The sequence below is a fragment of the Pan troglodytes genome, chromosome 16 (assembly GCF_028858775.2).
Source record: "Pan troglodytes isolate AG18354 chromosome 16, NHGRI_mPanTro3-v2.0_pri, whole genome shotgun sequence".
NCBI lineage: Eukaryota > Metazoa > Chordata > Mammalia > Primates > Hominidae > Pan > Pan troglodytes.
In genome coordinates, this window is record NC_072414.2 from 88,679,074 (window position 1) to 88,823,252 (window position 144,179).

Consider the following 144,179-nt stretch of genomic DNA (forward strand, 5'->3'; position numbering starts at 1 on the left):
GCAGGGTATGTTCTCTAACAAGACGGAGGATTGTGGCAATGATGAACAGTTGGCACCAATATTATTGTTTTTCTTGTTTCCTACTTATTTGACTTCATTATCCCTTGACTAGCTGCCTTGATTCTTTTATTTACTTATTGGTTCAATATATTCTGAAGAAGGACAGGCAAATAAAGGAACCCCAAGAAGAGAGGAAACCAGGATTTATGTTAATTGTTAGCCACCAGTACAGCTGCACTGGTGGTTATAATTTTGTATTATATTTTGTTTATTGGTACAATATACCTACTCACTGAGCCCCATGAATGATTTCTGTTGCCCCTACCACCCTGGTAACTCCAAGACCACCGGTGCTCCCCATGATCTAAAACCAAGGGACACATGCCTGATAGAGCAGGGCCCTCTAAGATACTTCCCCAAAGCTATGGCCAGCATCTCATATGCCTGCTATAGCTTTTGCTGTAGCTCTCATTCTCCTTCCTTCCAATCCCTACCCATCCATTCAGTCCTGATTATCTGTTCTCTTCTGGTGGTTGGAAACAAGCTGGGTGAGAGAGAGAGGAAGAAGTCCACGTGGTATTTTCAACAACCAGGACCAACATGTTATATTGTCATAAGAACAATGGGCTGTAAAGTGCCAATGCCTGATTACAGGCTCCTGATGCATTCTTTTTAATGTGTGCAAGTGTCTATTTCCCTGCCTCCCTAGAAACAGTGACTATTACGGACCTTTAATATTTTTGGGCCATCTGGTGGACAAAAAGAAACGGGAGCTCACAGTTTCAAGTTGCATTTCCTGATTATTAATGAGATTAAGCATTTAAAAATACATATGTACAAGTTACTTATTTTCTAGATATTTTCTGTTAATATCCTGTGGTAATTTTTCTATGGAGTTGTCTGAAAGGGTTTATTAAAGCAAGAGAAGATAATAGGACAGTAAGTTAAAAGTATGGAGGAAGTGGTCTTTGCAAAACACTGTAGAAAGAGAGGTGGGAAACTGAAGGAAAGCTGTGCTAGGAAACTTATGTAATTCCGAAAAAAAATTTCTTTTTGTTGAAGAATCAAGAGAGGAGGTGCCTGTAGGTGGAATGCAAGCATTTTTCCTAGGAATAAAAAAAATGATGTCATATGACTACACCTATTTGAAAGGTTGCTAGGAAGTGTGAGTGTTGGGTCAGTGTATGATACGTGGAGAAGCAGAATGGGGACCTCCAGAAAAATGAGTTTTCTAGCATTGGAGATTGGCTACATTTTGATCACGAGGAACATGTAAGAGGAGAAATATACTCACAGGTGCTGTAGGTGCTGTACCACGTTGAGATTCATGTGTTTCAAGGTCCTCCACAGGTAAGGCAGTTGAAAATATGGATCTGAGATTGGGAGAGAGGTTGAGATAGAAAGAATAGACAGTCAGGGGAAGCATCAGGTTAGAGACACTAGAGTGTGGCCAAGGGTGACAACACAGGCTAGAAGAAAGGTTGTGGGTCAAGGACATAATGTCAGGAAAGTTTTGGAAGTTCTTTTATACCATTTAAGTTGCTTGAATTAAATTCTTGAAATTTGATACCAGATTTGAAACTGCATGGCTACATTTTTCAGCACTGTATTACTTCATACAGCTTATTAATTCACAAATAATAGACTCCAGGCACTTTTGCGCTGAGGATAAAACTTTCAGAGCTTATAAAGCAGCTCTTAGATCAATAGAAGACTCCACTCTCTAGAACTATTTTTTTTCTCTCTCACTCTCTAGCTCTTCCCTGGTAACTATTCTGATTATGCATTTAAATGAAAAAGAAGGTAAAAAAGAATTCCCTGATACATTTAGCTGCCTTGAGGGATAGGAATATGCAGCAGGAAGTGTGATATGTAAAGTCTCTGTTCCTGTGTGGCCGCACGTGTGAAGGTATATGCAGCTGCCCTCTGCGGAGCCTTTGTACTGGGCTTCAAAGTCATGATGCTGGAGCTCAAAGGCCTGTGGGAGTGGTGGCATCTTCCTCCTTTTGACTGAAACTCAAGTGTGAAAGTGCTTTGATAGTTGAGTTGGTGTTTAAAAATGTTGGTTCTGGTAATGCACTCTTCTGAATGGATTTTCCATTTTATAGTCTCATATTCAGAATATAACTGGAAAACACTGTTTACATGAATATTAACATGGAGAATTTGCTTTTGCTGAATCCTGAAGGCTGCTGAGGAAATGCTGAAATTGTCCACTAGGACTAGGCTGTGATAATATAAACAGCTAACAGGTATCGAGCACCTGCTTTTGTACTAAGCGCTTTCTATGAATTACCTCCTGCAACCCACAAAGGCATCCGATGTAGCAGATACTCTTTTTATACCTATTGAATGCACAAGAACATTGATGCTTGGATAAATTAGGAGTTACCCTGTGTTTGCTAGCCACAGTAGTAGACAGCAGTCCACTGTGATTTGATAAGTAAGTGTAGATAAGAAGCAAAGACATGGCCGGGCCCGGTGGCTCACGCCTGTAATCCCAGCACTTTGGGAGGCTGAGGTGGGCAGATCACCTGAGGTTGGGAGTTCGAGACCAGCCTGACCAATATGGAGAAACCCTGTCTCTACTAGAAATACAAAATTACCCAGGCGTGGTGGCGGGTGCCTATAATCCCAGCTACTCGGGAGGCTGAGGCAGAAGAATCACTTGAACCCAGGAGGTGGAGGTTGTGGTGAGCCGAGATCATGCCATTGCACTCTAGCCTGGGCAACAACAGCGAGACTCCATCTCAAAAAAAAAAAAAAAAAAGCAAAGCAAAGACATAAAACTTCCAAAAATAATAACAAAACAGAAGCGAAATGTCACAGGCAGGATGGGTAAATGGTAACTTGATACAGACCCTGAAACCCATGAACTGGGTAGCAATGTCTGAGTTGCATTACTGTATTGAATATGGGCCATGGTTGCTTTTGCTTTTCTGTAAGAAGGCATTAAAAAGAAGATTGGTTGAGCGTTGGAAGTGGAAAAAAAGTCATTGTAAATTTAGAAAAAAAATTACATAATTTCCAACAATTCTCCACTTTTGTTACACAGCTCCAGTGGGAGTAAGTAATAATGATTTAAAACCAACATAGTTCTGTGTATACAACACAATTCAAAAACTGTTGCATAAAGCTTGTGAAACTTCCTTGGAAAATCTACAGTAATTATATTTTACAGAGTATTTGTAAACTCTGGTAATTACCTAAACAAAGACAAGCAAAAGACACATGAGCTATATTATGATAGAAAAGCAGGTGTGCCATTGAAATAAGGAAACTATTTGGAAAGTGTCTTAACATCCTTAGACAAATTCTCTATGCAGAGACTCTGCCTCTACTTGGGGCAATATTTTGGCTCTAGTGTTTTTGTACAATTTTGCTAAACAAATTGAATTGCTAGAATGGATTTACAATTTTTGTTTCCCCTGGGGTGAGCTGGAAAGGATTAGGGTCTAGAGTGGAAGGAGGCACATAAAAATAAAGAAAACAGAAAAAAAAAAAAAAAGACTTCTTTTTTTTTTTCTCTTCCACGTTTGACTCAAAAAAGACTGAATCATGGAACAGCCATGAAAAACTGGCTGGATTTCATCTATATATTCTGATAATTTGTGCCTATATTTTGGGTTGATGCAAAGTCCACAAAATGCAGGGACCTAGGTTTCACTGGGGTCCTAACATTTCTGGTTCATCCTTTCAGCCATCATTTATTAAGACCTTATCACATGCCAATCCTGTGCAAAGTACTAGAGTTTGAATGACAGTAAGGAGGGAAGTACAAGGAGACAGATGTGAATAAATAAAGTGGAACCGTAAAGAAAGGAGTCATTCATTCTACCTGGGGATAGGGCGGCATGTCGGTGTTCATGAAGGCAGGCTTTTTGTTTTGTTTTGTTGTTGTTGTTTGTTTGTTTTAACAGGTCCACATTTCTCAGGATCATGCAGATTTCCAGAAACTACTTTATGGCCTTTTTCTAAAATACTCAGAATAAAATTATTTTTTATTTGCATTCCCTGTAAGCTTCCTGGTTTTTCTTCAGAGTTTTCCGGCTACAGATTTCAAGGGCTGGCGAATAAGTGTTCAAACCATGTTTAAAAATTCCCTTAAGTCTTTTTTTCCTTTCTGCCTGAAGTTTCACTTATTTATTTATTATTTATTTATCTTTAACTTAATTCCCTACTTTGCTCCGTTTTTTCTGTTTTCTATAAAGTCCTTTTTCTGTTTCAGGATCCCGCTTAGGATACAATTTACCCATCCTCTTTCCTTAGACTTCTCCTGGCTGTGACAGTTTCTCAGACTTTATTTATTTTCTTGTAAACTGACAATCTAAAATGAGGGTGCACAGACCAATGGAGTGAGTTAGTGAAAGCTGATTGAGGCCAATGTCTTTGTGCTTGCATTCTTCTCCCTGGGGCTTAGTATTCTTACACAAGTCATAAAGCCAACATTTGCTACTTAGGATTTCTATTCTACTATCTCAGATAGCTCTTTCCTATTCTTGCGAAAGACACTGTGATGGAGACCTCACAGGAACGTGTGGGGAGGAGGTTCAATTCAGAAATTGTCAACAGACAGGTATATTCATTGATCTTCCACTATTCAGAAAACACGTACTTATGGGCAAAACCACACGTTGAGCACTGGAGTCACACCAGTGACCAAAACAGACTTGTTTTTGTCTCATAAATAAATATGTTTTTATTATTTCTTTGTTGGTTTGGATTTGCTTGAGGTAAATGCAATTTCCCCATCCCTTTCACAACACTTGTAATGCTTTCTAAGATGTTATAGTCCATTCTTTAGATCACAGCAATAAAACATACACTCTCAACAGCTTGCTGATACCTAGGCCCCATTAAAGAAGCTTCTACAAGTTCTATTATCCACTATGACTTGACTAGAAGCTTGCTGCAAAAAGTTTTGGGCAGAGCAAAAATAGAAGAAAAATCAAAAGGAAAAAAACGAAAAGTCGGTCTCATGACCTCTTGGTCAAATTTGGAGTTGAAGTGTTCAGGTGTTTGGACTTTCCTACCTGGAGGCAGGTGGGTGCATTGTGCCATCAGCACTCTTGCTCTTCCTGGTTTTATTAGTTCAATGACCTACAAGATAAAGCAACAACGGAAAAAAAAATGGATCCAACTTCTCAAATTCCACTTCTAAAACTCTCTTGCTATGACCTCAGGCAAGTTATTTTTGGACTTAACATTCTTCATTTGCAAATAAATTTAAAAAAAACTGATTTGGTGACAAAACTTTTGGAGTCACAGGTGTCTTTAGGACTCTTGTGGAAGGTATGGACCCATACCGCCTAGGAAAATGAACAAGAATCACACACACACACACACATACACACACACATAACTTTGCACACAATTGCAAATAATTCATGGAGTTTCTAAAGCTATTCATAGGCCACCTGGTTAGAGGGTCTTTAAAGTTTAGCACTGCCTGGGATATTCGCCATTTTTGCATTTAAAATTATTTTTATGTTTTTTTTTCTCTGGATCTGAAATTGGGTCTCAAATGGTGAAAATCTGATTCTCTTGGTGATAGTAAAAATGATTTAGTGTAACTAGAAATACTTTCTAACAGAGGAATGTATCTCTACAATGTTTTGATCAATGATAAAAATCACTGATGTAAATTTTATAGTCTTTTTAAAAGACAGCATTGGAGTGAAAGATATTGGACTGAACATGTACATACATTTGTATTAACAAGTCATGTTACCATACAGTCCACAAAAAGAACAACTGCATTAAGGATTTAAAGAGTAATACAACGATGTGTGCTTGGGATGGAGAAGGAATGGGTGTTTCCCAGAAGAAGAAGGAAAAAGCTTGAACAAGGCCAATGCCATGTATTGGATGATATGAAAACAGAATTTTCAAAAGTGTGTTCAATGAAATATTAGACCCTAGAGACAGTGAGGGAAAGAAGGTTTCATGGTGAAATAATTTGAGAAGTATTGCAAATACGTACTGGTAGAACACATTTCAGATTAGCACACTAAGGACTCTGAGAAGTTGTATAAGAGAGGAAAAACTATTAATTCTGTTTAACTTCCATTTGCCAAATTTATTTGACAATGGGATAAATTTGTATCCACTGTATCAGCTATTAAAGCTAGTCTTGCTGAACATGCTTTTCAGAAACACACATTATGAGATGTCCTGGGGAATAAAAAAAGTTAAGAATTAATTTCTAACAAAAGAAATGATGAATTGAGAGAGCATCTGCCTGGGAAACAGGTTGAACAAATGTATATGGTATGTGTGAGAAACTGGGCAACCCTTCCCAGCTAGAGTAGAGGTAACTGAAGGTAAGATGAAGTAATACAAAGTTACATTCTACAAGAGGTATAAACAAAAAGCAGACTAGCACTTAGATGTAGGGCATGTTGCTGACAAAATCACAAAGTAGTTCTGAAATGGTGTTTTCCCTGCTGATGACCTTGGAATGTGAAGAGATTTCTCGATCTTTTTTTTTTTTTTTTTTTTTTTTGAGACGGACTCTCGTTCTGTCACCCAGGCTAGAGGTGCAGTGGCGCAATCTCCACTCACTGCAAGCTCTGCCTCCCGGGTTCACACCATTCTCCTGCCTCAGCCTCCCGAGTAGCTGGGACTACAGGTGCCCACCACCACGCCCGGCTAATTTTTTTGTATTTTTAGTAGAGACGGGGTTTCACTGTGTTAGCCAGGATGGTCTCGATCTCCTGAACTCGTGATCTGCCCACCTCAGCCTACCAAAGTGCTGGGATTACAGGCGTGAGCCACTGCACCCGGCCGAGATTTCTCAGTCTTTTAAGAACTTCATGTGGCTGAAAAGATCAAGAAGAGACATAAAGTCCTACTCACTCTGAACCAGCAGCACTGGGGAAACTGATTAAGAAATTCTAGTGTATCGATAGTGGAGATCCGGATCCATTAGTTTGGTAGAGACTGAAAACAGCACTACTTTTAGAACTTGACCTGGAGCTCCATGTCCCAGTGGGAGGACACTGGGATTCCTGATGTTGGGTGTTCTATTCACTCAAAGCATCAAGAGACTTGAGCTGCCCAAGTAGGGGAGTCTGTTGATGACTTTCAGCTCTGTATTCCTGCAGACAATTAGGAAGAGGCTGCCAAACGGATATTAATAGCTTGATATAATCATAGTAATATCGATAGTGTTATGAACAGGGGACAGAGAAATTCTAGGCAGAAAAGGGTGGGTCCCTGGTGAAGCCTCATCCTCAAGCTGAAAAGCCTGAGACTGTGGCCCAAAGTGACAACGTATATCCCTTTTTTTCCACTTGAATGTTGCCTTTTCCTAAACCACCCATGGTCTGCCCTGCTCCCCCATCCTGTGCTTATACAGACCCCAGACTCAACTGGTAGAGGGGAGAAGCTGCTGGATGTTGGCGGCTGTGGTTGGACATCAGAGAGAAGTGGCTTGACATAAGAGGGATAGCTTGATGGCCTAGCTTCGGAGAGGAATCTGGCCAGAGACAGCTGGACTTAAGGGGAAGATGACCTTCCCATCCCATCCCCTTTTCAGCTCCCCTTCCTGCTGAGAGCCATTTTGGTAGGCAATAAATCCCCTGCATTTACCATCCTTCAATTCGTTCATGCAACCTCATTTTTCCTGGATGCCAGACAAGAGCTTGGGAGCCATGAGTGTGGATGCAAAAGGCCCTTTGTCCTCACTGGCAGGAGGCAACCGTCTTACGTGAAAAGGCAGAGGGCCCACTGAGCTGTTAACACTTAAGCAGTCCACAGACAGCAGAGCTAAAAGCACTGTAACACTCACTCTGGGGCTTCAGGGTTTGCAGGCACCCCACTAGATGCTGCCACAGGGCCTGCATGGAGTTTGCTTCTGCCAGCACCCAAAAGCACTCGCCCTGGCTCCTGCACCTGCTCACCTGCACGCTCCCTCTGCTAGGGGTGGAGCACAGCGGGTCTGAGTGAGTGGAGTTCACTCCTGCCAGCGCCAAAGCCGCTGGCTTGTTCCAGCACTCATGCACTCCTTTTCCCGCTTCATTCACTTGCATACTCCCTCCCACGAGGAGTTGAGAACTGCAGGCACCCCTGTTGTGAGTCCTGTGAAGGGGTCAAGGAAATATCCGGCTTCAATAGGTGATACTTATTGAGCTCTTAGTCTGTGTGAGGTATTGTTCTACATGTAGATTATTTCGTATTATCTTTATTATTTTTGTAGGGCAGGTTCAATTGTCTACATTTCACAGAGCCCCACAGAAATACTTGCCCAAGACCATATAACATGTTTGTGAGAGAGCCACGATTTGAACCAGGTCTTCTGGTTCTGGCTTTGGGGTAAATTAGGGAGTTCTGAGGAGTGTGATTGTGATTTTTAACTCAGTCACTTTGTAGATCGTTCAATACAGTGGGGTGCCACTTGAACCTTGGTATAGCTTTCACTTTATCTCCATGAGTAAGAGCTGATGCTAGCTCAATTCAAGCATGAGACCAACTCATGCTTGAAAAAAAATGGTCACAGGGATGAATGGGGCTGGAAACATACTGATCCCAGAGATTTTGCATAGTATATAGAGAATCACTAAATCAGTGAAGCAATAAATGGAAGGAAATATCTTGGTAATAGATTGAGAACCTTTAGAAAATTGATGCCTTAAGTATTTCAAAGAAAATAACAAAGGTCCCTTCTCTACTTGTGAAAGAAACATTAAAGTCAGGTTTGTGACAGTTTCAACTATGAGGTTGTGGAGGGGGTGGAGGTTGGGATAAATAAGACCCTCACAGTCTCAAAGAGATTGGACCCAAGGAGTGGGTAGAAGCTAACAGAATTTTCAATGACCCATCTCAGGTGATGAAGATTGGAATTGGTGTGAAAGGGCCAGGCTGTACAACAGTAGGAGAAGTGAACTGCAGGGTGTGTTTGATAATTTAGATAAAACACACAATTCATCCAACAAGTTAGGGATGGTGTATGGGATGAAGGGATGCTGTGTTGAAACCTTGATTTGGGTTTCCTACAAGGGCACAGATGAAAATGTTTACCCCACAACCCTAAGGGCATCATCTATAATCTGCCCACTGTATAAGGTGAGCCTAGTACTGACATGGTCATAACACCATTCTGGAATGGAATGGGACCAATGAAAGATGAGTCACTTCCTTCCTCCTCTCTTGGTTTTCATCTGGCCATGAAAAGGACTGAATAACAGGCATCAAGTAATTTCCAGAATTCTGTAGTAGGTCAAATTATTTTAATAGCCTGCTTTAGGGGAGATCCAGTTTTTAACCGCTCACTATACTTTAGCATTATTGATTACATTAGTGTTGGAAATTCAGTCTCAATAGCACGGCATTTGATGAAATAATATTTTACAAGTGTCCTTACTGGAAATCAGAATGCTGAAAAAAAAAAGAGCCTATATCTCACAGAACTCTAGTATTAATTATATTTTGGGAAAAAAGTATATATTCAGAAAAGAAATCATCAGAAAATTATAAAATTCCCATCTTGATTGACAAAAGTTTTATGTAGTATACACTTTATCTGAGAAGCTCTTGCTTAGAGCAAAACTGGAACTCTTTGAGAAGCATTTAAAAGACAACTCGATTTGAGTCCCCTTCTGTCTCTTTTCCCAGATTGATACATGTGGCCTCCTACATTTAAAATGAAAAGTCCTCAGACAATCCTAATCACATTGTCAGTCAGATAGTCATCTCCTGAAAGGGGCTCCTTCACCTTTAAGGATGCATGTACAATAGTGATATGTAAGCAGCTCAAAGACTCAATACCCCTTTTTTCTGCAAAGCAAGGCTGGGTTAGGAAAAAATCAATATGTTGGAAGTAAAGGTCAGACGAGGAAAAGTGACATGAAACAGAACTAAGGGAACAATATCCTTCATGAAGACTGTTTGAAGTTTCCTTTACCCTTGTGCTAGCTTCAGTGCAAATATATTTTATCCTAGAATAGAAGGCTGTATTCTTGAGGAAAAGTCATATTTTAAATATTTATCTATTCGGCAGCGTCCTTATTGTATATTATCCTTGTCCTATTGACTAATACTCAAAAAGAATAGCACAGAGTTTAAAGTGCACATTGCATGTGAATTGGAATTGCCAGATTTTTTTTTCTTATAAGCAATGGGATTCGAACACACATATGCATTTGGCTACTTTTTTGAACAGTTCTCAATTTACTTTTTCAAGTGGGCCAGATGTACTACTATAGCCCTTAAAAGGGTCAGGACCGTCTCCTTATTTCCCCACTCTCTATACTTATTGCTTGGGTATAGCTTTAAAGTAGCCCATGAACCCTTTTCACTCTTGCAACACATTTACCCACAATTAACAATCAAGCTGTCTTCCCTGCATTCAGGACTCCATTCTCCCGGGCCTCATTTTCCCTGCCTCTCTCTTGATCTACCATTGTGCAGAGAGCTGTTTGTGCCATCTCAATCTGCCCCCCTCACCAGCCGCACAAGGATTGGGGGGGAAGAAAGCGCCCGGCATTCAGATGCTGAATAGCAAATTGCTCTTGAGTGTCCTTGCTTCCCCCAGCTCTCCCCCTTCCTCGGGAAGGACAAGGGGGGAGCTGAAAGCAACCATACATTTTGTTCAGTGCTCTTGAAAACAAGCGTTTCACACCTGAAGCCTTTCACAGCAGCCTAGAAGCACCCCTTCAAACCACTTAATTGCCAATTGCTTCACAGCTCCTTGTAAAAGTCCATTATGTCAGCCAGCTCCATGGCGGAGACAAAGTATGCGAAATGAAAGAGTCCTCCTTATTCCAGGGCCAATGCCGCATTAAATATCCCCAGATCACTGGTTTTCTTGTTAACAGGCCGTGATTGGCTCCCGTTGGAGGTATGCACGGAAACCTTCTAGTATTATTTGAAAATGAAAATGCAATTTTCCTTGTGTTCTTTGTCAAAATAAGATACAAATAAAAAGATATCAGAGATATCCAAGAAAGTGATCTTCACACACTGGTTTGCTGTGCTAGGACTTGGGGTGGGGGAGGGGGTGAGTCACAACCTACAATAGTGCACCTATCAAAATGGAGTCGCCTTCTGCTTTTCTCATTAGGTTGAAAAAATTAAAGTGTGTGCAAATTCTCAAAGTTAAGAGGCTCTATCCTTGAAGTCCAAAGAAACTCACAATAAGATATTCCACAAGGAAAGAATGCTGGCCCTGAACACAATGAAACTGCATGTTTATTCACTAGAGAATTGTTTCAAAGTTGCAGCTGTGGAAATTGATTTTAAAATGACTTGGCTTATTTGGAAGCCTGCCCCCGCCCTCTCCCCCCATTCTTTACTACAATTAACAACAACACAATCAATTTGATGAAGAACCACACCTGGCGGGGTAGCTGAGTATTAAATGAAATATTCTTAGAGAATATGTGTCTTGTAAGCAAGGCTGCTTCTTAACTACTAGGGAAACGGGGCTGGCCAGGTGAGGGAGACATATTAATAAAATATGATCTGGTCAAGGGTCATCAAGTCCAATGGTACACAAGTGGGGTTGATCTGTCAGGATATATTAGTTCAAGGTAGTTCTTATTAATAAACATCCTGGGTTACCGGACTTCCATTTTTGTTCTCCCAGCACTTTGAAAGCCATGGGCCTGATACAGGAGGAGTCTGAATAATCTGCGTCCATTTTCATGCGCGTCTGTGTGAAGAGACCACCAAACAGGCTTTGTGTGAGCAACATGGCTGTTTATTTCACCTGGGTGCAGGCGGGCTGAGTCCGAAAAGAGTCAGGGAAGGGAGATAAGGGTGGGGCCGTTTGATAGGATTTGGGTAGGTAAAGGAAAATGACAGTCAAAGGGGGTTTGTTCTCTGGTGGGTAGGAGTGGGGGTCGCAAGGTGCTCAGTGGGCAGGAGTAGGGGTCGCAAGGTGCTCAGTGGGGGTGCTTTTTGAGCCAGGATGAGGCAGGAAAAGGACTTTCACAAGGTAATGTCATCAGTTAAGGCAAGGACCAGCCATTTACACTTCTTTTGGGGTGGAATGTCATCAGTTAAGGTGGGGCAGGGCATATTCACTTCTTTTGTGATTCTTTAGTTACTTCAGGCCATCTGGGCGTATACGTGCAGGTAACAGGGGATGTGATGGCTTGGCTTGGGCTCAGAGGCCTGACATTCCTGCCTTCTTAATAAGAAAAATAAAACAAAATAGTGTTGAAGTGTTGGGGCGGCGAAAATTTTTGTGGGGTGGTATGGAGAGAGAATGGACGATGTTTCTCAGGGCTGCTTCAAGCGGGATTAGGGGCGGCGTGGGAACCTAGAGTGGGAGAGATTAAGCTGAAGGGAGGTCTTGTGGTAAGGGGTGATATTGTGGGGTTGTTAGAAGAAACATTTGTCGTATAGAATGATTGGTGATGGCCTGGATACGGTTTTGCATGAACTGAAAAACTAAATGGAATAAGAAGGAGAAAAACCGGTATAAAAGGTCTAAGAATTGGGAGGACCTAGGACATCTGATTAGAGAGTGCCTAAGGAGATTCAGCATAGTCCTGCCAGCAAAGATTATTTATTTACTTCAAGAGTTAAGAGTGGCGGTTTGGGGATAGCACGAGGAGATATCAGCTGTGATGGCTTGGAGAAACAGTGTAAACTGGCAGTGTAAACAAGAGCAGGGCATGTATGAGTAGTTGAGAACGGAGAAGAGGAGTATGACTAGACAGAAGATAGTAGGAATGACAAGTATTTTTTGGGGCACAGTCTAAGTTGGTCTGGTGTCTGGAATGAGACTGGGGCCTAATAAAAAGGAGCGTCTATACAGGAGCTTAAATGGGCTGTACTTTGTAGCATTCCGAGGACAGGCCTGAAAGCTTGGTGAGGTGTGTTTTTAAAAGACCTTTAGTCCATTCTACTTTTCTTGAAGACGGAGGACCGTAAGGGATATAAAGGTTTCACTGAATACTAAGAGCCTGAAAAACTGCTTGGCTGATTTGACTAATAAAGGCTCATCTGTTATCAGACTGTATTGAGGTGGGAAGGCTAAACTGAGGAATTATGTCTGACAGAACAGAAGAAATGACTGCGGTGGCCTTCTCAGACCCTGTAGGAAAGGCCTCTACCTATCCAGTGAAAGCATCTACCTAGACTAAGAGGTATTTTAGTTATCTGACTCAGGGCATGTTGAGTAAAGCTAATTTGCCAGTCCTGGGTGGGGCAAATCCTGGAGCTTGATGTCTAGGGAAGGGAGGGGGCCTGAATAATCCCTGAGGAGTAGTAGAATAGCAGATGGAACACTGAGAATTTATTTCCTTGAGGATAGATTTCCACGATGGAAAGGAAATGAGAGGTTCTGAGAGGCGGGCTAGTGGCTTGTACTATAGCATAGCCTGCCTTTGCTGGTATGTGGCGATTAGGCCTGGTGGAACTGCCATCAATAAATCAAGTGTGATCAGGGTGAGGAACAGGAAAGAAGGAAATATGGGGAAATGGGGTGAATATCAGGTGGATCAGAGAGATACAGTCATGGGGGTCAGGTGTGGTATCAGGAATAATGTGGGAGGCCGGATTGAAGTCTGGGCCAGGAACAATGGTAATTGTGGGAGACTCAACAAAGAGTGAGTACAGCTGAAGGAGCCGGGGAGCAGAAAGTATATGCGTTAGGTATGAGGAAGAAAATAGATTTTGGAAGTTATGAGAACTGTAGAGAGTGAGTTGAGCACAGTTTGTGATTTTGAGGGCCTCTAAAAGTATTAAATCAGCGGCAGCTGCTGCATGCAGACATGAGGGCTAGGCTAAAACAGTAAGGTCAAGTTGTTTGGACAGAAAGGCTACAGGGTGTGGTCCTGGCTCTTGTGTAAGAATTCTGAACGCGCTAACCATGCCTAGGAAGGAAAGGAGTTGTTGTTTTGTAGAAAATGCTTGGGTTTGAGAGATCAGTCGGACACGATTGGCAGGGAGAGCACATGTGTTTTTATGAGAATTATGCCAAGATAGGTAACAGTTGAGGAAGAAATTTGGGCTTGATTGAAGTAATGGGGGCTGTCTGTGAAGCTTTGCGGCAGTACAGCCTAGGTAATTTGCTGAACTTGATGGGTGTCAGGGTCAGTCCAAGTGAAAGCGAAGAGAGGCTGGGATTAAGGGTGCAAAGGAATAGTAAAGAAAGCATGTTTGAGATCTAGAACAGAATAATCGGTTGTAGAGGCAGGTATCGAGGATAGGAGAGTATATGGGTTTGGCACCACACGGTGGATAGGCAAAACAATTTGGTTGATAAGGCGCAGATCCTGAACTAACTTGTAAGGCTTGTCTGGTTTTAGGACAGGTAAAATGGGGGAATTGTAAGGAGAGTTTATAGGCTTTAAAAGGCCATGCTGTAGCAGGTGAGTTATCAGGCTTTAATCTTTTTAAAGTGTGCTGCGGGATGGGATATTGGCGTTGAGCGGGGTAAGGGTGCTTAGGTTTTAATGAGATGATAAGGGGTGCATGATTGGTCGCCAAGGAGGGAGTAGAGGTATCTTATACTTGTGGGTTAAGGTCGGGGGATACAAGAGGAGGACGCAAAGAGGCTTTGGATTGGGAAGAAGGACGGCAATGAGATATAGCCGTAGCCCAGGAATAGTCAGGGAAGCAGATAATTTAGTTAAAGTGTCTCGGCCTAATAAGGGAACTGGGCAGGTGGGGATAACTAAAAAGGAGTGCTTAAAAGAGTATTGTCTAAGTTGGGACCAGAGTTGGGGAGTTTTAAGAGGTTTAGAAGCCTGGCCGTCAATACCCACAACAGTTATGGAGGCAAGGGAAACAGGCCCTTGAAAAGAAGGTAATGTGGAGTGAGTAGCCTCCGTATTGATTAAGAAGGGGACGGGCTTACCTTCCACTGTGAGAGTTACCCGAAGCTTGCTGTCCGTGATGGTCTAGGGGGCTTCCGAGGCGATCGGGCAGTGTCAGTCTTCAGCCGGTAAGCCAAGAAGGAGTCAGTCAGAGAGCCTTAGGCCAGAGTTCCAGGAGCTCTGGGAGTGGCTGCCAGGTGAGTTGAACAGTCCGATTTTCAGTGGGGTCCCACACAGATGGGAACGCGGCTTAGGAGGAATCCCGGGCTGCGGGCGTTCCTTGGCCCAGTGGCCAGATTTCCGGCATGTGTAGCAAGTTCCTTGGGGAGGAACTTGCTGGCTGCTGGAGGAACGCCTGGCTGCTACAGTTCAGGCGTTGGGAAGTTTTTGTGTGCTGGAGATGTGGCTGGGGTTTGTCTCACAGTGGAGGCAAGGAATTGCAACTTTTTTCTGTTATTGCACACCTTGAAGGTGAGGTTAATTAAGTCCTGTTGTGGGGTTTGAGGGCCAGATTCCAGTTTTTGGAGTTTTAATGTCGGGAGCAGATTGGGTAATAAAATGTATATTGAGAATAAGATGGCCTTTTGACCTTTTAGGGGCTAGGGCTGTAAAGTGTCTCAGGGTTGCTGCCAAACGAGCCATGAACTGGGCTGGATTTTTATATTTGATGAAAAAGAGCCTAAACGCTATCTGATTTGGGATAAAGAAAAAGGAGCATTAACCTTGACTATGCCTTTAGCTCCAGCCACCTTTTTAAGAATAAATTGCTGGGCAGGTGGGGGAGGGCTAGTCACGGAATGAAACTGTAAGCCGGAGCAGGTGTGAGGAGGGGAGGCAATAAAAAGATTATAGGGTGGAGGAGCGGAGGCTGAGGAAGAATTGGGACCTAGCTAGGCCTGTCGAGGAGGGGAGAGGTCAGATGCGTCTGTAGAAAAGGAAGATTAGAAAGACTCAGCGACGCTTGGGGTTGGTACTGAGGGGACAGGCGGGAGGGAAAGAAGGAAGATTTGGGACGAGTTGCACTGGGCACAGAGACTAGGAAGGGACCGATGTGTAAAAGAATGCCTGGACGTCAGGCACCTCAGACAATTTGCCCATTTTACGACAAGAATTATTTAGATCTTGTAGGATGGAAAAATTGAAAGTGCCGTTTTCTGGCTATTTGGAACTACTGTTGAGTTTGTATTGGGGTGAAGCGGCATTGCAGAAGAAAATAAGGCGCTTAGATTTTAGGTCAGGTGAGAATTGAAGAGGTTTTAAGTTCTTAAGAATACAGGCTAAGGGAGAAGAAAGAGGAATGGAAGGTGGAACTTGCCCATAGTGAAGGAGGCAAGCCCAGAGAAAAGAGTAGAGACACGGAGAAGGGGTGGGGGTTTCTTCCCCTCCAGAAAAGCAGAGAAAGGGTTGGGACAAGGAAATAAGGGATTGGGGCACAGAGATAAGAGGTCAGGGTGTGGAAATAAGGGATTGGGGTGCAGAGATAAGAGGTTGGGGTGCGGAAATAAGTGATTGGGGCACAGAGATAAGAGGTTGGGGTGCAGAAATAAGTGATTGGGGTGCAGAGATAAGAGGTTGGGGTGCGGAAATAAGCGATTGGGGGTTCTTGCCCCCTAGGAAAGCGGGACTTGCCGCTAAGGGTGAAGGAGAAGGGGTTCAGGGGTACTTGCCCCTGCCCCAGGAAAGTGGGACTTGCCGCTAAGGGTGAAGGGGAAGGGGTTGAGGGGTACTTGCCCCTGCCCCAGGAAAGCGGGACTTGCCGCTAAGGGTGAAAGACCAAGGCAGGCATTCCTGCGTGGTCTGACACCCTTGAAACGTGAGTGTATCATCAGAGAGGCATCCCTGCAATGATTAAACACCAAGGGAAGGCTGCCTTCCCAGTCTGTGACCGGCGCCGGAGTTTTGGGTTCACGGATAAAACATGTCTCTTTTGTCTCTACCAGAAAATGAAAGGAATTGAAATTAAGAGAAGGGAGAGATTGAAGAGTGGAAAGGAGAAAGTGGTTGAGGGACAGTGAGAGAGGTTGGAGAAGAGAGTAAGAAGAGGCCGCTTACCTGATTTAAAATTGGTGAGATGTTCCTTGGGCTGGTGGGTCTGAGGACCTGAGGTCGTAGGTGGATCTTTCTCACAGAGCAAAGAACAGGAGTACAGGGGCTTGATCTCCCAAGGGAGGTCCCCCGATCCGAGTCACGGCACCAAATTTCATGTGCGTCCATGTGAAGAGACCACCAAACAGGCTTTGTGTGAGCAACATGGCTGTTTATTTCACCTGGGTGCAGGCGGGCTGAGTCCGAAAAGAGAGTCAGCAAAGGGAGATAAGGGTGGGGCCGTTTTATAGGATTTGGGTAGGTAAAGGAAAATTACAGTCAAAGGGGGTTTGTTCTCTGGCGGGTAGGAGTGGGGGTCGCAAGGTGCTCAGTGGGGGTGCTTTTTGAGCCAGGATGAGCCAGGAAAAGGACTTTCACAAGGTAATGTCATCAGTTAAGGCAAGGACCGGCCATTTACAGTTCTTTTGGGGTGGAATGTCATCAGTTAAGGTGGGGCAGGGCATATTCACTTCTTTTGTGATTCTTTAGTTACTTCAGGCCATCTGGGCGCATACGTGCAGGTCACAGGGGATGCGATGGCTTGGCTTGGGCTCAGAGGCCTGACATCCATAGCTTCCAGTTTTCAGGTTCACCTGTGTTTCTCTGCTTTGAAAGTATTGCCATTTTCTCTGGTACTTTTGAACTGAGGCCACTTGTAGAATTCAGTGTTTTCCTTCCTGTAAATAGCACATTGGCATAAGAGAGGAGGAAGAGGAAATGTATCTTTATTCTAATGAAATGGGTAAAAGCTGGCTTTTACTTTTAGCCAAAACACTCAACTGTGGCCACGTGAGGATTGCCTTCCTCATCTGTGTAAACGTCCTGTGCTACTGAGTGAACCAGCCCTGGACATCATGATGATTTTTCTTTATTGGTCCCTACCTCTTTGTGGGGATCACCCTGCGATACCTGCCGGCTGCTGTTTTGTCAGACCATTTGGGACAAACTTTGCCTTCGTGGACTTCTGGGGCTAAGTCACCAGGCTTTCTATCCTGCCTGTCATGATAAGCCTTTAATTATGCCAGTCCTGCCCTGCAGTGTATAGTAACTGTGGCATTGTTATGTAGCTTTGATTTGTTTACAAAATGCTGTTTGATGTTTTAAAGTGTACTCCCCACTTCCTTTGAGAGTGATTGTCTTATCACACCCCCATAAGTGAGCACTTGGAATGAATTCCCCTTCCCCTTGGGAATGTCACCTTATCAGACACTCCCATGTGTGAGCTACTGACCTCAACTAGTGGATTTCAAAATACATACATATTTAAGAGTTTGACAGGCCCTTTGAGAGATCAGTTCATGGCAGGGCTACTACACTCTGTGGGCCAGTCACTTCTCAGAACACCAGAACTCAGGCTGTGGCAGACCTAGGGGCCCTGAAGCCTCGCCTACCACCACCGGCACTGATCTCTGGCATGAAGACTTTAGGGGTCCTAGCTGTGGTGGTCAAGCCAGCTTCTCCTGAGAACCACTCCTGTAAAGGTACACCTCAATCTTTAATTAGAATTCACTTTCCACAGAGGCCTGTGGCCTTCCTAATTGAGCAACTAGACCTTAATAATTTTGGAACTCCCTCACTATGTCGTTGGTGTTCCTCATTTACTGAGTGTATTCCTTGTAGGATTTCTTCGTGTTATTCTCCTTCTCATTAAGCACTGTGAACCTAAAAGAAAAATCCCTTTGTTTGGCAATAAGCTGCATGATTTATGAAGTTTTCATCATCTCTTTATTTCCACCGTATGCAACAAGCAAGCTTCAGGCTTGCAGTGATTCAGAACCTAGAGCAGTGAAAGATGCATTGTGATATGGGGGATGCATTCTTGTGAGCTTGTCCGTCTCCAGAAATCTTTAAACAGTGAGGCCATCTCAGCGCTTCTCTACCTCATATTCCAAGAAAGGTCCCTCCACTATTATATTTTACCGAGGGTCAATATGAGATCTATTCTCCAGTAAGCATTTGACCTATGAGAGGTCAGAATGATTTTTCACCTAAGCTGTTTCTTTGCTTCTCTTTCTCTCTTCCCCTTGGCTTCTTCATGTTTGCTTGCTTGGGTCCCTTCTTTTTTCTTTCTCTCATTGATCGTGCTGCTCTGCAGTAAAGTCTCAGATGGAGTATTCTGTTAGCCATTCAGCAGGTCAACGTATGTTGTAGGATGTATGATGCATTTTTCATTAGACCTCGTGAAAATTTAAATGCCAATATGATTTTTTTTGTTCACTGAAGTAGTGAATGAGAGGAAAGAAACATACTGCTCATTTTCCCTCCTCACCAAAAGCCCATGAAGTAGGAGAGTGTGGATAATGAATACTGGAATAGAAAGCTAGTAGATGCAGTTTTGTCGAAAGTTCCATCTTAGCAGAGAACATTTCAGGAGAGTCCCTATCTATACAGCAAAGGTCAGCAAACTATGCCTAGCAGATTAAATTTTCCTGCCTTCTACCTGTTTTTGTAAATAAAATGCTGTAGGAATGCAGCCAGACCTGTAAGTTTATGCATTGTCTATGACTGCATTCACCGAAAACTGAGTAGTTGCAACAGAGACCACATGGCCTGAAACTTCTAAAATATGCACTATCTGGCTTTTTAACAGAAAATTTTTGCCAACCCTTAGAATGTAGAAAAAGAACGATTGAAGCCTCCTACAATACTTTTTTTTTGCATTGGAGTAAATGAAATATTTGGAAACGACTAAATTAGATATACTCTTGTTGGGAGTCTGGTCTTTACGTGCGTGGAGTAAAACACCAAGATAAACCATATAAGTGTATGTATGTATGTTTAATTTTATTTAAGGACCATTTGCATGATCCATATTTCTTGGTAAATTGTGATCCTGAAACACAAGAACACCATACTATCTGTAACCTGACTGTGATCACGTCTGTCAAACACTTGCCACTCATGTATTTGTCAAATAGACATCCTTTGAATGAGTGTTCTCTGTGAAGAAAATCATTTAATAAACCTCCAGTTCTTTAGGTCCAGCTCATTGGAAATGGAGATCACGAAGCAGCGTGATATGTACTTGGTAGTATTTTCAATGTGGACCCATTAAATCCCTCTACTTCTGGACACTGAACAGGGATTTTAATTTCTTAGTGAACAACTGCCTGCTTTTCAATGTGTTTGTTCCATCTTTTTGTCTTCTGTTTATTTTACTAACTCCAACTTTCTGGCATTTTTAAAAAGAAGTTAACAATTTTTCTTAATAGTTTTTGTATAATTGCTTTAGCAACCAAAGCACCTTTCATTATTTTAGAAACAATCCATTTCCCATGATAAAGCTCTGCTTCCTCTTAGTCAACATATTCAATATAGCAGCTGCTTTCCCTGCTATCCCCTGGCACAGGTGTGCCAACCTTCTTTGCCACTTACCTGGCAACATTTGTTGACACAAATAGTGGCAGATTTAACCAAAGTCTTGCCAATACTTCCCTGGTGCCAGATTTGTAATCATGCATTATTTGGGGGGGCTACTCCAACTGTTTCCAAAGGGAGAGAATAAAGGAGTTTTCTTTCTTTCTGAAAAAACAACTCTCCATTGGCAGAAAGAAGATGGCTGAGTGAACTCCCACTTGCTGAATGGCATCCACACCTCTGGGAAATTTTAAACCAAGGAAGCTTAAATCGGCCAAAATTCTTTGAACCTATGTCTGCAGTCCAAGAACATTTACTTAAACATGTCTAGATTACAACATGCTTTCACACAATATAGGGTTTGATGGATACATGGAATTTTAGTTAATGGAAAGAAGTGGTCCTAATATTTTTGAGTGTTCATTTTGAGCCCACTCTCCATATGTGTCATCTTATTTAATACTCATCCATATGTGTTATTTATTTACTGCTCATGATTGCCCTGGTAGGAAACCACCCTATAGGGAGTTTACAGATGAGGAAACTGAGGCATACAGAGGCCAATCATGTTTATAGAGGTAGAAGGAGGCTGACTCTCCTCATTAGGATTCCCAAGAAATTGCGAGTGGGAGTAAACTGGGTGCAAGTGTGCAACTCCAACAAGCTTCTATCTCCACATAAGCAACATTATAGATGAGATACTCTCTCCCAAAGAAATTGCAAGTGTTAGCAACCTGGGTGCAAGTGTACAGCAAAATTCTCTGGTTTGCTCATTTGGTGATATGTAGACTTACATATCACCATGTAAGCCCAGACTTACATATCACCATGTAAGTCTACATATCACCAGATGAGCAAACCAGAGTGTGAAGCCTAGGAATGATTTCAGGACCATCCTTCCCACTTTTGTTGACATTCAGAGAGATCTTTGACCACATGGTTAAGCCTTCATCTCACATCTCTCTCTCCTACTCCATCTCATTGTCCATACCTTAAATTGAATCTCATCAACCTCATCCCTGGATCACTGACTGCCATCACCTTCTATGGGCCTCCTTGCTTCAGCCTGGGCATCTGGAAATTCATTGCCTGCATTGGAATAGGAATGATGTGTCTAAAGATATTCTGATTATATTCTATCCTGTTGAAAGTTATTTGATGGCTCCCATTGACCAAGCTCTTCTTAACCCAACATACAAGGTCCTTTACAATCTGGATCCACTTCCCTGGGCTAGCTGTTTTCTTGTCTGTCTCCTGTGCTAGACAGCAAGACAGCAAAGGCTGCAGCCAGGCATCCTCAGCACCTGGACTGGTGCCTGACACCTAGATGATGCCCAATAAATAGTTGCTGAATACATAAGTATGTTCTTAGTCAAAAGATTCTATCAAAATTGATTACAACTTCATATTTAAGGTTTATAATGCAAAATAAACTTTGAGCTAATTTTGGTGTTAGAATCCAAATGGAATATTTTTAGAGCCTATTATTTTCCAAAATTGTTTGCAAGTTAGCAATTAAGCTACTAATACAAATATTCATATCATTGCTCATACTCCACTGAGCTGCTCTTCTCAAACACTAAGGGAAAGTTAATTTCAAGGCACGTGGCTGATATTGAAGTGAATAAATTATATCTTTTTTATTATCTAAATAAAAGCCAATGGGTTTTTTGTTTGTTTTTGTTTGTTGTTGTTGTTTGCCGAAAGAGTTACACATTATCCCTGCTTTGCACAAACAAAGTTAAGGTTGTTTATTCAGAGGCAAGATTTGGCAGTGAGGGGAGAAAATGGCTTTGGCTAACTCAGTTTAACTGACTTAAACTTGAGCACTGGCAGCTCCCACCCCTATAGAAAAACTCCCAAAGCTGTTCTTAACTGGCCCCACAAATCTAGTAGGAAAAAGATTTGCTGATGAAAAACATCTGCCTTAGGATATAGTGAAGATTCCATAGAAAGTTACCCTTTCCACGCTTTATGAATTTTCCACCCTTTCCACCTTATATGAATTTTCTCTGCTAATCTTTATCTGGGGGAACACCCTTGAAATCCTCCCTCCCAGTTTCATCATCAGCTTTTTACATACCTTCTCTTCTTGGCAGAAGCAAATACATTGTCTTGTTGGAAAGAACAGAAAAGCTATTGAAGACCATTCATTTAACCCCCACGCTGTCATTGCCCTATGACCTGAAAAGCTGAGTCACTTTAGAAGCAAATATAGAAAATGCCATAAAAAAGGATCTATACTCATTGTAAGACTACAGAAACACATGCCAAGGTTTATTTGAATAAATATAGAGGTAGCATGTTTGATAATTTTGAATTTTTTGATTCATATAGAAGAGAGATGTTTGAATGAGTCAAACTCAGTTCCCATATTCTTCCAGCCATATAACCAGTCTAACAGAAGACCACACCTATTGACATGAAAGATCAATAAAGTTACCAAAATAAACCCACCCAATGCCAGAAAGAAAGAAATACAGACAAATATAGATAGGGAGATAGATTATTTGAATATCAGATTAAAATTTAGAATCCACAATTTCTAAGATGGAGAATTTAGGTTTCACAAGAAATTAAGACTGAAAAAGTATTAATGAAGAAAGATGAATTATGCAGTTAAGGTGGCCCATGCTATGTACACCTATTGAAGAAGCCTCATGTTCTTACTACATCTTGCAAAAACGAGCGCTTCACTCTGGTGATCATATTCTACACCCCCGCTCCCTTGGTAGGGAAGAAATCTAATTTGACTGTGTGCTTAGGCATGTGGTGTTTATGGGAAAAGTTGTGTGTGTGGGTGTGCACTTAACTACTCAGGAGGGATCTGCAGTATGATTGAAATTTCAGAAGGCTTTCCTACTTCTGAATTCCAAGAAACCAAAACAGTCAACTGGATGAATCTACTTACAAGCCCAGAAAAGCAATGAGGCATTTTCATATCACAAAAGTAGGGTAAATTTTCCATTGTTGCCATGAATTATTTAAGAGATGCTTGCCATACCCTGAGAAGATGATCTAGTTCCTCTCCTAATTAGGCAGTTGCCCTTTAAAGGGAAAAAAAATGAAGCAAATTTGATTAGAAATAAATGAAAACCAATCAATAAGTTTTCAGTCTGACAACTTGCCCGCTCTCCCTGCCTTCAAAGTCAGGGATAGTGAGATAGTATCTAAGTTATCCTGTACAGGTATTGTACTGCACCTAATAAACACCATGAAAGCTGAATTTTCTTTTTATTTATTTTTTATTATACTTATGTTTTAGGGTACATGTGCACAACGTGCAGGTTTGTTACATATGTATACATGTACCATGTTGGTGGGCTGCACCCATTAACTCGTCATTTAACATTAAGTATATCTCCTAATGCTATCCCTTCCCTCTCCCCCGACCCCACAACAGGCCCCAGTGTGTGATGTTCCCCTTCCCACCTATGAGTGAGAACATGCGGTGTTTGGTTTTTTGTCCTTGCAATAGTTTGCTGAGAATGATGGTTTCCAGCTTCATCCATGTTCCTACAAAAGACATGATCTCATCATCTTTTATGGCTGCATCGTATTCTATGGTCATTCCTTCTGAAACTATTCCAATCAATAGAAAAAGAGGGAATCCTTGCTAACTCATTTTATGAGGCCAGCATCATGCTGATACCAAAGCCTGGCAGAGACACAACAAAAAAAGAGAATTTTAGACCAATATCCCTGATGAACATCGATGCAAAAATCCTCAATAAACTACTGGCAAACCGAATCCAGCAGCACATCAAAAAGCTTATCCACTATGATCAAGTGGGCTTCATCCCTGGGATGCAAGGCTGGTTCAACATACACAAATCAATAAATGTAATCCAGCATATAAACAGAACCAAAACCACATGATTATCTCAATAGATGCAGAAAAGGCCTTTGACAAAATTCAACAACCCTTCATGCTAAAAACTCTCAATAAATTAGGTATTGATGGGACGTATCTCAAAATAATAAGAGCTATCTGTGACAAACCCACAGCCAATATCACACTGAATGGGAAAGTTGAATTTTCTAACGCAATCTCAATTATCTACATATATAATATGTATAAAAATACAAATTTTCATAACCATTTTTTAATCATTTACTATTTACAAAGTCCTGGTTTCTGTTGAATTTTAGAAATGTAAGATTTCTATTTGCTAGTGAGTTGTAGTCCAAAATAATTGCAGAGACAAATCCTTTGAAGTTCAGTTCTATAATAATCTTTGGCCTCATCGTTGTCCTGTTGCACTGAGATGGAATTGACAGGACAAAAGGAAGAAGGAAGAAAGACTGTAGCCCTGTGCAGTTATGGCTTCAATTCCTCGTTTCGCTAGTTGGCATGGTGAGTGAGAATTTCTTCCACGCCTTGCTATCCCTGGGGTGGAATATAGGCATGCAAAAGCTGGGATACCATTGATGAGAGCTGTTTCATAAGTTTGGCACCCACTAGCACCTTTTTCCCAGTCCAGGGACTTGGATAATTATCTTGGTTCATGGTGGGTGGTATCTCACTAACACATTGTTCTCTTGAGAGTACCATTGTTTCAGGTTTTGCAGCTAATGGTCTGGAATTTTTGGACTAATTGATTTAAATTTGTAATAGCTTCTTTGTTTTGTGTAGAAATGATTGGTCTTAGCACTGTAGGGCTATTGTAGCCTTGCAACTTTACATGTTTAGAATAATTGGATTAGATTTGTAATATTCTTTTATTTTATGTGGAAACCATTGTTCTGACCACTGAAGGATCGTTGTAGCATTGCAGCCTCTTTCATGGAAACCAAACTCTTTGCTTTGCAGAGCTTCCCAAAAGTTAGTAAGCTTCACGAAGACAGGAAGCAAGTCTGTTTCCTAGCTTTGCTTCATCCTCTGAGGTCTAGCCAGTATTTTCCATACGATTCCATGAGAGTTTGTTGAACTGAATCCTATATATATGTCCTTGAGTCTGATGCATAAACATGGGTAACTGTTTGCAATCATGGAAAAAAAGTAGAAATGAGAGTCTGCCAATCATTTCTGTAGCTCTGTCTTTGCTGCTTATTAGGGATGTGATCTTCAACAAATCACTGAAGCCATCTAAGTTTCACCTTTTGCACTTGTACAATGGGAGTAGTAGAAGATATTGATCTTAACAAGTTATAACAATCAAGGGTGAAAATATGTATGAGAAAGTGTGTACTTTATAAACATCCTGCACTACAGAAATCTGAAGTATAATTCTTATTAAATCTCACTTTGCTACCTGATTTTCTGATTAGTAACACTGTGGGGGTCTGAGTTTCTGAGTCAGCAGCTCCCCTGACACTCATGCTGCATTAGGACTCATTTTTCTCACCTGTGTTTGACCTCCTTATCTCTAGGTTTCTAACGTAAAGACATGGTTTCTTGATTTGTATAAATGAAAGATCATGAATTTTACATTGGATTATATATTTAAATGTTATTAAAGATTTCTTATACTAAAAGCATAATAATTAGATGCATAGAAAGTAAACAAAGAGACTGAACATATAACTTAAATTCTAGGTGTTTTTGTTCTATTCCAGCGACTGCCCTAATTTCTGTACTCATTGTGCACAGATTATTACCTAAGGGCCTAAAATTTGATAGGATCCGAATAATATGTGATTAGAGGGATATTGTAGCACTATGGCAGTGGGGATCAACTTGCCTAAAATGTTTCAGAGGGAGATAGTCTATATAATTGTTTCTATGTCAAGATGGGAAAAACCTACCAATGCTTCCTCACCCACATCAAGTGACCCTTTCTCCGATGGTCACTTAATCCTCTCTCCAATAAGACATTGAAGTGACCACTCCCCATTTGTATTCACAGCTTTATGTCCCACAGAAATTTCGCTCATACCTTATTTAATGATTCACTGCACCGCTTGGTTTCTGCGCCTACTTCCCTTTCTCTAACTCACCCTCTAGAACAAGATTGTGTCACATGGTGATGCTCAACAAGGTGCAATGGTTAAATGAAGGAAGAAAACAAGAGGACTTTGGCATAAGATGCACAACAAAGAAGAAATATATATGCTGGGCTTGCTGAAGAAGCTGTAAAAGCGAAAACAGAGCCCCAAAGGCAAGTTCGGAAGATGCTATAGAACAAGCTGTATATTGTGTGACCTCACGGCAGCTTGATTGAGGGCTTGTGGTGGTAGGCAGATAAAAATGGCTAAGATGGCCAAGTCAATACCAAGGTGGCTTCTGTAGGCACCTGGAAATTTTGAAAGGAGAAAGTTGGTAGGACAAGATGATTTATACTATTTAATGTATGTTCTTATCCTAGGTGATGACAACAGGTGCAAGTGTGACATGGAGCAACATGAATTCAACCAGGGCAACAGAGGTGGCTTTGGAAATTGTTTGGCATTACAAAAAGCAGTAGGGCTGTGAAATGAGACAGATCTTGTTTGAGTCCTGATCCACTGTAGCTGTGTGGCTTAGGACAAGGTACTTAAACCTCTTCAGTCTTATTTTTCTTATTTTAAAATTTGGTTGACAATATTGGTAACTACTGCAGAGTGTTGTGAACTTTAAGCAAAACAAGAAGTTTAAAGCATTTAGTAGCAATACCTGGTCGTAGTAGAGACTTACACATTAAAAAATGATTAATTTTTGTGCACCTGAAACATAGAAAACTCAGTAAGAACAGGAATGAAGTAGTTATACCTTGAGCAGTTGGGTGCTTGCGTGGGAAACCGCAACCATAAAAAGTTGCCTGCTTTTGGCCGGGCGCGGTGGCTCACGCCTGTAATCCCAGCACTTTGGGAGGCAGAGGCGGGCGGATCACGAGGTCAGGAGATCGAGACCATCTTGGCTAACACGGTGAAACCCCGTCTCTACTAAAAATACAAAAAATTAGCTGGGCGACGTGGCGGGCGTCTGTAGTCCCAGCTCCTCGGGAGGCTGAGGCAGGAGAATGGCGTGAACCCGGGAGGTGGAGCTTGCAGTGAGCCGAGATCGCGCCACCGCAGTCCGGTCTGGGCGAAACAGCGAGACTCCGTCGCAAAAAAAAAAAAAAAAAAAAAAAAGTTGCCTGCTTTTCTTTCTCTTTTTGTTCAAAACATTTATTGAATATTGCAAGGCATTGGACAAGTTTGTGTGCGATATACAAGTATGTGTTTAAGACAACATCCATGTGTTTTGGAGTCTTGTAATTGAGTAAGGAGGAGAAAATTTGTATATAAAACAATGAAATTTTAAAAAAATCATATAGTAAACTGCGAAATAGAAAGAAGGAACTGGTGTGGGAGATCAGAGAGCTGGATGTAAGTCCTGGGCTCTTGTTGGTTCTGTGGCCTTGGATTGGTCTTATATACTTTCTAACCTTTGGTTTCCTCATCTGGAAAGTGAACATTGGTTTCCAAGATCTCAAGTTTTCTACTGGGCCTGAAGATTCTAAGTCCAGTAGCATTATTACTGCCATTCAGACTGATGCCATTCAGTCAGACTGCCATTCAGACTGAGTCATCAGGGACTCAAGAAATGATTTATGGAGAGGAAGTACATTCAGGCCTGTTCTTGAGATTTCTCTAGGCAGAGAAGGGAGAGTGGTTTTAGAGGATATCAGAGCAAAAGCCCAGAAATAGAAAACGACAGAATGTATTTGTAGTTATCCATACAACTCACATCAGAAGATGGATGTAGTCAAGTGAAACTGTTTTAAATTGAACCACATTTTATTGAAAATCTCTCCTGTAACAAGCACTAGCCTGGGACTTCTCCTTATATTACCTAACTTAATCCACCACCAATATGGTGTGATAGGCATCAATACCCCTTTTTTGGAGATGAGGCAGGGATCTACATGCCACTGACCACCGAACCTCACAGATAATCCCAAAGGGCGAAATAAATTCTCTCGAGCAAACAACACACCTGGGTCCACATCTGGCCCATAGACCACCAGTTGTCAATGTTTGGTATGTGGAAACTAAAGTTCAGAGAGACTAGATGACTTAAATGGTACAGAGTGTTCGTATAATAAATTATGTTGAAATTTAAGTTTCCTGAATCCATGTCTGGTGCCTCTTCCACTACATGATCTTCTTATTAGAAAAACTGGAAGAGAAATCTGGGGAGATAGGTAGGCTCAGATCGTGAACAGCCTTGAAAATCAGCCCGAGATTTGGATTGTATTCAGTGACCAACCACAGGCTTTGAGTAGGATTTTGCTAGAATCAAAGTGGTTCCATGGGGTAGTTAATACAAAGATGAAAGAATATGGTTAAAAGGGTAAATTTAAGAATGGGATTCTAAGGATAGAAGTGGCAGAGTAGATTCAGAATGAGACGAAAAAGATGAAATGTGAAAAAGGACATGACTGGATATTGATAAAACCAAGGAGGGGAATTAATCAAATGAGAAGTTCCAGGCCTAGTTAGCTCTTTCTTAGGCCACCCTCCCTGTTTTATGTGAAGAAACTGACATGTACAGAGAATAGTTGAAACCATGTGAGTGATTCAAGGAAAAACATTAAAATCCTCTGATGAAATCCTTTGTTTATGAGCACAATTTACCAGAACACGAACTGCCTTTGGGGCTTTCCTTTGCTTGTCTCCATAACTAGAGTCCCACTGCTGATTCAGAAACATATCTGCCATTAAGATGGGGTAGGGTTCTAAGTTTTTACCAAGAAAATTAACCAACCCAATTGTGGTGAAAATTTTGGTTTGATAAGTGAGCATAACTTTATGTGAAGGACTTAGCTAGGTTAGGTGGAAGGATAAACTCTGTGTGTGTGTGTGTGTGTGTGTGTGTGTGTGTATTTCATCAGTTTTTCTGTTTTAATGGTCTCTTTTTTGCCATTGTTTATCTGCCAATACCCTGATTATGCAGTTGCCCTTTATAACCAAAAATGGATACTTTTTTTTCTTCCTGCGGTAGAACTTCAACAAATGCTGCTTTGAATCTGAAACTGGCAGAACTGATAGAAAGACAAGTACCAAATGCTCAAGTATATCTGACATGATGCATTTGAAGCATTTTGTATCTTAGTAATGAAAGAAAAAATTGTAAACTTGAGTAAATTATATTTAATTACAAAAAGTCTATAGAATATAGAGGTAAATTGAGAGTATAAAGTAGCCAACTGTTTCTGTTGACTTTAAATAGTGTCAATTCAAACACTATGTCGGGCAAATGTTGAAAAAACTGAAATGATCAGTGTAGATTTTAGTTCAATTTGAAAAATATTTATTTAACTGCCAATCTTATTAAAAGAAGAAACCTTTTTAAGTATATTGGAAATAAGTTGACTGCTCTCTTACCTAAAGGGATCTTAATTATAAATGACTCATACATAAAAAAATTAAAATGTAGCAAAGCAATACTGAAGGTAATATAATATAAATATTATATAAAATTCAAATATATCTAGTATATTGCATTCTTCAAAAATAATCTGGGCTGGAATTACTTTTTATGTGGCACAGACCTCTCCTGTTCCCGGCAATTCCAGAAAGTTCAGAAGTCACGTGGGAAAATATTGTAACATGGGAAATTATACTTAATATTAAATATGCAATGAATCAACATACAATGGTTTGTCTAAATGTTGACAGAAATCATGTGAACCATATTTTTTATTATGTAGCTACCCTAAGATGGAAAATTGTTTGGTGTTCGTTTCCAAAAGGAATCCTTCGTCAGAATGTTTGTGGGCTTTATTTTTTTTTTCTTCTCTCTCTTTCTCTTTCTCTTTTAAGGTAATATACTTTGCTCTCTGTGAAGCCCTTTCACTTGAAGAAATAGTGATCTAAGATAATGTCCTGCCATCCAGAAGAATTGTGGGCACGGGAGAGATTGAAATTGGTGTGTAATGTTATTGCTTCCTTCATTTCATAACTGTAAAGCAATGTGCTAATCAAAGAGCCAGTCTGTGTGCACATGCGAGCTCTCTGTCTGGGAGGCAGACCTGATGCAGACCAGAACCCCTGCTTTCCAGGTGGGCTATAGTCTATGAGGCTCCTTCTGTGTTCTGTATTTTGACTTGCTTAGACTTTCAGATAAAACTTAAAGTTACAGCAATATCTTTTTTTTTTTTGCCAGAGTTAAGTCAGATAAACTTGAATATTCAAGTTAATGTTTATTTACTGACTTACTTCAATATAGAATATTTCTTTTTTTCTTTAAAAAGAGTGCTAAGAATATTTCCGAGCTTTGCAGGATGCATCTCATTTGGGTCTCTTTTTTCTTACAGGGGCAAAGTAAATATACAAAATGAACCCCACACCATTTATATCAGAGTAAGAAACACAAACTTTAGATGTGATTTTAATATGATGCATGTGGGGAAAGGATTCCGCAGCAACTACTTAGTACCATCTTTCATTTATTTTTTTGCCTAGAATCCTGGACAGGGTGGGTCATTTTCTTCACGCATTGCTCCTGTTCACATTTTTTTTCTTTCTTTAAAATTGCGGAGGCTTGGCTGTTGCTATTTGGTGTTGCTTGACCCTTCTGGTCTCGCAATGACTCCCGGGGGTGAAGGAGAGCTTCCTAAAGTTCTGAAGGAGAAAATTTAATCAGCAAAGTAATCATTTCTGCTGTGATGGAAAAAAGGAGGCTGGTATGAATGACAAAACAGCTGTGGACCACCAAAAAAGTCAACTGGAATTGGAAGGAGGGAGACCTAAAAAAATAATTGCTTCGAAGGCATAGCATTAAAGGGAAAATGAATCAGAAAAGAGATCTGAAGTGCTAGAATGCACTGCTTAATAACTTTAAATAGTCCATTGAGTCTTCCGGAATTTTTTTTGTTCTTCTTCAAGAATAATCTGCTTACATCGTTAAGACCTCAGCTAAGCTCAGTAACACAAATTACCAGATGTTGTATCCCCTAGTTTTTCCATCAAAAGACCAACCACCAAGCTTGTTGAAAGAGAAAGGTCATTGTCCCTCCCTGGCTATAAAACTATTTTTGCAACTCCTAACAAATGAAATGAGAATACCTTTCAGCTGTAGAAGGAACCTATCTCCCGCTCCTTCGAAGTCCCCCTGTTTGGCTTTGTTATTTTCTAATAATGCACTCATGTGTAAGCTAATAACGTGAACAGAGGGAAAATGAAGAGACTTAAAAAAAAAAAAAAGGAAAAAAGCAGAATGAATTAGGGCAATTGAGGTCGCTCTGTTTCATTTTTGCTGGAAGGATTTGAGCCCTAGTTTTTACCTTATCGCTTATTACACAATTTACGATAAAATGAGATGTGATTCCATTCTTATTGTTGTGCTATAGTCTATTGAACATGCATATATAGAATTCATTTCAGATTTAAACACTATCTTAATTATAAACTGAATAAAATGGACAACCTATCGGGTTTTCTAAATTGCATTCTAACAAATAGTTTCATTTTTTATCACATTTCTACCGTTGACATATTGGGTATAATAATGTTCAGGGAATATTCCCTTTTAATGCAGTGTCTTAATTGTGCCAAAGTATTTCCCAAGTGACAACTAATAGTTTATTTCTGACTTACAAGTTTGAGAACTTTAACCGTATGTCATGCCTTGCAATATTTTTCATGATGATCTGCTTAAATAACACTATCACGAATTTTTTTTGTTTTAAAATCACCTACAAATGATATACATTTTGCATATTGAAAAGACATCATAAGTATATTATATGTAACTTTCTATTTTCTTTAATAAATAATGTGATTGCTTGTATTTAGGATTCATTTACAGACACTTTTCCAACAAAAGACTTACGTACATTAAGTTGAAAATATTGAAAGAAATATTTCAATTGTGATTAAAAATGAAATACCCAGTTAATGGAATATAGAGTGCAATTTTTAAAGAAAAACATATGTGCCAGAACCTAAAAAGTTAAGTCTTATTTTTATATTTACTCACTACAAACTGTGAACGTTGCTTTAAATGAAAAATACGTACCTGATTAAACATATAGTTTTAAAGTAGTCCTAAATATAGTGTATTTAAAGTAATCCTTCAAAGTAATTCTGAGTTAATAGCATGGGTCCTAATCCTCAGAATGTAATGCTATGTATTCTTTAAAAACACTGATTTATATTCATATGATATTTTAAAATGAAAAGAATAATCATGCTGACGAAAATCTGACATTGGAAACTGAAGACAACATATAATTTGGTAATTAAAGGTAAATTTTTCATATGTGCAGCATTTGTTGAAGAATTTCTAACTTAAAAATCACTTAAATTTAATTTTACATGTCACATACATAACTATTTCACTGACACAGGGGAAAGAATTTAATTAGCACTTTAATGTTAATTGTTTATTAATGTGTTAAGCTTATCAAACTGCCTCATTTAACTTAATAGATATTGCTATACTTTCGTATATTATTCTAATAAAGTATACAATTTGGATTTTTTTCCCTTCTTTTTCAAGTTCCCATGCAACACCTACACGTAAACCTGGCCAACTGGTGTGTTAGAACAGAGCGGGGTGTTTCCTGAAGTTTGAACCTAAACTATTAAATAAAACAGTTATCCTGCAAGACCCAAGAGCTATTACTGCCTACTAATGTCGTCTTGCAGATACTTTTTTTGAACAGTACACAAGAAAGTTGATTCATTTCTCTCTCTCTTTGACTATAAGTAGGGGGTTGTCCAACACACACACACACACACACACAATTTTTAGTCATTTTTTTCAATTTAAATGATTTGCTATCACAGTTACTCCATCTTTTATCTCTAAAATAGTTTCAACCCTGTTAATGTGTGCATGTACTTTTTTCTTATCAGCCTCTCAGCAGCATTTGTGATTCATAGCAGCCATCAAAGTGATAATAAACTCATTCACAATACTAACAAACACGGGGCTCCCAGTTATTTACGAGGCAAATTCACTGCAAGGCTGGGCTGTGGAACAGGGGAGAATCAAGATGGTGTTGATTGATAAATTGACAGGTTAATTTACAAGTGGATAATAGGAGTTAGACCCAGAGGGAAAGAAGGAAGGTCTGAATTCTAGCTTGGTTGCACTGCCATCTGTCTTATGCCCAGAAAGCTGCAGGACTGCTGGCTGGCAGGATCAAATACATACACATTCTTCATAACTTAAAGACAAAGACCTCCATTTACTGCTTTTTGATGGGTTTGTTGCCTTGGTTCTTCACACAATTGACCCTCAATATGTCACAAACAGTGCCACGTCTCAGTGTTTTTTATAAGTGCCACTTAGAACATGACTTAGAATAAGTTATTCTGTCAGTTTCACAAAAACAATGAACAAAATTGTTTTCAAGACTATATTTCACAAATATTAATTGTCATTGGATTGTTGAAGAGTGAATGCATTCTTTCAGATTTCCAAAGCCTCTGAGATGTCCTTGTTCTAGGATGTACATCGCCCCCCACCACCCCCACAAAAAACACACATATACCTTTTCTTTTTCATCCTTGGTATTTAGATGCTATTGGTCCAGCTATTTACAAGATAGGGTAAAGCAAATTGTATGAATCTCATGTTAAACATTTGCATCACTGTTTTTCCTAGAGTTTTATTGTTGTAAATTTGAACATATTTCATAATTTTAAAAAATAAGTTTACAAAGTTCTTTTCAAAATGGAGTACTAGTGCATTTGTTTATGTTTCATTTCCAGTGAAATATTTTATTGTACAGGCCAGCCATTTTTATTTTAGTTTTGTAGGAACAGGCCATTAAAAATCTTTTAGGTCTTGTGTAACAGGGACATATTATCATAAGTTCTCAGGAAATTGCCTCGATTGGGCTAGTGCCACTGTGAGTTAGATGGCAAATTTGCAACTACTGTCACTTTGGGAGAAAACCTAGTCTTTGGTCTTTTAAAATTGGTTGGTTAGCAGCAGTGGCTGTGCTGGGGGCCTCCAAAATTGCCGGGCTGTGGTTCTTACTTGCCAGCACTTATAATTCTGAAAGTCGCCGGTCTCAACCCAAACCTTTTCTCCCCATATCGCTACATTGTAGGCGAACACCCTTCTCAGATTCCAAATCCATTTAATGCTTAGCTCATGTTAAAACTTGGTAGGTTTGAACAAATACTGAGGAGTTCAACACATTTTCAAAGGAAATTGAAAAAGGCACAAAAGAGCATGTCTGCTCAGCTTCTGCAATTCATTACGAAATGCCAACACTAATATTATTTTTAAACAGATTGCTCCTATTAATCAAGGTATTAAAATAAACTATTAAAATTATGCCTCTAGTTGAGTAACATGAGAAAGCCCATGGAAAATATCTGGTCAAGAATGAATGTCAGAAAAATAAAAACAAATAACTTTGCATGCATGGAATTTTATGGTGTCACAAGGTTAAAAATGTCCCCTTAAAGGGTAAATATCCTTTGAAAAGAAAATGCATTTATGTGTGAATGGGAGGTTGAATGGCCTTTACTGCTTTGTTTAAACATAGACAATCATCTTTGTAATTTTTTTTGGCAAGTTGTATATTTTTCAAAAGAGACTCATAAAAGATCGCATGTTTAAGATTGCTAATTTTTCTTGATGTGGTGACTTTTTTATTAAAAGGGAGTCTTTTCTTCAGTAAAGTGTTTAAGTAGTTTTTAAATTTCACAATCTACAGATTGAAAACCTAAATTCTTCCCTCAGACTGTGAAGCAAGGCATTTTCTTTCTGAGGACTACTTAAACTTTGCATTATATATTTTCTATTTAAAGTCTCAGTGAGAACAAGTGTTATGCAAAATAGGAAAATAATTGATAAGACAGCTTATAGAAATGTATGCTTTTATACATATTTATATAGGGAATGTAATAGAAGAAAAATATGCTCAAAATTTAGTTTAATACTTATCTCCTGTCTCTAAATTCCAATTGTAAAACTGTTAGATTCATAGAGGCATAATTTCTAATATATTATACTTTTTAACTTAAAATATGTTAACTTCCTAGAGATTTGTTTTTAGTGAATAATTCTCAAACCTCATGACTCCACTAAGATGTAGCAGAACTCGTTTTCATCAGAAGCATGTTGACATGGAAGAGAATAAAGGCCCAATGTAAGAATGGGCAGTCACTGATCATTTTATTTGTTTAAAATTGTGAATTATTTTTAGTAAGTGGACTTCTCTCCTGTGCACAATTAAGAAGAGGCTTTCTGTCTTTTTTTCTCCTCAGGTACTAAAATAAATTCTGAAGCCAAGATAACAACAACAACAACAAAGATATCAGATCTAATATCCCACCCAATTTCTGAGTTAAGCCAGTGACAGGTATATTTTGAAGCAAGACTATTTAGACACATTGATTTTTGTTGTCACTTTCTTCTTATTTCATATGTCACATCAAGGCTTGGAAATCAGATGAATGTAAGAAGGGTCCGCTGATCACTGTTCCTCAGGAGGAATTTTCAAAGTCAGCTAGCTGTGCTTGATGAAAGTGGTCCTGCATAGAGCTCCACTCTGCCTGCAGGGAAGTTTAGGCAAACTACACTTTACCACTTCACTCCTATTACTAGGATTCTTGGTTGTCAAGGAGGCATCTATTTAACTGAAGTCTGGTAAATCTCAAAAGTAAAGTATTAGGGAGGAAAAAAAGCTTAAATCATCTTTTTTCCTCTTACTTCAAAGTCCTTTTAAATGAACATGCAACTCCAATTCTGGTAAACAAATTTTATGAAGTAAGTCGTGCAGGTAATGCGTTCTTCAATTGTATGCTTCCAGGATAACATGTTGACATCCAATCTTTGTGTTTTGAAGAGTTTGTAATAATAAATAGAAATCAATGCTGGAGAGTGAAGGGTGCATCAATTATATTTCTTTTATCTCAAAGATTCTTTCCATGTTGTATCTATCCTTCCTCGTGAAATTTTTTTCACATTGTAAAGTGTACTGTAGCTTAATTGGCAACATAGATGCTGAGTGCTGATCAAGTCTAAATTATATTTGACAGAAATGAAACTGGCTTTATTTTATGTGAAATATAAAATATTATCATGGTCCTTGAGTTTGAAAAGGGAGATTGTGCGTGTGTGTGTGTATGTGTATCATATTTAAAAGGCAATTTCTGAATAGGTATAAATTTTAAAAAAATAAGTTAGGAAAAATACTGAATAGCTTTTTAGTCCTGAAAAATAAGCAAACAAGATAGTTGAAAAATATTAAGTGCAGTTCGAATTTAAGCTTTGCATAATATATCGTCTATTTAAGAGCTTAGTGACAAAAACTTACGTAAAATAGAAAAATAATTGATAGCCAGTTTTGAGAAATGTATGCTTTTATATCACATTTATATAGGGAGTCTAATAGAAGAAAAATGTGTTCAAAATTCAGTCTAATATTAGTCTCCTATCTCTAAATTCCAGTTGTAAAACTATTGGAGTTACCGGGGCATAATTTAAGTAAGTGATAAAATGTTTCAAACTAATATTATTTAGAAAAAATGTGGCTTATTTCTACCACTTAAAAAAGGGGAAGTCTAAAACGGACTGATAAAGTCTCAAGAGGATGCGGTTTGGGCACTTTGAGGGAGGCACCCTGCTTAGTTCTGAAGCCGACTGGGACTCAGGGCTCCTGGACAGACCCTACAGTTTTAATGGTCATAGTCTCAAGTCTAAAACATTGCAGGGACATTTGGGCAGGAGAGAAGGATCATGGATGCCATTCTAGTGTAACAGAGGGATTTCCTTTTCAGAGCACTTACAGTGCCTTCCCCACCTGTGGTTGAGCTAGATTTCCTTTAGGAAATTTTATTTGAGCCCACAGGGAGAGAGCACTTGCTAAGTTGTAATTTCCTCTGATTTGAGATACAGCATCTGCAGGCCTCCTGTGTAGGATCACTCAGTAAAAAAACAAAAAACCAAACCAACACCCCCCACCCCACCAGGGTATATCTTTTAAACTTGGCTGAATACCCAGTCATTTGTAACTCAAATTTTCCCTTAACAATGTACTTTCTTTAAAAATACATTCAAGTAATTGTGTGGACATTCTTGGACAGTGGTGTATCAGACTGTGTTAACTGCTTATTCACATGATATTTTTAGCCTAAATGAAAGTTTATCTTAGGCACGTTATTTGAACAATTGAATTAAGTTAATTAAAAGAGTAGAATGTTAATATATTAACATAAATGAGCATTTATGAAAAACTGGGATTGCGATAGTTTACTGAGAATGATGTTTTCCAATTTCATCCATGTCCCTACAAAGGACATGAACTCATCATTTTTTATGTCTGCATAGTATTCCATGGTGTATATGTGCCACAATTTCTTAATCCAGTCTATCATTGTTGGACATTTGGGTTGGTTCCAAGTCTTTGCTATTGTGAATAATGCCGCAATAAACATATGTGTGCATGTGTCTTTATAGCAGCATGATTTATAGTCCTTTGGGTATATACCCAGTAATGGGATGGCTGGGTCAAATGGTATTTCCAGTTCTAGATCCCTGAGGAATCGCCACACTGACTTCCACAATGGTTGAACTAGTTTACAGTCCCACCAACAGTGTAAAAGTGTTCCTATTTCTCCACATCCTCTCCAGCACCTGTTGTTTCCTGACTTTTTAATGATTGCCATTCTAACTGGTGTGAGATGGTATCTCACTGTGGTTTTGATTTGCATTTCTCTGATGGCCAGTGATGATGAGCATTTTGTCATGTGTTTTTTGGCTACATAAATGTCTTCTTTTGAGAAGTGTCTGTTCATGTCCTTCGCCCACTTTTTGATGGGGTTGTTTGTTTTTTTCTTGTAAATTTGTTTGAGTTCATTGTAGATTCTGGATATTAGCCCTTTGTCAGATGAGTAGGTTGCAAAAATTTTCTCCCATTTTATAGGTCGCCTGTTCACTCTGATGGTAGTTCCTTTTGCTGTGCAGAAGCTCTTTAGTTTAATTAGATCCCATTTGTCAATTTTGGCTTTTGTTGCCATTGCTTTTGGTGTTTTAGACATGAAGTCCTTGCCCATGCCTATGTCCTGAATGGTAATGCCTAGGTTTTCTTCTAGGGTTTTTATGGTTTTAGGTCTAACGTTTAAGTCTTTAATCCATCTTGAATTGATTTTTGTATAAGGTGTAAGGAAGGGATCCAGTTTCAGCTTTCTACATATGGCTAGCCAGTTTTCCCAGCACCATTTATTAAATAGGGAATCCTTTAAAACCAAACACCGCATATTCTCACTCATAGGTGGGAATTGAACAATGAGATCACATGGACACAGGAAGGGGAATATCACACTCTGGGGACTGTTGTGGGGTGGGGGAGGGAGGAGGGATAGCATTGGGAGATATACCTAATGCTAGATGACGAGTTAGTGGGTGCAGTGCACCAGCATGGCACATGTATACATATGTAACTTACCTGCACAATGTGCACATGTACCCTAAAACTTAAAGTATAATTTTAAAAAAAAAGATGGAAAAAAAAAAAAAAAGAAAAACTGGGATTGAAGTCAAAACGCTAAATCAGAGAACAGATTATAAAAGAAGTTATAAAGAATATTCTGGAGGAGAAAACTGTATAATTTCTAAAGTTCTCAACCTGTGTGATCTTATATTCCAGCCTTTCCAGTTCCACCTTCTCCTCCTTTGAAAAGAAGGAAGCTAAGACCTAGAAAGCTGAAATAAGGTTCTGCATCCCCATGGATAGTTCATACCAAAGCAGTGGCCAGGATCCCGTTCTGTGGATACTCCTATCAGCTTGTTTCCTAGATCAGCACTCTGCGGACAGTTCCTGTGGCGGGACAATGATAGTAGCTACAGAGAGCAAAGAAAGTCAGCTTGCCACTGAGCCTCAGTTTTTACATCCTAAAAATGGAGATGGGCCGGGCGCGGTGGCTCACGCCTGTAATCCCAGCACTTTGGGATGCCAAGGCGGGCGGATCACGAGGTCAGGAGATGGAGACCATCCTGGCTAACACAGTGAAACCGCGTCTCTACTAAAATAATAATAATAATAATAATACAAAAAAATTAGCCAGGCGTGGTAGCAGGCGCCTGTAATCCCAGCTACTCGGGAGGCTGAGGCAGGAGAATGGTATGAACCCGGGAGGCGGAGCTTGCAGTGAGCAGAGATCGCGCCACTGCACTCCAGCCTGGGCGACACAGCAAGACTCCATAAAAAAAAGAAAAAGAAAAAAAGAGAGAGATTATGGCAGTGTCTTCTATTTCTAAGCATTGAAAACAATCTTTTAGAATTTTAACTGAATGCGGAATTGAAGAGAAAAAACCAAGAGAAGAATAGATATGGCGTTATTTATTATCAATGTAGATTCTTTCACCATCAATAGAGAATACAATGGAAACACAACGCAGGTGTTTGTGTGAATGTATATTTGTGTATGCATATGTATATGTGTGCATGTGTGTAAGCGTATGTGTCAGGGAACGCAGGCTGGCGGCCATGGCAATGACTATCCCAGAACATACCACTGCAGAGTTACGTGGTCATGAAGGCCTATCAGCTCACTTATGAGCACACACACACACACACACACACACACACACATAAACATGCAGATTATTTTGCATAGATATGCTTCTGACATATAATTATTTTGAATTTCATTAAACAAGACTGGAGTTTGGGGAGTAAAAGCCAGTCTCCTCTGATAAGAACAGTGAAATCAAAAACCATCCTTGGTGTATTCTCAGGATGTTAGGATCTGCTTAGAGAGTTAAGCAGTATGTGTATGTGTATATTTGTGTGTGTGTAAGTGTGTACATGTGTTTATGTATATGCATGTGTATGTGTGTATGTGCTTTTACATGGATGTGCATATGTGTGTATATGTGTATATTTGTGTCTGTGTGTGTATGTGTATACATGTATAATGTATTTATGTGTGGATGTGGATATGTGTATATGTGTGTGTATTTGCGCATTTGTGTTGATGTGTTGATGTGTATGTGAGCGCATATGTATGTGTATATGTGTGTTGTGTTTGTGGATGTTTGTGTGTGTGCATGTGTATGCATGTGTATGTGGATACATGCTGCGTGTGTACATGTGTGTATGTGTATATATGTGTACACAGATGTGCATGCATGTGTATGCACACATGTGTGCTATATGTATATATGTGTGTGGATGTGTGTACATGTATATGTGTACATGTGTAATATGTGGGCGTGTGTGTGAATATGTGTGCATGTGTAAATGTATTGTGTGTGGATGTGTGTGTGTGTGTATATGTATTTGTGTGTGTGTGTCCATGTGTTAGGGGAGAATTGTGGTTGGGATTGCCACTGGGCATGTGAGAGAGGAGGGGCCAGCAGGAAGAAACACAATGAGAGGAGATGTAGATTAGTTTTACACAACTTTTGAAAATACTTTGTAAATTGACCGCAGGTTGGTCTTTGATAGGGATCATAGTCAAAATCCTGGGAAATCAAGATTAATTTTAGGTCATATGTGGTCCCAAGGCAACTGGAAGACAGAAACTTCTGTGTATGTTTCAGCTGCTTTGGCAGGACTAGGATGGTCCCTTGATTCAAGAAACAAATGAATTTCACTAAAATGTCATCATACTGCAGCGAAAGTTATTCACTAATTTTATTTAATGTGCTTTTCCATTGCTCTGATTGGCGACGGTGATGGTGAGGATGAAGATGAGGATGGTGATGAGGAAGACCATAGTGTTTATGCAGTGCTTGCTATGTTCTATTACTGTGGCTATTTCATAAATGAGGACATAGAAACTGGAGGCATTGGATACACTGTCCAAAGGCACCGAATAAGTAGATGATGGCAGTGAGATTTAAACCCAGGGAGGCTGGTCCAGAGACAAACGCTTAATCACTACATAGTACTCTCTTGCCAGAGGAATGGAGATATATTTTTGTCTTTGATGATTAGCAATGAGAACTATGTATTTAGTAAATTTCCAGGAAAACCCCTTTTTTTAATTGGCATAACCTCAATTCAAATATATAATATTCTGAGAAGTGTTCATCTGACACCTCTTTCTTGCCTGTATCCCACACCCATCAATAGCGTTTGCTCACATTTTCATACAGTCTGCCCCCCATCTCGCCATTTGGTCCCTAATAAAGTCAGGGCAGAAAACAGTTCATGTTTCTCGATATGATGAGAGTTGTATAGCACATCACATTTCTCTGTTTGTTGTCACCTCTAGAAAACTCAGAAGTAGGTTTTGCGTCCATTTGTTTTATTTTTTTTCTCATACAGCTCTTGGGAAATTATGATTTTTTTGGGGGGGGAGATTTTAATGCTTATGTGAATTCTTTTTCTAAGGAAGTCATAGGGTTGAAGAAATATTTAAATAAATGAATCTCAAATATACATAAAAATTATCCAAGAAATGAATTGTAAAAGTGGCTGTATTTTTACACTACTAATTCTGAGGATAGCTAGCTCGTTAATCTATAAAATATAAATATCACATTATGTTTTCTAATCATAAGAATAACAAATATCCAAAGTAGCAAATCTCACCACACAAAGAGAATGACCACCAACATATAAATCTTTTTATGAATCTATAGCTAATTAATAGTTATGAATCTATAACTAATTAATAGCTATAACTATATATAATATGTGTCTGTGTGTGTGTGCGTGTGTGTGTGTTTGTGTGTGTGTGTATGCAACCTATATTCTGGCCAATTTGGGATTATACAATGATACCATCTTATAACCTGTTTTTTCCCGCATCTCAATTTTGAGTATTCTCCACATCACTATTTCTTCTCCCAGTTGTTTAAAACAACTCACACAGGGATTCAACTTACTACTGGCCTCCCATAAGTAAGAGTTCACATCAGCTATTGAAATGTCTATTTATAGGTAGCACCATAATCCACATAATCTTGCATAAATTCCCCTATGTAATTAAATTTATAGACTATTATTGAAGAGATTATTTTTCTTTCCCAGCAGACCTGAGAATATATATATAGAGAGAGAGCATATATATATATATAGAGAGAGAGAGAGCATATATATATATATAATTTTTTTTGAGACGGAGTCTTGCTCTGTTGCCAGGCCTGGAGTGTAGTGGCATGATCTTGGCTCACTGCAATTTCCACCTCCTGGGTTCAAGCAATTCCCCTGCCTCAGCCTCCTGAGTAGTTGAGACTACACATGCCACCATGCCTGGCTAATTTTTTTAAAAATATATTTTAGTAGAGACAGGGTTTTACCATGTTGGCCAGGATGGTCTCGATCTCCTCACCTCGTGATCCACCTGCCTCGGCATCCCAAAGTGCTGGGAGGCATGAGCCACTGCGCCCGGCCGAGAATATCTTGAATATGGAATCTGCATTCTTATAAGAAAACTCTAATTTCAAGCGCAGTCTACAACACTCCTCCTCCTTTCCTGAAGCTACTATTACCCTTTTGGCCATGGGGCACCTAAGACAAGAGCTGTGCTTTTCTTCGGCTTTCACAGGACTCCAGAAAAAAATGAAATATCAGAGAGGAGGAGAAACTGGTTAGGTGATTCGCAGCCTAACGCTACCTCTCCCCTTCACCCCGATGCTAGTTCTAAAGGCTCACTTTCCAATGTCCTCACTTCTCCGTCTTCAGAGAACTGCCATCTGCATAGTAATGGTCACCTGCCCAGGCTGTCCTCCCACCCAAGGGATAAAAGCATCTCAGGGGCCCATTTTAACATTCCTGGGGCAGGAGGACTTCTATTCACTTTACTGTCAGTTTCCTTTAGGACCAATCTCCTTCTACTGCTCCTCCTTGTATTCCTATAAAATTTCTTCCTATTTCCATTGAGTTATCCAACGGTCTCTGCCCGTTCAGATCTCCAGTGCCACTCCTCTCTGGATTAAATTCTTGTTCTTCACTCTCCTCACCTTTGATCATACTTCATTAGAAGGTGTGTATGTTGGGAAGATAGGTTGAAAGAGTTTTTTCAATACCAGCTGGTGAAGATGAATCAGAATTGAAGTAAGCACATACATAACTGAAATTTCACTGAGAACAATTGAGTAATATGATTAAACTAAAACAAGATGATCGGTGCACAATATTTCTGTAACACAGCTATTACCGCAGACTGTGTACATCTGTCAGGTACAGCCAACAATAGTCTAAGAAGCTCAGAGTAGATGTTATGGCATTTTTTTGAGAGCATTGTTTATAATCAGAGGTGTGTGGAAAGTCCATATTTGATTTGCAAGGAATCGTAATGTTGGGATGAAGGATACAGCCTCATAGTGAGACAGCCAAGTATAAAGTGGTCCCTGGAGAACCTCCGACCACCCTGGCACTGGGAGAATGGGGTGGAGCCGTGGGAAGTTCACACCCTTTGCAGTGGGGAGGAGCCTGGCCTCCTGTTTGGGGTGGTAACCTGGGATTCAATCTGTGAGGTGGGAAACCGGTTAGCGGGACTCTCACTCTGCTGAGTCCATGTTTCCTTTTTTTTCCTTCCCACCCAATAAATTCCATTTTTTCTCACCCTTCAAAGTGTCTGGGAGCCTAATCTTTCTTGGTCATGTGACAAGGACCCTACGGCGAAAGTCCTAGAACAATAGAAACTTAAAGAAAATTTGGAATGCTGCAATGATTGCCTTTCAGATAAATAAAATAAAAGATCTGCTGAGTGTATTTAATACTTAGTTCACAGCTTGGTATCCAAGAAACTTCCCTACCCTACATCATTTCTTCCTTAGTCTTTTCTAATTCAGATTGGAATCTGTCAACATTTAAAGATACTTCTGACTCCTTGTGTCCACTTACATGGTCCTGGTTTTCACAGACCTTTCCAATTAAATGGCGTTGTTCTTGAAAAGCAGGACAGTCTCATCTCTTTTAACCACATGTCTACTGAAATGTACCCACTACTATGCCTATAACCTGAAGGTACCAGGACCATAGCATTTTAGTCCTCAGACATCATCTAATTCAGGCTAAAAAAAAAAAAAAATGCTAGGGCTAGAATCCAATTCTCAGATGGAATCTAATACCAAACCACAATATAAATTCTAGTTAAAAAAAAGGTCTATGAGAGATTTTTCAACTCATGCCTACTCAGCCTCCATCTTGAGAAGGGGATGCCCTTCTCTCTGCCAACCCTGAAGGCACAGGAATGGAACTATATGATCCTGTGAATAACAGTTTGAAAATGACTGATCTTGTATAACCTCTGAATTTTTCTTTGGAAACGGAGGGTCAGAGAGATTAAGCAGCATAGCCAGTGTGAAACAGCAAGTATTACACAAAACCGGGCCTAGGAACTGTTTCCTGACAGTTCCTATTATGGATTTCCTTTTAACAGGGGCAAAAAATAAGACTCAACAGAAAAAATAGAAAACATTTCCCCAAGATGTGATGTTGAGAAGAGTTTATGTTTGAAGGATCTGTGTACACTTAGGAATGTTTATTGCTGAGGGTTTTATTCAGGACTCCATGCTTCTTCTTCATTTCTTTTTTGTTTTGTTTTGTTTTGCTCTGAGATGGAGTCTCACTCTGTCACCCAGGCTGGTGTACAGTGGCGCGATCTTGGCTCACGGCAACCTCTGCCTCATGGGTTCAAGTGATTCTTCTGCCTCAGCCTCCTGAGTAGCTCAGATTACAGGCATGTGCCACCACATGCCTGGCTAATTTTTGTATTTTTAGTAGAGACGAGGTTTCACCATGTTGGCCAGGCTGGTTTCAAACTCCTGACCTCGTGATCCACCCGCCTTGGCCTCTCAAAGTGTTGGAATTACAGACGTGAGCCACCACACCTGGCCTAGCATCTTCATTTCTCTAGAATGTAGATGGATCAAAGTGATTCAATTTTTTTTAAAAAAAGGCATCATAAAAATGAGAATGAAGACCAAGTGCAGTGGCTCACACCTGTAATCTCAGAACTTTGAGAGGACGAGATGGAAGGATTGCTTGAAGACCGGGTTGGTTGAGACCAACCCTGGTGTGGGCAACAGCAAGTAGACCAGCCTGGGCCAGGAGTTTGAGACCAGCCTACCTCTCTAAAAACTAAAACAAACAAACAAAAAAAATTAGCTGGGTGTGGTGGCACGTGCCTGTAGCTACTAGGGAGGTTGAGGTGAGAGGATTGCTTGAGCCCATGAGTTCAAGGCTGCAGTGAGCTATGATTGCACTGCTGCACTCCAGGCTAGGTGACAGAGTGAGACCTCAACTCTAAAAAATGAAATGAGAATGATATCAAAATCTCATAGCAGAGAGAACCAAACTGGAGAAAGGCAGCTTGTATTCTGAGATTTTGAGAGGAGAGTTAACAGTTTGAACTTTAATAGGGCTGGTGATCAGAAGCTTGTTAGAGTTAAATGCTACCTCTATTTGGGGAAAACTCTCGAGTTAATGAGGATTTCTGGAGTTACTCACCATGACTGTGTCTTTTGGAGACTGGATGATTAATAATAGCAAGTAGTAGAATGAGGGTGGCAGGCTGTCTTCTAGCCCTGGCTGCCTGATATTACTGCAGGAGGTAGAAATTGGTAGACTATTCTTTGATTGTTCTATTCAAAGCTAGTTGTAATTTACTCAGGTTTTGTGTGGGCAGGAAAAAACATGTCAGAGAGAGACACATAATCAAAATATTGAATCACAGAAATATAGCACGTGGGCTAGCTCTGGGGCCACCAGTTTTAGACTGCAAGGGAAAATTGGTGAATGGAGTTAGCATAGAGGGCAGCTGCCTGGCTATAGTTTGGGATTTCTTCTGAGCTGAAGCAGAAGGGAAGATTTAGCAACTGTTTGTCATGGCAGAAAATCATCTCTGATCGTTTGTGGGGCAGAGGATTGGAGTCAAGAAGATATAGACAATTTCAAATGAGAAATCCTGACCTGTGTTGTGTGGAGCTGTGTTTGCTTGATGAACCTGTTATAACTCCATCCACCTTCACTCCAAGGTAAAGATCTTTTTAAATCAAGAAAACAAAAGTAAAAATTAGAACCTAGTCCTAGCAAGTTGGAACGTAGTTCAACCCCCACATACACCTGTAGGAATTGTCTTCTCTTAACAATTTTCCTTAAAATTTGCTGTAGACACCTTGATTTCTTCCTGTCTCATCTTTTCCCATAAGATGAGCTGGGAGTCAACTCTTGTCAGTCCAAAGGCATGATATTCAGCCCAGTGCAAATCCTTGGATTCTGTGATGCTGTGGACACAGCCTTCAATGGCATTGACCTCACATGACTTGGGTCCAGATTCATTTTTGCCTCTCACAGTTGTGTGAACTTAGGCATGTTACTTGATTTCTTTTTTCTTTGTTTTTTGGTTTCAGTTCTTTATCTGAAAGCCAGAATAATTATACCAGCTTCATGAAGCTGGCATGGGGATTTAAAGACTTTGAGAAAAATATATGTCCAGTTCTCAGCCACGGTTACCATATTGTGTGTTCCCCATACTATTTCTCTTGTGATGGCTTCCTGGATGTAGCCCATGTTTCTAATTTACCTAAGGTTTACATGTTTGGAATCACTTTTTTCCTTTAGTCAACTATTTTAGGATTTTTTTTTTTCTCTCCAGTAGAAGGAAGTGGAGAATAACCTAGAACACCTGCATGAGGTACAAGTTCTTGTCTCATATCTGCTTTGATGATTCCTAGGTTCTGTGCAAGGCATCATTTGAAAAGCAAAGAGGCAGTGCCCTCTGTGGGCTCACCTAACAGCTGAGAGCTCGTGGCATTCTGTAGCTTACTGAGACTTTAGGCATTACTAATTTGTAAAATGAGAAAGTTCCACGGTATAACTCCTAAGCTAAAGTCCTCAGTTACACATCAAGAAAATTTAATAAGCAATCTATCAACATGTTACCTTGTCTATGTGGATCGAGTTTTCTCCTCTTTAAGTTGTTTCTTAATGTGGTACATTCTTGAACCTTCAGGTAGCCTGAATTTTTAGAATACTGTGAACATGTACTTTGACTTGGCACTCCCACATCTGGTCTGTTAGCATGTCGTTCTGAGGCGAAAGAATTGCCTTCACCCACTCGTGGGATTGCAAAAGGGGTGTGGCTTGTTTACCTGGCCGCCATGCCCTCGAACCCCTGGTGGGAGGGGAGCACACAGGTGAGCAGGTGTGGGGCGGGCCCAGCGCTTTTGGGTTCCGGCCCCACAGCAGCATCTAAGGGTGTGTTAACAATTAATGCTTTTTTAGCAGTTGCCATCCACTGACGGCTAAGTGTTAACCAGCTCGGTGGGGAGACGAGGCGACAGTCTTTTACAACTTGCCCTCTTGGTTTTACACTGTGCCCTCTTGGCACCCGGGTTCTTGTCCGGCGTCCAGGAAGAATTAGGTCGAATGATTGGTTTGAAAGGTGATGAATGCGGAGGATTTTATTAAGCGGTGGAAATGGCTCTCAGTGGAAGGGGAGCTGGAAAGGCTATGGTGTGGGAAGAAGGTGATCTTTCGCTGAAGCCCGACCTTCTCGGGCCAGGCTCCATTCTGAAGTTGTGCCATCTGAAGTTAAGTTGAGACTGTCTGTAGTTTCCAATGCTCCGTTGCTTCTTCTCTCCGTGTCAGCCGCTTGTCTCTTTGCCAACTGATGTCTGGGGTTTATATGGGCACAGGATGGGCGGGGGGAGGGGGGGAAGGCCAGAAAAGTAACATTTGAGCAGGAAAACAGGGATAAGTCTTCTCCTTTAGGGACGCGGATTCCAGGCTTGAGGGTGGGGCCTTTGTCGTGAACCGCCCTCTTCTACCCAGTATTTCCCTGCCTCCTGTCCATATCAATTCCTTTCAAGACTTCCTTCAAAATATGTTCCGAATCTACCCACTTTTCCTCAGCATCATAGGCAGTGTCCCTCCGGATTGGCAGAATTGCCTTTCGCCTGGGTTTTGCATTTTCACTCATGCCTCTCTGCAGCCTTACTCTCCCCAAAGCAGAAGAGCGTGATTGTCTAAAATGGGGATTAGATTTTCTGACTTCCAGATATAAAGACTTTGCATGAATTCTTGTTGCTTTTCATGAGGTCTAAACCTCTTACTGTGTCTAGAGAGCTTTGCATTATCTTTCTTTTTACTCATCTTTATCTGCAGTTCCTCTCCGCTGAGCCTTTTCTCTGGCCATATTGAACTCTTTGATTTCACTCACATGCCAAGCTCTGTTTGGCTTCAGAACTTTGTCTTGTAACTCTTTGTCTGGAGAAGACTTGCTCATTGTCATCTCTCTAAATATCACATCCCCAGAGACTTGTTTCTGGAATATCCTATGAAAATGAGCACCCCATTACTCTGTTTTGGTTTCTTGATATGATTTATCACTTTTTCAATTATATTAAAATGATTTTTTTAAACCGCTTGAATAAGTCATTAAAATGATTTTTTAAAAACCACCTGAATAAGTCATTAACCATTAAAGAAACTAAGTTAGTAACCAAAACCTTTAGATTCAGATTATTTTATAGGTAACTTTTATAAAATCAGGCTATAGATAATTTCTAGCCTACACAATCTTCTTCAGACAATAAAAAGGAAAAGCTACAATAATTATTTTTATGAAGCTAGTACAAAATAAATATCTTAAGCAGAGGATAAGAAAAAATTAAAAGCCGATCTCATATACTGAATATAAAAGTAAAAATCCTAAGAACAGACTAGCAAGACTGGAATCCAACTGTGTATGTATTTAACGCAGACATATTTATCTGTTATCTATCTATCTATCATCTATCTATCTGTCTTCTAACTTTTTTTCTGTCTAATTTTAGGGGTCTGACTTTATAATAATGTAGTCCAAAAATAGTTTTATAACATAAAAAGATATTGTCATGGGGTGGGGGGAGGGGGGAGGGATAGCATTAGGAGATATACCTAATGTAAATGACGAGTTATGGGTGCAGCACACCAACATGGCACATGTATACATATGTAACAAACGTGCACGTTGCGCACATGTACCCTAGAACTTAAAGTATAATAATAAAAAAATAAAAAATAAAAAAATAAAATAAAATGAGTTTGGAAAAAAAGATACAAATATAAAGATTAAAATGGGTACATTGGAGTATAATAAAATATAAAAAAACCCTACTTATCTTCAATGAAAATGCTTTATACAAAGTTAAGTAACACAGTCCACAGTTCAGGAAAGCACATATAATCATTACTGCCAGTAATTTATAAAGAACACCTACAGTTCAATAAGAAAAAACAAGCAACCAAATAAACAGTTAAGCAAAAGACATGAACATATAATTCACATAAAATAACACATACATGCCCAATAGCTATCAGAATAAATATTTAAGCTTACTAACAAATAGAAAATGCAAAATAAAATTATGAGATGATATTCCAGTGATTGGGAAAATCTTAAAGTCTGATAATAAAAATAACAAGAGTTGTGGGGAAATAAACTCAAATTTTCAGTGAATGTGTAAATTGGTCCTACTACTTTCAAAGCAATAGGACAATATCTATTGAAATTGAAGATGTCTATACACTTTGGTTCAATATTTCCAATTCTACTAGAAACTGTTGCATTTATGTGAAAGGAGATGGGTATAAGAACGTTACAAATAAATTTTGGAAAGTACCTAAATGTCCATCAAAAGTGATTGGGTAAACAAATTTCTAACTAGGAATGCTACACAGCAGTTATAATTAATGATTTAGAACTAAATTTATAAACGTGTACTTTGGAAAAATAAACTATAATATTAAGCCAAAAAAGCAAATTACACAATAATGTCAATATTGTTGTACCTTTGATAAAAATGTTAATAAACATACAATAAAATAGTATTTACATTTTATAAATATGTGTATATATGTGGCATAAGGACTTGCCTGAGAATTACAAGCACAGAATTCAGGAGAGCAGTTAGCATCCCAAGTAAGGGAAAATGGGAGGATGTGATTAGAAGGAAAACATAGGAAGTTCCAACTTTATTGGCAATGTTTTATAACAACATCAGAAGCAAATGTAGTGAAATGTTAATACTTTATAAATTAAAAAGCTATGAGGTAGATACACAGACTTTCATTATATTAGTCTTTATAACATTCTGTATAAAGTATTTTGTAATAAAAATATATAAAGCTTTTCTTCATATATTTGTTAAAATATGCATTTGTTTCCACCCCAACACCTCCACATTTTCATCTAATTTTAAATTAAATATAAACAGTTTATTTCTGGAAAAAGGAAAAATAATACTAACAAATCAAACTAAAAAAGTAGCATTCACATTTCTTTGAAACAGTGCACATATAATTTCTCCCAAAAGCTATGCCATATGTCTATATTTTTTAATCTGACATTCTTTTTGGATACTAACTGTTTCACCCTGTTGTTGATTTCATAACTTTTTTCTTGATTGGGTGTTTGTCATTTTGCTCAAATATTCATGTTAAGACTTCTTCTTATTTACTTCAGTATCCAAAATATCCATCCATGAGTTAGAATGTGGTAGAATCAGGCTTACAGCACAAAACCAACTCCATAAATGTTTGCTGAATCCCTTGCTGGTTGACCATCTTAACTTGGTGGTAATTATACAAGCATGATGAATACTATTTTGTAAAACGTGGTTCTTAACCTATTGATGATATATTTATTTTCAGCTTTTTAAATATACACACATGGAAATATAACAAATCAAAGTACAGTATTATTAGCTAAATTTGAATTTCAGATATTCAATTAATTTTTCAAAATATAAGTATGTCCCATGGAATATTTGGGACCTATTTACACTAAAAATTATTTGTTATGGTTGACAATTCAGACTAGGCTGGGCACCTTGTATTTTATGTGGCAACCCTGTCAAGGGCCAACCCATAGTATTAAATTGACCTTGAATTTCTTACCTCCCTCAGGGCCTTTAACCACTTTTATGGACTAGTGAATGACCAAGATTGAAGGCAAGTAGGACTTGCACATCTCTATTTCAAGGAGTTAGAATAAAAGCTGACATAAAACAAAATGGTCTTAGAAGAGAATATGTGGAGGAACCAGTGTAAATTTATGAAAATTATTTGGGAAAATGAAAGTTTCACCAGACTTCCTAATATATATTGCGATGATTTGAATATTTGTCCTTTCCAAAATTAATGTTGAAATTTAATCCCAATTTGGCCGCATAGAGAGCTTTTAAGAAGTAAATCCATTAATGGATTAATCTATTCATGGATTAATGGCTTAATGGGTTAATGGACTAATGGGTTATCACAGGAGTGGGACTGGTGACTTTATAAGAAGAGAAAGAGAGCTGGGCATGGTGGCTCATGCCTGTAATCCCAGCATTTTGGGAGGCTGAGGCGGGCGGATCAGAAGTTCAGGAGATTGAGACCATCCTGGCTAACAAGGTGAAACCCCATCTCTACTAAAAATACAAAAATTAGCCGGGCGTGGTGGCGGGCGCCTGTAGTCCCAGCTACTTGGGAAGCTGAGGCAGGAGAATGGCATGAACCTGGGAGGCAGAGCTTGCAGTGAGCCGAGATTGCACCACTGCACTTCAGCCTGGGCAAAAGAGCGACACTCCATCTCAAAAAAAAAAAAAAAAAAAAAAAAAAAAGAAGAGAAAGAGAGACCTGGGCAAGCACACTCTGCCCCCTCACCATGTGACTGTACACTGTGCCACCTTGGGACTCTGCAGAGGATCCCCAGCAGCAAAAAGGTCTTCATCCTCTACCTTGGACTTCCCAGCCTCCAGAACTATAAGAAATAAATTTTGTTACCTTATAAAGCATCCAGTTTCAGGTATTCTGTTATAAGCAACAGAAAACAGAGCAAAACATACATGAAAGCCATAACATTTTTCTGCTGAGTGGGCTTGGGTTAATGATCTCAAAATTTTAAAATATTTACATAACTTTTAACTATTGCAAGTAGAGTATCTAAAAACCACTTTTAGATCTTCCCCAACCAACAGATCCTAGAGATGGAGGGCTAGCTTACTGATTACTTGCATAGGCTCTGGTCTCAGTGTTCCTCCTTAAGGCTTTACTCAGCAGATATGGCCAGCTGATAGCTTCAGTTATCAACATTCACTGTGCTTCTTGGAAAGTAGTTTGTCACACAACATCACTGAAACTTGGAAGAAGGACTATTTGTATTCAAAACCCACCCAATGTAAATAACTTCTCAAATTCTCGCTTCTATTCCAGGCTATCCCCTCATACGGGCAAAGAAGCAGTCTGTCAGTCTAGAGTGCAGAGTGGAAAACAACATGCCATAACTCCATAGTCATGTTTTTCTTCACTCATCTGCCTTGACCTGCAAACATATATATGCCACAAAGTGTAATTTTCCTTTCAATAAATAACAGAAGGCCCCTTAGACTCTTGGAGGAGGAGGTTATATTTTACTAAAGTAGTCAAGCTATAGTTTTAGCCAAATCAGGTGCCCTGATACACCTATAGTATTTACTATTCCCACAGTGAGACTGTTACTGGTAAAGCCAGATTAACGGTAGGATTTCCTGACTTATGCCCTAGGTCCCAATTTCCTTGGCACTGCAGTCTCATCAATGAGGCAGAAATTATATATACCAAAACCATAGCACACGTGGGAGAAAACAAACAAGAGAAAGTACAATGATCCTCAAAGGAGGGTGCATTGTCAACAGAGAGGACCACATGGTTGTCATATCACATCACATCGCACAGACCCTTGATTAGGGTCAACCCATCAACCAATTTTCTCTTTAGTTGCCCAAGCAGTAGCCGCCAGAACCTCTACGGGCATCTCATTCCTGCATTCACTGCCTGCAGAAACTAAAATGGCACCTTCCTTTAGAGGATGAGAAGAGCAGTAGAGAAAAGTGTGGCAGGAAAGAATCACATGCTAATTTTCCTTAATTTTTTATTGAGATATGATTGCAGAGAATCTTACCTTGCATGAACTAATAGGATAATTCAGTAGTGTAATTTTGCTACCCAGGAAACATCTTCAATAAACATACCACAATTCATGAGGTTTTTTCATGAGATTATTGGAGAAAATGCACATATACGTTGCTACAGGGACATTTAATATCTTAGAAGCTGAGGATTACTCATCTTTCAATCTGTTCCACCATTGTATAGCTCTATGATCTGTCTGTAATATCATTTTTTCCCCAGAAATATACTTTAGTATCTTAAACATTCTAAAATCCATTTGATGTCCAGACATTCTTTTTCAGTCATCAAATAACGAGTCTCTGGGGAAAAGACTTTTCCTCCTGATTTACCCAATAGGTTGTTCTTGACTGGCTGGTTTCTGCACCAGCAGTGCTCTTGATCTCACCTGCACTTTAAAAGACTTCTCAAAGTCACATCTAATTAACACTGGCTCTGTATATAAAAAGGCTTTGTTAGGACTTCTTTTACTCAAAGCAGGTATTTTTTCCAGATCTTTCCAATCTATTAAATATATTGTAAAAATGACAAGGCCTACTATCTAAAATATGCATATTACTTTAGCCCCTTAACTGTCCCTTTGCCATTTTTTTTGATATTTTTCTCCACTTACTTGTAGTTCATGCTATTTCTAACCAGCTTTCCCTGATTCAAAAATCAAATAGTTTAGCAATGGGAATTTTTATTACAGCAAAGCAGACTTTTACATCCATCAGAATCCAATTTTAAGGAGCCAGATTATATCAGTTGTTTAATATCTTTCTCAGAATTCCTGTTGAAATGTTGTATTTATGTATCTGAAAACGTCATCATAGTTTTTAAGAAAACTCTATAGTTGCTTGAATTTGAATAAGAGCCTGAGCAAAAGTAAAACTTCGGGAAATAAAATGAGAAAAAAAAAACTTTTAAAAGCTTCTTATGAGGAACTCCTTATCCACTAGATCACATGAGTAAACCTGGATTCCTTAAGTATCTTACCAGCTATTCCTCGTTAACCAGATCTTCAAATCTGTCATTCACATGGCTGCCCCAGTTATCTTCCTAAAACCTAGGTCAACTGACATTTCTTCCCTCCATTACAGTCTTCAGGGGCTGACAGCCTGCCGCATAAAGTTACAATGCATTAAAATGACACTTAAGACCTCTGTGATCTAGTCCCAAACCGTTCTGGCCTCACTTCCCGCCCCATTTTATTAATTTCACCACTAGCATTCTCTCTCCTCACTGAGGAGCACGCACATTCATACTTCTGTGCCTTTCCCCATGATGGTTCTAAAATTCCCATGTGCAAACGCCACTGATTTATGGAGACTTTTGGCTGCTGTGGTCAGAACCAGTTCCTCCTTATTCTGCTTCAACCGTAAGATGTTTGACCTCTTTTGATACAGATTTTGTTTTACCTTCTGCTGTAGTACTGATTTGTGGTTTCCTCATTGCAAATTAAATGATCTGAGAAAAATTAGTATCATATTCAGCTTTGTGTTCTCCCAATACCTGGAACAGTGCCATTCAGAGACTAGGTCCCCAGTGCTTGTCTATTGCATGATTCAGAAATGAGAGCCCTTACTCAGAGCTCTTCAGTTCTATTGGAGTTAACATCATTCTGAAAAGTGATATTTTCTATTTTCATGTTCATGTTCATTCTTCCTTCATGTTAAATAATTCTTAATATTGAACTATTCAGTTATCAGTAAAGCTATGTTGACATCATAGGGCCCTACCAAAATTAGGGTGACATTCAGTGGCTGGAGCACAGAGATGGGTTTAATAGAAGGAAATGAGTGTTGAATAAGTGTATTAAATATATAGTTGAATGGCTGGGTGCGGTGGCTCACAGTTGTAATCCCAGCACTTTCAGAGACTAAAGCGGGAGGATGGCTTGAGGCCAGGAGTTTGAAACCAGCCTGGGTAACAAAGCGAGACCCTGTCTCTATTTAATTTAAAATAAATTAATAAAATAATCATAAAATAAATACAGAGTTTAACTGTGGTCTACAGACCAACAGGTATGACAAAGTAAAAATGTCCTTCAATTTTTAAGAAACTAGGGGCTAGCTAGTTATCCTTTGGTTTTCTTAAAAAAAAACTAACACTCATAGTCTAACTTTCATAAAATTGAATCCCAGCATTACCACTAAGGGTTACATATGACCTTTTCACAGTGTCACAACCTCCTCATCACCAGGAGAAACCAGTGATCCCACTTCAGTCCCTTAAAGAGTAAGCAGTTGAGTTTAGAAAACTAAGTCCTCTCTGTGAGGGTTTCCATCAATTTGTTGGAGATTCACTTATGATTGGCAGAGGAAGATGCTGTTTGTCATTCCCCTCCCCAAGAAACAATGTATTCATAATTAGGCCAGCCTTCTCCTTTTGTTTGGGGATACCTGATTAATATTATCAAGAAGGTTTATTTTTCTTTCTCTTTAAAAGGTGGACATTTAGTTGGACAAAGGAAATTGAGACGGTGAGAAGATGAATTCAGAGGTGCTAAAGTGCCTCTGTGTGTATATACCTAGGCACAGAATCTGCGCTATAAGCCATGCAAATATCCAAGTTTTAAGAGATTAGTGCAGACTCTGTCAAAATGATGGTACCTTTTTATGATCCCACAAGCAAAGTATAAAAGTTACCATTTCTTGGTATCCTTGACAACATTTGGCACTTTCAGATTTTTAAACATATGCCAATAAAGTGAGTAAAGTGATATTTAATTATGGTTTTAATTTGCATTTCTCTGATTGTTAATGAGATTGAGTATGAAATAACTATTCATATCCTTTGCCCTTTGTCTCTTGATATATATATATATATATATAAAATAAACTGTACTGTATATGACACTTTTCCTTTGATATTTGTGAGTAATTTTAATGCCTTATGACTTGGTAGTAATTTTTAAGTTTTGTGTATGATAAAAAGTATTGTGTATTTCCAACATTTTGGAGGATAATTGATACATTTATTAGACTATTGTTTTTAAAAATCTTTTATCTCCTTGCTGAATTTTTCATCTACTTGAACTATCAGTTATTGAGGGTGTTATATTACAAGTAATAATTACTATGGTAAAATTGCTAAATTGTCATTATGATTTTCTCATATTTTCTTCATATCTTTAAGTGATAGTGTCTGGCACATATGTCAAATTCTCTTGGTGAATATATTATTATATTATTATTACTATTTCTTGAATTTTACTTCTTAAACTATTATTTCATTAGCTTTAACGATTATAGATGTCAGTATTTACCTCCAGCTCTCTAAAAATGTTATTCTGCACTCTTCAGTCTTTCACTTTTGCCATTGAGAAATCGTCAGCGCAAATGGCATTCCTTTGACAGCAATATAATTAAATGTTGTTCTTCCAGAATGACATTAAGTTCGCCCCTTCCATGTGGGGTTTGTAGTTTATTGCAATGTTTCTCCATGTCGGTTTCTATTTATCTTGCTTGGGACTCACTGGGCTTCTAGACTGAGGATTCATATATTTAAGGAAATATATTTATTCAGACATGATCTCTTTAAATATTTCCTTTTGCCCATTCTCTGTATTTTCTTTCTAGAACTATGATCACACATATATTTTTGATTAGTCATATATATGATTAGACTCTATCCTCCATATGTCTTTAATATCATTTTGTATTTTCTGTCTCTTTGAGCAGAATTACTGGTAATTTCTTCAGATCAATCTTCCAGGTCAGTAATTCTCTCTTTTATTGTGTCTTAACTAATATGTAAATCGGTCATTGATTTTCTCATTTTAATTATTATATTTGTCATTTCTGGAAATTGTGTTTCCTTCCTTTTTATTTCATTGGTTATTCTTTGATAGTCATTTGCTCCAAATTCATGATTTCTTTTTGCATTTTAAAAATGTATTAAACGTTCTTGTTTCAAATTATATATCCAGTAATTTCAATAATGAAGTTGTTACAGATCTAATTTTGTTTATTGTTGTTTCCACTGGCTCTTACTTATGGTGGCTTATTTTCTATTGTGTATTGGGATTTAATCATGAGCCCAGGTTTCGTTGAACTCACTATATGAGGTTTTTGACACCTGTTTTGAGGATGTCTTCCTCCTGTGGGGAAGATTTATATTTGTTTCTGACAGGCATACAAGGGCACTAGAGATCTTGTCCATTTTAAATAATGTTGTTTTGTTGGCAGTTTTTAAGGCCATAAAATATTGTAAATTCAGTCTTCAATCTTATATGAAGGCAGGCCATTGGTCATTGTGTTTATGTTTTCTTTTACCTTCTAACTGGAAGCAAAAAATCATTGTCTTGTTGACTGTCTTACATGGTTGTTTTTCCCTAAGTTTAACCTTTCTCTGAAGTTGAGACCTATCTCAACTTCATGAGGGTCCACCTTTATGCAGGATCTCTCAGTCAATAATTTCAGTGTATCATCTGTTTTTTTGTTGTTGTTGTGTTGTGTTTTGTTTTGTTTTGTTTTTTTGAGGTGTATCTCTCCCTATCACCCAGGCTGGAGTGCAATGGCGCAATCTGGGCTCACTGCAACCTCCGACTCCCAGGTTCAAGCAATTCTCCTGCCTCAGCCTCCCTAGTAGCTGGGACTACAGGCGCACTCTACTGCACCTGGCTAATTTTTGTATTTTTAGTTGAGACAGAGTTTCACCATGTTGGCCAGACTGGTCTCGAAATCCTGACCTCATGATCTGCCCACCTCAGCCTCCCAAAGTGCTGGGATTACAGGTGTGAGCTGCCACACCTGGCCTAGTGTATCATCTTTAGTCACCCATTGCCACTGATTCTCTAGCATCTTTGTGTGTCCCTAGTATAACAAATTGCCTAATTGCTAGCTTCTCTTACCAGCCTGTGTTCCTTTCTTACTCATGACTTCATATCTTCCATCTTTCTTTCAGGTACATCCAACTCTTTAAAAACTGTTTAAAATATTTTGTTGAACATTTAGTGGATTTTTTAAAGTGTAAATGTGTTGCTATCAGTATCTCTTCTGAGTCCACTCCATTCTGAAAATGGAAGCCTGACTTTTCTCCCCAAATGTAATGTGGATAATACCAAACCTAGATTCTTTTTCTTTTTTATTTCTTTTCTTTTCTTTTCTTTTCTTTTTTGCTGTTTTTTTTTCCCAGGCAGAAAAGTTTTTAAAGAGTTTAGATCAAGAGGAGAACTCGTTTCATTAGCTTCTAAAATTATGAGAATTAAATGGCACACTAAAATGCAATTACTCAAGTCATCTGGAAAATTTGAAATTTCAGTGGTTGTTCTCAAAAGAGAAGATTCCCTGAAGTTTGTATAGAAACTCAGAGCAGGATATAATGCAGATTGATAAGAGAAAATGTTTACTTTTGGAAATTAAAGTAAAGATAGAGCTGGCAGAAGTCATATCCAGTTTAGAGAATGAGAGAAGCATGGTAGAAAGGGCAAGAATGGGTTCTGTATCACGCACACTTGAACATGAATGATGCACTCCTGAATAGTTGCATGTATCTGGTCAAATCATTTAGCCTCTTTAAAATGCAAAGTCTTTATCAGTATAATGGAGATAGTAATGTTTTGGTCATAACCTTAAAATAACTCACCTATATGAAGTCGCAAGTAGGGTGTCTGGCACAAACTAGGCCCCTGACAATTGGTATTTACTATAGCATTCTTACTAGCATAAAAACTTCACCACTGCTCTGCCTATGAGGAGTTGGAGATGAACACTAGAGTCAATCTTAGGTTATTCATATATTTTATGTTTTTTTGCTTAAATAAACCACTATCAACTAAATATTTTCTTTGCCCCATAGTATTAGTTAAGCCACTTCAACAAACACTTTTAAATTAAGGTATAATTCACATAACATAAAATTCACTATTTTAAGGTGTAAATTCAATGACTTTTAGTACATTCATGAATTTTATGTTACCATCATCACCATCTAATTCCAGAACCTTGGATTCACCCCAAAGACAAAGCCTTGTACTCATTAGCTATTATTTCCTTTTCATTTCCCATTTTCCCCTTCCCGATTTCTTGGCAATCACTAATCTACTTTCTATTTGTATGACTTTGTAGATCCTGGACAATTCATAGAAACTCATACAAATAGAATCACATTAAATGTAGCCTTTTGTCTTGTTTCTTTCACTTAACATAATGTTTTCAAGATTCATTTATGTTGAACCATGTATCATTACTTAATTTCTTTTTGTAGCTGCATAATGTTCCACTGCATGGATATACCACTTTTGTTTAACTGTTTGTCCATGGTTTATCCATTTATCCATGTCCAACTCAGTGATGGACTTTCAGGTTTTCCCCACTTTTTGGCTACTGTGAATAATTCTTCAATGTACAAGTTGTTGAATAAACATCTATTTTTAATTCTTTTACATGTATACCTTGGAGTGGAATTTTAGGATCATATAGGAATTATGTGTTTAATTTTGTGAGAAAATGTTCAACTATTTTCCACAGTAACTGCATCATTTTAAAATATATTCCTGTTAACAATGCACAAAAGTTCCAATTTCTCCATATTCTCATTGTCACTTGTTATTTTCCTTTTTTTTTCATAGAAAAAAAGTATGCTCATCCTTGTGGATGAAGTTAACTTTTGCAGTTTTGATTTCCATTTTCCTAATGTCTAATGTTGTTGGGCATCTTTTCATGTATTTATTGGCCATGTCCATGTCTTCTTTGGAGAAACATCTTTTCAAGTCCTCTGTTCATTTTTTGATTGTAATGATTGTCTTTTTTTAAGTTGTAAGTGTCCTTCATGTATTCAGTGTAATAAACTATTATCAGATACATGATTTTCAAATATTTTCTCTCATTGTAGGGGTTGTGTTTTCACCTTTTTGATAGTGTCTTTTGAAATGAAAAAAACATTTAATTTTGTTGAACTCCAATTTATCTTTATCCTTTAATTTCCTGTGTTTTAGAGGTCATAACAACAACAACAGCAACAAAAATGGCCTAATTCAAGGTTTTGAAGAATATATTTAAATTTTCTTCTAAGAGTTTTATAGCTTTAGCTCCTACACTTGGGACCTTGATCCATTTTGAGTTAATTTTTGCATATGGTGGGAAGTAAGAGGCAAAGTTTATTATTTTGCATGTGGATATCTAGTTTTCTAAGCACCATTTGTTGAAAATTCTATTATTTGCCCATTAGATAGGTTTGATACCCTTGTTAAAAATAAATTGACCATAGATGTTGATTCCTAAGCTCTCAATTCTATGCCATGAATCAACATGTCTACTCTTACGCTAGAAGCACACTGTTTTGATTACTGTAGCCTTGTAGTAATTTCTGAAATTCAGAAGTGTGACTCCTCCAATTTTGTTCTCTTTTTCAGATTGTTTTAGCCATTTTAATATTCTTTGAAATTCCAAATAAAATTTACAATTAGCTTGTTCATTTCTACCACAACACAGTTGATTGAAATTTTGATAGAGATTGCATTAAATCTGTAGATCACTTTAGAAAATATTGCCATCTTAGTAGTAGTATGTCTTCCAATGCATAAACATGGGATGGCTTTTCTTTTGTCTTCTTTAATTTCTTTCAGAAATGTTTTGTGGGTTTTCAGTATATAAGTCTTTCACATCCTTGGTTAAATTTGTTCCTAGCTATTTTATTCTCTTAGATGCTTCTGTAAATGGCATTGGTTTCTTAATTTTGTTTTTAGAGTGTTTTTTGCTGTCATATAGAAACACGGCTGATTTTTATGTGTTGATCTAACATCCTGAACCTTTGATTAATACATTTGTTAGCTCTCGTAACTTTTCTGTGTATTCTTTGGAATTTTCTATGTGGAAGATCATTTCATCTGCAAATAGAGATAGTTTTACTTCCTTTCCAATTTAGATGCCTTTTATTTCTTTTTTCTCACCTCATTTAATTAAAAAAAATTTTTTTTTGAGATGGAGTCTTGCTCTGTCACCCAGGCTGGAGTGCAGTGATGCAATCTTGGCTCACTGCAACCTCTGCCCCCTGGATTCAAGCGATTTTCCTGCCTCAGCCTCCCAAGTAGCTGGGATTACAGATCTGCCACCATGCCTAGCTCATTTTTGTATTTTTAGTAGAGATGGGGTTTTGCCGTGTTGGTCAGGTTGATCTCAAACTCCTGACCTCAAGTGATCCACCCACCTCCCAAATAGTGGCCTCCCAAAGTGCTGGGATTACAGGCGTGAGCCACCGTGCCTGACCTAACCTAATTTAAATTTCAAGCTACAACTTCCAGTGCAATGTTGAATAAATGGTGAAAGCAGACATTCTTGTCCTGTTCTTTATCTTAGGTGGAAATGTTTCATTGTTTTACCATTAAATATGATATTAGCTGTCAGTTTTTCACAGATACCTTTTGTATCAAGTTGATGAAGTTCCTTATTTCTAATTTTGAATTTTTTAAGTAAAAGGGTTTTAAATGCTTTTTCTACAGGAATTGCAATGATCATATTATCTATTTTCTTCATTCTATTAAGAAAGTTTATTACAGTGATTTTTTTGTATATTAAACCACTTTTACATTCCTGGTATCAATCATACTTGGTTGTGGGGTAGAATCCTTTAAATGAGCTGTTAGATTTATTTTGCTGATTCATAAGGGATATTGCCATGTAGCTTCTTTTCTTGTGATATCTTTTATCTGTTTTTTCAGAGTAATACATATCTCATAGAATGAGTTATAAAGTATTCTTTCCTCTTCTGCCTCTTTTTGAAATAGTTTGAGAGCAACCACTAGACAGAAGACATTTATAGGACTTGTTCCTATTTAGAAGCACTCAATTCATACTGCCTCTCTCTTCAACTGAGAAATAAAAATTGATTACATAACTTTGATTTGGCAACCAACTATCTAATGTAACTATCCTAATAAAGCAAAAAGTGATTGTGTATTTGTCATACTTGGTTGAGTTTACCTGTTTAAGTGAGTGCACTTGATAAGAATTTTCTATCAAATAAATTGCAATATGTTCTAATAATTATTTTCCTAGAGAGCCTTACAATTGTATCATGTGTTTATGTATCATTAAATCAATAGCAAGTGTGGAAAACCCACCAAATTTTTATGATTCAGGCTTTCATTTTTCTTTAAGAAACATTTAAGTGATAAATTATTCATTGAAAATGGTTATTTGGGGAAGTAAGTGCTAATTAGGAGACTTCACAAATTGTTCCTCAATTAGTTGATAAGCATGAATAGAAGTATGTTTGAATGATGTAAATTTAATGGTTTAATTTTACTAAGATGGTAAAAATAATAAATGTACCAAGTCAAAGAACAAAAGAAATTTTGCTTCCAATAGTGGACATTGTTTCATTTGTGGAGGGTCACTCAGTATCTTATCCTACATGTTTCTTTGATTGATAAACCCATTGTGTTTGAATAGGTACAAGATAAAGCCTCGGCTAGGTGTGGTGGCTCATGCCTGTAATCTCAGAACTTTGGTAGGCCGAAGTGGGTGGATCACCTGAGGTCAGGAGTTCGAGACCAGCCTGGCCAACATGGTGAAACCCTGTCTCTACTAAAAATACAAAAAATTAGCTGGGCGTGGTGGTGCATGCTTGTAATCCCAGCTACTTGGGAGGCTGAGGCAGGAAAATTGCTTGAACCTGAGAAGTGGAGGTTGTGGTGAGCCAAGATCGCACCATTGCACTTCAGCTGTAGCAACAAGAGCAAAACTCCGACAAAAAAAAAAAAAAAAAAAAAAAAAAAAAGCCTCGCTTCAGACTATAGAGGTCCAACCTTCTAGATCCTCTATCTGCTCACTATTAGCTAGTGAAGGTTATGGCATGTGATGTTTTGTCTTGCTTAGTTGTATGCTCTAATTAGGGTTTTTATCATGTGGAAGTGTGATAAGCAGAATTCTAAAGGTGCACTCCAAGATTTCCATCTTTCGGTTATTCGATCAAACATTAATCTAGGAACTAGTGTAAGGAACTTTGCACATGGAACTAAGACTATTCATCAGCTAACCTTAAAGAAGGGAGATCATCTTGTGTTATCTGGGTGGGCTAAATGAAATCAAAGGAATCATTAAAAACAGAAGAGGAAGGCAGAACCATCAATCAGTGGAGCTGAGGTGGAAAAAAGGTGCAGAGACAAGGTGGGGGAGATAATAGAGAATGGTTTATAAGCAATAGAACCCATGATTAATACAGGTATTTGGAAAGACCTATCTTACCTATTTTGAGCTAAAATAGTATTTTAGGTTGGAAGCCTGGTAGCTCAGGATGTGTAATGAAATATCACTCTGATTGCCTAAGATTACTTTGTATGAAACACTTTTCTGAAGAAAAATTTTTGAGTGGCCATTTTGCCACTTCCATGAATCAAAGACAGAAGGGAGTTAAGATGGCTGCTGAAAGATCATGGCAGGTTAAAATGCTGAAGACCTTGTTAAAGATACCAGTTGAAATCTAGAGACTATCTTGATCTCATTTCATGCTTCTGTAGAGTGGAAACAGCCAAAGTCTATGCTTCACGTTTGAGCTAAATTATAATATCTACTGAATTCAAAGCTTCTCCCCATCTTTTATGTCTGAGTTACAAAAATGATTGGGAAAGACTAGAACCCCATGTATTAAAATGAGATTACATGAGAAATCAAAGGTCTTAAACTTCTCCTGGAGGCCAGAAGAACCTCTTGTCTCTTGTTTGGTTTTATGCTTACAGGAAGATGGGGTAGTTATAACCTAAACTTAGCATTTGAGTTGCAGGACACTAAATGATAATATTAAATAAATTCAAAGCTTCACCAGATCTTAGATCAATAGGATAATGATGGAAAAGAATACAGTTAAATGAGGATGTACAGGGGGTGAATCAGAGCCTTGCAACTCCCATGGCAGCTGGAACAGTCCTTTTCTCCTTGTTGATGAAACTCTTTCACACTTGCATGAAAGAATTTTGAATAAATCTCTTACCTAAGCTATTTACCTTAAAAGCAGATCATTCTTCTTAGCCATCTTCTCTGCTCTTTCCTAGACCCTTCTTACCTCCCCAAATGTAATTAGCATTATAATCCAGAATGCTCCTGGAGAAAATTACAAAGTCCAGCCTTAAGAAGAATGCTTTCACCTAAAATATAGTTATATGGCTTTACTAATTCATGTTGATCAAAATCTGGGAAATGTGTATAGGAATGAATCTGAGCTTATTTGTAAAATGAGGAACAGTCATCATTTTTGATTTGGCCAATTTAATTGATATGGTTTCAGTATGCTTGCTGGATTCCCTGGGAGTGAGTTTAATTGTTTGTTTGGATGGATGCCTAAATCTGCAACATGGAACTAAGGGTGGCCTGCAGTTAAAAGAAAGGAAAAAGTTGAAATGACAGAAAACTCTTGGTATAGTACAGAGAGAACACAGCAAAGACTTAGAGGTTAGAAGGTGGGAGTCCATTCACCATGCGTTACTTCAGATAATTTCCTAACTTTATCCCCTGAGAAACACCAGAAGACACTCTTTACCAAGACTTTGAGAAAAACATTGTGTAATGAGAGAAGATGCTTAGTGATAATTTGCTTAGGGTTCAAGACGCTTATGAGAGATTGCACTTGAAGTAGGTACCTGGTTTCAGTGAGTAGGAGGATTGCAGAGGAGCAGAAGCAAAGTAACAGTTGACCCTCGGTATCTACAGAGGACTGGGACCAAGGCTCCCTGCAGATCTCAAAATCTGGGGTTGCTGAAGTTCCTGACATAAAATAGTATAGTATTTGTGTCTAACATATGCACATCCTGCAATATACTTGAAAGGATCTCTAGATTACTTATAATACCTAATACAATGTAAATACTGTGAAAATAGTTGTTATGCTGTATTGTTTTTTTAAAAATCTGTATTATTTTTAATTTTATTGTTATTTCCCCTCAATATTTTCCATTGGTGGTTGTTTGACAATGAGAATGCAGAACCCACAGATACAGAGGGTTGACTGTAGTTCCATTTAAACTCCAGAATCAAAAGGCCAACCTGGCAAACAGAACTTCAGGAATATTTGACCTTAGTTAATATCATGTGATTCCTTGGGAAAAAGCAGATTTAAAATTGATACGAGTTTCCTAAATGATATGTACAATTGGTTGGGTATTTTGGGGTAGGAAGGAGCTTCATATTTGGTAAACTTAGACCAGACCTCAGAAATCATAATGTATATTTGCTATCCTAAACCTATATTGCTATCCCAATGCCTGAGTCAGTTCCTAGACCTAGTTCTCCTAGAATGAAATTAAGGGAGATAGTATTGTGATTGGACGCTGTAGTAATATCAAGGTGTATATTATGATATTTTCTCCAAGTCTATTTCAAAGATATATGGCACAACTTATCACTAGGAAAAGGAAAATATTCACATCTTTTGTGTATTAGTGTATACAACTCAATGCTACACTATTGCTCCAAAACCTGGAATACCACTATAGTCCATAGGTTAGTAGTTCATGGGTGTCAAATAACAAATAAATTTTTGGCTCAATAGACCCCAAAGTTATTCTGTTTCCCTTTCCTAATTGTATAGTATATATTTGAAATTTAAGATTCTATATTTAAAATACACATACACACACACACACACTCACACACTTAGGTACTAGAAAAACCCCTACTAGATTTTGTGACCCATAAAGTAAAAGTTATTATGGTCCTATTATGTCCCCTAGAACTTCTTGTCCTTAATGAAATAGTAAATAAAAAGCAATATCCCATCCCTAGGGGAATCTTCCTCCAGAGAGAGATTAGTGCTACCATCAAAGACTTGAGAAAAGCAGGCGTGGTGATTCCTAATATAACTCTACTTATCTCTGTAGCTGCGGAAGTGAAGAAAATGAAGGACCTTGTAGAATGAGAGTGAGTTATCTTCAAAAGAAATAGATTTGACTTACACTGTAACTGCTGTTCCAGATGTGGTTTCTCTGCTGGAGAAACTCAGTGCATTCACTGGCACCTGGAATGCATCTGTGGATTTGAAAATGCTTTTCTTCTCTCTCTCAATAAATAAAAATATCAGCAGAAATTTGACTGAATGAAGAGGGGCAGCAATATACCTTTTCTGCCTTGCCTCATGGTTTTAACAGTGTCCTAATTCATTTCTAGGGCCCTTGACTATCGCTTAATTCCAAAGGATATCTTGCCAGTCTGCTACATGAATATTATCATATTGATAGCACCTAGAGAAAAAGAATGAACAGGTATCATAAATGCCTTGGCAAGACACATGCAGGGTATAGATTTGGAGATCAGTTCCACAAAAATGCACAGGCATACCACCTCAGTGAATTTTCTGGTGATCCATTGATCTGGAACCTCAAAGTGAAGGTTGATGAACATTTGTCACCTAACACTAAGGAGAAAAATGCTTAGTGGGGCTTTTTGTTTTTAGGAGCAAATTGTATCCCAAGTGAGAGTTCTACTCCCTCCCAATTATGTGAGCTTCCAAATATGAATGGAGCCCAGAACAAATTACTTTTCCCCAGTGATCTAGGCTTCAAGACAAATAGCTATGGTCCTTGGTCTTTATAAAGCACCAGTTTCAATAATGCTGGTCATATTTGTGGTCACTGAGGATGAAGTCCTAGTTTTGGGGACAAAACCACCTTCTTTAACCAAATAAACATGCCACTTCTAAGAACAAGTTCTTGGTTTGCTATTCATTTCTCGTGATGACTAAGTTTCTGATCATAAAAGCCATATAATCATGACACTTGAGTCAAATTTCCCATTTTGATGGAGTTTTATATGATCTACCTATTTATAAAGTGAACACACCAACTACCCTCCATCATAAAATAGAAGTGGTTCAAATAGGGTTAGGATCAAGCAGGTCCTAAGGACACAAGACAAATAAGTAGCATCTGACTTTCTTACTCCTTAAAAACTATATGTATTAACTAGCTATGAGCAAGTTTTCTATGACTTTTCATGATATATGGCACCAGGAGAGTTGGTCCCTAAAAAAGGTAGAGAATAATTTGAAGTCCTGTATGTTGTTCCTCCACTTCATGGCAAAGTGTGTCTAGATGAAGAGATGTCTTAAAATCAAGATGTATTGTATGTATAGCAGTCCATGAGGAATGGCCAATGGCTTGTCCATGTGACCAGGGGTTGAAGGTACAAGTTTGAAAAATTATAACAAGAGGGTTTAGGGATGAGGTATATACTTTTCAGAAAAATTGCAGTTTGAGATTATTTTGGAATGTTTACCTAAGATCATACCCACAGCAGAGGAGGCTCTTAGTAATCAGTGGTGGTTTTCTGGAAGTGTCTCTCCCTTATGTTAGTTACATAAATGCTTCAAGAGTCATGAAACAAGGTGAGATGTTCAAGATGGGCTTATAAACATGGACTTCCCCTTCACCAAAACTATTCAGGCCACTTCTACTAATGGGTGTCCAATTTGCCATCCAGTGAGTGATACAAAAATCCACATATATATTACACCTGAGATGACCAGTCAGGTGTCTGGTAGCAGGATAATAACTCTGAAATCCATCTAAGATAGAGGTTGCAAATATTTCCACACTGGAATAGATACTTAACGTGAATTTGGATTTGTTGTCCTTGGCCATCAAGCATCTGCAAGCAGTACTATTAAGGGACTTCCTTATTGCTCTACCCTTGGTACAGATTTTCACATAACATTGTTTGTAATGAAAATGGTTAAGAGAAAAAAGGACAGGGGAAAGACTGCCATGTTTTGATTCATTATCCTTGGCATATTTGCCATAACTCAGAAGCATCTATCATTATAGGATATTGGAAATGGCCTATTGAAGTTTCAGTTACAGTATTGGTATGACTTTAAAAATTTTTTGCATCTTGTTCCAATAAGTTGGGGTCTGCTGGTTAGAGGTATTAATCCACAAGGAAGAATGTTTCCACTAAGACAGACAACAATGTTTCCATTGAATTGGAAGCTCATATTGCCATCTGGCCATACTCAGCTTCTTATGACTCCAGGAAAAGAGGAAATGATATGGATTTTAGTGCTGGCTGGTGTAATTGATCCTAACCATGAAGGACAAAGTGGGTTACTACTTTACAATGGAGCAGGAGAATTGTGGGTGGAACCCAGGTAGTCTCTCGGGATACCTTCTTATCCTACTATTTATAGTAGTAAAAGTAGATGGTAGAAAAGAATCACAAACTGGAAAGGCTGTCAGAGACCTGGAATCAACAACAATAAAGGCTGGGGTAACTCATTAGGTTAAATGTCAACACCTAACCGGTCAGCTGGGGCGCTGGTTGAAGGCAGAGCATGCAGAATGGACAAGAAAGGAGAAAAGTCATAAATATGAGTTACGCTTTCACACGCTGCTATAGAAATTTGATTACTATCCTCTAGACTTTCTATTTTTACAGAGTGATGAATACATTTATATATCTTAGCTCCTAATTCATTTTCTTTTTCTTTTAGTACTGCATTTGGGGTATGCTACTAAACACTTGTTCATGAAAGCAGAATTTAAACATGGGATTGTGATTTTATAGGAAGAATGAACATCTTCCAGTTTGGACTTGGAGTTGTGTGAAATCACTGATAAGATGCTGAAGTGTCTCCATTTGGGGGAAAGAGTATGTTTATTGTTGCATAGGTGCAGGATGTCCCAAGTATCCATTTCTTTTTTTCCCTTCTGGCAGGATAAATTTAGGAAGAGGCATTTATAACCATACCTCAAAGATATCGTGGGTTCAGTTCTAGACCACTACAATAAAGTGACTATCACAATAAAATGAGTCACATGAATTTTTTGCTTTCCAAGTGCACATAAAAATTATGTTTGCACTATACTGTAGTCTGTTAAGTGCACAATAGCACTAGGTCTAAAAATGTACACACCTCAATCAAAAATAATTTATTGCTAAAACACACTAACAATCACCTGAGCCTTTAGTGAGCAGTAGTCTTTTTACTGGAGGAGGGTCTTACCTTGATGCATAGGGCTGCTAACTGATCAGGGTGGTGGCTGCTGAAGGTTAGGGTGGCTGTGGCTGTGGCAATTATTTTTTTATTAAGACAACAATGAAGTTTGTCACAATGATTGACTATTCCTTTCATAAAAGATTTCTTTGTAGCATGCAGTGCAATTTTATAGCATTTTACCCATGTAGAACATCTTTCAAAATTAGAGTCAATCCTCCCCAAGTTGCTGCTATTTTATTAACTAAATTTGTGTAATATTTTAAGTCCTTTGTTGCCATTTCAACAATGTCCATAGTGTCTTCCCCAGGAGCGGATTCCATCGCAAGAAACCAGTTTCTTTGCTTATCTATAAGAAGCAACTCCTTATCTGTTAGTTTTATCATGAGATTGCAGTGTTAGCCCCATCTTCAGGCTCCAATTCTAATTCTAGTTCCCTTGCTATTTCCACCACATCTACAGTTACTTCTTCCACTGAAGCCTTGAACCCCTCAAAGTCATCCACAAGGATTGGAATCAACTTCTTTCAAACTCCTGTGAATGTGGATGTTTTGACATTCTCCCGTCAATCACAAATGCTCTTAATGGCATCTACAATGGTGAATCTTTTCCAGATGATTTTCAATTTTTTTTACCCAGATCCATCAGAGAAATCACTGATGACAGGTATAGACTTCCAAAATGTGTTTGTTAACTATTAAGACTGAAAGTTGAAATACTCCTTGGTCCCTGGACTGCAGAGTGGATGTTGTGTTAGCAGGCATGAAAACAACATTAATCTCTTTGTATACCTTCATTAGAGCTCTTGGATGACTAGGTGCTTTGTTAATGAGCAGTAATATTTTGAAAGGAATCTTTCTTTTTCTCCTGAGCAGTAGGTTTACTTAAATACTTAAAATATTCAGTAAACCATCTTGTGACAGAGATACTGTCATCCAGGCTTTGTTTTTCATTTCCAGAGCACAGGCTGAGCAGACTCAGCATAATTCTTAAGAATCTTAAGATTTTCTGAATCTTAAATGAGCACTGACTTCAACTTAAAGTCATCAGCTGCATTAGTTCCTAACAAGAGAGTCAGCCTGTCTTTTGAAGCTTTGAAGCCAGGCTTTGACTTATCTTCTCTAGCTATGAAAGTCCTAGATGGCATCATCTTCCAGTAGAAGGCTGGCTGTTTCATCTACCTTGAAAATATATTGTTTAATGTAGCCACCTTCATCAATGATCTTAACTAGACCTGGATAACTTGCTGCAGTTTCTACAACAGCACTTGCTGCTTCACCTTGCACTTTTATGTTATCAAGATGGCTTCTTTTCTTAAGCCTCATGAATCAATAGTTTCAAACTTTTCTTCTGCAGTTTTCTCATCTCTCTCAGACATCATGAACTTGAGAAGGGTTAGGACCTTGCTCTGGATTAGGCTTTGGCTTAAGGGAATGTTGCCAATCACAGGATTGCCAGAAATCTTCAATATGAAAAAATTTGCAACTATGCGAAGCACAAACAAGGTAGGCCTGATACTCAGATGACAGACAGGGTCCTTTTCCTATTCTCTTGGCTACTCAGCATCTGTATGCTTTCTGTGGTTTGGGCAAGTTCACCACTGTGTCAGTTTTGGGAGGATTCCATTTCAGAAATGGAAAGGACCGTGTCTTCTCTCTTCTCAGTTGGAGAAGGCTCAACTATCTGGGACTTTATGTTGAAGGAGAGACGCAAAGACACAGGAGCATTTTAGAAACAATTTAATTTGGTCTGAGAGGTGTTAATGATGAGTGGTGGAGGTGTTGCAGTTTCAGAAACCAAGCAGCAGGTGTGTTAGGGTAGTGGCTCTGGAGTAGTTTCCTTCAAGAGTCCTCCTGTCTGGAGTCCTTCTCTGTCTATGTTTCTTACCAGCAGCCCCCCACTGCACCCTGACTCCTGCTGTTTTCTTATGCCTGTCCATGTGCCTTCCTTTAAAGATTCTGAGCTCTTTGATATCCTCTGTGGTCAAGTGAAACAGAATGAGAAACTGTGGCCTCCAACTCTAACTAATACAATATGTTTTGTTAACATTTGTATAGTGTTATATAACACTATATTCTAATTTTAAATATTCTCATAACTATTTTGATTTTATAAATACAGCCATTATAAATATATCAAGTTATTGCTAAGTCATCATATATTTTTAAAATTTTCTTTTCATTCTCTAACCTGTCATTCATTGTCAGTATTCGTGAGATGTAATGGTAAAATCACATTTTTCCTGTAACAATGTTCTTCATCTGAATGAGGAGCCACTGCTTAGTTAACTTAAACAGGTATAAAATTCATTTTAATTTTTCCTCTTACAATCAGATTCCTGATAACAATCACAAAGCACCTTTTTATGTGACACTCTGTTAAGTGTGATGTAGAGACTGAATAAACAGACACAGAGACCTTCTCCCAAAGGCAGCTTGCAGCCTAACAGAACCATGATTATAAATAAACATGAACATTCGTAGACTAGGACAGACATGGGGGAAATTAATATTTTTATCTATTTATTTGATATGGAGTACAATGGTTGGGTGTCAGGAGAAAGATTGGTTGAAAAATAATGTTTTTATATGAAAAAGGAACATGGAAAATTTAAGAGCTTCTTTTTTTCCAATTATCAGTGTAATTATTCAACTTGGTGGTAAACTTTACAGATTCAAAATGAGTTCTTCCTCTATTCATTAAGATAGCATCAAGAATGCTTAGCATAGACAGCATATGTCTGTACAGGACAATGCGCTGTGTCTGACTGCTAAAAAATCCCTCATGAAGTTGAGTGTTCTATCTTTTTGACATTTGAGCTTCTGGCATACTAATTTCATCTAACGCAATACAGTCAGATCCTCCGGATGTGTCTTCATATTGATCAGTTTCATATAAATAGTTGGTCTTTGTTCCTTTTAAGACAGAATCCCAGAAGTAGCTGTTGGGCTAATAATGACAAAAAAAACAACCAAACCAACCAACCAAACAACAACAACAAAAAACACCCGTGCATTTATTTTCATTTTATTTAGCAGATAGAGTTGCAGTTCTGAACCATTAATGTTTGATCTTAGAAAATGTTTAGCAATTGGATGTATTGTACTAGCAATTAAGACATCACAGGGAAGTTAAAATATTATTAAAGCTTTTTATAAAATTTGACAGAAGTCAAAAATACTTAACATTTCCCCTATCAAATCTCAGCTAGGCAATCATCTCATCTTAAAAAAAAAAGTCTAAAATAAATATGATAAGCATTGTTCATTACCTACTGGCATCAGCTGGTCGACCTTTGCCCCCTTCTTGAGCTATCTACTTCACGAGAAACTGTCCTTCTCCAAAGCAAGAAAAAAAATGCTGATTTGTCTAGGTTAACCATGATGATTTAATGACCCTGTTTATAGCATTTGGTTCAGAAGTGAGCTTCTGACACAGTTCTGGCCAGTGGGGCTTAGGTAGAGATTTTGAGAAAGTTTCTCTTGCTGTTAAAATGGGAAACTTTTTTTCCTCTTTTAGGATATGGTGCTTGGGACTACTGCAGTCACATTACAACCAAGAAAAATAAGTCTTGAGGACAAGGGCCAGTGTGCAAATATTTGCAAAGCAGGAAGACCAAAAGAACCTGGCTCATGGATGACATCATTAAGTCAGTGGATTATCCTTGGAATTGACTTACCTCTGGGCTATGCGTGACATATGAAACTCATTATTATGGAAAACACTTTTTGCTAGGTTTTGTGTACTTGCAGGTAAAACACTCTAATGATTTAATAAATGTCTTCATTACAAAAAAAACCCTGAAATTGCTATTCAAGTGTATGTTAGAATGACACTGTTTTAAAGATACGTTGATTTGATTCTACTAGGAAAGCAAATCCTCTACAAACTTGAGTTCTTGATCATTGGCATGATCAGTTGCCACCACTGAGTTGCTGCACTATTGCTGAGAATCATAGCGAACATTTGGAGCAGATAGGAGGGATTCTGCGTTGTGGACTAGTCTGTCATTGACTGAGATGGCTTGCATTTTGCCATTATTATTATCATCATCATTAATATCAACCCTTTGCTAATCACTGGTGCTCTCTGGTCCTCAGTTTTCTTATGAGTGAGGTGATGTGATTACATAGGTTGGTTTCTAAAAATTTCTTCCAGCTCGAAATTTCTGTCTAGCTTTATTTATATTAAAATCAGAACATGTTTCTTGTAAGAAGTAATTTACAAAATGTCTTGAATGCTGGGAAGGTTTTTGCATTGGTTTCCTTTCCTTTCTATGAAGTTAAAGGTTATGGACTTTGACATAAACCCTGCAGCAGGCACTGGGCGTAAAACACTGGACAACACAGATGTGATCCATGCCCTCACTGACCAATGGAAGAGAATCATTAAACAAATAATTACAAATCTGATAACAAAGACATTCAATGTGATCCGGAGTGTCTGAGATTATATCCCCAGGGAAATGGACTTGAAGCTGGGGCTTTATGGATGTGTACAACTTATCCATTTAAGTGGGAGATTCACGGCTTAAAAAAGAGAAGAGTATGGGTAAGTTTGCATAATAGAGTAAACCTTGAATATATTTGAGAAACAGAAAGGAATTCAATGGTGTTGGGGCAATGGACAAAGAAGTGTGAGATGAGGCTGAATAACAAGACAGGGAGTTGTCATGAAACACATGTGTATTGTGGAGTTTGTTGATGGACAATGGACATTGCATTGTGGGGGCATAACAGGCAGGCAAAGTTGGAGGGATTCATGCTTTTGTCTCCCTAGACAAGCCTGCTTTTCTCTCTCTTCCTGACTATGTGTCAACATTCTTTGAATATAGCCTATCTATCTCTGTGAATGCTTTACTTCTGGTGCAAGGTGACCTTACATATGAGGTTCACCAATTCAGCAGAAGGTGACCTTACATGTCAGGTTCACCAATTCAGCAGAACAAATCAAAGTGGAATGAATCATAGGAATAGTTTAGAAATGGTTTGGTGAGCAGATAAATATTTTGTAGGCAATTGAGTGCCAAAATGGATTATTTTACCATGTAAACTGGAATGAAATAAATAAAAGGGAAAGTCTAGCATTGAAAAATAAAATAACTAAAATTAATTATTGAATAAATGGGTTTCACAGCAGATTAAACAGAAGAATATAAGACCTGTTAACTGAAAGATACTCCACTAGAAGAGATCCATATTAAGCACAGAGACCAAAATCTGTGAAAAATTACATATAAGAGTGCAAGCGTATTTGTAAAGCAATGAAAATTCAAACTGCTTGAAATTTGAAAACACCTTAAAGATAGGGGAGAAAGAATGGTGCAGAAGCTACATTTTGAAATCGTATTGGTCAAGAATTTTCTAAAACTGGTGAAAAGCATCAAGCCGTAGTTTGCAAGAGGCTGTAAACATAGATCAAGATAAATACAAAGAAAACTACATGAAAGCATATCACAGGTAAAAAGACTAAAAATAAAAAATACAGAAAAAAAAAGCAGCTGAAGAACTATAATGAAACACTACTTTAAAATTTCAACAGTAAAGTTGACAGTTGACTTTACATTACAAATGATGGGAAAGAGAAGAAAATTGAATGATACTTTTAAAGTGCTTAAAATAACTACTAACCTTAAATTCTATATCCACCTAAACCAATCTTTTTTTTATTATTATTATACTTTAAGTTCTAGGATACATGTGCACAACGTGCGGGTTTGTTACATATGTACACATGTGCCATGTTGGTGTGCTGCACCCATTAACTCGTCTTTTACGTTCGGTATATCCCCTAATGCTATCCCTCCCCCCTCCCTCCACCCCATGACAGGCCCTGATGTGTGATGTTCCCCTTCTTGTGTCCAAGTGTTCTCATTGTTCAATTCCCACCTATGAGTCAGAACAGGCAGTGTTTGGTTTTTTTGTCCTTGCAATAGTTTGCTGAGAATGATGGTTTCCAGCTTCATCCATGTCCCTACAAAGGACATGAACTCATCATTTTTTATGGCTGCATAGTATTCCATGGTGTATATGTGCCACATTTTCTTAATCCAGTCTATCATTGATGGACATTTGGGTTGGTTCCAAGTCTTTGCTATTGTGAATAGTGCTGCGATAAACATACGTGTGCATGTGTCTTTATAGCAGCATGATTTATAATCCTTTGGGTATATACCCAGTAATGGGATGGCTGGGTCAAATAGGATTTCTAGTTCTAGATCCCTGAGGAATCGCCACACTGTCTTCCACAGTGGTTGAACTAGTTTACGGTCCCACCAACAGTGTAAAAGTGTTCCTATTTCTCCATATCCTCTCCAGCACCTGTTGTTTCCTCACTTTTTAAAGATCGCCATTCTAACTGGTGTGAGATGGCATCTAATTGTGGTTTTGATTTGCATTTCTCTGATGGCCAGTGATGATGAGCATTTTTTCATGTGTCTTTTGGCTGCATAAATGTCTTCTTTTGAGAAATGTCTGTTCATATCCTTCGCCCACTTTTTGATGGGGTTGTTTGCTTTTTCTTGTAAATTTGTTTAAGTTCTTTGTAGATTCTGGATATTAGCCCTTTGTCAGATGAGTAGATTGCAAAAAATTTCTCCCATTCTGTAGGTCGACTGTTTGCTCTGATGATAGTTTCTTTTGCTGTGCAGAAGCTCTTTAGTTTAATTAAATCCCATTTGTCAATTTTGGCTTTTGTTGCCATTGCTTTTGGTGTTCTAGACATGAAGTCCTTGCTCATGCCTATGTCCTGAATGGTATTGCCTAGGTTTTCTTCTAGGGATTTTATGGTTTTAGGTCTAACATTTAAGTCTTTAACCCATCTTGAATTAATTTTTGTATAAGGTATAACAAAGGGATCCAGTTTCAGCTTTCTCCATACGGCTAGCCAGTTTTCCCAGCACCATTTATTAAATAGGGGGGAATCCTTTCCCCATTTCTTGTTTTTGTCATGTTTGTCAAAGCTCAGATGCAAAACCAGTTTTTTTAAAAAAAGAAGGTTACAGACATCTTGACACATATACATGATGGAGGTAATTTATTTCAGGGAACATATATTAAAAGAACTATTAAAGAGAGGTTTTTGGGAAGAAAAAACTGTGACTTTAAGACAAGGAAATGAAGAAAGAACTGAAGAGCCAAAAAATTAAATATCAATGGCATAAAATAAGTGTATGTATTCGAATAGATTTTGAATATGTAAAGTAACACTGCATTATTTGAAGTACTAATATATAAAGGACTTAAACTCTCTAAAAAGTGGTAAGCATTAATTTATATTAGCTTTTAAATCAAGGATGAATTTGGTTATCTCTATGGTAATAAAATGAAAGAAAGGAAAATAATATGTAACTAAAATTATAATAGAGGAGAAAAGTAGAATGATAAAAAATGCTTGCTTCACCCAAATCATGGTAGAAAGAGAAGAAAAAAAATACATTGACAAACAGGAAAAATAGTAAGATGGAGAATTTAATTACACGTATATCAATAGTAACATTAAATTACATTAAATATAAATAGAGGCTCTAATTAAAACATTGTATACATTTCTGACAATGATCATCAAATTGGGCAAAATGAACTATTATACATATATATCTACATAAGAAAAACATAAATGGTATATATGAACTTTATATCATATATGTGTAGGATTTAGAAGATATGTGTATAAACACACACACACACAAATACAGTTTAAAAAATTAAAAAAGAAAATTTAACCACACAAAGACTAAACAAAAGAATGCCAATGTAGCTATCATAATAGAAAACAATGTAGATTTTATGGCAAAAATATTTCATAATAAGAGAAAAGGTTCAATCTACCAGGATGATGCAAAAATTATAAATATTTATGCATTTAAAATGTTAGCCTCAAGAAAAAAAATGGAAATTTATAAAACTAAAAGGAGAAATAGATAATTTACAATTAGTGTATAAGTTTATTTAAATTTAAATTTAAATTTTTATGGGTACATAGTAGGTATATATGTTTTTGGAGTACATGAGATGCTTTGATACAGGCATGCAATATCATGATGTAATAATCACATCAAGGAAAATTGGGTATCCATCCCCTCAAATATTTAACCTTCATGTTACACACAATCCAATTATATATATGCTTTTAGTTATTTTCAAAGTAGTATAATTGTCACCCTGCTGTGCTAGAGTCACCCTGTTGTGCTATCAAATACTAGGTCTTATTTATTCTTTCTATTTTTGTGTATCTATTAACCATCCCCTCATCCCCTTCACCACCACCACTATCCTTCTCAGCCTCTGGTAGCCATCTTTCTACTCTCTATCTCCATGAATTCAATTATTTTACTATTTAGCTCCCACAAATAAGTGAAAACATGCCAAGTTTATCTTTCTGTAACTGGCTTATTATTCTTCAGTTCCATCCCTGTTGTTGCAAATTACTGAATCTCATTATTTTTTATGGCAGAATAATACTCCATTGTGTATATGTATCACATTTTCTTTATCAGTTCATCTGTTGATGGACACTTAGGTTGCTTCTAAACTTTGCCTATTGTGAGTAGTGTTGCAATAAACATGGGAGTCCAGATACCACTTAGATATCTTGATTTTCTTTCTTTTGGGTATGTACCTAGCAGTGGGGCTGCTGGATTGCATGGTGGCTTTATTTTTGGTCCTTTGAGGAACCTCCAAACTGTTCTCCATAGTGGTTGTATTAATTTACATTCCCACCGATAGTGTATGAGGGTCTTTTCTCCATATTGTTTTCTCCATACCCTCTCTAGCGTTGGTTATTGCCTATCTTTTGGATAAAAGCCATTTTAACTGGGGTGAAATGATATCTCATTGTACTTTCAATTTGCATTTCATTGATGATCGATGATGTTCAGTTACTTTTCATATGCCTGTTTGCCATTTGTATGTCTTCTTTTGAGAAATGTCTATTTGGATCTTTTGCCCATTTTTAAAATCAGATTATTAGATTTTTTTGCTATATAGTTGAGCTCCTTATATATTCTGATTCTCAATCCCTTGTCAGGTGGGTAGTTTGCAAATATTTTCTCTGATTCTATGGGTTGTCCACTTTGCTAATTGATTCCTTTGCTGAGCAGAAGCTTTTTAACTTAATGTGATCCCATTAGTCCATTTTTACTCTGGTTGACTGTTCTTGTGGAGTGTCACTCAAGATATCTTTGCCCACTTCTTGGAGAGTTTTCCCAAAGTTTTCATTTAGCAGTTTCATAGTTTGAGATCTTAGATTTAAGTCTTTAATCAAGTCTTTAATCCATTTTTGTTTGTTTTTTTGTATATGGAGATAAATAGGGGTCTAGTTTCATTCTTCTGCATATGGATATTCAATTTTCCCAGCACCATTTATTGAACAGATTGTTTTTTTTTATTCCCCAACATATGTTCTTGAAGCCTTTGTTGAAAATGAGATCACTTTATATGTATGAATTTGTTTCTAGGTTCTCTATTTTGTTCCATTGGTATGTGTGTCTGTTTTGATTTCAGTACCATACTGTTGTGTTTACTATGGCTATGGCTCTGTAGTATAATTTGCAGTCACGAAATGGGATTCCTTGAGTTTTGTTCTTTTTGCTCAGGATAGCTTTGGCCTTTGGCTATTCTGGGTCTTTTGTGGTTCCATATAAATTTTGGATTCTTTTTAATTTTTTTTGAAGAATGCCATTGGTATTTTGATAAGGATTATATTGAACCTGTAGATAGCTTTGGGTAGTATGGACATTTAATAATATTGATTCTACAAATCCATAAACATGGAATATCTTTCAATTTTTTTGTATCCTTTTCAATTTCTTTCATCAGTATTTTCTAGTTTTATAGTTTTCTTTGTAGAAATCTTTCACTTCTTTGGTTGAGTTAAATCATAGGTATTTAATTTCATTTGTGGCTACTGTAAATTAGATTACCTTTTTATTTCTTTTTCAGATTGTTCACTGTAGGCATAAAGAAATGTTACTGATTTTTGAATGTTGATTTTGTATCCTGCAACTTTACTAAATTTTGTTTATCAGTTCTAATAGTTTCTTGGTGGAGTTTTCAGGTTTTTCCAAGTATAAGATCATTATTAATTGCAAACAAGGATAATTTGGATTTTTCTTTTACAATTTGGATGGTCTTTGTGTCTTCCTCTTGTCTGATTGCTCTAGCCAGGACTTCCAATACTATATTGAATAACAGTGGTGAAAGTGAGCATCTTTTTCTCGTTCTAGATCTTGGAGGAAAGATTTTCACTTTTTCCCTATTCATTATGATACTATCTGTGGGTCTGTCATATATGGCTTTTATTATGTTGAGGTACATTCCTTGTATACCCAGTATTTTGAGTGTTTTTATAATATTATGGAGGGATGTTGAATTTTATCAAATACTTTTTTAGCATCAATTGAAATGATCATATGGTTTTTGTTCTTCATTCTGTTGATATGATGTATCACATTGATTGATTTGCATATATTGAGCCATTTTTGCATGCCTGAGATAAATTCCACTTGGTCACAATGAATAATCTTGTTAATGTATTGTTGAATTAAATTTGCTAGTATTTTGGGGGGATTTTTGTATCAATATTCATCAAGAACATTGGACTATAGTTTTCTTTTTTGGTGTATTTTCATCTGGTTTTGGTATCAGGGTAACACTGGCCTTGTGGAATGATTTTGGAAGTCTTCTTCTCTATTCTTTAGAATTGTTTGAGTAGGATTGATATTAGCTCTTCTTTAAATGTTTTATAGAATTCAGCAGTGAAGCTATCCAATCTCAGGCTTTTCTTTACTGGGAGACTTTTTATTATGGCTTCAATCTTGTTATTTGATATTAGTCTGTTCAAGTTTTGAATTTCTTTATGGCTCAATATTGATAGGTTGTATGTGTCTAGGAATGTATCCTTTTCCTCTAGATTTTCCAATTTAATGGCATGTAGTAGCTCATAGTAGCCACTAATGATCCTTTGGATTTCTGCAGTATCAGTTGTGATGTTGCCCTTTCATCTCTGATTTTATTTGTTTGGGTCTTCTCTTTTTCCTCATTAGTCTGGCTAAAGGTTTGTCAATGTTGTTTATCTTTTCAAAAAACCAACTTTTTGCTTCATTGATCTTTTGGGGTTTTTTCTTCTTTTCAATTTCATTTATTTATGCTCTGGTCTTTATTATTTCTTTTCTTCTACTAATTCGGGGTTTGGTTTGTTCTTGCTTTTTTAGTTCTTTAAGATGCATCATTAGGTTATTTATTTGAGGTTTTCTTTTTTGATGTAGGTGCTAATAGCTATAAATTTTCCTCTTAGTACTGCTTTAGTTGTATCTCACAGGTTTTGGTATGTTGTGTGTGTTTCCATCACGATTTGTTTCAAGAAACTTTTCAATTTCCTTCTTTATTTCCTCATTGACTCACTTGTCATTCAGGAGCATATTGTTTAATTTCTGTGTGTATAGTTTCCAGAATTTCTCTTATTGATTTCTAGTTTTATTCCATTATTGTCAGAGAAGACACTGGACATTATTTCTATTTTCCTAAATGTTTTAAGACTTGTTTTGTGACCTAATATATGGTCTATCCTTGAGAACAATCCATATGCTGTGAAGAAGAATGTATATTCTGCAGCAATTGGATGAAATGTTCTGTAAATACCTATTAGCTCTATCTGTTCTATAGTGAAGCTTAAGTTTAATGTTTCTTTGCCAATTTTCTGTCTGGAAGATCTATCCAATGCTGAAGTCTTCAGCTATTATTGCACTCAGGTCTTTCTCTCTTTTTAGCTCTAATAACATTTGCTTTACATATTTGGTTGTTCCAGAGATGGGTGCAAAAATATTTACAATTGTCATATCCTCTTGCTGAATTGACCCCCTTAACATTACGTAATGACGTTCTTGGTCTCTTCTTACAGTTTTTTTATCTTGAAATCTATTTTGTCTTGTATAAGTATAGCTAGTCCTGCTCTTCCTTAGTTTCCACTGGCACGGAGTATCTTTTTCTATCCCTTTATTTTGTCTACGTGTGTCTTTATAGGTGAAGCATGTTTCTTGTAGGCCATAGATCATTGATTTTTTCTTTAAATCCATTCAGCCAATCTATGACTTTTGTTTGGAGAATTTAGTCCATTTACATTCAACGTTATTACTGATAAGTAAGGACTTACTCCTTTCATTTTGTTAATTTTTTTTCTGATTGTTTTGTGGTCTTCACTTCCTTGTTTTCTTCCCTCCTGTCTTCTTCTTAGCGAAGGTGATTTTCTCTGGTGGTGTGATTTAGTTTCTTGATTTTTATTTTTTGTGTATCCATTGTATGATTTTTCTTTTTTAATTTGAGGTTACTATGAGGCTTGCAAATACTATTTTATAACTCATTATTTTAAACTGATGACAACACTGATTGCATAAACAAACAAAAGGCAAACAAAAAGAAAGTGTATGATTTTATACATCTCACTGAGCAACTGTTAGACAAAAAGTTAATAAGAATATACATTATTTGGATTATGATTTTCAGACTTAACTTTATTTACATAGATAGAAATCTGCATTCAATACCTTATGCCTATATAATCTTTTCAAATACACATAAGACGTTTACCAAAATCACCATATGCTAAGCCATAAAATAACTCAACAAATTTCTAAGTATTGAAATTTCAGAAAGTATATTCTGTACTCATAGTGTAATTATGCTAAAAGTCAATAGAGAAAGAAAAGAGGAAAAGCTCTAATATTTGCATATTCATCAGTATACTTCTAAAGAATCTGTGGGTCAAAAAATTTATGATGCATATGAGTGAATATTTTCTGCTGAGTGACAATAAAAATGCAACTTTTCAAAAGGAGGGATTCAGGCGAGGTGCGGTGGCTCATGCCTGTAATCCCAGCACTTTGGGAGGCTGAAGCGGATGGATCATTTGAGGTCAGGAGTTTGAGTCCCGCCTGGCAAATGTGGTGAAACCCTGTCTCTACTAAAAATACAAAAATTAGCCGGGCGTGGTGGTACACACCTGTAATCCCAGCTACTCAGGAGGCTGAGGCAGGAGAATTGCTTGAACTCAGGAGGTGGAGGTTGCAGTGAGTTGAGACCACACCACCGCACTCCAGCCTGGGCGACAGAATGAGACTCCGTCTCAGAAAAAAAAAAAAAAAAAAAAAAGAAACAGAAAGAGAAAGGAGGGATTCAACTTAAACAGTAGATAAAGGTAAATGATAGTCTTAAAATTACATATTAGAAAAAAAAGAGTGGCTGAAAATTGTTCATCTAAGTGTCCTCTGAAGAAGTTATAATCAGAAGACTGAATTTCCAAAAAAGTGAAAAAAAGAAAGCAATATAAGAACATAACTATATTAACAAAATAGGAAAAAATAGAGAAAAATGTTAAAGTTAAACATCTCAATTTTTTAGATTGCTGGAATAAAAAGTAAGAAAAAGCTAATTAACAAAATCAGGAATGGGAGAAAGATATTAATGTTAATAAATATTGAGATATTTATGCCAATGATATTGATCAGTTATAATTCTTAGTAAATGCCTAGGAAAACATACACAGCTTTGCAAATCTGTTGAAAGAGGAATTACAAGCACTTATATTTAAATATTTATTAAATATATTAAATATGTTATTGAAAGCTATCCATCAATTAAAACTCTAGGACAAGGTAGCTTCACCATTAATTTCTGTCAAACATTTAAGGAAAAAAATAATATCCTATGCAAACTCCTTTAAAGAATATAAAATCATGAAAGGGAAACAATTTGTTTTAAAAAACTAACAACTCTGATACAAAAACAGTAGAACTGAAAAACAATTAATGCTATGGTCATGCAGCAAAAGACTACACGGCAACTAAAATAAACTACAATGGAAGAATACCACCAACATAATATTTAACTAAAGGCAGTCAGAAAAATTAGAACACATACTTTGTATTATTCAAAAGGATACATCAAGTATGAGTCTATTTATGTAAAATTTAAAAATAAGCAGGCCAGGTGCAGTGGCTCATGCCTGTAATCCCAGTTCTTTGGGGTGCCAGGGTGGGAGAATCATTTAAGTCCAAGAATTTGAGACCAGACTGGGCAACCAAGCAAGATGCCCCATCTCTAAACACACACAAATACACATACACACACACACACACACACAGCAGCAGCAGCAGCAGCATGAATCTATGGTGTTAGTCATTATGATACTGGTGATTTCGGCTAAGAGAGTGAGTTAGTGACTAGGAAAGAACATGAGGAAGCTCTCTCAGGGTATTAATAAAACTTCAATTTTTTATCTGGGTGGTTGTATCTTGGAGGTACTCCCCTTGTGAAAAGTCATCCAGCTGCACTGTTATGCTTTCTGCAATTTTCTATACGTAGGTTGTACTTCAATAAATATATTTATTTTTATTACTATTATTGGTTTTTTGAGACAGAGTCTCACTATGTGGCCAGGCTGGAGTGCAGTGGCACAGCAGTCTCAGCTCACCGCAACCTCCACCTCTGGGGTTCAAGCGATTCTCTTGCCTCAGCCTCCCGAGTAGCTGGGATTACAGGTGCCCACCACCACGCCTGGCTAATTTTTGTGTTTTTAGTAGAGACAGGGTTTCACCATGTTGGCCAGGATGGCCTTGATCTCTTGACCACATGATCTGCCCTCCTTGGCCTCCCAAAGTGCTGGGATTACAGGCATGAGCCACCGCACCCGGCCTAATAAATATATTTATTTTAAAGTTTACGTATACCAATTTATGAAGCTGAAGGATACTTTTCCCATCTATCAGTAGAAAAAGAAAACTTCAGTCAACCATGGTAAAGGAAAAATGACTCTACTAGCTCCATGGAAAATTATATGACAAAAGTTTTGACACATGAAAAGCCGGTCAATGATAAGCAACCAAATATATAGGAAAACAGCGTTAGAGGAGCATGTCAGATTCTTTTTTTAGAAACTTAAAAACTTTATTTGTTTGTTTGTTTGTTTATTTTTTGAGACAGGTTCTGACTCTGTCACCCAGGCTGGAGTGCAGTGGGATGACCATGGCTCACTGGAGCCTAGGCCTGCTGTGCTCAGGTGATCCTGCCACCTGAGCCTGCCTAGTAGCTGTGACCACAGTTGTGTGCCACCATGCCATGCTAATTTCTGTATTTTATTTGTAGAGCTGAGATTTTGCCACGTTTCCCAGGCTAGTCTTGAACTTCTGAGCTCAGGTGATACACCTGTCTCAGCATCCCACAGAGTCTTAATTAATAAAGCTATTAGGTGATTTTTCTGGAATAGCTCAGCATGCAACATTCAGGATGCTTTTAATTATGCCTACAGAAAAACAGCTCACACTGGTTGAAACAGTAAAACATGGAAACTATAAGCTCACCTAAGAGGAGGTTCAAGGTGAGAAGACTTAATGTTGTCTGGACCCAGAATCTTCCCTTTTCACTGCTTTGCTCTACAAAGAGTTTAATTTCTCCCTAAACCTATATACTGTGATGGCTTGTGATAATAGTTATCAGCCTTGCACATGATTTTTTGTATATGTTGGTGATGGAGAGAGGTGAACTAGTGTCCCTTAACTTCTCTAAGAGTGAGGAAGAACTTCTCTCCAGCTTCCAGCAACTCATTATCCAGAATTGAATCAAATGTTCAATCTTTAGCTAATTTGGAAATGGAATTAAACTGTCCTTGGAGCAAACAGGCCCAGAGCTGAAGGGCTCAGCCTTCCTAAAGTAAGGGGCTGTACGAGGGTGGGCTGGGTATTTAAAAACAAAATGAAGACGTGTTAAGTGGTGGGATGGGGTAAGGAACAGTGTGCTCCTTGGTAGTCATTGGTGCTCTCTAGAAATATGAACGCAAGATCCATTCAACAATCGCAATCTTAACAACCTCCTCATATTTATGGCTTCTTTGCTAGGATATTTTTATTTATTTCTTATCTATTAGGAATTGTGCCTTTAGTATCCTCTGCAATTAAGTATCTTTGACTTAGATTTGTCTATAATTCCTTTTTATATGCTTTAATACCTGCATAAGTATACTGGAATTGTCATTTTAAATTTTCACATGAAACACACCCATTTTTTCTAGTATGCCAGCTTCAATTATGTTTATAGTGTGTTTATTGCCGGCCTTTGGTTTCTTAATGCCATTTCATTGCAAAATTGAGTACTTTAGCATAAGTCCTCTCCTCTAGATCAGGTTTACCCAGGACTGGGGAAACCATGTGTTTCATTGGTGGGGTTGAGAGCAACACTCAGAGGAGAGACTCGGGATAAAGGTGCCTTGAAATCGGAGACGACAGTAGCAGATAAAGAGGATGTGGATTGAACCTACCTTGTGAACTCAAGATCCTGGTACTTTACATCAACAGGGGTTAATATTCCAAAGTGTGCCTTAGGACTTTGGGGAAGCTTCCTAACTATAGACCAAGTATCAGTAGGACACCGTTTCTTTAATGTTATCAGTTTGGGAAACCTCATTTGGGCGTTTGGCTGAAAGAAATGGATATGTGTTAAAAACCTTGTTACACAACCAGCAGCAGTATAAAGTACACTGATTTTATTTCTTATTTGCAATAGATAGGAAATAACCGAACTTACTGACTTTCCTCCTGTTACAGACTGTTGTCATCATTCTGTCAATTTTCAGTAATCAAAGACATATGTACACACACACTAATACATATGCACATATAAATGCACACACACACACACACACACAAAGGAAATTGGAGATACTAAACCAAGGTTTAAAACAGATGTATTTTGTCTCAAAATGTCCATTTTAATAAAATAATTCACAACATTATTTAAATTATAAATTTCTCTATGAATCTAAAATAGAATTTTATTTACATGTAAAATCAGTATTTATGGAATTAATGTTCCATACCAAAAAAATTAACATTTTCACAATAGGATAAAAGCAGATAAACAAATTATTCTAGAAATGGTTCTCATTTGCCCTTGTCTGAAAATTGTTGAAGAAAACAGATTTTATTTTTGAACTATTGTTTCCAACACAGCCTGTGCTGTCTGGGAATGTGATGTTGAGTCACTTGCAAAGGTTCAAAGAGATCTCTAAATTTCCACACACATAAAAATGGCAAAGACTATATTATATAAACTTTTCCACAAACTAATAAAGATTACTAAGGCTAGATCTGCTCATACAAAGTGTGGAATTTAAGCCTGAAATTAGATGACAACTTTTAAAATGAGAACCTGTTGCCTTCCTGAGCTGCCGTGGAGAAGGACGACATAGACACCAGGACTGGGTAAACCCGATCTAGAGCTTGGATCTGCCAATGTATTCACTGTGTGAGTCCGGGAAAGTTTCTTCACCTCTCTTTGCTTCCGTTTGCTCCTTCAGTGAATGGAGATCGTTTGGCGAATTGAATCAGGTCCTCAAGTTTCATCGCCATTGACTACTGAAGGTGTGATTTGCAGCAAGCTCCTTTACTTTCCCTATGGTTTTCCCTGCTACAAAATGCGGCAATGCTTAACTCACAGAATTCTTGAGATGATTAAATAGGATATGTATTGTTCTGAGTGCAGAATATCGAACACAGAGGCCTTTGATAGTAACAAGAGGCTTCTACTCTGTGTTAGGAACTATTTCACGGACTGGCAATACCTAGATGAATAAAAAACAGCACAGCCTCTGACTTCAAAGAACCCACTAAAGTTGAGAGGCCCTAGGGATTAAATAAGACAGTGTCCCTAAAGCTATCTAGCGTATGTGAGCACTCAATACACGTTATTAATACTTTTTCCTTTTATGATTGGTTTGATGGACTTAGAGTCCTGACTCTCAAAGGCTCCAGCTGGAGATGTTTAATGAATAAGAGACCTAAATATGTAATTTTCCCATCTTAAGATTTGTCATCAATTTTTAAAATTGTTGCAGCGTGTGTAGTTCTTACTTTTAATACTAATAATCTTTTTCTGGGTATCTATTAATATGTAGAAAGCTTCACTTCCACCACATCGCATAATGCTTTCCACCACCTTATAAGGATATAATATTCCCATTTTCCTAATGACTTAAAGTGGCTCAAAGAGGTTAGGTGACATGCCAAAGTTCAGGTAAGCATGAGTGCGTGCACACACACACACACACACACACACACTGCTTGGAGCTGTGCCCCCTCCATGCCCAGGTGGGAGCTGCCTGGTGCACCGCACCTTAGGAGAAGCCGAATTTGGTGGCACTTCATTCTGTCAGACAATTAAGGCGACAGAGAGGAGCAGCCCGAAAACTGTAAGGCCACGGTTAAGGAAGGGGACAGCTGCTTCACCTGCCCATCTCGCAGCTGGGTTTGGGAGTGACTCGGTGCAAGGTAGTGACTGCACTGCCCAGAGGTTAGAAAGAGCGATGCTCTCCAAGGCTTCCCATGCGCGTAATTGTGTTGGAAGAGCTAGCGTGTTCATGCTGGATGTGGTGATAAGAACAGTAACAGCAGCAACAGCAATAATAATACTGTCCTATTTTTTTATTTTTTTTTTCAGAAAAGATAGCCTAAAAGGGTTAAGAATCCCAGCAAGACACAACATAGATGGGCTGAAAACTCGTGGCAGGATGGAAGGGTATAAAGACGCCGGGGAAGTGGCTGGGGAATAATAAAATAAGAGGGAAGCTAAACCAGTGACCCTTGTCGGCAGTGAAAAGCGGGAGATTAGAAAATGTTTCATGCTAATTTCCATGGAGATTTCTTTAATTTAGCGAAGATTGCTTCCCGGGCTCCGCCTGGCCCGCGCCGGCCCGCGTCCTCGGTGGTCTGGGCGCCCCGGCTGAGCCGCTAGCGGGTCACTCGGGCGGCTCCGACGTCTCTATCAGCCGCGCCCGCGCCGCCCGCCTCCCCGCGCTGCTGCCCGGCTCTCGGGCTCTCGCTTTTTTTTTTTTTTTTTTTTTCTTTCTTTCCGCGGCAGTCTTAGGATTCTTGTCACATGATGGCTTCATCGGGCCCTTCTCCTCCTGATCCTTTCAAGCTCTTTCTCCTGCCTGGCATATCAAAGGAGATTTGTGGGTCACCGAGCCGGGACGCAGCATATAAAGTCATCAGCCTGGCCGGCACCACCTCGATCATTTGCCGCATTGTTCTTGCAAGGAGCCCAGGATGGCTGTGGCTTTTTAATAACTAGCTTAGTAGTTAGCCGAAAAATCTTAGTTTTTAAAAATACAAAAAAAAAAAAAAAAGAGAGAGAGACAGTCTAATAGTTTATTCGTTTTTCCATACACTCTTAATTGAAACTCAGTAGCAGCCTAAGATAAAGCAACGCATCCAATGAATTAAAATGTTTCACAGAATCTTTATTACTTAGCGTTATTATTGTTCTAGAATGAAATGAACAATTTAAATACGGAACCCGCTTGCTAATTCAACAACGAGGTTACAAACTGCACTTTTTAAATACATATTGTACGCTTATGTGAGCACAAGCCTTTTAGAGAATAACTGTTTTAAGTTTACCGCATAATTGAAACTCCAACAACTTCACCATCATAGGGAAGTACGTTCTAAGTGGAAGGTTTCTGCAGTGTATATGGAGGTGGATGCCTGCGTGGTTATGTATGTATATACAGTATAACATAGTCTCCAAAATCAGCCCCAGAGATAGGCTCCGTATTTCAACTCGTTTCCAGGTAAAGATTGCTCTTGTTTGCAGAATTATGTAGGACAGATCAGAAGATTGCCTCTTCCTGCTTCCTCACTGAGTTTCCACCTGCTTCATCTACTTTTCTTAATTCCCACCGAAGCTGCAACTAAGGCCTGAGGCACTGGCTTCAGTGAAAATTTTATTGGAGTAAAACTCTTCTGCCAAGTCATTTTTGATCAAAGATATTTCCGTAGCTGTTGCTGCTCCTACAGTCTGAATTCTCTTCTCTACTTTTTCTCTTGTGCTTTACTTTAGACCTTCTGGCTGCATTTCCAGAGCGTTACTGTTATGTTGCCTTACCTTTTTACAGGCATAACTTTTATTAATTTGCCTTAGTTAGTTACAGCCTGAAAGGTCAGGGCAAGTTTCTTTGGCATTAGTTATCTAGCATAAAATTTGCCTATAAAAAAGGAAGTGTCCCCTTGAAACCTTGCCTCATGATAAGACATAAATTCCTAATCACTGTGATGTGTTTGGGGAAGGAATGTGGGAGTCCTGCATTAAAATTTAAAATAAGATTTTGTCTTCAATCCTTACAATTCATGTGACCATCTAAGTGTAGCAAATGCATAAATTGTATGCCTTACACAATATCAAAAATATAACATGGTTTATGTACATAAGTAAATTCACAAGTACTCTATTCACCTAAAGAAAAGTTATTGAGGCCCTTTTCTAGAACTTTACCATTTCAATAATTAGAAGTAATTCAGAGTCGCCATGGCTATTATATGTTCATTCCACTGTTTCCTACTTCCATACCCATAACAGACATTGAAGGAAAACCCTACTCTAGGTCACACTTAGCCTCAACAGTTCATCCCACCCACCCTCCAGAGGGCCAGCGCCAATCTACCGTACAAATGCTATTGACCATCCCTGATCAAGAGTAGCAAGCATATTTTGTGGTTGTGAACTACTAAAGTCACCTCTTACGACTAGTTCTTGAATATTTAGAATGTAAAATTTTTATTCAGTGTCCCCTATGACAGGTTCGTTTTACATTTTTTTTTCCAACCCGAGTGATTTTGGACAGATGTTTGACTCTTATTTTGATATTCCATTGTGAGAATATCCTGGACTTCATTCATGAAATATAGAGACCTTTTGGATAACTCATTGAATACTATCAACTGAAGTTCGATTTTGAAAATGAGAAAAAAACATATAATATTTACAAATAGCTGCCATGTTCATTAGCTGATGATAATTGATAATGCTATCATACCTATATATCTCCACAGTGAAAATCTGTGATCCATAGTCAATTAAAATATTTTTATGAGTATATAAAAATCCTTTTTAGCTAACAGAACATGGACAGGCTATTAAGGAGTTTTTCTTTCTTTTCTATTTCTAATATACATACATTTTCTATGTCAGATTTTTACAGTGAGGCATGGAGTCTGTGGTAGATATATTCATCTGGAGATGAAACATACTTAGACTGACAGGATTTGGGATTTGGTAATCCCTCAATCATATAAGTGAGCATGGGTCACTTCTGTAAAAATAAAACCTTAGCTGGCATATTGGGGAAAAATACCTGGCTTATTTTTTTATTTGTTTTACTTTGTTCTCATTAAGCTCCTACATTTAATATACAATGTAGTCTCTCATATTCATCTTTCTTTGTCACCCCCTCAAAATTTGAGATTATTCTTGCTTTTAATTCTGGGCTTAATGACAATGCATTCCCACAGGATCAAATACCATCATCCAGAGTTAAAGTTATGAGGGATGGTAAGCATTATATCATTAATTTCATAAATATGCAATAGTAAAATGAAGTGTTAGCCGGTGCTGTCAGCATTCAGCAAATTCCTTCGTGTATGCTCAAATACATTAACTGACCATGTGCCTGGGATATTAGATATTCACACTTTGTAAGAAGATTTTCCAAAAGTGATTTTGCCCCCTTTGTTTAAGGGTTGTATGGATTGTCAAGATAGGAAATGAGAAAGGGGGATTGTATATCACATCTTAGTGTCCAAACCAGACATGTCACTGCTTTTCGCTGTCGGTGTTTCCCAAGAAATGTTCTTAGTGGGCTCAGAATCCTTATGACACACTTTTATTCTTATATTAATACTGATGAGAGCTGAAGTATAAGCCAGGGCCTATTTATGAGCGTCTTAACACAGATAATATGACCAAAATAATCTCAGTATTCAAACGAAATGTTAGGATCTTTACCCGACTTGCCTTATTTGGCTAATCCTATTTTTAACTATTTTAATAATCTGTAAAGTTGTCATTGATCAACTTTGATCGTATCTGAAGTCTTCCTTGCTTATGTGTTGTTTTTTTTTTTGAAAAAAAAAAAGATTAAAAACAATAAATACCTTGGCCTAAGATGCCGGAGGTACTGGGAGAAACAACGGTAGAAAGTACAAAACAAAGAGTAGAGACATTGCTGTTTGAAAGAATTTTGCAAATCTCAGTACATTCATGTGTTTTTTTACCCCCTTCTCTCATTACTAATTTCCTCTGGCTCTAACCTCCTCATCCACTGAAAAAAATTTCCTGAAAATTGAGTGAGAATGATACGCCAATACCCAGAAATGTCACAAGGAACTCACATTTTAACTTCTTTCAGAACCCAAGAATGGGTAGTCATTTATTTTATTTAGGGTTCTGAGAAGAGATCCTGCCCCAAATCTTGTTTCTAGGCCAGAGTTTCTTGGCCTTGGCACCATCGACCTCTGTTCTGGGCAATTCTTTGTGGTGAGGCTGTCCTGGGCATCTTAGGATATTTAGCTGCATCTCTGGCTTTTACCCACTCCTGTTAAGATGACCAAAAATATCCCTCCAAATTGCAAGATTTTGCAATGAAGCCATGGGGTAGGGGGAGGACAAAAATATCCCTCTAATGAGAACCACTGCTCTGGGACACTTCTTTTTTTTTATACTCCTTGACATTTTCCCCATCTCTTTTTCTCATCTCCATCCATCCTTCTCTCCTAATGCCATTCCTGGTTTCCTCCTTCTAAACTTTCTAGTCTTAGTTGAGTAGGCAGCCCCGTCTGGGAGGTCCTCCTTGATTTGGAAAGATTTAGGTGTCTTCCCTGTTCTGCCAGACCTAGCATGCATTGGTCTTTATGACCTTTCACCCCAAGCCCCCAGGATTGTTAGCTCCATTGAGGACTGCGACTAAATCTGTTTCCCTTGTGACCTCAGCACCTAGCACAGTGCCCTGTGCAGGAGAGTCTGTGCCATAAGTGAATAAAGGTTGAAGACTGACTACTGAATTATGGGTGTGCTTTGCCTATGTTATATTCCCCCCCTTTCTTTTTTGACCTGGGCAGATGCAAAAGCAATCTTCCCACTCTTAGTAAATTCGGGACCCCTTCACTGTCACTTTCCATAACCTGTTCTACAGCGGCAGAATGCAGAATGCAATTTCAGAGGTGACTGCCAGCTTTATTTGGTGGCTATCTTCCTGACAAACTCATTTAGAAATCTGGGTGGATAAAAATGTCAGCTCTGCCTGGTGCTTTTCATTTCAATATGGCATATTTCCCTGGTTCCCAAACCTTGGGGAAAACACTGGGCTCCGGAGCAGGAGGAGGCGAAGGCAAGACCTCTCCTGGTGCCAGTGTTTTCTGCACTGTTCTCTATTGGATCTGCTTGTAGAGAAAGCGGACTTGGCAGGCGGTGAGGCCTTTCCGTGGGCACGTGCAGGACAGTCTCAACCACAATAGCAAGCTCGCACCTTGGGTCTGGCGCCTCTCCTGCTTCATTAAGATTTTTCTATTCTGTTCCCTCTCCCATTCTTCTTGGGAAGTGGGCCATTTCAAAAAGAGCGAGATGACTCTAATTTTGTGCTTCTAAAAAGTACACACAGGAAATTTGGATACATATGGATGCATGGACTTATCATGTCAGCAGCGCTGACCCAAAAACGCTGAAGGGAATGGTATCTGAGCAGACTGCTTCCTCCCTTCAAGCCCAGGAGTCTCTGCTGCTCTCTTTGGCCATGTAAACATCTCAGCAGGGTATGTCGCTTTAAAAACTGGCACAACAGGAGATAGAAATTTATGGTAAATAAAGCATGAGATGGTGAGAAGAAGGTTTTTCTCTCTTCCTTATGTGTACCCCCTCATACCTTGCCTGCTTACAAGAAAAAAAAAAGTCGAGTAGCACTTCAGGGGAGTACAGAAGGAAAGGAGGCTGAAAGCGAAGGTTCTCAGCACTGTCTTGAGTTAGCTGGTAGCCCCCTCTTTTTGTGCCTCTATCTCCTTCCATGTCAAAAATACACTGAGATTTAAAATAATGAATGATTTCCAAATTGCAACCAACACACTATGGCCCTGTGTTCATTTACTTACTTACATGGTTGCATTAGAAAAGGAGCTAAACAACAAAGACCCCATCTACTTTTGAGATCAAGCATAGGCGTGTGAATTCTTTTGTTTCCCTTAATGGTAGATCACACTTATTGAATATACACTATGTGCAAGTCACTGAGCTAAGGACATTATAAGCAGCATCTCATTTCATCACCACAATCACCTATGATGATCCTCCATCCAGAGTTAGAATAACAGAGTGAAATAGAGTGGAAAATTACAAGAACCAGGCAAATGGAGTTCAACTAGGTTCTTTAATTGTTTTAATTTTTTAAATTTAACTTTTAATTTTGAGATAATTGTAGATTCACACGTAGTTGTAAGAAAGAAAACTTAGAGGCGATGTACCCTTTACCTGGTTTCTCCCAATGGCAACATCTTGCAAAATTAGAGTATAATATCACAACGAATGAATCAATTTTGATACAATCCATCAATCTTATCCAGATTTTCTAGGCTTACATGTACTCATTTCTGTGTTTTATGTGTGTGTGTGCATATTTAGTTCTTTGGAATTTAATCACATTTATGTATCCAATACCACAGTCAAGATACAGAACATTTCAATGAGGGTCCCCCTAACTGTCCCTTCACAGCCATATCTATTTCTCCCCTGCTTCTTCTCCCTTCTTAGCTCATGGCAACCACTAATATGTTCTCCATCTCTAAAATTTTGCCATTTCAAGAATGCTATATAAATGGAGTCATACAGTACATAATCTTGTGAGATCAGCTGTGTTAAGTCAACAACATTCCCTTGTGAGTCATCCAGTTGCTGCATATGTCTATAGTTTTTTCCTTTTCGTTGCTGAGTAGTATTCCATGGCATGGGTGTACTACAGTTTGTTTAACCACTCATCCACTGAAGGACATTTGGGTTTCCAGTTTTTATCTAATATGAAGAAAGCTGCTATCAACATTTCTGTATAGGTTTTTTATATGAACATATGTTTTTATTTCTCTGGGATAAATGCCCAGGAGTACAATCACTGAATCATATGATAGCTTCATGTTGAATTTTATAAGAAACTGCCAATCTGTTTTCCAGAGTAGCTGTACCATTTTACATTTCTACCAGAAATGTGTGAGTAATCTGATTTCTTTGCATCCTCCCCAGCATTTGGTATTTCACTATTTTTAACTTTAGCCATTCTGATAAGTGTGTAGTTATATCTCATTGTGGTTTTAATTTGACCTCCCCAATGGCTAATGATGTCAAACATCTTTTCATGTTATTTAACTATTTTGGTATGTGACTTTCTATTTGTAAATTTCTGTATCTTCCTCCAAAATTGGAGCTTTTCATAGATATCCATGTGAATAAATCAAGATGTAAGGAGATCTATAATTTGTTATTTGGCATATGGCACTCAGAGGAAGATGAATAAGTTGCGGTCAAAAAAGATTCCTAGAAGTTAATACCACATGGTGGCTTTTTTCCCTGATCTATTTGCTATGCCCAAGCAGTAGTTTAGCCAGTGGGAAAAATCAGCCAAGATGAAAACAAATACAAACCCAAGAACATTTAGGATGCCATTTATAGTAAAAAGAAGTTTCCTAAAGTATTTAGCTTTTCGTTTTGCTTTGGTTTTAATAAAAAGCTGGTTCTAAATGCCTGCCCTCTTATACTGATCCATCATCCAATTTGAAAATTGTTTCTTTGTGTTCATTGTCAAATGATCCCTGTTCTTTTACCCATGTCTGGATGGTCAGAGAAGTTAGAGGTATGGTGAATAGATCATAGCAAAAAGTGTGTCTCTTGATACTGAGGTCCTCATTATCTGCTGAAAACTCCTACCATTTTCCTTTCATTCAGAACAGCTCTACATACTTGGTGTTTTGGTCAATCCTCTAATAGTATTCCAGAGAAGTAGGGCAATATTCTTTTCCAGGCCATCATGAGATAAAAATAGCATATACTTTGGTATAAAATAAGTCTCAGTTTGAATGCTGACACTGACATTCACTGACAGTGTGACTTCAAGCTGGCTACTTAACATCTCTGAGCCTGTTTTTCCTCAACTGTGACACAAAGGTGATACTAGGGACTTCATGGTATTGTGAAGATTATATACAGTGTTTGGCACCCAGTTTTGTTGATGGTAGTCACACCCTCCCCAATGATATTTCTGTTTTTACTTTTTCTTGCTCATCCTTCTAGCTTCATTTACTGTGAGTCTCAATTTCTTACCGGTATCATCAGCACTTATTGGGCGCAGTCACTTCCTACTAAAGTCACCCAGTCACCCAGGGATAATGAGATAAATCCCCTGCTTCCATAACAATCTTTTTTTTCTGAGTATTCTGGGCTGACTTCAGCAAGTCAGAGGTCATAGAACCATTATCTTGAAAGAGTGACCCATCTATTCCAACACTTTTGATACTTTTCTTAAAAGAATAAAACAAAACTTTAAAATTGCTGTCTCTATTTGAATGTTTCCAGTGGCAAAAAGCCTCACTCATTCACCAAATAATCCAAGGTAATTCTGGGTAGCTCTAATGACCATAAAACTGTCCCTCTGTTGGCATGAAATTTGTCTCTTCTGAATGTTTAACGGCTCTCCTTTTGAGCCATGTAGGACATCTTTCACATGTCTGTGTTTAAACATCCAAATTTTGGTATCACATTTTCCTTCAGCCCCTGTTCTCCTAAATGAAACAATTCCTCTTTTGGGGGGCCAATGACTCTTTGTATGGCAAGAATTTCCAGGCCAGACCTCTTCATCAGTCTTCTTTGTTTATATCCTACTTACTTAATATTCCTGTTAAAACATTCCTATTAAAACAGCTGCTTGGAACTGACCACCATTCACCAGAGATGAATGTATAATAACCTCCTTGTTTATGGATGCTATGCTTCGTTTAATGCGCCCTAATTTGGCATTCCACTTTTAAAAACTCAGGGCAGTTTGGTGTCAGTGATAATTGCCATGTGCCATCGATGAGATTCTCATCTCATGAATTGCCTACCTCTAGGTCCAGAGTCTGTTTGCTGATTCTTTGTTCACTTGTTCCCTCCTCCAACGATGGCATAAACCCTCTCCTTGTGCCAGGTTGGGCATTGGAGCTGCTGTGCCTGATTTCGGCTGTCAGAAGCTCACAGTCTGTTGTGGGTTATGAGCTATGTGAAGGGGCGATGGGTAGCAGGCAAGATGACACTGATAATGAGCAGGCAAGGGAGAGGGGCAACGAGGGACTGTGGTCCACTCAGGGCTAGTGTAGAAGAGACAAATGACTGATTATGACAGAAGGAGGCTTAGGCTAGGATTCCTAGAGGGGAGGCCTGGCAAGGGACTGAGATAATATTCTTGTCTTGTTTGCTTAATCCTTCAGAGGATGGCCCCAATGTAACTGGAACTCACCTCTTTCTTCCTTCTCTCTTAACTCCATGGACCTGGCATACTTTGAAAGAAGAGAATGACCCAGGTATGGCTAAATATAGCCAATGCTGCAATTCCCCTCACCATCTTTTGTCTAATCTGACTTCTGATGCCACACCTTTCTGTCTGGCCTTTCTTTCACCCTGGACCGGCGCTGGCCACTCATCTTTAAGAACAGGAAGATTGTTTCCATTTGGACATCTTCAGGTACCTAGTGGGTGTGCAGAAAATACCCACGGAATGCGTGAACAAGTGAGAGAATGAACAACACCTGCCAATTCATGGTGATCTTGGGGGGCATATCTGATCTGATTCTGGTGTCTCTGTCTTGGCTTTAGGGAACTACTGGGCAAGATAAGTGTGTATCTCCAGCATTTATAAACCACTGTTGAATTTGAATCTGAATCTTAACCAGAAAACTGAAAGCTCATGGTGCTTAGATTCTATTTGATAACAAACCAAAACTTGAACCTATATGTATCACAGGCTGGCCAGTGCCAAAAAAATAATAAAGCAAGTTGGACATGGGGGGTAGAGTTGGGTTGAGCAGGTTGCAGAGGCTTCCAGCTGTTGGTTGGGAAACTCCCCAGAGAGTGACCTGTGAGGAGAAAGGTAAATAAAATCTCTGAAGACCTGACAGAACAATTTTAGAAAGAACAATTTACAGACCTGTAAAATTTCTTTTAGCTTTCACCAAATCATTTTTTATAATCATACAAAATTTCAGAAAATAACCATCATTGTGCTTACAGAAAAATGTAAATGGATGTGCCAAAATGAAGAAAAATAGCCAAACCTAGAGAAAAACATGTTTTCTTGTTATTCATTATAAAGCACTATGCAATTGGGAGGGATCTTTCCTTTCTCTTTATTTTCCAAATTTTTTTTAATGCTTTCATAATAAACAAGAATTATACACTTTTTTAAAAAAAGTAAATACATTCTACAAAGTGAAGTTTCCCTCAGCAGAGAAATTTAAGCTTCACAAGCTTGGATTTTAGGGGATCGACAAGCAAACAGCGGTGGACTGTACAGCAAAGTCAGCTTAATGGGACAGCGCTGTCCTTCTGCCCCAGATGGGTGTAAGGAAGTCCACATAGCCTTGGGAAAAACTCAGAACTGAAAGTAGGCCCTACATTCATTGATCTTCTCTGGAAACTTCTCGTTAGTCTTTATCCAAGCCCTGACAAAGGGGATCAACAAAATCATTTAAAATGTAATGGAGAATTGAGCAATAGTTAGCTAGCCTTCTGAGGCTATCTGATTCTCTAGAAATGCTAGAGAGACATTGAGAGAGAGAGGAAGGGAGAGAGACAGACAGACAGAAAGAGAAAATACAATTTCATCGTTTTCAGATTAAGTGAAGGAGGACACAGTCCCTTCCACCCTCAAGTCATTCTCTCGAAGCCCATTCACAAAGTTACCTTTGATAGAGAGACTGAGGGTAAAACAATTCTCCTTAAGTGTTCTTCACATGCTTGAGTTTTACAGTTTAGCTGGAAATTTCATAGAGAACATATAGCTCTGGCATTCCAAGCCTAATAGCAACGTGGAAAGAAGTGCTGTAGCATTGAAGGAGCTTCTTTTCTCTTGACATTTGCAGAGCACCTCTGAAGACTCAAGGGCTGCTTAGCGCTCAGATAAAAATCTGATCTTCGAGATATTTATCTGCACCAGTTTTAATCTAAACCTTTCGCATCACCCATCCCTGCAGAGGGGTCATGGGCCGTCATTGAGTTTTCTTTAGCTATTGGGCTGCTCTTTGATGATTTTGGAGTTTTACAGCTAGAGTAAATTTCATTTCATATTTTGTTTGAATATAGCAAAACACAGATATTGAATTTTTTTTCTTTCTTTTAGGCTTTTAGCTGTCCAATAGACCTTTTCTGTTTGGTTTCTTTTTTTTTTTTTTCCTTTACAGTGAGATCCTCCAAGTTAATAAACACACTCAGAAATGTTAAGTGTAAAGCAGCAGCATGTCAATGAGCCTTAGGGGTGTTTTTAGAGAATCATTTAGTAGGTGCAGTTTTGCTTTTGGTTCGAATGAGTCAATACTCGTATTTCCCTATTGCATGGGAGCTGATTTTCCTCAGGAATCCAAGCATACCACTTTTCTTTGCAGACTCAGGAATATTTGAATGTAGAACACTGGCTTTTTACCTGATTCCAGTTATTCAGCTTGTGCAATATTGTAAGACACATAATGGTACCCTGTATGGATAAAGACAGGATATGGCTTTTCCTTACTTTTAGCAAGTGGCACTTAAAGTTTTGTAGATGGAGCTGGAGCCAGGGAGTCTAGAACACCATGCTTTCTGACAGCCTAGCTTTTAAGTGCAGCAATTGGCTTTTCATAGCTGGTGACCCTTGGGACCAGTGCACTAACAGCATTGTCTGACATTGGTGCTGTATGTTAGGAATGTCACAGGAAGTCTAAATGTCACAGGAAGTCTAAATTAAATGGCAAGTGCCCTCATGCCTTAGGTCTGCTTTTGGGTTTCTGCACAGAGATGGACCCTCCCTGAAGGAGGAGAAAAAACTCCCGTGTGTAGCCAAAAGTCAATAAAGTACAGGATCTCTACCAAATTGATTATACCCATAGAAAGGCACTGGCTACAGATGATATCAATTAAGATTTTTATTAATAGGTACAGTTTGGAAGCTTAGATTGACATTAATTTTAATGAGAGATTTATCAATCAAAAATTAGCCCATGGTCTTTTACTATTGATTCCAGAATAGGCACCTTTAATGAATTATGATAGCAAACTGGGCTTTGATATCTTAAAAGAAAGTTAGTGGTTTTTCAAGTAAGACACATTTTTTTTTCTTCTATGATTTGATATTGGCATACTTTCTTGTTATTTGTGTTTTGGGGGTTTTTTGCTTGTAAGTTTGAGACAATTAGATATGAATCCATTTGGGATAATCACTCCCTCCTTCTTGCTGATGTCAGTGTTATGTCACAAATGTATACCATAAATACGTTTACTGTATTATGTGATGTATTCCCTAGAGACTTATGGGGAAATGCATTTTTATAAATGACTTACCACATAAATATAGAAGGAAGCTGACTTACTATACAAAGAAACCCCATGAGGAATCTACGTGCAACGTGAAGCAATTGCTTGTAATGTTAAATATCTCCAGTGTTACAATCAGCAGACTTGAAAACTCAGAGCCTGCCTCTAAGGATTTCTCCCAAGACAGTGCACAACAATGCCCTAACCCGCACAAATGTCGCTCTTCCCTCCCTATGTGGGTGTGTCGTTTTGATTTGTGAATGCTCTTCTGAGGAAATATGGTCAGAGGAGGTGGTCCAGGATCGCACCATTTGAAAAGAGAAGTTCCGTGTCCCATTTTATCACTTTCTGTTTCCTTACTCCGTTTTATTTTCTTATGCTTACTACCATAAGACATTGCACTATATATTAACCCATTTGTGCCCCCTTTCCCTTGAATTAAAATCAACTGGAATGGCAAATCTAGAAGTCAGGAACTTGGTCGGTTTTGTTCATGCTTGTAGTCCCATTGCTTGGAATATAGCATACACTCAATACGTATTTTTTGAATGAATTAAGGGGTGCTTTGCTAAGATTAAATAGGCGGTGGCACCACTAAAGCACCGACCTGAAGTGTGTCATATTTAACACACACCAATAGACCAAGAGTCTTTATTAGCTGCAAGCAAGATGCTTCAACCAGGCCACTCTGATGGCGACAGTGAAATGGTTGAGAATGAGAGGCTGGAACTCTGGCTCTCATGCTGGTCAGCTTTGGGGCACTGGGTAAGTTGCTTCATCTTTCTCAGCCTCATTTTCTTCATCCATTCAAATGGGTTTATTGCTGGCAATAGCTCTAGGGATTTTTTGATGATTTAATGAACAAATACCTGCCAAGTATTCACTATGGTGCTTGGCACAGAATAGGAGTACCATAAATGTCAGCTGTTATTATTATTATTTTTGCTGTTGAGTCGTGTCATTATTGATATTTTAGGCTTTTTACTCCATTGTTCCATGCTAAAAATGCAAATCAAAGCAATTGTTGAAGCTAAGATGGAGGTAATTAATTACCGCTTTTGCCCATGAAATGTTTAAAGACCACCAGTTAAGAGATCTGCCTTCTATATACATGGCTTCCCATGCTTCATTTACAAAATAGGTGCTTACATACACAAGATTTCCTTTTAAAAGTACTTCCCAGCTTAGCTGCCATTCTTGTGATTAACCAACTTTCTTTTTAAAGACTTGAAGTCATGAAGTTTATTTTTTGTGACATCCACTCAAGGATAGAAACAAGGATTGTCAATGGTTTTCCAGCATTGTTTCAGTTTCATCATGCAAACTTGCAGATGTTGTTTACATGAAAGACACATTTGTAGAAAGAAGGTAATATTGACAGACAACATCTGCTGTAAGGGACGATTCTGAAAAGTGTTGTTATGCCAATTCCATTATTTTGCTATCATTTGCCACAATTGTTAGTGCCTTTGTTATGAGTGTTTAACTCAAAATTAAAATATAACTTTTGGTAAATTTTATTCTGTTAAACTTTTCTTCTGAGGCTTATGTGCATAACCATTCAAGCAATCAATACATTTTAAAATCGAGTACCTCCTAGGTACCTAAAACCTTTCAAAGACTTCAAATTATACCTGGAATAAAACCCAAACTCTGTCTATGTTCCACAAATCTCTATGTGATCTCATACTTCCCACTGCTGTCATTTCCTCTTGCTTTCGCTGCCCTGCCTTTTCGGCCCGCTTTTGTCATAGATGATTTCCCATCCTAGAGATATGCATTTAGTGTTTATCTATCTAGACCTCCTAACATCAGTTGTTTGCATGGTGTGCTCCTTCTTAACGTCCATGTGTCTCTTCTTTTTTCTTGTTTTTTTCTTTTTCTTTTCTTTGTTTCTTTTTTTTTTTTTGAGATGGAGTGTCACTCTTGTCATCTGGGCTGGAGTGCAATGGCGCGATCTCAGCTCACTGCAACCTCCACCTCCCAGGCTCAAAGATTCTCCTGTCTCAGGCTCCTGAGTAGCTGGGATTACAGGCATGGACCACCACACCAGGCTAATTTTTGTATTTTTAGTAGAGACAGGGTTTCATCATGTTGGCCAGGCTGGTGTCGAATTCCTGACCTCATGATCCACCCACCTCAGCCTCCCAAAATCCTGGGATTACAGGCATGAGCCACCATGCCCGGCCTATCCATGTCTCATCTTAATTTATCAACTATTTGAATTTTCTCTGCCATAAAATATTAAGTAGGCTGCCCCCAAACCAGGCACTTCCTTATGCATTTCTCTTTATTTCATAATTGTTCTTAGCATTATTTAAAATTATATTTATGCATATATATACATATATGTTCTTATGTATAATATTATAAAATTATTTCTTTATCTGATCTGAATTGCTGACAAAACTTAAGACCCCCAAGACCAGAAGCCCATTTCTGTCTTATTCCTTGATGTATTATTTGTGCTTAGAACCACATTTTTTTGGCCAAGAGAATAATTACGTGAATATCAGGTATGGTGATATCAGAGAAGTTTCAAAGAGCATCATAGTTCTTTAGAAGGCTTCTGTCTAATAAGAGGGTTAAGCCACTGGTGTATGAGAAGATAATTTAACAAGCCAGTAAAACTAAGTGATGAAAGCAATAAATACTGGGAGATCTGAATATGGAGAAATCACTTTACACTGATCAAGAGTGGATTGATTAGTGCAGGTAGGTTTAAAGCTGGGCCTGAAGGATGGGTAGGATTTGTAAAGGAGCACAGTCATCGTTCAGCTCTTTTACACACAAATACAATTGTGTAAAGTCATTTCACTATAACTGCAACCTTGGTATATTTGCTAGGGCCCAAGTGAATCAAAGGAAGGAAATGCATGTTGGCTTTAGTGTTTGCTGCTGTCCTCATAGATTTCACATGGATTAGAGGTCCTCCAAATGGAGCGCTGCCCACCTTGACCACTCTTTCCCATGCTTCTTGCCTGCTGCTCCACATGGTCCAGGTGGACTGCTTTTCTTCCCGCTTACATTTCCTAGAAAGTGCCCTGCTCACCCTTTTCTCTGGATGCTCACTCAGGGGTTTTACCAGGCCTGAACTCTCTCCCAGCTGTGCCGCTTCACCCAACTGAGGCCTTCTCATTCTTCACTTTGTAGTCAAGGAATCTGCAGCCCAGAAGCTCCCTCCATTTTCCTCCAGACTAGCCCAGGTCTCATACACTTTGGTTTCACCTTTCTGTACTTCTTTCATGTTGCCCAGGACAATTCCTCATCATTACTTGTCAAATGGTTGTGTTCTCCCTGGGCCACAGATTAGATGAGGATGGGAATTCCCTTTTCACTGCCTCTGTATCTCAAGAGCAGCCCCATGCCAAACACTTCCCAGGGACTGAGTAAAGATTTCCCCAAAGGGTGAGTGAATGTTGAGGAAAGGCAGAAAGCAATCCTCCTTAAGTGGGATATCAGAATGCTGAGCTTAACTTGAAACCGTTTCTAAACCATAGACTCTTACTTAAAGGAAACCAACATGAAAATGCCAACACCACCTTATTTACAAGGTACTTTGTTCACTAGAGCTATTAAAGGGCCGTGTTGATGGGAAGCTGTGTATAATTGTAGGTATTATGCCAGAGACCGCTTTCTGTCAGGCTGCCAGACCAAAGGGGTAGGGACCGTACTCTAGAGACCCTCACCCAACAGGATGATTAAACGAATTTGTAAGGGTTAATAGATGGGCGGTGGCTCATTAAAACCAACTCTAAATGCATTACTTTGACCACAGACTCGTAATATGGACCGTCTTGGAGAGCCTGGTGAATGATGAAGTGCATCTTTGCTAGGTTTGCGCTACGAATATCAGTTAACAGTGGTACTTGCTAACCTCAGTGGTACTTGAGGTCCCTCCTGTATGCCAGGCAAAATTCCAGATGCTTTATACATACCATTGCCAGTCCTTCCAGATAACTTCCGAGGTTTAGGCATTCTCATTCCCATTTATAATTGAGGAAATTGAGGCTCAGAAAGATGTTGTGGCCAGAGGAAACTAACTATTAAAGATTGTCTTTTCCCAGCCTGGCCAACATAGTGAGACACCACCTCTATGAAAAGTAACAAAAATTAGCCAGGTCTGGTGGTGCACGCCTGTGGTCCCAGCTATTCAGGAGGCTGAGGCAAGAAGACCACTTGAGCCCAGGAAGTTGAGACTGCAGTGATCCCTATTTGCATCACTGTATTCCACCCTAGAAGAGAGAGTGAGACTCCAACTCAACAACAGCAACAAAAAAGATTGTATTTTTTCTTAAACAATGACAATTGAGAGTCCCTAAATTGTTGTCATGGTATTTCCTATGAGAAAATATTTTTGGCTGACAGGACCTATTCACTTTATTCCCTTGAACCTAAGACATTATTCGTGGTAGACTGTACCATAGGTTAATAACGACCTCAAAGGGAAAACAGAACGTGGAATTCAATACACATTTTGTTAAACAGACTGACCACAGCATTACATTATGGTTGGCTGTTTTCTTAGACTTGTGTTTGATTCTAAGTCACATTCAAAATTTAACCTGATTTCTGTAAGGCCTTAAAGTGAGGTTGTGAAATGTGCAGCTGAACTGACTGTACCACCTCTTGGCCCTTCCTCTCTTGGCCTGTTTGGCTACCTTCAAATTCCCTAAAATCTCTGTAAAAAAGAAATGATATGGAATCTATCTCATAAACTTGATGTAAGAATTGAAAGAGTTGCTACGCGGGAGGCTGAGGCAGGAGAATGGCTTGAACCCCGGGGGGCGGAGCTTGCAGTGAGCTGAGATCACACCACTGCACTCCAGCCTGGGTGAAAGAGCGAGACTCCATCTCAAAAAAAATACAAAAATAAATAAAAAAAGACTTGAAAGAGTTGACAGAAATTCAGCACTTGGATCACACCTAGCTCTTCATCAGTACATGACAGATTCTAGCTTTTACCCTGGGGCATTTGGGGCGAGAGGCAATAGCAGCACTTCATTCATCCATTTGTTCCACAACCATTATGGAGACCCGCTCCTGCCTGGCAGTGTCCTGGGCAGTGACAACAGAGACCTCGTCGGCCGGTGGTGACCTCCTGCCCTGCAAGACCTGTGCTGACCATCTTGACTCTTAGTAACAAAATCTTTAAGATCCATCGTGCAATATTTTAGCATATTAAAAACATCCAGATTTCAGCGGAATATCCTATATTTTTAAGTTATCATTTTTATTTTCTCCCTTAACCCATGTTTTTGGAAGGTTGCTGGCTTTGTTTTAAGGTTTGCTGGGCTCTTCTGACAGAAATAATGCTTCAGAGAATACACAGCCCTTCCACCAGCCTCTCTCAACTTGAGACGTGTTAACAGTTTCTAGTACATTGGCCTAGTTATGACACTTTTCTGTAGACAAATTACTTTTCCTTTTAGTATTGCATCTGAGTGAAATATCTTTGAAGACACATGAAGCCTCTTCTAGATATTCCTATTTTAATTGAAATTTGAACCAGTAACTTGCTACTGATCTAAATACTGTGGGGTGAAAGGATCTCCCTCCTGCTCTCAGGAGCAGGTGGGAGCTGGGATGGAGGAGGTGAGAGCTGGCCTGGTTTCTCTGGTGTCCCATCACTCTAAGATGCTTCGTCAAGTAACTCAGGGTGTTAGTTCCCAAAACAGAACTAGGCTTCTGTGAATGGGAGTGACTTTCTCAGAACAGATGGGGATGTAAATCTGTGTATTAATAGGTATGTTTCCCTCTAGATGTGTTAGGAAGAGGAAGTGGTGGCCTGATGAAGACCTGAGCTGTGCTTCCTTCTTCTGTGCAAGTAGGACAGCACCTCTCTCATCTCCTATTCCTTCCCTGTGGGATCTGTAGCCACCGAGGCCTAGACCCCCACTTCCTTAGCATTTATGGAAAAAACATTGGTAGTCAGTGGCTTTGGTAAGAGTGGATTCCCAGGACTCAGGAGACTGGGGATGAAATCATCACCGCAAAATTATACAGATTAATTCCTGGGACGAGAAGATGCTATAGTGAAACAGGGCTCTGAGTACAGGTAGGTGAGGCTGGGATTGTAGGTTGATTGGGAATATATTGAGCAGGGGAGGTGACTTGGAAAAGTTACACTGAGAAGAAGGAACCTGAAATAGATTGAGCATTTCCCTTGTGCTCTATGTGCTCTTAGTCAACGCTTATATGTATTATAGCATTTAATGGTCTCCATTCTCTACACAGCCCTGGGTATTGGATGCTCACTTTGAGGCACAGAGGGACCCCAGAAACACAGCTCCTAGTGGCGGCTGTGTCCAATTCTAAAGCAATGTACTCCCATAGAAAGCAACTTGGGCCCGTTGAGTGGGAGTTGGGGTGAGTTGAGAAGCAAAGAACTGTGATAAGAGTGAAATGTAGGCTGGGCGTGGTGGCTTACACCTGTAATCCCAGCACTTCGGGAGCCCGAGGCGGGCGGATCAGGAGGTCAAGAGATCGAGACCATTCTGGCTAACATGGTGAAACCTCGTCTCTACTAAAAATACAAAAAATTAGCCAGGCGTGGTGGCAGGCGCCTGTAGTCCCAGCTACTTGGGAGGCTGAGGAAGGAGAATGGCATGAACCCGGGAGGTGGAGCTTGCAGTGAGCCGAGATTGCGCCACTGCAGTCCGGCCTGGGTGACAGAGTGAGACTCCGTCTCAAAAAAAAAAAAAAAAAAAAAAAAAGAGTGAAATCTAATTACAGTCTAAGAAATTACCACACACCGGGGCCTGTCAGGGGGTTGGGGGCAGGGGAGGGATAGCATTAGGAGAAATACCTAATGTAGATGACGGGTTGATGGGTGCAGCAAATCACCGTGGCATGTGTATACCTACGTAACAAACCTACTCCTTCTGCACGTGTATACCAGAACTTGAAGTATAATAATAAAAAAAATTACTCTCAGGATTCATCTAAAAACCAGTACCAAACACTAATTATTATTCATTTTCTCTTCTTTAAATGTGTTCATTTCAGAAAAGGCTAAATATAATTCATGTAAGGTTTGATATATTTGCTTATTAATATATGAATCCCTATCAAAACTCTAGCTCGTTGTGTTACAAGAATCCGTGGGGACAATAGAAGGTCAGAGTATGATTTAGTCACGGGGGACTAGGTTTGTTTTTATGTCACATGCTCTGCATATCAGTGTGTTACTTTTATGCTAGATTTCTGAGTCACACCAATCAATAGAATTAGCCCCTCCTTTCTCTCCTTGCCTTCATTTAAACATCAAGGTAAAATTCAAAGGCTTGCAGAGACTACTTGGGTCATTCAAGAGATCACTGGTCTACTGGGGGTTGCCTTTGTCTTTTCGTCACTGCATTGGTTTTATTGTCCAGATTTGGACTGCCTGCTGCCCATCACCCTAGGCCTCCTGCCCAAGCCCATTTGGGAACCAAGCACAGCACATGCAAACCCTCTTGTCATCGTGGAATAAGGTGAGGGAATAGAGAACAGGTTTTATTTTTTCTGAACTATTTAATTGCTGTTCTACGCAGGAACTCTCAATGATGACCAGAGATTTTATACAACATTGTGGCCCCATTCAACAACAGAATACTAATTAGTTCATTTACTTGGGTGCTAAACTCATCTAAGAAGAGGAGCAGAGCCTAATTAGAGAACTCTCAAAGGATATTAAACCCCCATCTTTTAAAGTTACAGTTTTTAAAAAACACAAATGTACAAAAGTATACACACTTGCACACACATGCTTGCATCCACACACATGCTGAAACCAAGACTCCACATGAATAGTATTCCCAAGTATTTGGTGATAACTGATTATTAGAAAGGATTTCAGTTGTTGTTGTTTGTTGTTTGTCTTGTTATAAAAGAAGACCAAACCAACATAAAATGTGCTCACAATGACTAAGCCAAGAAGCCAAGAATACATATTCCCTTCAACTTAAACATCCTTAAAAAATATGGTGAAAATTAGATATTGTTTAAAGATTTTGGTGTGATTTTCTTCTACCACTAAATTTTTTTTCTTGCATTTGATGGGATCTTTATGAACCTCTGATCTTGTTTAAGCCGATGTTTCCATTTGGGGAAATCCGCCTTTCATTTTTTTGTGTAGTTTCTAGACATTTTCCCAGTGGCAGTTATATTCCAGGCATTATACTATGCACCTGGAGGGACACCTGGAATCAGACACGAATCCTACCATCCCAGTAGCAGCTGTATGTCAGTTTGTTCAACCAATGGTTAGTAATCGGTTAGAAATGCAAATGTTAAAAAGATGTGCTTCCTTCTAGGAAGTGAAACGGAAATAGAACTAAATAAATACAATTGAATGAAATATGTGTATAAATGAAGATATTTAACAAAAGGAAGTATCAGAAAGAAAGGAGAGATAAGAAGCTGCAGGAATTAGCAAGTCTTCACTGAGAAGGTGGCTTCTGAGCAGGGCCATGAGGGATAAGTGAGAAAATGTCAGGCAAATGGGAGAGGCATCAATTAAATGAAGAAGGAGAGAGGGAGACGAATGATATATTTAGCGGGAATTGAAAATAGTTTGCTGTGGCTGAAGACAATGTATAAGGCAGGAAGTGGAATTATAGCATTTAATGTTCTCCCATTCAGCAGAGCGCAAAATGAGGCATTATTTGGAATGGGACATACTCATGTAAGCCCTCATGTGCTATGCTTCAGGGCTTGAAGAAGGTCATGGTAATAACGTAGGCAATAGCAATAATAACAATAAATGTAAGCATTTATTGAGAAAGACCATGTACCAGGTTTCTATTAAAAGGTGCTATACTTACAGCAACTTTCCATCTGCCACTCCCCCTAGCCCTAGAGTTTCAGTAGTGCAAGATGAAAAAGTTCTGCAGACCTGCTCTACGACATTGTGCTTATAGGTAATGACACTGCACTGTGTCGTTAAAAATTTAAGCATGTAGGCTGGCTGCAGAGGCTCATGCCTGTAACCCCAGCACTTTGGGAGGCCAAGGTGGGTGGATCACTTGAGTTCAGGAGTTCGAGACCAGCCTGGCCAACATGATGAAACCCTGTCTCTACCAAAAATATTTTTTTAAAAATTAGCCATGTGTGGTGGCACGTGACTGTAATCCCAGCTGCTCTGGAGGCCGCAGCAGGAGAATCGCTTGATCCCGGGAGGTGGAGGTTGCAGTGAGCCGAGATTGAGCCACTGCACTCCAGCCTGTGACAGAGTGAGACTCTGTCTCATAAATAAATAAATAAATATAAATAAATAAATAAAGCGTGTAGACCTCAGGTTACATTTTTTTTTTACCACAATTAAAAATAAAATGCTACATGCTTTGTCTTAGTTGGCTATTGCGATCTTCCTAGTCATTAGGTTCTATTATACCCTGGTTTTGTCGGGAGCTTAGCTGAGCTGAGAGAGAGAGAAAAGGAGAGCATTGACTTGCCAGGTATTGGAGTAGCCAATTAAAGCAACAAGCCATAAATGAGTTAAGCCTTTAATCACTTATGGTGATAGTGCAAGCTAGAGGGTAAGGCCAGAGAAAGCACCGACTCCCCTTGTTCCATTTTCCCCCATGGAATGGCACACAGGTCAGGTGGATCAATGCAGATGTGGGGTCATCTCACGGGTGGAGGGAGCCCCCAACAAAAGGCTCTAGAAGTTTTGTGCACCCTGAGGTGGTGGCAGGGAGAGGACAAGAAGGAAAGACTAGGAGTGGAAAAGTACTGGAATAGAGTGGGGAAAAGCATCTTCAAGGTTTCCTCCGCTCCACCATAAAGAGGCCTCCGCAGAGATGCCTGAAGAAGACCTCCCCGACAAGACCTCAGACAAAGTGACCCAGGAATGCAGGAGCAGGAGCTAAGAATGCAAACTTGTGCAAGAGCCTGACTGGACAGGGGGTTCTGAAGCCTTGACTGCAACTCCCTTCAGAGATTGCAATGTGCTGGCTGTGCACCAAGCCTGGTGCAGGGATGGCAGTTTCCCCTGAGAGGCCTGCTAGGCAAAGCTTTCATAATAGTCTATGGTCAGGCCTGAGGAATCACAGATAGGATTTTAACCAGCAGCCACACTCTTCTGATGACACCACGCCTGAGCCAGGATTCACATCGAGGCAGTTTGCATCCAGATCCCATGCTCCTACCATTACCTTCTTCCGCCTCTGCAGGCTCAGGGAACCACTGAGAGCTTTTGCTCACTTAGGCCAGCATGGATGGATTTGCCTTGGAGGAGAAATGCTCTGGTAGAAGAGCAGGAATATAAAAAGACATCAACAAAGTAGATAGGAATTTCTGTAGGAAAGGTGTGGATAGAATAGGAAAAAGAGAAATGACATTCAGTTAGCGGCAGCAGACAGGGCTCCTTGGAGGAGAGCGTATGTGAGCAGAATTTTGAATAGATAGGAATTAATCCTGTTGTGAGGGCTGGCGCAGCATCCCAGGCAGGGAGAAGAGCAAGGGCCCTGCAGCAGGAAACACACCGTGTGTGTGCGCGCACGCAGGCATGTGTGTGTGCATGCACGTGTGCGTGTGTTGCACGTGCGTGTGTGCACGAGCATGTCTGTGTCTGTGTGTGCATGCAGGTGCCTGTGTGTGTGTGTGTGGGGGGGGGAAGCAGTGAGTGGCTTTGTTGACTGCTGGACAGCATCTATGTAGTGGGTCAGAGGACGAGATCAAAGAGGAGAGCACCAAGGCCCCTCTGAGCACACTGGCTTAACTCTTAGCGCACAGAAGTTTAGGAGGTTTAGGGTGTTGTTGGTAGCTCTGTAACTTGGTTTGACTCGCAAAGTCAATACCATAGATTCAAGGGAGGAGGGACTGGAGGCCAGAGGACTCTGGGGAGCAGTGATGGGGGTCAGGGGTTGCTCGGTGTGAATCTGAGTGCCTCTGTGACTGTTTCCCAGGGAAGATAAGACCAGCCAGGAGCTCCTTCCTGGCCCCTCAAGCATAAAAGAGATAAAGGAAGGGTAGTAAATTGTTTTGATGTGGCTGCTTCCTGGGGTAAAGTGATAAGATGATAACAGAACTTGGATATGTTAAAACCTGTGAAGTTCCAACTGTGCACGGTTGGCACGCTTCGTCAATTCTGGCAGGGCAGATATGAACAGAGGGGCTGGAATTGGCATTGCCAGGTGTTTGCAGGGCCTCGTTGGTCATTTAATCCTACAAATTCTTCTAGGCAAATTTTATGGATTGAATTGTGCCACCCAGCCCCCTTAAAAATAGTTATGTTGTCGTCCTCAAAATGTGGTATTATTTGGAAATACGGTCACGGCAGATGTAATTAGTTAAGATGACATCATACTGGAATAGTGTGGGCCTCTAATCCAAAATGACACGTGTCCTTATAAGCAGAGGGCCATGTAAGGACACACACAGAGGATACCATGTAAAGATGGAGGCAGGGCTCGACTGAGGCATTTACAAATCAAGGAACACCGAGAATTGATAGGAGAGAGGAAAGGAACGGATTCTCCTCCTTCAGAACTCTCAAGAGGAACCAACCCACCTAACACTCTAAATGTCTGGTTTTCGTTCTATTTTATTACTATTACTATTATTAACATCATCATTATTTTTTTTTGAGACAGAGTGTCGCTCTGTCGCCCAGGCTGGAGTGCAGTGGCACGATCTTGGCTCACTGCAACCTCCGCCTCCTGGGTACAAGCGATTCTCCTGCCTCAGCCTCCTGAGTAGCTGGGATTACAGGCGCCGGCCACCACACCCAGCTAATTTTTGTATTTTTAGTAGAGACGGGGTTTCACCATGTTTTTCAGGCTGGTCTCGAAATCCTGACCTCGTGATCTGCATGCCTTGGCCTCCCAAAGTGTTTATTATTTTCTTTTTTAAGAGACAGTGTCTTGTTCTGTTGTCCAGGCTAGAGTGCAGTGACGCAATCATAGCTCACAGCAGCCTCGAAATCCTGGGCTCAAGAGATCCTGCCGCTTTGGCCTCCTGAGAAGCTGGGACTACGGGCGCACATCACTATGTCTGGCTACCTTTTTTTTTTTTTTGAGACAGAGTCTCGCTCTGTCACCCAGGCTGGAGGTGCAGTTGCACGATCTCGGCTCACTGCAACCTCTGCCTCCCGGGTTCAAGCATTTCTCCTGTCTCAGCCTCCCTAGCAGCTAGGACTACAGGTGCACACCACCACGCTCAGCTAATTTTTGTATTTTTAGTAGAGATGGGGTTTCACTGTGTTGGCCAAGCTGATCTCGAACTCCTGACCTCAGGTGATCCGCCCTCCTTAGCCTCCCAAAGTGCTGAAATTATAGGTTTGAGCCACCATGTCCAATCTCACTTTTTTAAAAAAAAACTTTTTTTTTTTTTTTTTTTTGATAGAGATGAAGTCTCACTTTTTGCCCAGGATGGTCTCAAACTCCTGGACTCAAGTGATCCTCCTGCCTTGGCATCCCAAATTGTTGTGATTACAAGAATCAGCCCCATGCCTGGCCGAAATCTGGTTTTAAAAAATCATCTAGCTTGTGGAAATTTGTTATGACAGCCCTACGAAACTAATATAGCCACAGTTTATGTTGTTACTATGTATGATATTATAATATATTGTACATTATATACAATGATCAACTTTCATTAGGAATTTTAAAATATGGATTTACATTAGACAGAGCATGCTCTGAGGAAGAAGTTTTTAATAAGTATGAGCAAAGGCACATTTTGGAGATTAATTTTTTTTTGGTAAACTTGACCATCTTTAAGCATTGTTTAAAAGGCTGCTCTAACCATCTGTATGAAATGGCACATGTTAAATTAGTCAGCTGGTCTCAGTGTTAATCAAAGAGGAGGTCAGGGGTCAGAGCCATCAACTACACAAGAAAGATCCATTCCCTCTCCCCACATCCTGAGAATGGACTTCCTGGCCTACAGCCAAGGCCAGTGGTGAGATGTGAATAGTGGATATTTGCCCAAGTGGAAAAAAATAATTTCCGATTATGAAAGTAATGCCTGCTCTTTGCAAGGAATTCTGAAATAATAATAAAAATACGTATATAAAACAAAGTAAAAACCACCTATAATCCTACCACCCAGAGATACCAAAATCGAATGGGTATATATGTACATATATACTATGTGTGTTCAAAAGTAAGATTAGTCCATGTGTATAATTTTTTTTTTCATTTTGCTGTGTACTGCAGGGATCATTATCTAGATCTCATCCCTTTAATATCTGTATGATACACAAGGGGATGAGTATGACATGATTGATTTAACAATTCTCCTGTGGAAGGACCTTTAAGTTGCTTTAGTAATTTTTGCCACTTTGAACCATATGGCAATCAACTTTATGTGCGTACATTTATAAGTTTGTCCAATTACTTATTTTTTGTTAGAATCTCTATTTTTACAGTGAGCTGCAAAAGTTTAATGGTTTCTAATTAAACTATAGGTGTGCTACACAAGAGGTGAATTGTCAAGTCTGGAAGGCTTGGGCTCTATTTAATCAGATGGTTATCTAAACCAAGATGGTGTCATTAAGTCTGCCTCCCTCCAGATGACCTCATTTATGGGAACAGAACTCTTCAGGGGCAAATAAGCATAGAAGATATGATCTCTGCCAGTAAAGAATCTTATTTTTCAACTACACAGGTGCAATAAGTGAGCAATTTTACAAACTGAGTTTTAACCACATGGATATAATGACTAAAGGCATGTGTGTGTGCATGTATGTGTATCAGAAGGTCCAGCTCATCAGTAAGTGTAGCAAGGCCAGTGGATGGGGTTAAGTGTGAACTTATTGGAAAGGAGGTGAAAGACCTGAGACACCAAGGTAGATCAGCAAAAAGGTGTAAGGGTGGAAGTGAGAGAGAGCAATTATAGGAGAGGGGGTGGAGAGGCTTAGGTACATGCATTGGTCATCCCCCTGTGTCTTCTTTATCTGAGAAGCCCCCCTCACCCCTTTGAAGCAAGAAGATATCTCTAATATCTTTCAGAGCGTTTCTGCCAGTAGAGGGTTACATGTATCTCTAGAGCTTAGCATAGCACCTTTGCATGATGGAAACATTTCTTCAACACGTAAAATAGGTGAGAGGACTATAGGTTATGTTAAAAACTGAAATTGCTGAAATGGGTCTAGGATAGTTTAGGTGAAGTCCTTAAAAAGGGAGAAGAGAAGGAAACCCTTACAACCTTGCAGAGATACTTTATAGGACAGGTGAACTGCAATGAGGCATTTTGAAGCTCAAGTGTGTTCCAGTGTAGGGGACAGATAACTGGGCTGGAAGGTTGGCGCTCTGCCTCTTCAGCCTCACCCCATACGTGACAAGGACCCTTGATATCTCTTGTTAGGATTTAATCTACCCTTAGCTATCAGAACAATCCTGTTCTCAAGAGAAACTCTAGAAGCTTTGGTTCAAGAATTCAGCAACTGGGACTCTGACCTTGCATCTTGGTTCTAGTAACGAGGTGATTGCCTTCCTTCTCCTTGTACCCAGAGCCAATAACTTAGATGCACTCATTTTTCCCAGGCCTAAGTCCTTGCATGGAGAAACAGCTTGGAAAGTCATCTTTTCTGGAACCAGGAATGACCTTGGTCTGCTCATTTTTCAGCACTGCAGGCCAACCCAGCAGACGGAGTCTTCTCCATATTTCACTTAATAGGTTTGTTGAGGTATAGTTAACACACAATAAACTGAATATATGTAGAATGTGCAATTTAATAAGTTTTGACTTATTTACACAGTTATGGAACCATTATAGCAATCAGGATAATAAACTGGTCTATTACCTGCAAGTTTCCTCTTACCTCTCTGTAATCCCTCCCTCTGCCTCCGTACAACCTCTGACTATACATTCTGTCAGTCAGAATATAAAACCTCTGTCACTATACATTCATTTTCCTTTTGTAGAATTTTATATAAATGAAATTATACCACATGTATTTTTTTGGCCAAGCTTCTTTTTCTTAACATAATTATGTTGAGATTCAACCGGTAGTTGTGTGTCAATAATTCATAACTTTTATTGCTCAGTGGCATTCCATTGTATTGTGTACCACAACTTGTTGATGTACTCATCTGTTGATGAATATTTGGGATGTTTCCAGTTTTGAGTTATTACAAAAAAAGGTTCTATGAACATTCATGAATAAATCTTTGCATGAACGTATGTTTTTGTTTCTCTTGGAGAACTACCTAGAAATAGGATGGCTGGATCATATGACAGGTATATGTCTAACTTTTTATGAAACTGCCCAGTTGTTTTCCACTGTGGTTATACCAATTTATTTTGTTACCAGCAGTGTAGCAGAATTCCAGTTTCTCCCAATCTTTGCCAACCATTGGTATGTGGGACTTACTGATTGTACCCATTCTAACAGGCATAGAGTGGTATCTCACTGTAGTTTTAATTTGGATACCCCAATGACTAATGATGCTGTGCATTTTTTCATGTGCTTATGAGTCATCTGTTTGTCTTCTTTGATGAAGTGTCTGTCAAATCATTTGCCCATTTATGTTGGGTTGTTTGTTTCCATATTACAGTATATTGAGAGTTCTTTATACACTGTGGGTACAAGTTTTTTATTAGATATATGAATTGCAAATATTATCTCTCAGTATATGACATTTATTTTTATTCTCTTAATGTCTTTGGAGAGCAGAAGTTTTTATTTTTGATGAATTTTAATTTACCAATTTCTTTTCTGTCATAGGCTGGACTTTTTGCATTGTATCTAAGATATTTTTACCTAATCCAAAATTATAAAGAATTTTATTTCCTCTATAAGTTGTATACTTTCATGTCTTACATTTATATCTATGACATCCCAAAGTGCTGGGTTTACAGGCATGAGCCACCATTCCCAGCCACATATCTCTTTCTCCCCCAGATTTATCCCTATTTACTATTTTTTAATTTTATTTTTCCTATTTATCCCTAGTTTCCTATTTTTGATGATATTGTAATTGACATTTTTATTTTAATTTTCAGTTTTGGGTTACTAGAATGTATAAATACAGTTTATTTTTTGCAATGGTTTTATATCTTGTGACTGCTAAACTTACTGCCATGGTCTGAATGTGTTCCTTAAAATTCATGTGTTGGAAACTTAATCCTCAATGCAACAGTACTGGGAGGTGAGGCATTTAGGGAGGTATTTGGGGGCATGAAAGCTCTGCACTCATGAGTAGACTAATGTCATTATAAAGGTCTTGCCAGAAGTAGCTTATCACTTTTGCTTTCAGCTTTCTGCCATTTGAGGGCCCAGCATTCCTCCATTCTGAAAGAGGCTCCCTTTTGGAAGCAGAGAACAGCCTTCACCAGATGCTGGCACTGAATCTTGGACTTCCAGGCCTCCAGAACGGTGAGAAATAAAGTTATGTTCCTTATAAATGACCCAGTCTCAGATATTCTGTTACTGCAGCACAAAACAGAATAAGACACTCACTTATTAGTTCTAGTAGCTTTCTGGTAGATTCCATAGAAATAGACAATCATCTGTTCTTCAAATAAACCTCTCTCTTTGACACATCTTGATAAGTGTATCCTGTGGCTTTGGCTGACATGTGCTCTTGGGTTCTCTGTCTTTCTAGCTCTCTTTGCCTTATCATGACCTCACTGATAATGGATTCCCAGATGCTGTCAATGGAGGCTGTCTTGAACATTGGACATTATACTTTCCTGATTCCCTACAAGTTCTCTTAGGCAAAATAAATTCCAAGGCCAAGTAACTGGCTCCATTACCTAAGCAATTGGTCAACCCTGTAAGTGCATTTAGTTCTCAGGTCCCGAAGGCACCCTGTCTTGCCCATATCATTCATTGTCTTTTGATGGCTCTGAAATCTTAATGTGTTGGAGAAACAGAGCTAGGCATGTCTCATACTACAGAATTTTCTGGTGAAGAATTTTATCTGGGACAGTGTGGACCACAAAAAATACAGTAAATTTCCAAAATTAAAAAGATGTTTGGTTCTAAATATAAAGCCAAATTTCTGGTTTATCTTGAAAAGTAGACCTAGCAACATTGGATATATATACCAATTTGCTTAGGCAACATAAATGCCACTCCACATCACTTTAATTTAGGTCACTTACCTAACACTTAAACATTCATTTTCGTTGTAAATTCTGCCTTACTTTGATGGGCTTGCTTAGGCTTACCAAGAGACTTTGGCACACTCACTCATTTATTTATTCACTCATGCATTCACTCATCAGTCAATACTTACTGAGTATAGCAATGACATCACAAACAGTATGAGAGTTGCTTTCTCTAGACAGACAAACCAACACACTCTTCCTTTTTCCAGAGAGCTCACAGTTTTGCAGGTATAATTGAGATGCTATTATGCTGTTAGAATTCAGCACATATTTCTACATGAATATAGAATGGGTTGGGAGGTATCTTGCTTTCCAGAGAAGGCAACATTTGGTGAGAGTCTCCAGAGTACAATTAATTGCCAGGTTGAGAAAAAGGTGTGAATGGTATAGTAGGCAGAGGAAACAGCATGTGGCAAGCCACTGAAATATGAACTGAAAATACAAGTTTTGGAGAATGTTTTTCATTCATTGTGGCTGGGACTAATAGATGGTGAGGACCTGAAGCCAGAGATGTCAGCTGTAAAACAGAAGTGCCCACTAGAAGAAAGCATTGCTTGGAGTTAAATAGATTACCCCCCAGTAAGCACAAATTATTTACTTAACACAAGTGAACAACCACTCTCCAATCAGAAAGCAGATAACTGGCTATCGTATAAGATCTAGAAGATCCATCTTCACCACTCATCGCCTCTTCTGAAGATTCTGTTATGATTTGGTGTGTGTGTGTGTGTGTGTGTGTGTGCAGGTATTGTTCAGATAATTTAATTCACATCATTTTTACACATGTCTAATTATTACTTTTTCCTTTTGCAGAAACAATTTCTATGTAATGTTTCAATGGAAGTTAAAGGTACAGAGTTCTTTGGAAAGAATGAAAATGATAATACTTCAGCACTAGTAATTCAGACTCACAAAATTCCTATTTCATGGTCTTCCAATGGTGCGATTTATTCAACGCTTTATTTGTGCTTGTTTCATCATCACTGAAGCCATTTCCCACCACCATTTCATCTCAGCTAAAATTTTCTTGGCAATATCCAGGTGAAATACAATACCCATTAACCCTCATTAACCCTGTAGCATCTTCTGTTAAGGGGAGGTGTTTCCCAGTACAACTAGAACTTAGGTTGTGATGAGAATACAGTGTTTGTTAGAAACTCTCTAAAATCAAATATAAGATGGGGGTGAGACAAACAAAAGAAAAGAAAAGAAGATTCAAAGGCCGGGGAATGACAATGTTGCAACCAATGTGAATTTATTATTGTTTACCTTCAAGAAAGCAGGGAAACTGTTCATATCTTTCTTTCTTAATTGCTTGGTTGACCTCGGCGGGGCGGGGGGGGAAGGAATCTAAGTTAAATGCACAACGTATCTTCTGACAATACTCATCCCAGCCCCCAGTTTCCTTTCGGCTGAGTACCCATGTGGTTTCTGTGCTTCTGAGCAGAGAGAGCCAGAGTCACTTTAATAGCCCTTGAGAAAGTGCTTCAGGAGGTATTTGCAGAGAGCAGAGTACCAGGCCACAGCCTTGTCTCCTCCACATGCCCCAGATATTGAACCTTCCAGTAACTACAATTACAACCAAAACCACAAAATGTAGATTTACAGATTGTTTTCAGCAACACCCATTCAAATTTACTTATATTTACACTAGAAAAATTAGGGTAAGTGCTATTGTGACCAGAGACACAGACCAGGATCAATAACCAACCAATTCTTGGCTAATAAAGCACTTCTCTAAGGTCTACGGTTGCTCTATTCTGACTTTGAGGTTGGCCTCTAATGTCTTATCCATTGACTTTTCCCGTAAATATGTCTAATCGAGGCCATGTAGGATTCTAAAGAGAAATGATACACTTGGTTTGGTAAGAATTGCTAATTAACCAAGTATGTAAAACCTGTAGCTGCTACGACTCATAGTATTTCTCCTGTAGTGAAAATTTAGACATGACAAGGAACTAAAAGTAAAATACCAACTTCCATTTTATGTATAGAACTGTATTTTTTTCTAAACTTCTCCCTGTCCCAAACCTTGAGGATTCCAACATTACCTTTAAGATAATGATCCTTTTTAAACAAATATATCTGTAACAGTATTTTCCTGACGTTGTAAAACCTCTCACCAGGAAAATAATGTGCAGAATATTTTCATGTTACACAGGCATTCTTTAATCATGCTTAACCTCAGTTTGTACAAAGTTCTCTTTTTTACAGCCACAAAAGATTACACTTCATATTAGAAAGGTCAAGAGAGATTAATTTGGTTCCTTGTACTTGAATCATTAATTTTGTTCTGGTAACAGAGCAGGCTATTTAATCAAACCTAAAGGAAATAAAATAATGAATGACAAGGGAAGGAGAACAGGGAGAAATCTCAAAAGGGTTTCTGAATATGCATTTCCTGTTGGGAGTGTCGTGCCACTGTGCCCATTCATGCAAAGGTGTTCTGAAAAAGCCAGCTCTGCCCAGGGAGCTCGCTTGGTGTACTCAGGCCACCCCCTTCTTGTTATCCCTGTTCCCGGTATCAGAGGAAACAATTTCCCCAACTCAGTTGATTACAGTCTGGTACAAAAAGGCCAAGGTTGTGCTTTCAATTACCACAAGGTCCAGTTAGTGTGGCTTTGTTCTAAGTTTACAAACCTGCCCATGTTCCCACCCAATAGGCTCCTACCTGAGAAACCACACTCAAGCATGGGCTGCAGATCACAGGAGAATGCATGTGACTTTCTCAGGGTGAAGCTGTCACTAGTGTTGGGGGAGCATGTACGCAGAAATTCGTGCAATGCAGACAAACACTCTAGCTTTCTCCAGCACCCTGAGACTTTCTTTTCCCAACAAATTTCTTACTCTTCTCCACTTTTAAAGAAGAAAAGCATACCATAGCAGTGTTCTGTTTTGGGGTGTTGCGGGGAAGACTTGGATTACTTGGGCAGAAATTTAACATAGACTGTGCTTAGGGTAGTTTAATGAAAGCACTTAAGTGGTTTCAATCATGATGTAATAGCAAAAGCATAAACTCCACAGTCTCTGTGTACCTGAATGCTGGCTAGACCAATTTGGAGTCATTAAAGCACTATATTATAAATAAGATGTAACATCTTAATATAACCTAAACCAACAAAATATGTTACAGCCAATTTCTCATTTGATACTCAAAGCAAACTTGTGAGAAAGGAATTATGTTTATTCCAATATAATAAATGAGGAAATTACAAATTTTCATTCTGAAGGAGTTCACAGTCAAACTGAGGAAACATCAAAATAAACTATTTTAGGACAAAGGCTGTTCTACAAGCATTTGAACAGGTGCTAAGGGAGAACTGCCTGCACGAGGTGCAAGTTTAAGGGACACCTTGATGGAACTGATGAGTCCTCAGAGGTTTAATCTTAAAAAATTAAGAATGCCTCTCCATTAAGGCACTATTTAAAGATTAAAGAGATAAGCCAGAAAGTAGAAGAAGATATTTGCAACCCATATAACAGACCAAAGCTGGAATGAAAAAATATGTAAAAACCGTTGGAAATAAAAACGAAAGGTAAATATACCTAATTAATAAATAGAAAAAACATGAACAGAAATTTTAGAGCAAAAGAAGTATCTGTTACTATTTAATATGTGAAACATTCATTTTAGCTTTGGTAGTAATCATGTAAATGTTGAGTACAAAGAGATATCATTTTGTACCATTACATTGGCAAAATCAAGGAGTCGAGGTAAAACACTTATATATTAATATTCACTAGTGTAACTACCTTGGAAAACAATGTAGAAGCATCTTGTCAAGTTAAACATTCACCAATCCCAAGTGCATGTGCCCCAGGAGATTTAGCATGAATCTTCATAGCACCACTGTTCATAATAGCAAAAGACTGGGAAAAAAATTCAAATATCTATCAACAGGAGAATGAATAAATACATTGTAGTAATAAACACAGTGAAATATCTTCAGCAGTGATAATGAATAAACTATTGCTATAAGCAACAAAGTGGATGAAGTCTAGAAATATAAAGGCAGAAATAATAATATTGAACCAAAATAGCAATACGAAGACTAGATGCCGTATAAATATCTTTATTGTTAATATTCAAAACCATTACAATTAATCAGTATATTTTCCAAGCACAGTACATATAAATGTATTCTAAACTAGGCAACATAAAAACAAACCTAAACTTCAGGATAATGAATACTTCTGGGAAGAAGCATGGAGATGGGATGAGGAGGGGCATATAGATGCAAGTTATTGGTGATGAAAGTTAATTGACAACCATTTTGGAATCTTATACATTCAGTGGGAAGTGAGACTGAATTACCTCTAAATTATTTCTCAAAATAAGCCAAAAGGCTGCTTGTAAGAATAATGAAATATATACACAGGCAATGGATGTGTCAGTCACTTATATTATTGATAATATTATTAAGCTTTTGCCATGATTATATCTGGTTCTACTTTAACTAGGGCAGTTTAATAAATAAACTTGATCAAAGCAATGACTCTTGAATTAAAGCCTTTGGGATTAAAGTCCTACTGCCTGATGCTTATAAGAGACATAAAAAAGAAAATGGCATGGAAATATTCAAAGTACGCAAACTCAAACGAAATGAACCGTAAATCATAACAGTACTTGTAACATAGTAGATATTTATTAGTATTAAAGATATAAATGCATAATAAACACCTAACAATAGTGAATTCTTCTGCACCAAATTACAGAACATCTAAATATATAGAGTGAATACTTTTCATAATGCTTGGAAAAATACAAAAAGTATAATAAATAATAAAAACAAAAACACTTATCTTTACAGATATTAATTCTTTGTAATGATTGCACTCTGTGAGGCAGATAAGTTGCTTTTCCATGTGGTCACGTGGAGAAAGTGACTTCAGTGGATTTTGAATGCAAGCCATTTGGCTCTAAAGTCTTTGCTTTTAATGCATATAATGCCCCTCAAAGATTGTATTTACAATATATCTACAGTAAGTACGTATATATTTAATTCTGTTTATTACAAACAAAATTAAAACATTACATCTTCTTTACAAACATCTCTGAACTATTTTAAAAATGTTCATATTCTGCATTCTGACTACTCAAGCTATATAGGCTCTATGACTAGCAGCGTGGACCCCCTCTAGGGTCTTGACAGGTAGGCAGCATCCTCAGTGACTCCAGATTTCCAGAATCAGAATCTGCATTTTTACAAGATCTCAGGAGGATGTATATGCACATTAAAGTCTGCGAAGCATTGGAAAAATTATCAAACCTTGTTCAAATCATAAAATAGCCAAGGTACATCCTGTCATCACAAATCAATTAACAATGGAAAATAATATGTTAACAAGAAATCACTTAAAAATTGAAAAAAATTGCTTTGAAAAATTGCTAAAAGAGGACAAGAATGAAATCTCAGCATCAGATTTTTCATAAGCCAACAATATGAGAACAAAGCATAGTCTTGTCAAATGTAACAAAATCAGTGTTAAATGGTAAACTTGCAATGCATGTTGCCAAAAGGATGTAAACCGAACTATTCTTTAATTCAAATAATTATTAAACTATACCCTAAGAATATAAGAAATAGAACACAATAAATATTAAAACAGAAAACAATGAGTTAAAAATATGAGGAAGTAAAATGCAACAGTCCAAAACCTAGCTTTTTGAGAAAAAAAATAGATGAATTCCTGGGAAATTAAACAACAATTTTTAAAAAACTGAAAACAAGTAAAACCAACCAAACAAACAAAACACCCAGGCAATTAGAAAGAGAAAAGGGACTGAATCAGGCAGCTGAAGTGAAATGAACACGAGTAAAGGTGACCTATTCCTTTTGCTTCAGGACCAAACACTTTCTATTCTTTTCTCTTGTTTCTTGATAAACAATTAGGACATTGAGGAGCTTCTCTGGTCCTTGTTTTCATCTTCTTATTGATTAGATTATACAATAATGTAGCTAAGGGCACCATATTCTTTGGATATTCATTGAAATGCTGGGAGGTATTTATGAATTTTTAACGACATAGTTCTCGGTCAATTCCCAGTTACTGACAATCCCCTTTGTGCAGAGTCTGAGGCCAGGCAAAGTGCAGCAGGAGAGCCGGGAGAGAGCACACAGCCCCTGCCTTCAGAGAGCCGACTACCCCGAGACTTTTCTGGCAAGAGCATCACCTGCCTAACCTTGCCTCTGGCGGATTGATTCTGGCTGTAGGAGAAGAACCAGGCAGGGACAATAGAGGTTCCTTATGGCAAATGACTCTGCCCAGCAAGGGATTTCTAGGAGAGCCACAGCCCCTCCTTCCTCAGTTCCAAACTGGAGTGACAGATGTGGTCATCTACCATCAGAGGCTTTGAAGAGTCACAGCATTCATTTGATAATTGAAAGATTGGTTAAGAAAAGACACTTGATTAAACAAGGAAGTTACAATGAATACATGTATACACATAAATAAAGGCTACTGAAAAAAACACATCATCTTAACAGTGATTAGCTCTAGGTGTAGTTTTCTATAGCTCTAGCTATAGTTTTCTTCATATTTTTGAAGTATTCTAACATGAAAAGTTTATATCTGGAAAAATTACCTTAACATGATACAATATTCTGTTATTGATTTTTCATTTATATAAAATGTTTCTTTATCTTCAGCCTCATCTCCTTGGGGCTCTCTTCTCTATTTATAATAGGTATGTATAACCAAACCTGTAACCTCTGGCCTCCAATGAAACAGGGAGAATTTGGGATAAGGGAATTCCCTCAGCTGGGAATGCAGTGGGAGGGAGGATGGGAGAGGAAGACAGCATCACTTACAGCTGTTCTCATATGAGCAAAATCAAGTGAACGTTGAGGAGACTCTTGGGCAAGTTTCAGGACCATATACGGATGTAATCTGCAGAGACAAAGACTGGACAGCTCCTCTGGCTGCTGGTTTCGGAATCAGTGACTCTCAAACCTACCTTCACCTTGGAATCACCTGGGGAATTTGCACATCTGCACCACCAGAATATATCTCAGATCAAATACATCTGAATCTCTGAGAAATGGAAACTGGGTTTCTAGAATCACTCTCCAGGTGATTCTAATATGGATTCAAGATTGAGAACCATCAAGGTTTCCTTTGCATGCAATATGGAAATAATTAAACCATAATCCCCCTCGATTTGCAATTGTGCCACCTGGTAGACGCAGTTTAAGAAGTAGCTATCAGCACAAAATCACATATTACAGCCATCTGACCTCTTTCGAGGTCAGCAGAGTCGAACCATCCCACAGAAAGATTTGCACTGGGAAGTCATTGTGTCTGTATTCCAGAAAATCATGTGTTATGTTAGAAAAAGTGCAAGCTCTGGAGGTAAACAGACCCAAGCCCCCCAGTGACTGGTTCAGATCCGTTGCATACCCCGCCTCTTACTTCGCCCACCATGGAGGCAGCCAGATCCTCACAGGCCTGGAAAGCCTTAGCACCTGCAACTCCAAAGTTCTCCAACTCCCCACCAGACTCAGGAGCCCAGCTGGCTTCACCAAGTGGATACTGCACAGGGGCCGCAGGTGGAGCTGCTTGCCAGTCCCGCGCCGTGCGCCCGCACTCCTCAGCCCTTGGGTGTGCGGATGCGACTGGGCGCCGTGGAGCAGGGGGCGGCGCTCGTCGGGGAGGCTCGGGCCGCGCAGGAGCCCACGGCGGCGGGGGGAGGCTCAGGCATGGCGGGCTGCAGGTGCTGAGCCCTGCCCCGCGGGGAGGCAGCTAAGGCCCGGCGAGAAGTCGAGCACAGCTGCTGGCCCAGGTGCTAAGCCCTTCACTGCCACGGGCCGGGCGGGCGGGGCCGGCCGAGCCGACGCCCACCCGGAACTCGGCGCTGGCCCGCAAGCACCGCGCGCAGCCCCGGTTCCCGCCTGCGCCTCTCCCCCCACACCTCCCCGCAGGCTGAGGGAGCCGGCTCCGGCCTTGGCCAGTCCAGAAAGGGGCTCCCACAGTGCAGCGGGGGGCTGAAGAGCTCTTCCAGCGCGGCCAGAGTGGGCGCCAAGGCCGAGGAGGCGTCGAGAGCGAGCGAGGGCTGCGAGGACTGCCAGCACGCTGTCACCTCTCAGTAAGAGCTTTAAAGCAGATGGCTGTTTACTCCTCATTTCAGCTCTATAAAGAAGGTGTTTTTCTCACTAGTTGTAAACATAGAAATTGAGGTATAAAGCCGTTCACTTAATTTTCCTAGGACTTTAATTTACTCAGAGGCAGAGCTGGGATTTAAGCTCAGTGCTGTCTGACTCCAGAAGCAGGTTAGCTATTTTCCCAGAATGCTTTCTTCCTTTCATTCTCTACCCATTTCCCATCTCTTGAATAAAAACAAACAAAAATAGAGTTAATTATTCTCTCAAGAGTACAGTGTCGCATTTGACCAGACACAGTTTAAAATAAAAGCAGGTCGTTTATGACCCTAATATGTCCTTAATCTCCCCTGTCCACTTCTCTGAGCTCAGATAGGATGTGGATGGACTCATCCTGCCAGGGAAACAGAAACACCTTCCATAGATGGGCCCCAGCAGCTGATAATTCATGTGCTATGGAAGGTCATAAAAAAGCAGAGGAGTAAAACTCACACTCATTGCCTGCAGTTGCAAAGATAGTAATTACATTTCAAAAAGCTTCCAGAAAAAAATATGTTTAGTCATTTTGGACTTTGGCAAAAAGCTACATTTTTTTTTTCCTGTGCAGTGTTTTCCCTATTCTTTCCACCCCAAACATGGCAACCCCTAATCTTATTTATTGATTTACTTATTTTTTGAGACAGAGTCACCCTTTGTTGCCCAGGGTCTCAATTGCAATGGAACGATCTCGGCTCCCTGCAACCTCTGCCTCCCAGGCTCAAGCAATTCTTCCACCTCAGCTTCCCAAGTAGCTGGGACTACAGGCATGCACCACCATGCCCTGCTAATTTTTTTATTTTTTGGTAGAGATGGGGTTTTGCTATGTTGCCCAGGCTGGTCTTGAACTCCTGGGCTCAAGCAATCCACCTGCCTCAGCCTCCCAAGGTGTTGGGATTACAGGTGTGAGACACCACACTCTAATTTTTATTTATTTTTTTTGAGATAGAGTCTTGCTTTGTCACCAGGCTGGAGTGCAGTGGCACAACCTTGGCTTGGCTCACTGCAACCTCCACCTCTCGGATTCCAGTGATTCTCCTGCCTCAGCTTCTTGAGTACCTGGGACTACAGTTGTGTGCCACCACGACTGGCTAATTATTGTATTTTTAGAAGAGACGGGGTTTCAACATGTTGGCCAGGATGGTCTCGATCTCTTGACCTCGTGATCCGCCTGCCTCGGCCTCCTGAAGTGCTGGGATTACAGGTGTGAGCCCAACCCCTCTAACCTTTTTAATGTCTCCATAGTTTTCCCTTTTTCAGAATGTCATGTAGTTGGAATCATATAGCATGTAGTTTTTTCAGACTGGCTTCTTTGATTGACTATTTAAGTTTTCCCCAAGTCTTTTGGTGGCTTCATGGCTCATTTCTTTTTAGCACTGAATAATATTCCATTGTCTGAATGTACCTCAGTTAGCTTACCCATTCACCCACTAAAGGACATATTAATTCCATGTTTTGGCTAATTATTGGTAAAGCCATTATAAATATTATTAACTATAATTCTCATGGTCTACATTAGATCTCTAGACTTGTTCATCCTCCATATCTACTATTTCGTATCCTTTTACCTACATCTCTCCATTTCTTTTCTCTTTCTTCCTGATAATCAGTGTTTTATTCTTTAACTGTATATTTGACTTTGTTACTTCAAGACCTATTAGAACACTACAGTAATCAGGACAGTGATTACTGTCACTTTCTTGATAACTGTAGTTTTCTAATAGGTCTTGAAGCAGATTTTACCTGCTCTGGCCACAGACAATAAAGGGTAACTATGTAAGATGATAGATATATTATTTTGCCTTACCATAGTAACAATTTTACTATGTATATGTATCCCATAACATCATGTTGTTTACCTTAAATATATGCGAATAATTTATTCTTTAAAAAGCTGCTATAAAAATCCTTGTGCAAGTTTTTTCATGGACATAAGTTTTCAACTCCTTTGGGTAAATACCAAAGAGCATAATTGCTAGATCATATGGGAAGAATAGGTTTACTTCTCTAAGAAACTGCCAAAGTGCCTTCCAAAGGGGTTACCATTTTGCATTTTCACCAACAATAAATGAGAGTTCCTGTTGCTCCACATCCTTGTCAGCGTTTGTTGTTGTCAGTGTTCTAGATCTGGACCATTCTGATAGGTGTGTAAGTGGTACCTCATTGTTTTAATTTGCATTTCCCTGATGACATATGATGTGGAGGATATTTTAATATGTTTATATGCCATCTGCATATCTTATTTGATAAGGTGTCTGCTAAAGTCTTTAGATCATTTTTTAAATGGGTTGTTTGTTTTCTTATTGTTGGGTGTTAAGTGTTCTTTGTATATTTTGGGTAATAACCCTTTATCAGATGTGTCTTTGCAAATATTTTCTCCCAGGCTACTGCTTGTCTTCTCATTCTCTTTACATTCTCTTTCACAAAACAGAAATTTTTCATTTGATAAATTCCCGCATATCAATATTTTTGGTGAATTGTGCCTTTTATCTTGTATCTAAGAAGTCATTGCCATATCCAATATCACCTATGTGTCCTCCTATGTTGTCTTCTTGTTTTATACTTTTGCATCTCACATTTTGGTCTATGATTCCTTTTAAGTTAGTTTTTGTGAAAAGTGTCAGTTTTGTGTCTAGATTTTTTTTTTTGCATGTAGATGTTCAGTTGTTTCAGTGCCATTTTCTGAAAAGACTGTCTTTACTCCATTGTATTTCTTTCGCTCCTTTGCCAAAGATCAGTTGACTATATTTATGTGGGTCTGTTTCTAAGCTCTCTATTCTGTTTCATGGATGCATTGATCTACTTTTTCACCAATACCACACTGTTTTGATTACTATAGTGTTCTAATAGGGCTTGAAGTTGAGCAGTGTTGGTCATCCAACTTTGTTCTTATCCTTGTCCTTCCATAAGGTGTTGGCTATTCTGAGACTTTTGTCTCTCTCTATAAACTTTAAATTCAGGCTTTGTTTTTTTTGTTGTTGTTGTAAGAGATGGGGTCTCACTCTGTTGTCCAGCTGCAGTGCAATGGCACAGTCATAGCTCACTGCAACCTGAAACCCCTGGGCTCAAGTGATCTTGCCACCTCAGCCTTTTGAGTGTCGGGGGCTACAGGGGTGTACCACCATACTGGGCTAATTTTTAAAAAAATTTTTTATAGAGACAAAACCACACTGTATTACTCAGGCTGGTCGTGAATTCCTGGGCTAAAAGCCATCCTTCTTCCTCAGCCTCCTGAATATCTGGAATTTCAAGCCCAAGCTACTGCACCTCACTCGAATCAGTTTGTTGATATCCACAAACTTGCTGGGATTTTGGGTGGTATTACACTGAATCAGTAGATCAAGTTGAGAAGTGGCATCTTCTCAATTTGAGTCTTCCTATCAATGAACTTGGAATATGTCATTATTCATTTAGTGTTTGATTTCTTTCATTAGAGTTCCATAGTTCTTCTCATACAGCTCTTGTACATATTATGTTAGATTTGTAACTAAGTATTTGAGTTTTAGGGGAAATGCTAATGTAAATGGTATTATGATTTTAATTTCAAATTATTCTTGTACATTGCTGGTATATAGAAAGCGACTGACTTTTGAATATGAAACTTGTATCCTGCAACCTCACCATAATTGCTTTAATAAGAGATTCTGGGAGTTTTTATACTTAATTCTTTCAAATTTTCTACATGGAAGATCATGTCATCTGAGAATAAAGATAATTTTATTTATTTATTTCCAATCTTCATAGCATTTAATTTTCTGTTCTTGTCTTATTGCATTAGCTATAACCTCCAGTAGGATGTTGAAAAGCAGTGATGAGAGGAAATATCTTTGCCTTGTTCGTGATATTACCGGGAAAACTTCAAGTTTCTTATTACTAAGTATGATGTTTGCTATGGGGTTTTTGTATATGTTCTTTACCAAGTTGAGAAAGTTTCTCTCTATTAGTTTACTGGGTGTTTTTGTAATTAATAAGTGTTGGATTTTGTCCAATGCTTTTTTTGGCATCTAATTATATGATTTTTTGATTTTTCTCTTTTAGCCTCTTGAAGAGGTGATCTACATTAATTAATTTTTGAATATTGAATCTGCCTCACATACTGGGGAAAAATCCCACTTGGCCATGTTATATAATTAATTTTATACATTGTTGAATTCAATTTGATAATATTTGTTGAGAATTTCTGCATCTATGTTCATTAGAGATACTGGACTGTACTCTTTTTCATTATAATGTCTTCAGTTTGAGTGTTAGAGTAATGGTGGGCTCATAGAATAACTTAAGAAGTATTCCCTCTGCTTCTATCTTTGAAAGACATTGTACAATTTCTTTGTATAATTGGACTATTGATAAAAATTCTTTCTTAAATGGTAGCTAGAATTCACCAGTACACTTATTTGGGCCTTGTGCTCTCTGTTCTGAAAGGTAACTAATTTTTGATTCAATTTCTTTAATAGATATAGACCAATTCAGATTGTCTATTTCTTCTTGTATGTGTCTTGGAAGATTTTGTGTTTTAAATAATTGGTCCATTGTATCTAGGTTATCAAATTTGTGGACACAGAGTTGTTCATAGTATTCCTTTATTATCCTTTTAATGTCTGTGGGATCAATAATGATATCCTGTATTTCATTTCTGATATTAGAATGTGCATCCTTTATATTGTTTTAGATATCCTGGATAAAGGCTTATCAATTTTATTAATCATCAAAGAACCTGTTTTTAGTTCTGTTGATTATTGATTTCCTATTTTCAGTTTCAATGATTTCTACTCTAATTCTTTTTATCTCATCTTTTTGTAGTTTCCCAAGGTGGAAACTTCGATTACTGATTTTAGATCTTTCTTTTTTCTAATATATGCATTCAGTGCTATAAATTTCCCTTTAAGCACTGTTTTCACTGCATCCAACAAATTTTGATAAGCTGTATTTTCATGTTCATTTAGTTCAAAACATTTTAATTGTTTATTAAGATTTTTTCTTTGACTTATGTGTTATTTAGAGAGTGCCATTTAACCTACATGTATTTTAGAATTTTCTGGTAATCTTTCTGTTATTGATTTCTAGTTTATTTACAATATGTTTTGAGAATAGGCATTGAACGATCTATATTTTCTAAAAAGTTGTTAAGCTGTTGTTATGTCTCAGACTATGGCCCATCTCGGTGAATGTTCCATGTGAGCTTGAGAAGAATGTGTATTCTGCTGTGGTTGGATGAAGTAATCTATACATGTCAATTATATCCAGTTGATTGACGTTGCTGTTGAGTTCAACTATGTCCTACTGATTTTCTGCCTGCTGGATCTGTCCATTTCTGATAGAGGGATGTTTAAGTCTGCCATGATAATAGTAGATTCATCTATTTCTCTTTGCAGTTCTATCAATTTCTGCCTCATGTAGTTTGGTGTTCTGTTGTTGTTAGGTGCACACATGTTAAGGATTATTATGTCATCTTGGAGAATAGACCCCTGTATCATTATGTAATGCCCTTCTTTAGCACTAATAACTTTTCTTGCTTTAAAGTCTGTTCCATCAGAAATTAATGTAGCTACCATGTTTTCTTTTGGTTAGTATTAGCATGATATATTTTCTTTCTTTATTTACTTTTAATCTATAGGTGTCTTTACATGTAAAGTGTGTTTTTAAAACAACATATAGTTGAATCTTGTTTTTTTTTTTCCACTCTGACAACCTTTATCTTTTAATTGGTGCATTCAGGCCATTTATTTTCACAGTGATTATTGATATAGTTGGATCAATGTCTACCATATTTGTTACTGTTTTCTATTTCTTACCTTCATTCTTTTTTTTCTATTTTTGTCTTCTTTTTCTTCCTTTTGTGGTTTTAATTGAACATTTTCTATGATTCTATTGTTAACATATCAGTTATACTTTTTTATAACTTTCTTTATTGGTTGCCCTAGAGTTTGCAATATGCATTTATAATGAATCCAAGTCACCTTTCAAATAACACTATATCACTCTTGCATAGTGAGTACTTTATAATAAAATAATTCTAATTTCTCCCTCCTGTCCCTTGTATCATTGTTGTCATTCATTTCAATTACATATAAGCATACCTAAGTATACACACACACACACACACACACACACACAAACATATATAATAAAATAGATTTTTGCTATTGTTATATTGGACAGACTATTACCTACTAAATCGCTTAGAAATAAGAAAAATAAATGTTTCTGTTTAACTTCAATACTTATTTTCAGTGCTCTTTCTTTTTATGTAGATCTGAGTTTCTGACCTACATTATATTTCTTCTTTCTAAAGAACTTCTTTGTAATATCTATTGCAAGGCAATATACTGACAAAAAATGCCTTTTTTTGAGAAAATATTTCTGCTTTACTTTTAAAGATAATTTCACTGGATACAGAATTCTAGGTTGGCAGTTTTTCCTCTCAATACTTCAAATATTTCACTTGACTTTCTTCTTGCTTCCATGATTTATGAGAAGTTGGATGTAAGGCCTACCTTTACTCTTCTATATAAAAGGTGTTTTTTCTTTTCTTCTTGTTTCTTTCATTGTTTTTTCTTTTATTTTTATTTTTTATTTTTGCATCTTGAAATAATATGCCTAGATATTGGGGGTTTTTGCATTAATCCTGCTTGGTGTTCTCTGAACTTCTGGATCTGTGGTTTGGTGTCTGACTTTTTTTTTTTCAGATAATCTTCAGTTGTTATTGTTTCAACTATTTCTTCTGTTTCTTTCTCTCTCCTCCATCAGGTATTTTATTATGTACATGCTACACCTTTGCAGTAGTCCCACAGTCCTTGAATATTCTTAATTTTTTTTTTGGGTGTGGGGGGCTTTGTTCTCTTTGATTTCCAGTTCTAGAGGATCTTTTGATACATCCTTAAGTTCAGCGATTATTTCCTCATCTGTGTCCAGTTAAGTAATACTCCCATCAAAGGCATTCTACATTTTTATTACAGTGTTTTTTATCTCTAACTTTCTTTTGGTCTTCCTCAGGATGTCCATCTCTTTGCTTACATTCATTGACCTCCTAATCCTGCATGTTATTCACTTTATCCATAAAAATCCTTAGCATATTAATCATAGTGGTTCTGAATTCTTGGTCTGATAACCCCAACATCCCTGCCCTATATGGTTCTGATGCTTGCTCTATCTATTCAAATTGTAGGTCTTTTTTTGGCGGGGGGGCCTCCTGGTATGCGTTGTAATTTTTTCTTGATAGCTGGACATGATGTGCTGGATAAAATGAACTGCTGTAAATAGGCATTTAATAATCTGCTGTTACGGTGTGGTGGGAGAGGAAGTGTTCCGTGGTTGTATGATTAAGGCACAGTCTTTCAGTAAGCCTATCCTTCTGACCCGTGGGTTCATAAGTGTTTCTCTGAGTTTTTTTTCGCTCCCCTTTTAGGTGTAATAAGATGATTACACTGGGCTGGAATTGGGTATATTTCTTCCCCCAAGTCAGTTTCTGATAATACCCCAGCAGGTTAGGCGCTGTTTAATTAGTTTCCCCTGAGGGCAGGCCTTGTTAAAAAGCACAGGGTGCTCTGGTGTTTTTCAAAATGGTTCCTCTTTCCCTCCCCTTGCTGAAAGCACAAGAGAATTTTTCTCAGATATTTACTATAAAAATATCATCAAGCTCCCTGAACTAAAACTCACAAAAGCAGGGTGGAGTACCCTGTGACTGACGTTCCCAGAAGTCTCTAACTCTCACAGTTGTCCACACTGAGCTTTTAGCAATTTATTAATTAGAACCCACTTTTTCCCACCCCAGCACTGATTCCCTTGGTGGGTTCTACTCTTGGGTCTCTACTCTTTACTCTGGAAAGCTGTGACTCTGTATTTGCCTGCCTGTCTCCCTCATCTTTTTTTTTTTTTTTTTTTTTGAGACGGAGTCTCGCTCTGTCGCCCAGGCTGGAGTGCAGTGGCGCGATCTCGGCTCACTGCAAGCTCCGCCTCCCGGGTTCACGCCATTCTCCTGCCTCAGCCTCCCGAGTAGCTGGGACTACAGGCGCCCGCTACCACGCCCGGCTAATTTTTTGTATTTTTAGTAGAGACGGGGTTTCACCGTGTTAGCCAGGATGGTCTCGATCTCCTGACCTCGTGATCCGCCCGCCTCGGCCTCCCAAAGTGCTGGGATTACAGGCGTGAGCCACCGCGCCCGGCCGTGTCTCCCTCATCTTAAGGGCAGCAGTTTACCCTGTGTCTTTTCCTCTCTACTAGATCCAAGAAGATTGGATTGATTTTTCAGTCTTTTAAGCATTTTACTTGTTGTTAGGATGAAGTAGCAACTTCTCAACTCTCTAAATACAGATCCAAAAACTGGAAGTCTCCTACCAAACGTTTCATTTTCTTAGTATTATCATTAGTTGTGTGTGAAAGAAGGTGAGATGGATTGGTAAGACCCACCATTTCTATTATTATTGTATCCAGGGCTATGTGAGATACATGTGCAGTAAAGGAAGTTCTTGCTCTAATGCTTGGTCAAATCTGGCTTTTAGCAACCAGTGATAACCCTCTCCTGACACAACATAACTAAGACATCCGTTTCAGGGACAGCATGCAGGAAACTCCCTAATAAAAGGAAGTACACAGGATGCGAGCAGCTGAGTAAGCCTTGCAATATGCAGCTATGGAAGGAGAAGCATCTGACATCCCTGGTACCACTGGCACTGCTGGCCCTTGCCAATGTACAGAGCCTCAAGACTGCTAGCTGATGGGCTCTACGGGAAATTTGGGAAATTACAGGTCAATTACACATGAAATATGTGTGAGAAGGAGAGGCTAAACAATCCTGCGGTAAAGAGTATACAGAGAGTAGTTTGAATAGTCTTGCAACTGCGGTTTCATTATTTATTACCTTGTGTAGATTTACAACTATGCATTTATTATATATTATTGATATTACCCCCATTTTGGGCAATATACCTTTCAGCACCAATGACATAAAAAGCAGAAAGTTCATTTGGGTAAAAGAAATCAAGTTCAAGTTGTGAATTTCTGTTGGAAACCTGATGACAAATTGATAAATGATTAATTTGACAAAATGTCAACATATGTCACTCACCAGGGGGACCATGAGGATATTACTGACGACATGTAAACCAGAAGATAAAAATCTGCCAATGAAGTATCAACATCTAACCTCAACAGTTCATAGTTATGTTAAAAGACTGTGCCTAAAGATAACAATTTAATACATGTAGCTACAAAAGATAGGTTTATTATAGATAGTTCTGTGGCATATGACTTTTATTTGAATCAAATAACTGCTCTCAATTGAATTTGCTGATTTTTTGCTCCAAGTAGTGTTACCAAAATTTCTCATGCACATACAAAAACTGAAGAGACAGCTGCTAATATGTTGGATTCATTAGCAAAAGAAGGATATTGCAAATGGTGAAAAGACACCAGTTTTATGTGAGTGTCATAAAATGTATTGGTAGAAAATCAGTTAATACCAATAGTGGCTTAATTTTTCATCCAATTTATAGAGTCAAAATAAACCTTTTGATGTATATTCTGTCAAAGATGAAACATCTGACATTATTGTATCTGATATTATTGTAAATGCTATAGTTTAGTGGTCCCCTGCCTTTTTGGCACCAGGGACCTGTTACATGGAAGACAATTTTTCTATGGACTGGGGTGGGGGTGATGGTTTTGGAATGATTCAAGCTCATTACATTTATTGTGCACTTTATTTATATTATTATTACATTGTAGTGTATAGTTAAACTATTGTGCAACTCACCATAATGTAGAATCAGTGAGAGTCCTGGGCTAGGTGGTCCCATCTGGGGATGATGGGAGACAGTGACAGATCATCAGGCATTAGATTCTCAGAAGAAGTGTGCAACCTGGATCCCTCACATGTGTAGTTCACAATAGGGTTCACACTCCTATGAGAATCTAATGCTGCCACTGATGTGACAAGAGGCGGAGCTCAGGCAGTAATGCGAGTGATGGGGAGTGGCCATAAATACAGATGAAAGTTGACTTGCTCACTTTTTGCTATGCACTGGTGTTCCTAAGAGACCAGGGACCAGTACTGGGGATTGGGGACCCCTGCTATAGTCAGTTCAGTCAAGAGTTTCAACATAGGACATAAACTTCATTTGTTTGCTTTTGGGCTAATCCAACATGAATTTTGGGCAATACTACATTGTGCTAAAATAATGTTTTATCAATTTAATCAATAAATGGCATAGAAATATTCTTATCAAACTGGTTGTGGTGCATACATAGTTCCTAAGTCATTCCTACACACTACTGTAATGTATGAAAAAATAGAATTAGTTATTGTTAGAATTGATGAAATTTATATATACATATATATATATACCCAAAATAACTTAACAACAATTTTTGTGTGTGTGACATAGCTGATGTGGAAGTAAGAATAATTTTTAAAAATTTGAGATAGCAGTATGTGTTTTCTCTTTGTTGCCCCCTCACTTGAATTTTAAAATGTTAGAAATTTAGAGAAATGTATTTATAAATAACCATAAGTGACTGACAAAGATAGTTACATTTTTGGAGAAGCTTTGGTTACATTTTGTTCTAATCAGTTGAAAAATGCTAATCAAAATACTCAACAAATACACCACCAAAAGCCTTATTAGTAACAAAGTTAGCAAGCAGAAAATCATTGACCTTTGTTCTATAAAATCAAGGGCAAAACTAACTCAAATAAATGTTGAGAGCCAAAATGGTATAGATAATTTAATTTTGGAATTTCATAATTGTACTTTGGAATATTATGATTTTGGAAAAGAATTTTTATTATAGTTCTTATATTCAATTGGATACATCCCTATTCTGTATCATAAAAGAATGAAGTGGACTCCCTAATAATCTACAGCAAACAAACCCACTTACACTAGTTTCTTTCATGACAAATTAAGGCACTCTGATTCAATGAGACATAGATGTGCTACTCTGTACTGTCTACCTTAATGCAAATTAACTAGTTTCATGCATAAACCCACTATATTTGCAGATTATAGTTGTTTTCTTTATATTTAAGTTTTTGTTTGTTTATTTGTTTTGGCAAACCCTATTTAGGGAGGTGGTGTGAACCAGCTGAAAGGACCAAGAACTCAAAAAACTTTTGTAATCTTTAACAAAGTCTCAGTTTTCTCATTTGTAAAATGAGAATTAAACTCACTCATCCACATAGTGATTGTGTGTGGGTATATATATATATATACCCACACACATATATGTATATATATCTGTATATATATGTATATACATGTATGTATATATACATATATGTGTATATATACATATATACACATATATGTATATATATGTGTGTATATATATATATATGGGTGTGTGTGTATACATATATACACATATATAATAAAGCCTTTAGAAAAGGCTTTATTAAAATATAGTTAACTTATTCCAGTCTATCGTTGTTGGACATTTGGGTTGGTTCCAAGTCTTTGCTATTGTGAATAGTGCTGCAATAAACATACGTGTGCATGTGTCTTTATAGCAGCATGATTTATAATCCTTTGGGTATATACCCAGTAATGGGATGGCTGGGTCAAATGGTATTTCTAGTTCTAGATCCCTGAGGAATCGCCACACTGACTTCCACAATGGTTGAACTGGTTTACAGTCCCACCAACAGTGTAAAAGTTTTCCTATTTCTCCACATCCTCTCCAGCACCTGTTGTTTCCTGACTTTTTAATGATCGCCATTCTAACTGGTGTGAGATGGTATCTCATTGTGGTTTTGATTTGCATTTCTCTGATGGCCAGTGATGATGAGCATTTTTTCATGTGTTTTTTGGCTGCATAAATGTCTTCTTTTGATTAAGAAAATGTGGCACATATACACCATGGAATACTATGCAGCCATAAAAAATGAATTCATGTCCTTTGTAGGGACATGGATGAAACTGGAAACCATCATTCTCAGCAAACTATCGCAAGGACAAAAAACCAAACACCGCATGTTCTCACTCATAGGTGGGAATTGAACAATGAGAACACATGGACACAGGAAGGGGAACATCACACTCCAGGGACTGTTGTGGGGTGGGGGGAGGGGGGAGGGAAAGCATTAGGAAATATATCTAATGCTAAATGACGAGTTAATGGGTGCAGCACACCAACATGGCACATGTATACATATGTAACAAACCTGCACATTGTGCACATGTACCCTAAAACTTAAAGTATAATATATATGTGTATATATATACACATATATGTATATATATGTGTATATATATGTATATATATGTGTATATATGTGTATATATGTATATATATGCATGTGTGTGTGTATATATATATATACACACACATATATAATTAACATCCGAATTGCCTCTTGAAAGTTGAGTTGGATTTTGTTATAAAAATAAGAAGGGAAGTGTTTCCAGAAAGATGAAAAAGCAAATGGAAGCCTGGATATGCAAAAATATTATAGGGTCTCATGTGCTCTAAAATCACATAGAAAATTAAAATAGTCTTCATTATGTTAGTCATTTAGATGAAGAAGTGCCTTGATGTACAACACCGACCTATTTTTAGGGAGCTGGAATTGTAGGAGTCCAGTGTTATGGCAAAGACTCTTCCCATCACTTATCCCGATTTCATTGAAAAGATATGGCATCAATTGAAGAATGGACTTGAGCTAAACCCGGGTTGAATTCCATAACTGTGCAGGTGCTATATAAAATGCAACTGATCACCTTTCAAGGTCACGGTGCCACCTCCGCTAATCATTTAAAAATACAATGAATGTCCGTCAGGAATTGCTCGGTTTTGCTTGGAGTGGAGGAGAGACTAGGCGGCCTCCTGAGATTCTTACCAATTATATGCTCCCAAACTAAGAGACAACACGGACATTCATGAAGATTTAGAAAAGCTCATGCTTTCACAATATTTTCATAAAACAACCTTTACCAATTTTCTTTCTGTCCCCTTTAATGTATCTCTGTTGCCTCTGGAACACATAAAAATATCCCTCTGCTTTACATATCATTGAGAGCCTCTTTCAGTCTAGTTGCAACCCCATTCCGTTCCCAAGAATTTGCTCCAATCAAGCTAATTTCACATTTACCTTCCCTTTTCTGTCTCTGCCTTCATTACCAATCTCCCCAGTCCAGATGAATTTCCCTTTCCTTCTCTTCTTAAACCTCTTTCAGACCCTACTCAAGTTCCGTGTGTGTGTGTGTGTGTGTGTGTGTGTTTGTGTATTACACCAGTTAAACAAATATAGTATTTCTGATCCACTTTTAGTAACATATTGCACTGTGTCAAGTAATACTTCGTTTGCACGCAGCCAGTTCTCCCCAGGATGTGTATTACTACACACAGGTTATTTTTCATTTCTTATTGATTTGCTTTCCCTCAGTCATGGAATATAACCAAGATTGGATAATTCACCACTTAGGGAGTGTGGCAATATTTTGAATTTTTAGTATTTGTTTGTTCACTTAGTACTTTTAAATCCTGAATTATTTACATGCCAAGGGGATTACCCTGCATAAATATTACATACAACACTGACAATAGGGTCTGAGCTTTTCTCATAATCATTCCTTTTGGCAGGAGGTGGGATAAAGCTTATACCTTAAAGAGCCACTGTGGTTTTTAAAAGGTCACATTTGGCCAGCCATAATTTATTCTGTGTGTCTTTCAGGAACTGACAGGGAGTGATTCAGTTGACAGAACTCGATTATTTTTTCTCATAAAAGATTTCACAGATCTTCATAAAGAGGTATAATTTCCAAACTGCACAGACCTGGATGAAGAGAAAAATCAATATGATGGATTGAAAAATGAAAAAGTAACAAATGTGAGACGCTATACCACCCCAGAGGATAATCACCAAACAAAAGTAAATATACACCTGATTTTCAGTGGAAATATCTTAATGGTTTGAAAAATGTTTGCTTTTCCCTGTCCTCATATCTGTGAACTAATAACTTTAAGAAGTAGAAATATAATTAATAAGGTACTTAGGGATTATGCAAGATTGAAAAACCTTATTTTTTTCATACATTTGATCTAACACAATTATTTTAAGAATGAAAATAAACACACTGGATAAGTAAAAGAAGCTTTTTTTTTCTTGTGATAAAAATAGCAAAAAATAACAACTTTTCCCTGAAATATGAAAATAATTTGACAAAATTTTTTGTAGTTAATTTTTTGTTACATTATCTAAGATGTGATCTAGGATCTCCAAGGCGTATAAAGAAGGCTATTGACTTGTTGGAAAGCACAGGAGCTTTTGTAAACCTTTTGTAGAGGTTTAGAATAATCCATGTATTGAGCATTTTCTGGTTTTGAAAATGTCGGGATATTTATACCGACTTGACATTTTGTGAAATTTGAGGATTATGATTTCAGAAAATCATATATTATTTCTTTTTTATGTTCCCAAGTAACTCAGATTGCCGTTTAAAATGGAAATAAAGTATAAATATGAAAAATGTTCATATTCTAATTATACAAATGGCCAAAATTTTATGACCTGAATATACCTTTGTAACCAGCACCCATTCAGGCAACAAATGAAGTGACGTGGGAAATAACATAATCAATATAATAGCTTCAATGTATTCAAATGTTTGAATCCTAAAACCTCAGTGTGACTCAGGGGTCTTCCACTTCAAGGCACTCAACAGGAGGTGAACAGCAAATGGACAATAAATGTATTTAATGTGGTGAATTGGTATATTTAAGGATTTAAAACACATTTTTCTTTAAGACACCATACTGCAAATTTAAAATGCTTAGTTTTTCATGCATTATTATTCAAAGCAATTGTGGAATTGTTTTCAACACAGTGTCTCTAAATAATAGTGTCTCTACATTGGTAATTAAACTCATCGCTGATTTTCATTTATGAATACTAAAGAACTTAACATTATCAGGTTTTGCAGGTGAAGGATCAGAACTGATTCTTAGTGCTGAGTATGGCTTTGGCTGTGTTTCTGGATTCTGCAAGTTCCATATTAAACCCATGAAGGTCCTTAACCTCCTCCTGCTAACTCTAAAACCCCTGAGGGGTCCAGAACCTCTATTTGTTAATCAGTCCCATTTGTTTCTCAGGTAAATTAGTTTCTACCTAATCTGGGAGACAAAGGTTGTTTATTTAAGGCTGTCCTCTCTGCTCCTGTTTTCCTTCAACTGGGGGGATATGGCTATTACTCTCCTTCCTAGAACCTGTCTCTCCTTCACAGTCAGACCACGAACTCTTGTCAGGAAGAAGTCAAACTCCTTCTGCACTAGTTGCTTCCAGCTTGACCTCCACAGTGCACACAGGCTCCCTCTGATCTCTCTCTAGTAAGTGACCATTGCTTCACTCCTGGTTTTCCAATTGTTTTGACACTGACATTCAATTAGGAGGACTAAATACACAGTGGTGATGATGGTGGTGATTATATCATTTTATGACCAACACTTTCTTCAGTGTTTGCTTCAGCCAATAAAACCTAAGAGACAGGAACTTACAGTTTCTCAAGGCCAACAACAAGCCCCAGTTCCTCCAGGAAATCTGTCTCATCTCTGAACCAATATCAGAAATATGAGGCCGGGTGCGGTGACTCACGCCTGTAATTCCAGCACTTTGGGAGGCCGAGGTGGGTGTATCACGAGGTCAGGAGTTTGACACCAGCCTGGCTAACATGGTGAATCTCCATCTCTACCAAAAATACAGAAATTAGCCAGGCATGGTGGTGCACACCTGTAGTCCCAGCTACTCAGGAGGCTGAGGCAGGAGGATTGCTTGAACCTGGGAGGCAGAGGTTGCAGTGAGCCAAGATGGTGCCACTGCACTCCAGCCTGGGTGACAGAGTGAGACTCTGTCTCAAAAAAAAAAAAAGAATATGAGTTTTTGGCTTGGTGCAGTGGCTCACACTTGTAATCCCAGCGCTTTGGGAGGCCAAGGTGGGCAGATCACTTGAGCTCAGGAGTTCAAGACGAGACTGGACAACTGGTAAAACCCTGTCTCTACTAAAAATACAAGAAAAAAAATAGCCTGGTGTGGTGGTGCACCCCTGTAATTCCAGCTACTTGGGACACAGAGGCAGGAGAATCGCCTGAACCTGGGAGGTGAAGGTTGCAGTGAACCAAGATCTCGCCACTACACTCCAGCTTAGGTGACAGAGAGACTCTATCTCAATAAAAAAATTTAAAAAAACTGAATATGAGGGTTTTTTTAATGACCGTTTTTGGCAAAAGTGATACTCATAAAATTTAAATAATCAAAAGTAATCATCATTAGCCTTTGATGAAAATTCTTCCAAACATTTCTCTTAGCCCATATACACATGTGCATTACATAAGTGGGATTACACTATGCTTCTCTGAATTTATGTAATTTATCTTTTTCACAATATTTAATGGACCACTTTCCAGGTAAAGAACTATGGCTGAATTTCATTGTCTGTAGGTACTTCATAGTGTACACACATCATTTTGACTAAGTACTCTATGGAAAAGCATCTTTTTACTTTTATGAATAATGTTGTAATGAATAACTTGTACATCATCTTTTCCAGTGTGTCTGATTATCTCTTGTTTGAAATCTTCAAGGTGGGTTAGCGAGGTCAAGGGATATATACACATAATAGTTGATACATGTGATCAAACTGTCCTCTAGAAAGATCATCCTGTTCATATGATTTACACCCCAAGTGAAAGCACATGTTTCTGCACACACTCATTAATCACTGGGTTTTTAAATAAAGTTTTAAATTTTGTCTTATTAAATAATACTGCACTATTTGATTATCTGTGAAATTGAACACTAGTGCACACATACTTGCCATTTGTATTTCTTCATTCGTGAATTGTCTGTTCATGATCTTTACCCATCTTCCTCTTGAATCTCTTCTACCTTCTTTCTTTTCTCCTTCCTTATAAACCTCTTCATTGAAGCCTTTTATTGTTATTTATTACACATATAGTTGAAATTCTGTTGTTTGTTTTATTGTCCTCCCCTGCCCCGCAGCTCCATGGAGAAGTTTGCTTTGTTTATTTTAAATTGATGTAGCTGAAATATGTCAGCTCTTTTCTTTTGTGCTTTCTGATATTTATAACATACTTAGAAAGGTCTTTGTCATCTGCATTAAAAAACTTGCATTGTTTGCTTTTGGCACTCATGAAAAGCTTCCTTAGTTTGCTACACCATCCACGTATTTTACCCATATCCTCAAGTAGATCATTGGTCAAGGAGTAGGTATTATCTCATTTGTTTCCTATGGAAGGTCATTACATCCTAGCTTCGGACCTTGAGAATTGGATGGATTCAATAATTATGATTCATTGGCTACTCATTTTAAAAACATATTCACAACCAGCATTCATTGTTGTGAGTGTGGCAATATGGGCATTTTATCTTTCTTTGGTTGAGCTTTAAATTCTTACAATCTCCTGGTAGAACAACTGGTAATAAACACCAAAGCCTTCAAGATATAATTTTACTTCTCAAAATTAATTCTATAGGGTATCAGAGTTTCTCAGAAAAATGAATATATGAAGATTTTCCTCATGAATTTATAGTAGCAAAAATCAAGAAATATCCCAGAGGATATAGGTCATTGTATAATATATGACAGAATTATAAATTATAATTTTGTAAAATAATTAAATTAATGTGTTTGAAGAAAATTTAATTATGTGAAAATGCTTATAATACGATGCCATGTTAAAATTTTAAAAATAGGCAGAGGCCAGGTGTTGTGGCTCATGCCTATGATCCCAACACTTTGGGAGGCCAAGGCAGTAGGATTGTTTGAGCTCAGGAGTTTGAAAGCAGCCTAGGCAACATAGCAAGATCCTATTTCTATAAAAATTATATTTTTTAAATTAGCCAAGCATGGTGGTGCATGCCTGTAGTCCCAGGTACTCAGGAGGCTGGGGAGGGAGGATCACTTGAGCCCAGGAGGTCAAGGCTGCAGACTCTTTCTCAAAAACAAAAAAAAACCTACAAAACAAATAGAAAATTATTTCATCATAAAAGTACTATGTTCCCATAGTAAAAACAAAAAAAAAAATTGCAAACATATAGAAGAGAATCACATGTGACGTAAAAGTTTTCTTCTAGCTCTTTTCTTTCCAATTCACTCACCAGAAATAGCCACTGTTCCGTTTCTGTAATATATTTGGTGAATATCTCTATATTTTAAATAATGCAGGTCCACTGGTACATTTTGGTTTGTTGTGAAATCTTAGGGAGCTGGAGTATTTTCACCATCTCTCAGTTCTTCTATATCTCTCAATTTCTGGAGATCAGAAATTTCATCAGAATGTGTCTAGAAGTGTGTCTCTGTTATTTTATTTCAGCTAGCTCTCCCTGGAGTGGGGGTAATGGTGACTCCTGCAAATCTAAAGACTGGAATATGTCTTCCGGTATAAAATAGCTCTGAGCTATTTTTATTCTATCGTTATTTCATTGTCTATCTTTTGTTCTGGAACTCCTATAACACAGTGAGGGGAGCAGATGGGTAGAACCTTTATTTCATATTTTCACAAATGCTAGTTTCTTTCGTTTGCTTTTGGCACTCAGGAAAAGCTTCCTTAGTTTGCTACACTGTCCACGTATTTTACCCATATCCTCAAGTAGATCATTGGTCAAGGAGTAGGTATTATCTCATTTGTTTCCTATGGAAGGTCATTACATCCTAGCTTCGGACCTTGAGAATTGGATGAATTCAATAATTATGATTCATTGGCAACTCATTTAAAAAACATATTTACAACCAGCATTCATTGTTGTGAGTGTGGCACACTCTTTCGTTTTGCTCCTGGTAATAGAAAATTTATTTATGTATTATTATCTTCCAGATCCCCAAGGTAATCTTAATGAAGTCTGTTTTTTTTTAATACAACCTGTTCAGTGAATTTTGAGGGGAACATATTTTACATTTTCAAGATTTCTTGTTATTCTTTGACTTCAGCCACATCTTCTTGTTCTATTGATGAAGGGCCTGAGCTGAGATGATGGCCTTAGGGTAGAAGAGGAGTGAGAGTGGAGTGAAGAGCATAAAGAGAAAGACCCAGTAAGAGCTGGATCTGGGATGTAAGAGAGAGAGAGCTTCTGGCTTAAGTTCAGCTAGAGCTCTGGTTTTCCACATGCATGAAGGGCTTGGGCTCACTAGTCTTGGGTTCCCCAGTGTGGGACTCAGGGCCTGCTGCTCTGAGCAATGCAATAAAAGGCAACATTTGGTGAACATGTCAGAAAAACGCAGGTAATGGTGAAGCACAGAGAAGGGGCACCAACTTCATGAAAGTGGTGGTGTTTTAACTGGGTAGGCATCTTACTGAGCTAAGGAAATGACATTTTAGGTTGAGGGTGCAAACACTTAGAGATGGAAAAACAAGAAAAATGTTTAAAAATAATGACAGTGCTGATGGAAGATGCTCTTATTGACCTAACACACTGCCATGTGCCTAGGAAATGGGGATAAGTAGATACCTGTTTCTCATTGTGGCCTCATGTGTTCTTGGTAGGTATTTTTTCCATCATGTATTTATTATTTATTTATAACAAAGCCAAATATTAGAAAGCAAACATTGCAATAAATAAGAAATCTGGGATACAAACCTAAACCTTCCTAATGCCAAAGTCTCTTGCTCTTGAGTGCTACATAATGCTTGCTGAAGTAATCTGGCTCTGATGGAGCAAGCACAGGATGTCTGGAAAGGGTCTCATTGAGAATCTGTGTTGGGGGCAGAGTAACAAAGGGCTTTGTCAGC